Source organism: Plectropomus leopardus, chromosome 23 (genome assembly GCF_026936395.1).
Source record: "Plectropomus leopardus strain MGB_pleo_1.0 chromosome 23, ASM2693639v1, whole genome shotgun sequence".
Classification (NCBI taxonomy): Eukaryota; Metazoa; Chordata; class Actinopteri; order Perciformes; family Serranidae; genus Plectropomus; species Plectropomus leopardus.
In genome coordinates, this window is record NC_142198.1 from 23,428,053 (window position 1) to 23,568,599 (window position 140,547).

Here is a 140,547-nt window from a genome sequence, read left to right on the forward strand (position 1 = left end):
ACACAATACTGCTCTTTGAGCAGCTGTCCTTCATGTGTCCATCAGCCTCGGTGTCCCCTGGGAGACAGCTCCCCTCTGGGAGGACGGTTCCCCCCCGAGGATCAGATTCAATCAGGGTGACAGTAGGGCACCTGGCCGACCGCCACACACACACACACACACACACACACACACACACACACACACACACACAAAACACAAGGTTACATGAATGAAAATGTCCAACACAAGTTTTCTGGGGTCATAAAAAAGTGAATAAATCTTATGTTTCATTATTATCCATAACTGTTTATAAAATGTTGTGGTTAAACTGTCGCAGGTTCGATTCCCGCTGTATTCCCACTGAAGTGTCTCCGAGCAACAACAGAAGAAGAGAAGAAGAAAAACTGCTGTCGAGAAGAAACAAAGAGACAAAAACAATCTGAAGAAATGACGACGTAACAGTTTTTCTCCCCGGAGCAGAAACGACCTGAAAAGTTTCTCATATTGTCGATCTGAGGCGCACACACACACACACACACACACACACACACACACACACACAGAGTGAAGGTAGGGCTGTTGGACAGGCTGTGTGTCTGCTGGGAGCTGGTGGACCTCTTTCCTGTTTTGATGTCGTACTAATTAGAATATCAGACGATAACGCTCTGTTTGTGTGTGTGTGTGTGTGTCTGTGTGTGTGTGTGTGTGTGTGTGTGTGATCACCGCCGTTCGTTGACACACTTCCCAACCAGAACCTCTCAGAGGGGTCGTGTTTGAAACGCAGCAGCAATACCACCTCCTCGCTGTCCTGACTGTGTGTGTGTGTGTGTTACTGTGTGTGTGTGTGTGTGTGTTTTACTCTATGTGTGTGTGTGTGTGTGTGTGTGTGTGTTTTACTCTATGTGTGTGTGTGTGTGTTTTACTCTATGTGTGTGTGTGTGTGTGTGTGTCCTGGTCCTGTATTTGTGGCTCTCTAAACTCTCTGAACCAGATCACTCTGTTTGTTCGACACAAAAAAACACAGCGCAGCAGCAGGAGGAAACTCCCACACCTTCGACGCTCAGTGCTGAACATCATCGCTGCGGCCGCCGTCAGCGACCCGACTTTACCACGAGACGATCAGCATCAACATAACAACGTCAACAGCTACAATCAGGAAACATGAAAATCTGTGAATCTGTTGACTGAAAATTTGGAAATAAAGGTTACTGCAAAAACAACAACGCTGGATCCCTAAAAGCCAAAGGAAAAACACCAGCTGGTCAAAAGAAAAAACCCACATTTGAAATCTGGAAAACGGCTGGAAACACAGACAGGTCAATACAAAACACACACATTTAGTGCCTAAAATTCTCACTACAAAACACTTCTAACACTTACAAACCATCACTGCACAACCGCAATATCTGGAGCATAAAAAGCCGCTGGACTAACAGTGACAGGTCGCTACAAAACGCTCATGTTTTGAGCCTAAAAAAGCACTGGAAATACACTTGTTTGGAAGAAAACATCCAAGTTTGAAACCTAAAAAATGAATAGAAATACACTTACAGTTTGGAAACATTCTGACAGTTCCCTACAAAACATCCACATTTGGAACCTAAAAAACTGCTGGAAAAACACTGAAAAGTAGCTGCAAAACCACCACATTTGAAGCACACAAAGCCACTGGAAAAACAGAGACAGGCTACTACAAAACACCAACATTTGGTGGCCAAAAAATGTCTAAAAACACACTAAAAGTCCCCTGTAAGACACTTACATTTGGAGCCAAAAACTCGCTACAGACACACTAACAGGCTGCTACAAAACATGTCTGGATTTTTGACGAGTTGCTACGAAACACCGACGTCTGGTGCCTAATAAACCTCTGAAAAAAAAAATTACCATGTCGCCACAAAGCATCCACTTTTGTTTTCTAAAAACCGCTGTAAAAACGCTGACAGGTCACTACAAAACACCCAAGTTAGGCGACTAAAAGTCAGCTGAAAAAACTGCATCGATTTGCTCATTTGAAACATCATAGAAATTTGATATTTAAAGGTATAAAACATGAAAATGTAACACATTTGTGATTTGCAGAAAAATTCAGAGCTGACTTGTTTTGATTTTTTTAAAAACGAGCTGTGAGGTCGAGTTTTCCCTCTCTGTCACTTTTCTGTCATTTGTCGCCACAAATGTCGGCTTCAGGGGGTGAATTTTACATGACGCCGGCGTCTCTGTGTGTGTGAGCTGAATATTTAGTTTTTAACGGGACATTTAGTGTGTGTGTTTGTGTGTGTAATCACACACAGTTTGACTATCTAAGTGTGTGTGTGTGTGTGTGTGTGTGTGTGTGTGTGTGTCCTGGGTTTCTTCCCCCTCCCCCGCTCTCAGTCCCTTTTCCCTCCCCTCCGGCGCTCTGCGTGGGATCCCGCCTCCCGTTATATCTGTGTCATTACTCCAGCGTTGGGTTTTTTTGTTTTCTCTTTGTAGCGAGTCCAACTTGGCTCCGAAGCCGTCACTGCTGGGAAAAGTGTGTGTCTAAGTGTGTGTTTTAAATGTGTGTGTTGTCGCAGGTACAACTAGGACAGCAGGAGGGAGGAAAAGTTTCTCGAGTCAAAACGTCGGTGAATATTCATACGGGAGACGGAAAAAAACAGGACGCTGACAGCTTTAAATGAATTCTTTTTTTGTTTTCTTTGGATTTTTTATTTATTTTTTTAAATTCTTTTTCTAACGAACTTCGACTCGGAAAACAAGTTTTTCAAACGTCGTCGTCTGCGTCCGGCACGCTGACATTCAATGAAAGGACGCTCCTTTGAAAACGTTTAATCCTGTTATGATTTCAGGAGCGAGCCGAGGATTAAAGTCACTTCACGTTACAAAGTGTCGATGGCGTGTTCGGAGGGAGAACACGGGATTATCTGTCATGATTTTCTACTCGACCTCTGACACGTTAACCCTTTGAAAACAGAACAAACTTCATTTTATTTTATTCTGCCAAAAACCTGGGAGAAATGAGAAATGAAAGTTGGAATGATCCCAAAATTGGCAAGAAATTATTAAAATTACAAATTAGCTAAGAAAAAAGACAGAAAGAAAGTAAATAAAGTATATAAAAAGGGAAAAACCTGGAAAAGTGCCTAAAAATGATCAACATAGTTATAAATAAGTAATTGTGATAATTATAAATACATTTTCCCCTAGATGCTGTTCCTTTGACATTTTCTCTACCTTTAAATAAATAAATACATAGATAAAAGCAAAGTGTGTGTCTTGTTGTGAGGTTGTGTGTTGTTGTTGTGAGGTTGTGTGTAGTCGTGTTGTTGTGAGGTAGTGTGTAGTCGTGTCTTGTGAGGTTGTGTGCTGTCGTTGTGAGGTTGTGTGTTGTCATTGTGAGGTTGTGTGTAGTCGTGTTGTCGTTGTGAGGTTGTGTGTTGTTGTGAGATTGTGTGTTGTTGTGAGGTTGCTGTGTGTTGTTGTGAGGTTCTGTGTAGTCGTGTTGTTGTGAGGTTGTGTGTTGTTGTGAGGTTGCGTGTTGTGAGGTTGTGTGTTGTGAGGTTGTTGTGTGTTGTTGTGAGGTTGTGTGTAGTCGTTGTGAGGTTGTGTGTTGTCGTTGTGAGGTTGTGTGTTGTGAGGTTGTGTGTTGTTGTGAGGTTGTGTGTAGTCGTGAGGTTCTGTGTAGTTGTGTTGTCGTTGTGAGGTTGTGTTGTCGTTGTGAGGTTGTGTGTTGTGAGGTTGTTGTGAGGTTGTGTGTAGTCGTGTCTTGTTGTGAGGTTGTGTGTAGTCGTGTCTTGTTGTGAGGTTGTCGTGAGGTTGTTGTGTGTTGTTGTTGTGAGGTTGTGTGTAGTCGTTGTGTGTTGTTGTGAGGTTGTTGTGAGATTGTGTGTAGTCGTGTCTTGTTGTGAGGTTGTGTGTAGTCGTGTCTTGTTGTGAGGTTGTTGTGAGGTTGTTGTGAGGTTGTGTGTAGTCGTGTCTTGTTGTGAGGTTGTGTGTAGTCGTGAGGTTGTGTGTTGTGAGGTTGTTGTGAGGTTGTGTGTAGTCGTGTCTTGTTGTGAGGTTGTCGTGAGGTTGTTGTGTGTTGTTGTTGTGAGGTTGTGTGTAGTCGTTGTGTGTTGTTGTGAGATTGTGTGTAGTCGTGTCTTGTTGTGAGGTTGTGTGTAGTCGTGTCTTGTTGTGAGGTTGTTGTGAGGTTGTGTGTAGTCGTTGTGTCTTGTTGTGAGGTTGTTGTGAGGTTGTGTGTAGTCGTTGTGTCTTGTTGTGAGGTTGTGTGTTGTTGTGAGGTTGTGTGTAGTCGTGTCTTGTCGTGAGGTTGTTGTGAGGTTGTGTGTAGTCGTTGTGTCTTGTTGTGAGGTTGTGTGTTGTTGTGAGGTTGTGTGTAGTCGTGTCTTGTTGTGAGGTTGTTGTGAGGTTGTGTGTAGTCGTTGTGTCTTGTCGTGAGGTTGTTGTGAGGTTGTGTGTAGTCGTTGTGTCTTGTTGTGAGGTTGTTGTGAGGTTGTGTGTAGTCGTTGTGTCTTGTCGTGAGGTTGTTGTGAGGTTGTGTGTAGTCGTTGTGTCTTGTTGTGAGGTTGTTGTGAGGTTGTGTGTAGTCGTTGTGTCTTGTTGTGAGGTTGTTGTGAGGTTGTGTGTAGTCGTGTCTTGTTGTGAGGTTGTTGTGAGGTTGTGTGTAGTCGTTGTGTCTTGTCGTGAGGTTGTTGTGAGGTTGTGTGTAGTCGTTGTGTCTTGTCGTGAGGTTGTTGTGAGGTTGTGTGTAGTCGTTGTGCGTCGCTGTGCTGCTCCTCTTTGTTTTGGGATTAAGCGTTTCTTTAAACGTTTTATCCTCGTCACCGCTCTGCCTCAGATGTGTCACTTCCGAAGAGGAATTAAAGTTAATCTGTGGCGTGCAGCGGGACAGACTCTGACCGCGGCGTCCTGGACGTCTCCGGCTGAATGAACTCGTCACTTTTCTGTCTCCGCGTGTGAAAGTCCAGAGTCAGCCGGCCGTCTCCGATGCTAAGCTAAGCTAGCCGCTCCATAGAAAAGGAGACGGGCGCGTGGACGGCTGAAGAAAGAGCGCCTCTGTCCGCCAGTCACACTGTCACCGCGAAGCCGCAGAGAGGACGACGAGACGCTTTCTGTCCACGCAAACATTTTCTTTCACAGCGCCGAGCTCAAAGCCTCCGGACCGGAAAACAGGAAACCAGCTGCCGGTGGCACGGAGACAAATATCAGAGCGAGAGGAGCCAAACTCTGGAGACAAACGACAAACCCAAAAAAAGAGTCCAAACACAAAAACAAACCAAAACATTCAATTCAAAATTCAAATTTTTTTTAAAGAAATTGAGATAAAAAGATATTTTTAAAGAAAAACATGTTGGCATTTTTTTTTTTTTTTTTGCAATTTTGAAAGAAGAGATTTTGGCGAAGTTTTTGTTTTGTCTTTTAAGCTTTTTTAAAGGCATTTTTTTCTTGTAACTTTTTAAGAAAAAAATGGATAAAAAGGTGTTTTAAAGAAAAAATGTTGGCATTTTTTTCATTATTTATTTTCTATTTTTAGATATTTTGGCTTTTTTCTGCCTTTCAATTTTTTAGCAATTGTTGAAGGGAAAAAGGGTATTTTTCTTTCTTCTTTTTTTTTTTTGCATTTTTTTCCATTTTTTCTATTTTAGATTTAAACCACAAAGACAAACTTTATTTGGGGAAAAGTGATGTTTTTTTTTTTTTTTTATTTTGAGGAGTGAAAAAAAAAAATCTGCTTAAAACTGAAGTGAAGGAACGACAAACATCTCCAGAGGAAAGAAAAGGAAACCTGTTCAGCTGAATCAGCACAACTGTGTGTGTGTGTGTGTGTGTGTGTGGAGACGTCTTTTACAAAGGGACTTAATCTGCTGTCACACACTCACACACACACACGCACACACACACACACACACACACACACACACACACACACACACACACACACACACACTGAGCCGTAGGGTGTGGGAGCGTAAGGACTCTTTTTTTTTTCTCATTAGAAATCCACACTGACACACACGCTGCCTGAGGACTTCACACACACGCACACACGCACACACACACACACACACACTCTCAGAGTCGTGGTGCTGATGCAGCAGTTGTGAAATAAAATGTTTGTCGTGTTTTTTCTTTTTCTCGAAACTTTTCGACATTTACAGCCTTTTCCGCAGACGTGATTTCACTCGCTGTGTTTGATGTCAGAGTTCAGTTTTTTAGGATCGAAAACGACCTCAAAGCTGCAGCAGTTTAACCCTTTAACATCAACATCAGTTTTGTCGCGCTGCGTTCGGACACTTTTCAGCAGCATTTTCACCTCTGAACACAGAAAACTGTTGAGATTTCTTCTGAAAACATGAGAAAAAACAAAATGAGCAACTTGGCTTAAAACAAACAACAAACTCGGTCAAAGTTTGCGAGCACATTTATCGGCTGAGAATTATTTTTTATGATTTTCGTTGTTTTGCTCTTTAGTAAAAGTGTCGGTGTTGTTTTTGTTGACATATTTGTGTCTTCTGTTTGTTACGTTGATGTTTTTCGATGTGTTTGTAATGTTGCACATCTGCTGTGTTTTGTTTTAATGTTATAAATATAATTAAAAATAAACAAAAGAGCAGAAATATTTTACTGAGAGTAAAAACTCAAACAGTAACCAGCTGCTGCTCTGTCACACACACACGCACACCCACACACACACGCACACACACACGCGCACACACACACTTGTTGTGCGCGACCATCTGGTCTTCAGTTGTCACCAAACAGCTGTTAAATAATCACAAACCAAAATGTTTTCCGATTGTCTGGCCGACGTTTTCTGAACTTCACATCTTTCCAGGACTTTCCAGGACTGTGTGGACTGAGAGTTTTCAAGGACTCCTCAAAACTAAAAACACCCTCTGAAAAATGACTCACAGTCTGCAGAGTCATTTTGCAGGATGTGCCGTGTGTCTCCTCGCTGCTCGGCTTTTCTTCGGCTTCGTTTTGGTACTTTTAAAGGGTCTACAGAGCGCCGATGAGGGGCGGGGTCTGTCACAGAGGGGCGGGGTCTGTCACAGAAGGGGCGGGGCGTAAACCGGCTGATGGCTCCTTCAACAAATCAATAACAGGTTGCGTTATTTCCATGTTGCAGGTTTTTGGAAACTCAGCCATCTGAAACATAAACAAATTCGAATAATAATTATTTCAGCAGTTTTAATAAAGTTTATGTATTTTTATGATTCCTGCAATTTCTTACACACTAATAATTATTTTTGATTAATTAACTTCTTTTGCCCTTTTTTTCTGTTGTATTAAAATAAGATTTTTTCTTTATTTAAATAGGTAATATTTCAAAATGAAACATAAAATGAAATAAAGAGTTAAATTAAATTAAGAATAAAACAAATTAAAGGATAAAATTGATAAATAATAAAATTAAATCAGGAATAATATCAAGAATACAATCAATTCAATAAAAAAACAAAGTAAAGATTAAAATTAAATTAATAAGAAAACAAAATAAAGAATAAAACAAATAAAGAATAACATTAAAGAATAAAAGCACATCAAAATATAAAATACAGAAAAAAATCAGTTAATCAATCAACTGATAAAGTATAAATTGAAATAAAGATTAGAATTAAATAAAATGTAAAACAGAATAATGAATAAAATGAAATAAATGATGACACTGACTGACGGCTCCTTCGACAGATCGGAGGGGGAAACAGGATTTATTTTTTCCACGTCAGCAAACAGAAACTTTTCTGGAAATTCATCCACCTGAAACATAAACAAAGTTTAATAATCACTGCTTTCTTTTCTCACACAAAACTACATTATTACATAATTATTTGATAAAGTTAATGTTATTTTATGATTCTAGTACTTTTTCTGGTTGAACACATGAATTTTTTTTTAATAATAATTTTCTCTGCTGTATTTAAAAAAGGAAAAATGTTTTTTTTTTATTTAATTGTTATTCAAAAGGAGCGAGCGTCTCACGGGGACGAAGGCCTGGTTGTCACGGAGACAGGCGTCCTGCAGCTCGCAACGCAGTGCGGTCACATGACTGCGGTGGGCGGAGACTTCCTGCTCCAGCCAATCAATCCTCGAGCTGCAGGTGTGAAAGAGCGACGAGACGGACGACAGGAAACTCTGCCGACAAACGATAAAGTGTGAGGGAGGAAAAACAGCAAGATCTGCTCTGAAAAATACATAAAGAAGGAGAGAAAAATAAATAAAATGACAAGGAAAAACTAAAGAAAATTTAAAAAAAATAATAATGGAAAAATAAAAAGAAAGAAAATCAAGACAAATGGAAATAAAAAGAAAGAAAGGAAATAAATAACATAAAAAATAGAAAAGAAAATTGGAAAGATTTTTTTTTTTAAAAAGTGAAAAAATAAAAAATAATAAAATAAAGACAGTCTTCTTCTTCTTCTTCTGTTACCTGCCACGCTGCCACCTCAGGAGCTCCCATGATGCTCTCTGCTCCGCTCAGCTCCAGGTGTTCCCTGGGCAATGGCAGGGGGCGGGGCTGAGCTGACAACGAACAACGTGATTGGACGAGACTTTCTCTGACCTGAAGACCACAAAGCAGATGTGTCCGTGTGTGTGCTTTGTGTGTATTTATCAGTGTGTGTGTGTGTCAAGTCAAGTCAGTTTTATTTATATAGCCCATTATCACAAAACATGGTTTGCCTCAGAGGGCTTTACAGTGTACGACATCCCTCTGCCCTCAGACCCTCACATCACCCGAGGAAAAACTCCCCAAAAAGAACCCCTGTAACGGGGAAAAAAAAGAGGAATAAACCTCAGGAAGAGCAGCAGAGGATGATGAGGGATCCCTCTTCAGGACGGACAGACGAGCAATAGATGTCGTAAATAGCAAATGAAATACAATCATGACAAAAAAGGAAAGAGAAAGAGAGAGGGGGAGAGAGAGGAGGGGGAGAGGGGAGAGAGGCACAGCAATAATAGAAACAGATGCATGTCATATTACAATAATGGCAGGTGTGGAATTACTATTTGCTTTCTATGATGATGTTGAGAGAGATGATAACAGTCTCATGCATATGTGAAAGGGAGGTGTCCAAAGGCAAGATCACAGCATCGGCACAACCAGGACCAGTGTGTGTGTGTGTGTGTGTGTGTGTGTATTTATCGGTGTGTGTGTGTGTGTGTGTGTGTGTGTGTGTGTGTGTGTGTGTGTGTCTTCACCTCTTTGTAACTCGTCTCTGCAGCCTTCATGTTGTTCATCAGAAAATCCTTCAGTCTCTGAAATACAGAAAAGTGTTAAAACATAAACCAAAGACGAAATAAAGAATAAAACTAAATAATGAAAAAAAGAATAACACCATTCAAGAATAAATAAATAATATAATTAAATAAAGAACAAACAATATAATGAAGTAAATAATATAATCAAATAAAGAATAAATACTATAATTAAATAAAGAATAAATAATATAATCAAATAAAGAATAAATAATATAATTAAATAAAGAATAAATAATATAATCAAATAAAGAATAAATAATATAAATAAATAAAGAATAAATAATATAAATAAATAAAGAATAAATAATATAAATAAATAAAGAATAAATAATATAAATAAATAAAGAATAAATAATATAATTGGTTAAGGACTACATGACGCTGCAGGCGTGTGTGAGCTGTGAAAGGTGTGTGTCACCTGACGGCGTCCCCCCGCTCGTCCTCGGCTCGCCGCAGTCTCTCCTCCAGCTGCGTCCTCTCCCTCTGCACCGCCGACAGGTGCTTACCCACGATCCTCAGCGAGCGCTCCTTGCGGCTGACCTCCTGCCGAGCCTCCGACAGAGACTGCAGAGTCGCAGCAGGTTAAATTCGAGTCTCAGCGTTTGAACTTCAGATTAACCCTTTGTGAGCGTACCTGTGTGGTTTGGCTCAGAGTGCGTTGTGTGTCCGTCTGCTCGGAGGTGTGTGCGTCCACGCGGCGCTGCAGCGTCTGCAGCTGATCGGTCTGTTCTTGGACGAGCGTCTGAGCTTCCTGTTCCCTGCTCAGCGCCTGACGGAGCTCCGCACACACACTGTGGAAACGCTGCGCTGGGACCTGCACACACACACACGCACACACACACACACACACACACACACACACACACACACACACACACACACACACACACACACGCACACACACCCGCAGTGTCCACACACACACACACACACACACACACAGACACACACACCTGCAGCATCTACACACACACACACACACGCGCGCACACACATACATGCACGCACGCACATAGAGAAAGAATTATAGCTTTTTTTGTCGTTAATTTTTTTGGTACATTTTGGTGACTTTTAAGAAAGAAATTTTGTCAATTAAAAAAAAAATTTGTTTGGACCTTTTTCAAAATTTATGGAGATTTTTAAAGACAAAATCATATTTATTATTTTATTATTACTTTTAGTGATTTGTTTATTTCTCTTTTTGCGAAATTTAGGCTGTGTTTTATTTTATTTTATTTTTGTGTTCTTTTGCCTTTTTTTTCTTTTACATTTTTTAAGTGTGTGTGTGTGTCTGTGTGTGTGTGTGTGTGTGTGTGTGTGTGTGTGTGGAGCCTCACCGTCTCCTCTCTCTCCTGCCGCAGTCCTCTCTTCAGATTGGCGACCTCCAGCCTCAGGCTCCGCCTCTCCACCTCGGCCGAGTGCAGCCGTTGGCTGAAGAGCAGGAAGTGCTGCTGGAGCGTCGACACCAGGGCCTGATGGGAGGTCAGAGGTCAGCTGTGTGTGTGTGTGGTAATAAAGCGTGTGTGAGTGTGTGTGTGTGTGTGTGTGAGACCTTGTTGTCGGGCTGCAGAGGCGTCAGTCTGCTCAGTCCGACTCTCAGCCGTCCGCTCAGCGTGTCCTCGTCCACTCTGCAGGGGGACGCACCGGAGGCCGCGTCTGATTGGTCGAGCAGGTGATCCAGGAGGCGGGACAAAGCGGAGCGAGCCGCTGAAGTCACATCAGGAGGGGAGGAGCCTACAGAGTCAGGAGGACGAAAAAAAGAGGCAATTTTTAAAGAAAATATTTTGGTGATTTTCCTCTTTTAATTTTTCGCCAATATTTCAGTGAATTTTTGGGGAAAAAGTTCTTGCTTTTTTTTCCCCTTTAAAACATTTTAGGAACTTCTTCAATTTTGGGCAATTATTGAGGAAACATCTTGTGTCACTGTGGTGATTTTTTTGTTGTGACTTTTAAAGAATGCATTTTGGTGATTTTATTTTATTTTTGTGATATTGAAGAAAAGATTGTGGATTTTTTTGCTATTTTTTAAAGAAAACATTTTGGAAATTTTAATGATTACATAAATATATTCATATATTGTGATTTTTAAAGACAAAAAGGTTAATTTTTATTTTATTTCATTTCATTGTATTTTTTTATTTTACAGAATAAATATTTGCGTGGTTACCTGTGTGTGTAAGCGCCTCCTGCAGGTCGGCCACAGCGGACAGGATGATGGAGGAGAGACTTTTAGAGCGAAGCCAGCGAGCGCACACACCTTCACGACCTTCACGACCTTCACCACCTTCACGACCTTCATCACCTTCACGACCTTCACGACCTTCAGGACCTTCATCACCTTCACCTGAAACACAGAATCTTTTTGCTGATATTTTATATAAAAAATCAAACCGATATATAATCCTCATTCTGCTGACCACCTGCAGTACCTGTACTCGCTGCATTTTGACCCTTCCGTGCTGCCGTAGCCTCTCCACAGACACACACAGCTCCTCCTCCTCCTCCTCCTGCTCCTCCTCCTCCTCTCTCCAGACGGAGCATCACTGTCGTCCGTCTGCTGAGTGCACGCCACCTCCTCACCGCCAGCACCACACACACACTCCTCCTCCACCTCCTCACCGCCCTGCTCCTCCTCCTCTTCACCTCCTCCTCTTCATCGTCCTTGCCTCCCAGAGCCGCCGCCAGCCTCCTCACCTCCTCCTCCAGCACCTCCCTCTCTGCCAGACGTCTGCAGAGGAGCGTTTTCTGCGCGCAGAGCGTCTGCAGGCGGCGGTGTGTGTGTCTCAGCGTCCCGGCCAGCAGGACGCTCGCCGACAGGAAGCAGGACGACTCCCTGCGGCGGCGGGAGAGGAGGCCGCGGAGCCGGGAGAGGTCAGAGGTCAGAGAGGAGGCGCGGAGCTCCAGAGAGGAGGCGTGACCGCGGAGAGAGTCGAACTGAGAGCGACACAGCTGAAAAAAAAGAGAGAAAAAATCTTGAAAAATCAGCAGTAAAGTAAATAAAGGTTAAAGTGTAAAGTTATAAACTCAAAATCTGCAACATTTCTGCACCGCCCCCTCCCCCCTCACAAATAACATACAGTCCCTAAGATAGATTTAAATATTCAGGTCCATGATTTTACCATTAAATTATTATTCTTTAAACCCATATATTTAAAAAGCTGTAGTGAAGGAGGACCGAGGCTCATTTCAGACAAAGTTTGGTCTTTGTGAAGGAGCTGCAGGTAACACACACACACACACACACACACACACACACACACACACACACACACGTGTCTGCCCCCTCAGGTGTTTCTCTTCTTCGTGGATCTGAGCTGCGGTGGGTCGTGTTGGAGCTGAATCAGCAGTTTGATGTTTGTGAAGAAAAGAATAAAGTTTTCAGTCAAACTGTCGCTTCGGTCGACTTCACGTGAAGAGATGAGACACCGGTAAAACCGAAACACTGGCATCACCACGTCCAACTCCACCGTCCCCGAGAGGACACGTCCACTGCAGCGGAGCGAGGACACTTCACTGTACTTCAGCTAAAGTTTTGAAAACATGCCTTCGTAAACCAGGGACCTGCATTCTGTTGATCTTTTTAAATTAGTGTTATTTAATTTAGGCGATTTTGGAGAAAACCTTTTTTTTGTTTGAAAGAACCTTTTTGGCATTTTTCTAAATTTTTGTCAATTTTGTAAGTTTTTGAAGAAAACATTTTGGTGATTTTTTTTTTAGTGAATGCATGTTTTTAAAAAAAAAAAAATCAAAAAATCAAAAATCATTGTTTGATTTTTAAATTTCAGACGTCATTTCCTTTACTTTTATATTTAGTTTTCCAGAACTTTCAAAGTCTGGAAATTTGTTTTTACAGGGTGAGTGAGTGTGTGTGTGTGTGTGTGTGTGTGTTACCTGCAGCTCGTTCTGCTGCTGTGTCACAGTGTGTGTGTGTGTGTGTGTGTGTGTGTGTGTGTGTGTGTGTGTGTTACCTGCAGCTCGTTCTGCTGCTGTGTCACAGTGTGTGTGTGTGTGTGTGTGTGTGTGTGTGTGTGTGTGTGTGTGTGTGTGTTACCTGCAGCTCGTTCTGCAGCTGTGTCACGGTGTGTGTGTGTGTGTGTGTGTTACCTGCAGCTCGTTCTGCTGCTGTGTCACGGTGTGTGTGTGTGTGTGTGTGTGTGTTACCTGCAGCTCGTTCTGCTGCTTTGTCACGGTGTGTGTGTGTGTGTGTGTGTGTGTGTGTGTGTTACCTGCAGCTCGTTCTGCTGCTGTGTCACGGTGTGTGTGTGTGTGTGTGTGTGTGTGTGTGTGTGTTACCTGCAGCTCGTTCTGCTGCTGTGTCACGGTGTGTGTGTGTGTGTGTGTGTGTGTGTGTGTGTGTGTTACCTGCAGCTCGTTCTGCAGCTGTGTCACGGTGTGTGTGTGCTGGCTGCTCCACGCCTCCTCCCTCCTCCTCATGCTCTCCTCCAGACGAGACAACACACACTCCTGACTGCGCTGCAGCTGGCGCACACACACACTCTTCTTCTCACACACACTCTGCAGGTGGGCGATCTGCAGAGAGAGCGAGGACAGGTGAGACTCCTTCGTTTTCATTTTCATCACAGCTGTTGGCCAATCAGAGCTCTCTGTCACTCACCTTGTTGTTGGCCTCCCGGAGGTCAAAGGTCAGCCGGTCCACTTGCTCGTCGATGATGTCACACAGCTCCTTCCAGGTGAAATCTCCCAGGATGCTCTGGGGCTGATCGAGGAGGACGCAGCCGGCCAGCAGGCGCTGATAGAGACGGCACAGGAAGGACAGACGGACCTGAGACAGAGACAGAGACAGAGACAGAGACAGAGAGACACACACACACACACACACACACACACACACACACACACACACACACAGTGTGAGGTGGTTTTACAGGATTTTCTCGGCATCAAAAACAGTTTAATTAAATGTTCCAACATAACGAGGTTACAACACACAGAGAGGACGACTCGGGGGACAGAGAGACAGAGACAGAGAGACAGAGAGACAGAGACAAAGCAGACAGAGGAGAAAGAGAAGCCGTGAAGGAAAAAGAAAGAAAGACTGTCATAAAAGAGAAAGAAAATGAAAAGTGAAAAAGAAGAAAGAGATTTAAGAACGTGTGTTTATTCACCTTCGACTCTTTCTCATAGTGATCAGTTATCCTCCGAACCGCTGCCGTCTTCTCCTCCCTCTCTCTCTCACTCTCTCTCTCCCTCTCTCTCTCCCTCTCCTCCCTCTCTCTCTCCCTCTCTCTCTCCCTCTCCTCCCTCTCCTCCCTCTCTCTCTCCCTCTCCTCCCTCTCTCTCTCCCTCTCCTCCCTCTCTCTCTCCCTCTCCTCCCTCTCTCTCTCCCTCTCTCTCTCCCTCTCCTCCCTCTCTCTCTCCCTCTCCTCCCTCTCTCTCTCCCTCTCCTCTCTCTCCGTCTCCAGCTCGGCCTGCAAACTTCGGCTCTGCGTCGACCAATCAGAGCTTTCCTGGCGAAGGCGACTCACTTCCTCCTCCAGTCTGACGGACGCCTGCTGACAGGAAATATGAAATGTTCAAAACATGTGATGTCTCGGTGGTTCGGTGTGATTTCTCGGTTAGGTTCGGTGTGATTTCTCGGTGAGGTTCGGTGTGATTTCTCGGTGGTTCGGGGTGTTTTCTCGGATAGGTTCGGTGTGATTTCTTGGTTAGGTTTGGTGTGATTTCTCGGTGAGGTTCGGTGTGATTTCTCGGTGGTTCGGTGTGATTTCTCGGTTAGGTTTGGTGTGATTTCTCGGTTAGGTTCGGTGTGATTTCTCGGTGGTTCGGTGTGATTTCTCGGTGGTTCGGTGTGATTTCTCGGTTAGGTTTGGTGTGATTTCTCGGTTAGGTTCGGTGTGATTTCTCGGTGGTTCGGTGTGATTTCTCGGTGGTTCGGTGTGATTTCTCGGTTAGGTTCGGTGTGATTTCTCGGTGGTTCGGTGTGATTTCTCGGTTAGGTTTGGTGTGATTTCTCGGTGAGGTTTGGTGTGATTTCTCGGTGAGGTTCGGTGTGATTTCTTGGTTAGGTTTGGTGTGATTTCTCGGTGAGGTTCGGTGTGATTTCTCGGTGGTTCGGTGTGATTTCTCGGTGAGGTTCGGTGTGATTTCTTGGTTAGGTTCGGTGTGATTTCTTGGTTAGGTTTGGTGTGATTTCTCGGTGAGGTTCGGTGTGATCTCATGGTGCGGTGCGGTGTGTTTGGACGTTCACCTGCAGCTGTCGGCTCTGATCTGAGGTCAGCCGTCGGAGCGCCAGGTTCTCCTCCCGCAGACGCTCTGACGCAGACAGCAGATCCCGGATCTGCCCGTCCACTGTTTCCTGTCTGCGGTGAAATGAGCTGAGAGTCGTCTCCAGCAGCCACAGGAGCTCCGCTGAGGGACTCCGGTTCCCATCATCCTTTGCTGGAGGACAAGTGTCTGTGGTGGAGTGCTGTTGGAGTGTCTCTCTGATGTGTCTCATACTGTCCTCTGTGTCAGTCTGTCTCTGAGCTGCCTGAACACAGAACAAGACGTCAAAGGGTCACGTCACTCAAATTATAACGATATATTCCTCATGTTCCCACGGGTAATGGTGTGTGTGTGTGTGTGTGTGTGTGTGTGCGCGTGTGTGTTACCTGCTGCAGCAGTGTGTGTGTGTTGGCGTGCTGTCTCTTCTCGTCCTCCAGCCTCTCTGTGAGGTCAGAGGTCGCCGTCCTCTCCGTCTGCAAGGCAGCGCTCAGGTCAAACTTACACCGCTCGTACTCCTTCTGCAGCCTGCACACACACACACACACACACACACATATATTTTAAAATCAATATATTCATGCATAAACTTATCAACTATAAAAACACAATTAATCTGTAAATTTAACAAACAAATTTAATGAAATATATACGTATAAATTTTAAATAATTTTATTTAAAACACAGTCAGTATAACTTAAGTGTTGTAAAAGAATATGTTATGTATGACAAAGCTAAAAAACCTATAAATAAATAACTACATTTAAATAAATAAATAAAATTATAATATTAAATAACTAATATCAATTAAATTAATAGAAACTGGTCTAAAATATGAAACACTGTTTTTATATGACATTTTACTAAAGTTAAAAAACAGTAAGTTATATAGAAAATGTTGATATATGAAGTGACACATTATATTTCATTTCAAATTACCAAAACATATTAAACCTGTGTCTGCAGGGCTTATTTAATTTACGCAGATTAAAAAAAATGTAACACAAAATAAAGTAATGATCATTTATATGTCAGTCAGGGAGGGGACGTCACCTCTGCAGAGCGTGCTCAGTGTCGCTCCTCCTCTCTCTCTCCACGCCGTACGCTCGCTCCACCTCCCTGAACTGACTCCTCAGCAGCTCCAGGCCGCTCTGCGCCTCCTGCAGGCCGGACCGCTCCGCCGCCAGCGCCGCCTCCAGGTCCCGCACACGCAGCTGTCACGTGACCACAGAGAAAATCATTTCAGTCACACAGTTTGTGACTTTCCTGGATTTGTAATCACGTTTGTAGTTCGGTCTGTCTGTTTGTCTTCATTAATATGAAAACACAATTTTTTTCTTCTTAAATTTTTTAAACATTTTTTTGTATTTTTTAAAATGTATTAATTTATTTTTTATTTATTCAAAACTAACACATTTATCAATGTGTTAGTCATTACAAACTGCAGGAAAAATCGTATTTTTTTTGTTGTATTATTTGATTTATTTAGTTAGGTATGAATTTATTTTATTTCATTTTTTTATTCATTTTTCTTGTCATGGAATTGAATGTGTCTGTCTTCAGTGTGTCAGTCGTTAATGAAGCGTTTTTATTGGAGGTAAAAATCTCAGGTGTGTTTGTCACCTGGATGATCTCAGAGTTGAACTTGGACTCCAGGTGAGCCGCTCGCTCCGCCTCCACGCTCGACTCCAGAGACTTCACCCTCTGATCCGACACCTGCAGGGAAAACACGCTCAGAAAAACCGCTGATGTTTCTCCTCCTCCTCCTCCTGCTGCTCCTCCTCCTCCTCCTCACCTCCTTCTCTCTCCGGCTCCTCTCCTCTCTCTCCGACAGGTACTTCAGTTCGTCGGCTTGTCGTTTGTTCACCTGGGCCTCCTTCTCCAGCTCCTTCTGTACCTCTGTCATCCTCCTCTCCGACTCCTCCAGAGCCTCCTCCTGATCCTGGAGGGTTGGATTTCTGAGTCATATTTTTTTTTTATTGAAACTACAAACCTACTTTATATTTCGGACATAAACTTTCCTCTGTCATAAACTAGAATTTATTCATTTATTTATTTATTTATTTATTTTAAGGACAGAAAAGAATTCACAGTGAAGTCGACGTTCGACTTTTTAGATGTGAAATTTTAAAACTTCATAATTTTATTCCCTCAGACATTTGTGTGAAATTCTGTCATGTTCAGTCTATGAATTCACGGCCAAGAACATGCGGTCAGTGACCTTGACCTGATCAGTTTGTTTTTTTGAGTCTGAGTGGACGTTTGTGCCAAATTTGAGGCCGCTGCCTCCAGGTGACCATCAAAATCTAATCAGTTCATCGCTGAGTCCAAGTGGACGTTTGTGCCCAAGTTTGGAAAAATTCCCTCAAGAAGTTGTTGAGATATCGTGTTCACAAGAATGACACAGACCTTTAACCACCAACGTCTAATACTTTATCCGTGACTCCAAGTTTGTGCCAAATTTAAAGAAATTCTCTCATGAAATTCTTAAGATATCACTTTCACAAGAATGAGATGTATGCAAAGTCACAGCGACCATGACCTTTGACCACCATGATCTTATTAGTTCAGCTTAGTTTCCATGTGGATGTTTGTGCTAAATTTGACAATCATCCCCTGAGAAAACCTCGAGGTCATGTCACGTTGACAAAAATTTGACAGACACTGACCTTTGACCTTTGAAAACAAAAACTCTAATCAGTTCATTATTGAGTTTAAGAGGATGTTTGTGCCAAATTTGTAAAAGACTCTCTCAAGGTGTTCTTGAGATATTGCAGTCACGAGAATAACACAGATAAGGTTGTGGTGACCTTGACCTCTCACCTATGACCGCAAAAATGAAATCAGATCATCAGTGAGTTTAAGTGGATGTTTTTGCCAAATTTGATGAAACTCCCTCAAGGTGTTCTTGAGATACCATGTTTATGAGAATGTGTGTGTGTTGTGTGTGTGTGTGTGTATGTGTGTGTGTATGTATGTGTGTGTGTGTGTGTGTGTGTGTGTGTGTGTGTGTGACCTGTAGCAGTCGGTGCAGTCGCTGGTTTTCGGAGCTGAAGCTCTGAATAAATCTGTCTCGTTCCTCCACCTCCTGCTGCAAAGCATGCTGGTCCTCGTCCCGGGCCTGCCGGGTGATGTCCAGAGCTTTCTGCAGCTCCTGCACCGTCTGCTGGAGCTCCGCCGCTCGCTCTGACACACAACAAACACACAATGAAACACACAACATCAGCTGCTTCCTGTTCAAACGGCCTCAGGTCACAGAGGGTGTGTCTGATTTATGTACCTGTGAGCGTCTGTTTGTCTCTGCTCAGCTCGGAGACTCGATCGGCGTCTCTCTGGCTCACGGTCAGCTGATACTGAAGCTCCACCCGCTGAGCTTCACCTCGCTCCACCGAGGACCGCAGGCGCGTCAGCTCCGCCTGCAGGCGGCACAGCTGGGAACAGGAAACACACGATAAAAACAAAGTGATTCACACTGTGAATAGTTTTTGTCCTTTTAGTCTCCATAAGGTGTCAGAGACATAAAACAGCTTGTTGATCAAAAAAAGAGCCAGAGGAGGATTCCCCACACCCTCGACAGAGGACACAGCTGAGACACTGATGTCCTAAAATACTAGAAATGCCCTAAAATTATACAAATGTCCTAAAACCTTAGAAGTATCCTAAAACTCTTAGAAATGTCTTACATATGTCCAAAAGTCTGAGAAATTTCCTAAAATCCTAGAAATGTCAAAAAATCAGCAAAATGCCCTAAAATCCCAAAAATGTCCTAAACCTAAGAAATACCTTAAAATCTTAGAAACCTCCTAAAATCCAAGAAATGTCGTACAATCGAGAAAATGTCCTGAAATCCTAGGAATTTCCTAAAATCCTAGAAATGTCCAAAATCATAGAAACATCCAAAAACATAGAAGTGTCCTAAACTCGGAGAAATGTCCTAAAACCCAAGAAATGTCTGTCTAATGTCTACTACTATTGTCTCTACTATTCTAGAAATTACCTAAAATCCCAGGAATGTCCTAAACATCTGACACACACTAAAACCCAAGAAGTGTCCTAAAATCCTAAAAAAAAAAAAAAGTCTTAAAATCCTTGAAACTTGTTTGGGGCTGCTGTGACTGGCCCCTGGCCTCCTGTTACTTTGCTAAACTGTCCCCCAGGCAGAGCAGGTTCAGTGTCCCCGCTCTAAAGGACAAACTGTCCAGTTAATAATGTAAAGTTGTTTGTGTCCTCAAACCGATGGACCGCTTTGTCTCAGCTGTTTGTGTCTCACCTCCTGGTTGTGTCCGGACGTCAGCTCCAGTCTCTCCTTCTCCAGCTGATGGACTCTCCACCTCAGCCTCCCTGACTCCTCGCCTCCTTCACCTCCTTCTGACGCCGTCCTCCTGCTCCTCCTTCCTCCGTCCCCTCGGCTTCTGTCCCTCCCTCGTCTCTCGTCGTCCTCTCCTTCTTTCTCCGCTCTTTGTCCTCTCTCTCCTGCCTGCTTCTCCTTCTGCTGCATGGCGGCTATGACCTCCTTCAACCTGACAAATAAAATCTTAAGAATATTTTTCAAGGGCGAAGATTTCGTTTCAACATTTTTGGGGGACAGATGTTGAACCGAAAAATATTCCAGGACCTTGAGGCAAATTTTAAAGACCATACATTCTCTGAAACCACCGACACTCCTTATCGCTTCTGTTTTTATGACCATACAACAGCTTTTTAAAATGAATATCATGATAAAACATAATAAATTCAGAACAGAATTAAAACTGAATATAAAAAGAATATAAAAAAAACTTGTTAAAGATTTTTTTGACATTTGTTTGTGATTTAAATTTTTTTAATTTATTTTCTTAAAGATGTTTTGGCGATTTGTAAAGAAAAGATTTGGTTTGTTTTGTTGGCTTTAAAAAAGCATCTTGGTGATTTTATTCCTTTACAATTTTTTGGTGACTTTTAAAGAAAAACTTTTTTTTATTATAAGTAGTAATCTTGTATTTGTAAAGTGTACCTGGTTATCTCCTCCCCGGAGCTCCGCTGGCTCCCCCGCGGCTCTGCTCGGCTGTGCCCGCTCTCCCCGCGCCTTCTCCGGCCAGAATGTCTCCTCCGCTCCGCTGATTCTGTCTGCATGGCTCCGCTGCTAAGACGACTTTAATAACCCCTGAGGATGTATTTTTGATGTTCATTATTAGACACACCACATATTTTCTTGGCTAACTTCATGAGGCATTAAGTCCTGGTGCTGAGACCGTGGAGGGTGTGTCGGTTCCCGGGAGAGTCGGTCGGTTGCCTGGATGTTACCTTGCCAGCAGATGCACTCTGATGCGAGAGCGATCTCCATTCAAAAATCTATTGATTTAATGTTTACCATGAAAACACTCAAGTTTTAAAGCCTGTGCAACATAATTTAGGTTTTTCACATATAAGTGCGATCTCTTTTATAATTCGGCATCTCAAAAATCAACAAAGATGGATAATTTCTACATTATTTCAGTGAATAAAGTGTGGGGCTGCGGGCTGTGTTAAATAACTGTCATCAACTTACAGCTGAGATTTACACAGTATATGAGCGGCTTAGTGGATCTACTATGAGCCGAATTTACAACAAGACTATCAAAATACCTTTAACGTTTTAATTATTTGTACACAATATTTACATTTTAATCAGCCGACAATCAAATATAAAATTTCTAATTTCGTGAACGGAGTTCTGTTTTAGGACGATGCAAAACCCCAAACAAAGACCCATTTCGCGGTTAATATTCAACATTAACGTCTTCATGCGGTTCATGCCAGCTTTGACCAGAACCACGCGGTCTAAATCACATAAAAACATCGCAAAAACGATAAAAAAACAAGTTGGAAATGTCTTTTAAAGAACTTTTAGAAACACTCACAGCGATAATTACCCAGGAGCCGTTTGAATCTGACGCCATCTTTGGCGTCCGAACGTCATTTCCGCATCAACTCTGTCGACAGACGGGCGCTCACCATTGGCCGGCGATCCAGCCAATGGTGAGAGACCGTTTAGTGACGTCATTATTTACATATTATTTATTTATTTATTTATTATTTATGTTTTTGGACACAAAATAAATATAAATATTTTTAAAATACTTACAATAAAACTGGTCTAATGATAAGTTAATCATGTTTGTACACAAAATAAATAAATAAATAAAAATGTACAAACTCTTTATGTGTGACGATAATTTATGCCTTCGTTTGTACACAAAACCAATGAAATATTTAAAAAAAATAATAATAAAAAATGAAAATAATATCGTAAAATATTATTCAAAAAAAAAAATATCGTTATCGTTATATTAAAATGAAACAGTAATTACAGGTTGCTGTCCTGTGGAGGTCAGCAGGGGGCAGCGTGGTCTGTCCTCTCCGGTGTCGCCGCGTTTTATCACCGTAGAAGAAGAACGGAAGACAACAACATGGCAGCGTCCTCACAGCACGTTGAGACATCAGAGACAGAGACAGACCCGCCGGAGATGGACAAAATTGGACCACCAGAGACCACCACAGACCCGGACACCAGCAGAGACCCAGAGGCTAGCAGAGACTCGGACACCAACAGAGACCCGGAGGACTCGGAGCCGGCAGCGCAGGACCCGGACCCCGATGACTCGGACTCGGACAGCGACCCCCCTCCGGGTCCGAGGGTCCGGGACACCCCGCAGGACATCCGGCTGGAGGCGATCGCCAACACGGTGGCCCTCCACCCGAGCCGGGACATCCTGGTGTGCGGGGACGTGGACGGGGACGTGTACGCGTACTCGTACTCGTGCACGGAGGGCGAGACCCGCGAGCTGTGGTCCTCGGGACATCACCTGAAGTCCTGCCGCCAGGTGCGCTTCTCCGCGGACGGCCGGAAGCTGTTCAGCGTGTCGCGCGACAAGGCCGTGCACATGCTGGACGCGGAGCGCGGGCAGCTGGTCACCAGGATCCGGGGGGCCCATGGGGCCCCCATCAACTGTCTGCTGCTGGTGGACGAGAACATCCTGGCGACCGGAGACGACGGCGGCACCCTCAAGGTCCAGACACCAAGTACCGTCCTTAAGTCATGGAAAACCTGGAAAAGTCCTGGAATTTTGTGTTACCGATATGATAAGAAAAGATTGTTCCAGGACGGTCAGAAACCTGGAAATCCAAGGACACGTTCTGTTTTTGGAGTTTTGGGAATTTTGGGGGATTTTTAAAGAAAACGTGTCTTCAAAACCAAAAGACAAAACAAGAACAGAAAAGCGCCCGAAATTTTAAAAGAAAAAGAAAATCACAAAAATACACCAAATTATTTTCTTTAAAAGTCACCAAAATATTTAAAGATCAAATTTCTTTTAAAGTCATTAAACATTTCTAAAGAATTGTTTTTCCCTAAATCTTTTCTTTATAAATCACCAACATTTTTTAAAGGAAGAAAAATCACCAATTTTATTTTCGCTAAAAGTTTAAAGAAAAAAAGTCAGATTTTGTCCTTTAAAAGTCACCAAAAAAATTTAAAAGGAAAAAGACAAACAATTACTAAATCTTTTTTAGAAATTGACAAAAATTTGTCAATAGAAAAAAATCTGCATTTTTTCTTTAAAAATCACCAAAAATATTAAAGAAAAAAAAATATTTTTTTCTTAAAAATCCCAAAAAAACGTAAAAAAATCACCTTTTTTTTCTTTAAGTCACCATTTCAAAGAAAAAAAGAAAAACAGTTTAAAAATAAAATAAAAAAGGGCATTTTTTTTCTTTAAAGTCACTAAAAATTATGAAGAAAAAATTGCAAGACCAAAGGGTAAAAAAATAAAAAGAAGTAATGTTATTGATTTGTTTGTTTGTTTGTTTGCGTCTCTCTGCAGGTGTGGGACATGAGGAAGGGGACGGCCATCATGGATCTGAAACACCACGAGGACTACATCAGTGACATCACTGTGGACCAGGCCAAGAGGATCCTTCTCACCACCAGGTAGTGATGACATCATCGTCATGGTTGACCTTTTTCAAAAACTCGCCATCGGTTCTTTTCGTTCTGCAGAGTCGTTACAATGTTTACATTTATAGTCCATCCCCAAAAGATTTAAACTTTGACCTGCTCTATGACCTTATACAGCGGCGACGGCACCATGGGCGTCTTCAACATCAAGCGACGGCGCTTTGAGCTGCTGTCGGAGTACCAAAGCGGCGACCTGACCTCGGTGGCGCTGATGAAGCGTGGCAGGAAGGTGGTGTGCGGCTCCAGCGAGGGAACCATCTACATCTTCAACTGGAACGGCTTCGGAGCGACCAGCGACCGCTTCGCCCTCAAGGCCGAGTCAGTGGAGTGCATTGTCCCCGTGAGCGACAGCATCATGTGCACCGCCGCCATGGACGGCTACATCCGGTGAGTTGGATCGCCCGTCTCCATAATCACGACTAATTTTTAAAAAGAAAACATGCCTTTAAAACCCTTCGGACCGGTGAGTTTGGAACGCGTGTTCCTTTCAAGAAATAATCAAAACATTTTGAGAAAAAGTTGCCAAAATTTGCCAAAAAAGTAATGATAAAAAAACGGTAAGGAATATTGATGGTTGTCTCAGAGAATGTATGGTCCTTAAAATTTGCCTCAGAGTCCTGGAAAGGTCCTTGAAATGTCCTTGTAAAAGTGTGCATGAACCCTGTTAAAGAAACGTTGTGTCTGTCCTCCGTCAGAGCCGTCAACCTTCTCCCCAACCGGGTCATCGGCTGCATCGGGCAGCACATCGGCGAGCCCATCGAAGAGCTCGCCAAGTCCTGGGACTCCCGCCTCCTGGTCAGCACCGCCCACGACCAGCTCATCAAGTTCTGGGACATTTCCAGTTTACCCAACACCACCGTCAACGAGTACCGCAAGAGGAAGAAGAAGGACGGACGGATGAAGTCTCTCACCAAGAAAGCCCTCGGAGACAACGACTTCTTCTCCGGACTCGTGGAGGAAACGGAAAAGAAGGAAGACGAGGTCGAGGACGAAGATGAGGAAGAAGACAGTGACAGCGACAGCGACAGCGACTGAAAAACAGATTGGAATGTTTTGTTTCTGCGCGTTCGGACACTTCAGTCCAAAATAGAAAGGACAGACATGTCCGCTTTTGTTGGACGATACACAGTGCAACCTCCAGGGTTCATACGGTCATGAAAAACCTGGAGAAGTCATGGATTTTGCAAATGACAATTTCCAGGCATGGAAAAGTTTTGAAAATATACTCTGGAAGTTTTGGAAAAGTCATGGAATTTTGTTTCACAAACCTGAAAAATGACATGATGCCTCCAAGGACTGAAATGTGAAAATCCAGCGATATTTATATATATAAGATATACTTACAGTTTCCAGCTGTGACAAAAGGTGACATTTTCCATGAGCTTAAAGGAAAACATGTTTTCTTAAAAAAAAGAACAAAATCACCAATTTTCTTTTCTTTAAAAAATCACCCAACATTTTTAAAAAGAAAAATGTCTTTAAAATACATTAAAGACACCGAATCTCTGATCTCAGCAGCGCCTGTGCCTGATTTTAGGTTCAAGGAGACCTTGAAACAAACCGTAATAGATTATTATTATTATTATTATTACAAATGGAAACGTGAGGAGGAGTTTATGTCCTTGCAGAAACAAATATACAGTGAGATAAAAAGTGAATATCTGTAAGATTACACACTTTTACCTCAGAAATATTCATTCATACTCACTGAGGATGAACCAAATATAAAAACAAATAATCGGACACTAAAATAATGTAAAAGTAATAACAGTGGTAGAGCTCTGCCTTTATACTTTGTTGGAACAGACCAGATGTGTCCATTAGAGAGTACCAGCAACTGTCTGGTCAGACTGGAAATGTTATTCACATATTCTCTGATCAGAAATTTCCTGATTTAAATACGTAATAATTAAAAAAAAAATAATAAAATTGCAATTTAGGGCTATTTTATTTCAACACAGTTCTTGTACGACTGCTTGTGTTTACAAAATTTAACTTCTATTTTGGTTAATGTCAATTTTTATTTTCTTCTTTTTTTAAAGAACTTTTCAGATCGAGAGAAGTTTAGTATTGTTTTGGTATCTGTACCAAAAGACGTATTTTATTAAAATTTTTCAAACAACAACTAGTCTCTAATGATTTTGGTGTTATTTTAGTCTGTTGGGTAGATATGTGGAAAAATATTTGTTTGTATAACATAAAAGTTGTTTTTTTTCTCAATATTTACATTATGTTTGATTTTTCTTCAACATGTCATAGTTATTTAAATGTAAAAATGTGTGATGAATTGCAGGAGTTTGAAGAGCTTAATGCCTGTTTGTGCATATTTTAATTCACATTGGCCTCCTAAGGTACGGTAATATGTGCTAATGTATGGTAAGGTACGGTCAGGTATGGTAAGGTACGGTCAGGTAAGTTAAGGTATAGTAAGGTAAGGTAAGGCATGGTAAGGAACAGTAATGTACGGTAAGGTAAGGTATACCTTCTTGTCCCGAAAGGAAACCTTTTTTTAACGTTTAAACTGTTGTAATTGCAACTTCTGAGTTTAAGGACTCATTACTCATTACTTATTAATATTCTGTACTTACGGTCTGTTCTCCGTCCATCTCCAGCATGTGTCGAGTGAATATGAAGCAAATATCTTACAGCCAAACAATGCACCAAAAAAAAACGACGGTTTTAGATCGACGGTATTTTCGCGCTCCCCCCGCGGTGAGGTGGTACAGTCCGCTGTTTGGTACAGTCCAACCGCGGGCGGGAAAGCGCTAAACGTCACGTGACACGAGCTCACGGGCCAACATGGCGACGAGCTGAGGAGCGCAGCTTAGTAACGAGAAGCCTCCTGTTGCACCGAGGACACACCGGGACGTTTATTTTACGTTGTCAGGAGATCGGCGTCCGGTTTACGGTGAGTACGAGCGCCGGCGTCCTGGTAAATTTACGGTTTAACGTTAAAAAACATCAAAGCGAGCCGCAGATTTAGAGCCGCGGCTAGCCGAGGTTAGCTTCGGTGCTAACATGTAAACAATGAGTGAACACGCTGCTGGAAACGAAACTACTGACTATCTAACGCTGTTTTCACTTTAAATACACAGGCCACCGCTTAAAGGAGGGGTGAAAGGACAGAAACTGCAGTGAATCACCTGTTTTTAATTTTAATTTCGGTGCTTTAACGATAATAACGGACTGTGAGGTCACATGAGCACGAGGAGCAACAGCGACGGACGAAAACAAATTTCACATCAAAATGTTTTAATGCGGCTGTAATATTATTTAAACTTTAATGAGCGAAATACATTTCAACAATAATATAATTTTAATACATTTTTACAGCAGTCACAGAGCATGGGGTCAGTTTTTTCAGATACATTAACCCTTAAAACCTGATCAAAGCGGCTCAATTTCTGTCAAAACACGATAAAGGCAGTAAACAAGAAATAAAATAATCTCTAAATTTCTATAAGAAAATACCTAAATATAAAGCTAAAACGTTTTTGTCTTTAAATAAGGTAACATTTCTTCCAAACCTGTTTGTTTTCTTATAAAATGACCTCCCAAAATTTTCAAGAAATAAAAAGCTAGTTTTTGAATTTCAAAAATGTTTGAAGAAAAACTGGCAAAAATTAAAAACCCATCCTAACATAAAAGAAATCTGTCGATCAATTTCAAAAGAAAAAAGCATGTTTTCTTTTTAAAAAATGTAAAAAATCTATTTGACAAAAAATCGCCTGAATATTTTCCTCTCATAAACAACAGAGTCCCCAAATTACATTTAAATATTCAGTTCTAATCCTCTGTGAATTCACTGTTTATATGAAATAATGCTCATTTACAAAACTACTATATAGAAATAAAAAAGAACAGCTAAGGAGTTTGATGGTGCTTTCAGAGGATTCATGGTGTTTTAAAATTTGCCTCAAAGTCCTTGAAAAGTCAAAAAATTTGGGGTAAAAATGTTTTTGAACTCTAAATCTAACCGTGGTCTCTGTTCTCTGTCAGGTTTCTGTGTGGTCGAGCTCCGACTGAGCAGGATGCCGGGGAAAAACGGGGACCAGTTCAAACCAGGGGACCTGGTGTTCGCCAAGATGAAGGGCTTCCCGTACTGGCCTGGCAGGGTGAGCACAAACAAACAAACAAACAAACACACATAGTACAAACAACACAAACTGGACTGTTAAATGTGGTTTCTGTGTGTGTGTGTGTGTGTGTGTGTGTGTGTGTGTGTGTGTGTGTTCAGGTCTGTAAGTCGGAGAGCAGATGCAAGAAGCGAGTCCCGGTCTTCTTCTTCGGGACTCACAACATGTGCGTTCACGCTCAGCTGCCGATCTCTGTACATCACCATCGATTTTGCTGATTTAAATGTGATCGATGTTTTTCGCCATCCTTCCTCAGAGGCACCATCCCTCCGGAGAACATCGTTCCGTACGTCGGGAACAAGCTGAAGTACGGCACCGGCGTCCGCATCAAAGGCTTCACCGAGGGCATGTGGGAGATCCAGAACACGCCGGGAGTCGGGAGCAAACTCAAAGTCAGTGTCTCGAATGTTTCGTTTGTTGACGTCTTCTCTTCAGCCGCGCTGACACGAACACTGCGTTCACGCGCTCCTCGGATGTCTCGTTCAGTTCAGCGAGAGCTCGTATTGGACCTGAAGTCCGCCGGTGATTCGGTTATGTAAATTTGAGTGTCATCTGCGTAATTATGGCAACATATTACGGCAATTTTTATATTACTAATTCATACTGTGCAACTTCTGCAACTTCAAAAAAAACTTCCAAAAATTGCAACAAAGCAGTAAACTCGGAACGAGAAAATCTTAGAAAGGAGTGAACTAACAAAAAATAAAAATAGGGGAACATTTTATTTATAGTTATGTGACAAAAGAAAATGTATTTGTGCCTCCCCATCTGTAATGAACCTTTTCTGCTCTATCGTGTCCTCAGGTCCCACCCCTATTTGCACCTGCGAAATCTACACCTGCGAAATCTACACCTGCGAAATCTACACCTGCTAAACCATCAAATGCCACTAAATCCACTCCCAGTAAATCTGTCCCTGCAAAACCCGTCAGTAAAGCAGCTCCTGGCAGAGTTACTAAAACTCCCACCAGAGCTTCGTTAAGATCCGCTCCGGACTCCAAACAGACTCCTGAACAGACGTCAGCTTCAGATTCAGGTAAAAAGGAAACTTCTGCCGCTGTTGCCGTGGTGAAAACTCCGACCAGAGCTTCGTTAAGATCCGCTCCGGAGAAAACGACAGACTCGAGTCAGACTCCAGATGTTTCGGAGGCGCCTGTGACCACCAGAAGCAGGAGGTCGGCTGCAGGAGGAGAAACTACGACTTCAGCCGAGAACAAGAAGGAGGTGAGAGGGTGTTTGGATTCACACATTTAACCAGGTTTTTTTAAAGATGAACGTGGTAAAGATTTAAAACGACACATTATGTGTGTGCTTCGGTGTGGAGGACGGCAGGTTACAGAGTTCGATAAACATGTTCGGCTGACGGTCGGACCGAGGTCGGACCATCTAGTTGTAAGATGGAAAATTTTTTAAAGAAAAAGTAATATTTTAAGATTGGTCAGCTTTTTTAAAACCAAATCATTTATTACCCCCTTTTTAAAAAATTTGTTAAGAGTTTAATTTTATTCTCAAAATATTGACTTTTCTTGTAAATTTGCAATTTAACTCTCAAAATGTTTTTGTGTTTTTCTTTAAAAAATTACATTTTAATTCCCAAAAAATATCGCGTTTACTCTTAGAAACGAGACGAAATGTCATGAGTCATAACTAAAGTAAATAAAGGGATAAATGTGGTCTTATCGTACAGTACTATGATATAAAGTGCTATGATAGACAGTACTGACAGACAGTACTATGATACACTGTACTATGATAGACAGTACTATGATAGACAGTACTATGATACACTGTACTATGATATACAGTATTATGATGTACATTACTATGATAGACATTACTATGACAGACAGTACTATGATACACTGTACTATGATAGACAGTACTATGATACACTGTACTATGATAGACAGTACTATGATAGACAGTACTATGATACACTGTACTATGATGCTGTTTGGGGAAAAACTTCGACACACTGTACCATGTTGGGTGTCTTTGGTGAAATTTATCAATATACTATACTTTGACGTTTGTTGGTAAAAGTGTAGTATGATGTTTTTTGATGAATTTTTCGACATACTGTACGTGTATGTCGGGTTTTTTGTTAAAAAATGTTGTTGTTAAAGGTCTTAATATACAGTTAATGACTGATGGTTAATGCCAGTGTTTCCTGTTTTGTTTTGTTTTTTTCTCATCAGATCGAAGTGCAGAAGAAGACGACTCCTGCGGGTCCAGCTGTGAGCCCACCAGGTAACACACACACACACACACACACACACACACACACACAGAGTGCTTATTATCAGTTATTTCTCTACTCAGTTCTTGCTCTTTTATTTCAATAACTTAATAGTTTCTTCTTATTATGATGATGATGATGATGATGATGATGTCAGAGTCAGCAGAAATCCACATTCAGGTTTCGGGTCAGAACCGATAAAAAGTGGAACCGGTGTTTGTTTGTCTTTAGGATCATTTCCATAAAAGCATGCGTAAAACTGTTTTTTGTCTTTATCAGTCAGCAAGAAACTGAAGACGGCAGAAACGACGTCTCCAGCGAAAACGTCCAAAAACGAGAGAGGACAGAAAGATGAGGAGAAGTCATCAGAGAGCCGAGGAGTCAAGAGGAAGAGAGACGAGGAGGACGAGGAGAAAAAGACAAATCAAGACGGCAAAGATGGAAAGAAAGAAGTGATGAGGACTTCAGAGAGACGAGGAGAAAAAAGAAAGAAAGAGGAGGAGGAGAAAAAGAAGGAAGAAGAGAAAAGACAAGAGGAGAAGTCATCTGAGAGCCGAGTGATGAAGACGAGGAGGACAGAAAAAGACGACCAGAAGGAGGTGAAGAAAAAGGAAGATGACAGCAAAGGAAGGAAAGAGGAAAAGAAAACAAAGGAGGATGGAGGTGCAGAAGGAAAGAAAGAAGTGACGACAAAAGAGAAAACAGGAGAGAAGTCAGAAAGTCGAGGACTCAAGAGGACGAGAGACGAGAATGAAGACAAAGAGAAGACAAGGAGAGGCGAGAGAGACGGACACAAGGAGGACGAGAGGAAAAGAAGACAAGACAGCAAAGAGGAGAAGACGAGGAGAGAGACGAGGTCCGAGAGCGAGGGAAGAAAAGGAGAAAGAGAAAAGGAGGAGCAGGTGAGAAGGAAGAAGGATGTCAGAGAAGTGTCTGAGAAAAGAGAGGGGGGACGAGGGACGAGGAGGGAGGACAAGGAGGCGCAGAAAGGAGAGATGAAGAAGAAGAAGGAGGAGAAAAGCGAAGGGACGAGGAGAGCGGAGAAGGAGGAACTGAGGAGGAAAACAAGGGACGCCGGTGAGGACAAAAAGAGGGAGGGGAAACTAAAAGAGAAGAAGACGGAGGAGAAGGACGGCGGCTCTGGGGACGAGGAGGTGAAGCTGCTGTTTAGTTTAGATCAGAGACACTTGACCTGCTTTAATTGGGGGACACTTTTTCAAAAGGACAGGAGGACAGTCACAGCGGCCCCATACATTTTCAGGGTTTTAGAAAATTTCTTGAAATTTGGTAAATTTTTAGGATTTCAGGACATTGATAAGATTTTAGGACATTTCTAAGATTAAAGCACGCTTTTCGTTTTTTAGGACATTTCACATGTTTTAGGAGGCTTCTAGGATTTTAGGACTGTTCAAAGAATTTAGGACATTTCTCCCATCTTTTGACACTTTTCTTATTTTAGGCCGTTTCAGATATTTTAGGATGAATTTTTCCTGTCTCTAGAGATTTCATGTATTTAGGGTGCCTAGGATTTCTTAAGTAATGAGCATGTTTGTTGGATTTTGGGACATTTCTTTGATTTGGGACGTTTCATGCATTTTATGACATTTTACAACATTTTACAGGATTTTAGGACATCTGTAGGATTGTAGGATGTTTCTCGGATTATCGGACCAGTCTGGGTTTTCAGGATTTCTTGACCTATCTTTTGACATATTTCGTGTTTTAGGATTTTTGAAATTTGTGGGAATTTTAGGACATTTCTCAAAATTTAGGACATTTCTAGGATTAATGATGTCTCTTGGATTTGGGGACATGTCTAGGATTTCAGAACGTTTAAAGGATTTTAAAGATTTTTAAGGATTTGTGGATGTTTCAGGGATTTGTGGATGTTTCAGGGATTTGTGGATGTTTCAGGGATTTTATGACATTCAGAGTATTTTAGGATGTTTTGATGAGTTTGCCGGAGCAACATTGTTCTTCTTTCGTGTGCAGCGGCAGCGGCGTCTGGCCGACAAGAGGGAGAGTGTGCTGAAGTCTCTGAGAGGTCTGCTGACGGCCGGGAGAGGAGAGGACGGGACGGAGACGAGCAGGAGCTCCCAGTAAGAAACACAGACACATAATCCAGTAAATCAAAGTGTTAAAGGACGATTTAGCAGGATCAAGGACCAGTGAAAGACTCATAAATCTACCGTACCGTACCTCATTTACATGTTTTGTTTTTTGAACATTTATCAGGAAAACCAGAGATGGAACAAAGTCGAAGGTGGAGGTTAAAAACACGAGAAGTCAGAGGACATCTGAGAAAGACTCGACCGTCCACAAAGTGATTAGCGGGAAGATCGTCAGCAGGAGAGACGAGGAAGCAGGGGACAACAGACGGAAAGGAAGAGCTGAAAGAGACGAGGGGAGGACGTCCACCGAAAAGACAACAGCAGAGAAGAAGAGGGAGGCGAAGAAGGACGACCAGAGAACGGAGCAGGACAAGAGGCCAGACTCGAGTAAGACCGCAGACGACGCAAAGACGAAAGAAGACAAGAAAGAGGAAGAAAAGAAGGACGAGAGGAAGATCATCGGAAAGATCGTGAAAGCGACGCCAGGACAGGGAGCGAAGGTCCAGGTGAAGACGATGATGGGAGGAACGGCGGTGGCAACAGCGGAGGAGGAGAAGAGGAAGAAAGAAGAGAAGAAGAGTAAAGAAGAAAAGGTCGAGGACAAGAAAAAGAGCTCGGAGACGGTGAAGGAGAAGACAAAAACGGGAGGAACACCGGCGGTGGCGACGGAGGAGAGGAAGAAGAAAGAGGTGAAGACAGGTAAAGACGAAAAGTTAGAAGACAAGAAAAAGAGTTCGGAGACGGTGAAAGAGAAGACAAAAACGGGAGGAACAGAGGAGGAGAAGAAGAAAAAAGAGGAGAGGAGTTCAGAGAAGGTGAAGACGATAATCGGAGGAACAGCGGCGGAGGAGAGAAAGAAAGAGAAGACGGGTAAAGAAGAAAAGGTAGAAGACAAGAAAAAGAGCTCAGAGATGTTGAAGGAGAAGACAAAAACAGGAGGAACGGCAGAGGAGGAGAAGAAAAAGAAAGAGGAGAAGGCGAGTAAAGAAGAAAAAGAAGATAAGAAGGTGAAGGAGAGGACGGGGAGGTCTGAGGAGAGGAAATCTGAAGATAGAAAGACGGACAAAAGCGCCGAGGTGGAGAAGAGGTCTGAAAGAACTAGAGCGGACGACAAAAAAGACGTGACGGAGGTGGAGAAGGACAAAAAGGGAAAAACAGATCAAGAAATGACGAATAAGAACGATGCGGAGCAAAAAGCAACCACGAAACCGCAAGAGAGGAAAGGCGAGGCGGAAAAAAAGGAGGAACCCGAAAAAACGGACAGAAGATCACAGGAGGAGAAAGAAAGCGAGTTTGAAAAGCTGAAGACGAGCGAAGACAAAAACAGCGAGAAACCGGAGAGCGGATCACCAGAGAAGAAGAGCGACGGAGAGCAGACGAAGAAACCGGAGCGCTCCGAAGAGACCAAACCACAGAAGAAGAAAAGCGACAAAACAGAAGGAGCAGCGGAGGAAAAGTCGAAACCTGAAGAAGCCAAAGTGCAGAAGACGGGAGCAGAAGAAGAAGAGGGCGGGGTGACGAAGGTGGCGGCGAAGCAGCCGAAGAGTTTGATGATGACGCTGACGGACTCGACGCTGCACCGAATCCACGGAGACATCCGGATCTCTCTGAAGACCGACAACCCCGTAAGACACCGACGCTTTTTTATTCTCGCTTGTTTATTGAATCTTGTGTTTGAACCGAGTTTGTTTCGGATTTTAGGACATTTCTCGGATTGTAAGACGTTTCTAGGATTGTACGACATTTATTGGATTTAAAGATGTTTCTAGGATTTTAGGAATCTTCTCTCATTTCATGGCATTTCTAGGATTTTCAGGACGGTTCTGTGGTTTTAGGACATTTCAAAGATGTTTAGATGTTCCCAGGATCTTAAGACATTTTTAGGTTTTAAGGGCAGTTCTAGGATTTTCCGATGTTTTTAGGACATTTGAAGAATTTTAAGACATTTCTATGATATTTGGACATTTCAGGGATTTTAGGACGTTTGTAGGATTTTAAGTCGTATTAAGTTGGACATCTTTGGGATTTTGGGACAGCCAATCATCTGTGGTTTTGACGGACTCAGTTCTGCTTCACCCCAGACTTAAAATTATTTTTGTCTTTTAATCAGTAAAAGCTGAATCACAGCTGTTTAAGGTTTTTTAGGCATTTTCTTTTGTTTCCATCTTATCTTTTCTCTCGGGCCGACACAGCAGCGTTCCCGCTCAGAATAATCAGTTTGTGTTAAAAAAAATTTAACCCACATGAACACTTTTCTTTTTCTGTTGTTTGTTAGTTTGTAGTGAATGTCCTCCTGACCCTCATGTCTTTGTGTCTTTCAGGACATCAGTAAGTGTCTGCTGGCGTTGGATCAGCTCAGTATGGTTTATGTGACGTCTAAACACGTCCAGAGACACAGCGAGCTCATCGCCACTCTCAGGAAGGTACACAGGAGACACTGTGACATCACTGACGGTTTTGTGGACTGGAAAGAAAAAAATTAAAATCCAAGTTCACGCAGTGTTTTTGTCTGTTTAAGGAGTTATTATTGAAGACAAAAAGGAAAAATATCAATATAACAGCTGACTTAAGAAAGGTTATGAATCTTTTAAATCTGTACGGACTGATAAAACTTGTATATGAATGAATTATTTTATTTTCGTGTCATGCCACTCAGTGGCCCATCCCCCGCCGGATTATATGACACCTTAACAACAAAGACAACAATCGTCCTCGGTACATATTCCTTAACATGAAAACAGCCCCAGCTATCACCAGCCAAAAAATATAAATACAGCTGAACTAATTCAAAATTAAAGAATATAATAATAATTATAATAATAATGGTAATAAATAAGGATAATATGGAGAACTGAAACCGACAAAATCAAAAATAAATGAAACTGACAAAAATGGCAATATTTATTTATTGTCGCATTTCCCTATTTCTTTATTAATTTATTCATTTTTCATATTTATTTGCTTATTCATACACAAAGTGGAAATAATACTTTAATAAATAAGCAAATAAATATTCAAAAAGGAATAAATTGACAAATGAAATGGGAAAATGAATAAATTAATAAATAAAAAGGAAAATTTAGTTAATATTGTCATTTCATTTATTTGACACATTTATTTCTTTATTATTTTGTCAGTTTCAGTCCTCCATATAATAATAATAATAATAATAATGTGTGATCACTGAGGAAAGTCATAAAATCTGAAATGCCTGACCTTTAACGTGTTTTTGTGTTTAGATGCGTTATTACAGAGCGAACCAGGCCATCATGGACAAGGCGTCCATGCTGTACAACCGCTTCAAGAACGCCTTCCTGTTGGGGGAGGGGGAGGAGGTGGTGAGCGCCGCCTTCCTGCGCTCGCTGCTGGAGGAGAAGGAGAAGGAGGAGGCCGAGCGGGCGGAGCGCTCTGTGGAGAGGCTGAAGAGGGAGGAGGTGCTGCAGGAGGTGAAGAGACGCATGGAGCAGGTGAAGGAGAGGAGGAGCAGTGACAGAGGAGCAGAGGAGGAGGAGGACAAAACACAAAGTAAATAAATTATTACAGATATTACATTAATTAATTACCCTCTACCCCACAATAAATAAATAAATCTTTTTCATTGTTTCATAAAAATGTTATTTGATTTTTTATTATTTATGAGAAAATATATAAAAATATATTTTTTAATGAAACATTTTGGTATAATTAATTACAAAAAAAGTTTTGCATCAATTGTTAATTTTTTATGCTAAATGCTTTTTATCAATATGACTGTTGTTTATCTTTTAAACAGTGTTGATTATTTATTTAATGAATTCAGCAAAAAATGCTATATATGACTTTGCGTAAAGCGCTCTTGGGTATCTCGAAAGGCCCTTTATAAATCAAAGATATTATTGTTTTTATTATTTATTATTTTTTGAACTCTTTTAATTCTGTTTTTTTCTTTTGCGTCTTGATTTTATAACATAATTGACTTTTGCATTCATTATTTCTTGTTGCATTAGGTTTTTGGTGTTTCATCTATGGTAATGTAAATGAGCAGGTTTTTGTTGTTTGTTTGTTTGTTTGTTTATTGTTTGTGTTGTTTACCCCCCTGCAGCTGCAGTGGACTGTCCCTGACGGTTCAGTGCTCCTGAAGCAGCTCGGACTGAACCATCTCAAACCTGAGGGGGGTGTGGACCAAAAACAGCTTACTGAGAACTTCCACAACCACATTTACCTCATCTCACACACACACACACACACACACACACACCTGTGTATTACCTGTACATTACCTGTACAGCTCTTAATTATTTATTTCCTGTTGTTAATTAAAGGGTGTTGTCATTTTTGAATTAACACAGTTTGCATTACATTAACCCGAGCATTAAGTCCAACTTTTTTTTTAATCTTTAACTTGTCTTTTTAAGCTAATTTTAAATATTTTGACTTTTTTTTAATAATTTGGGCAAACTGTACCACGGTTACCTAAATCTACCTCCGTTGACTGTCATCTGTAATGAGGAGAGGGTGCATTGTCCTTCAGTTTTTTGCTTTTTAAAACGTTGGGGCAACAGTGTTTACGGGGACATTTGGACCTTGTAAACCTGTTAAAAATTTGGTGTAAACTTTAACTGTTGTCTCTAGTTTTTTTTAAGTGAAACATACCTTTATTCTGCCTCTGCTAACTGGTGTGTTGTGCAGAGAAGGTGTGTTGTCCCTCAGTTTGTGTTTCTGTTTTGTTTTTTTTAAGTTTGGGGAATAGTACTTACGGGGACATTTGGTCCTCGTAAAGCTGTGTAAAATCTGGTGTGAATTTCTCATTTTTATTATTAATCCTCTGTTTTATTTTAAAAGTTTTTTCATTGCTAAATACTCTGCAAATAAATGTAGAAAAAAAATAGTATAAAATAGTAAAAAATTCGGTCGCGTAGGGCTGTCAGTGTGACGGGGCTGATGGGAAATGTGGTTTTATTTTGAATGTTTTTTTAATTTTTAAGTTTATTTCAGATAAACAACATTCACAGCAGCCCGAAATTAAAGCATTAAACGTCCCTATTGACATTCACCAAAACCTGATTTTCTAACACTTTATACAACAAGATATTTTATTGTGTATTTTTATTGTGACGCAGTGAGATGTTTTAATTCTTTTTTTTATAAGTGTTTTTTTTATTTTTGTGCAGTTGTTACAGATGTTTTCTTGATGGCTGTTTCTCTGTGACATAAAAATATGATTTTTATTTTCTGAAATGTACAGTTTTTCAAAACTGATGTGGCGTCTGGAGTCGAATATTTTAAAATAGAAATTTGAACGAGCAGATGCAGATTGTGTCATTTTTTCAGTGAATATTTTTGTTTTCTTGCAGGTTTTAAAAATGCATCAGGTATGCAAATATCATCAGTCCTTTAATAGTCTCTCAATATTAAAGCAAAATTATGCTGCTTTTAGTTGATTTTTTTTAGTCACCACAAATTTGAAAGAAAAAACAAAGCCAAAATGTTAAATATCATAAAAAAAAGTTGTCAAAATTGTTTTAGAGAATGCAATTGCCCATAATAATGATAATAATAAGAAACAGATAAAAAGTTATATAAAAGTATAAATCATCTAAACAGACTAAAATAGAAGTATAAATATATCAGAAACATCTTTGTATACAGAGGGTGTGGATGTGGCGGGGATGATGGGAAATGTGTTTTTATTTGGAATGTGTTTTTTCTGTAATTTTTTAATTTATTTTTTGACAAACTAACAAAATTTCCAGCAGAAAAAAATGCAGTAAGACTTTACTTATTTATTTATTGACTATTTATTTATTATAAAAAGTCAATAAATAAAACAAATTAATTCACTATTTGTTTATTTATAATAAAAAATAAATAAATAGGTAAAGTTAAATGAAAAATTATAAAATTATTTGTGTGCTTTAATGTGAGATTTTGGATGCAGAGCGGTTACATAAGGCGCGAGGAAGTCATGGATCTGGAGGATGTAATCATGTTTTATATTTGTGTGTGTGTGTGTGTGTGCGTGTGTGCGTGTGTGTGTGTGTGTGTGTGTGTGTGCGCGCGCGCGTGTGTGTGGGCGGAGAACAGGAAGCACGGGAGGTGTGTTTTCAGTGTGTGTGAGTGAAACGTAAACGCTTTTTTGTTTTTTCTCCTCTTCACGGAAGGGAGCAGGAGGAGGATCGGTGTCCCAAAACCACCGACACACCGACAGAGCGGAGCACCGGAGAAACGGGTCCATCCCGGGTTATTACCGGGAGCAGAGCGCGGAGAGGACACCGGGGGGAGCGCGTCTGTCGCAGCGGCGGGAGGACAGAAATGGGACCGCGGTCGTCCTGATAGGAAGAGGAGAGCTGCGGACCTGAGGGAGGACAGTCACCGGGCACGCGGACATGGCCCACGTAGGCAACGGAGCGACCGCAGAGGAGGAGGTGAGAGTCACACCGACACACCGACACACCGACATCACATCCACACGGTTACCGACGAACACGCGTGACCTCCGGAGCTCAGCACAGACATTTCTCCTGTAATCTCCCACAGTGAGCTATAACGCAGTTTATTCTGTATGTCTGTTTTCTGTATGCTGCACATACACAACAACAACAACAACAACAACAACAATAATAAATACAATACTCTAAACAGGAGAGAAAAGGTGAACCAAAGGAAAACAGCTCAAACTATAAAGTGGATAAAAATGTTAAAATAAATCATCTAAAACACTCAAAATAAATGGTCAATAAATAAATATGTAAATTAATATTAATAAATAGATAAAAATGTTATAAATAAACGATAGACATGTTTGTATATGGAGGCCGTGGATGTGACTGGACTCGTGTTAAATGTGGGTTTTTTTTGTAATGTACATGTTTTCAGTTTTTATTTTATGTTAATAATAATGATAAACTTTATTTGTACAACCTTTTATTCAAGAAATGCAGCCCAACATGCTTTACAAGAAAAATTACATGCACCAAGTGTTTCACATCAAAAGACATAAAGGCACAAAAAAACCTGCAAGTAAAAATAAAATTAGATCAGAATAGAAAACAAAGAATGCATCCTCACACGGATAAAAAACACTTTATAATACCAGTAAAAGTGAGATAAAATAAGATTAGAATTGAATACACAGAATTCATAACACAAGATGGAAAATAAAATAAATAACTGAATCCCACTGACATTATTGATGAAAATGAGGCTGAAAATAGAGTGAATAAAATGCATAAAATTAAGGAAAATACAACATTTAAAGAGGTGCACGAGTGAGGCAAAACAGTATCTGGGAATATATTACACATTTAGATCATTTACTAAAGTAAAAGTACTAACATTGCAGTCTTAAATACTCCACTACAAGCTAAAAGTCAAAAAGTTAAGTAAAAGTACAGCAGTATTAACAGCTAAGATGTAGTTAAAGTATCAAAAGTAAAAGTACTCCTTATGCAGAATGGCTCCTTATTATTATGTTTTTTTGTACATTTGGTATATTTGTACTGCATTGTACCAAATGATAAATAAACAGCTAAATATAGTGCAGTAAAAAGTGTAATATTTACCACTGAGTTGTACTGATACTTGTAGGACTTTTGGACATTCCTCGGATTTATATGTAGATAGTTGTACATGTTAGTGTATATGTATATAGGTGTAGATGTACATGTTAGTGTATATGTATATAGGTGTAGATGTACATGTAGATGTGGATGTAGATGTAGATGTATATGCAGATATGTACAGAGCTGCAGGTGAACAGATGAGCTGTAATCAGCTGATCGTTGTGTTTATCTCTGCAGAGTGTAATCAGCTTAAAGTGAGGTGATACTATCGCTGTTGTGCGTGTGTGTGTGTGTGCGTGCGTGTGTGTATGCGTGCATGCGTGTGTGTGCGTGTGTGTGTGTGTGCGTGTGTGTGTGTGTGTGCGTGCGTGTGTGTGTGTGTGCGTGTGTGTGTGTGTGCGTGTGGCGTGCGTGCGTGTGCGTGCGTGTGTGTGTGTGTGTGTGCGTGTGTGTGTGTGTGTGTGTGTGTGTGTGGGCTTATGTAAATGGCGGGTCTGATTTCAGCCACAGGCGCCCTCTGCTCAGCAAACACAGGAAGTTGGAGGAGAATATTGACGATTGCTTTTCTTAATTTCATTTTTTCGATGACACCACTAACGTTTAAATGATGGACGTGTCCACAGCGCTCGGTGGACGTGTCCACAGCGCTCGGTGGCGTGTTATTATGATGCACAGTGAGGTTATTTTTTAACCTGAATGTTTCCAGAAAAGCTTGAAGCTCCACCCTGCTTCATGTTGCTCACACTGGGAGCGGCCCAGTAAAACCAGTAACTGCAGGACACCCAGTGTCCACAGGACGCCCATGTCCTCTCCATGTCCTCATGATGAGAGACTTTAAGTGCTTCAGGAGGTCTGTGCAGAAACCAGGGGTCATACTGTCATGGTAAACCTGGAAAAAGTCACGCCATTTGAAAAAAGGATTTTCCAGGCATGGAGAAGTTTTGGAAAGTCATGGAAGTTTGTTTCACAAACCTGTATAATAACAAGGACTGTTTTTACAGTTTCTGGTGTGATAAATGGCGTCCTGGTCCCGCGGACTGGGGACATGTTTTCGATAAAATCACCAAATCTTTTTTAAAACAAAAAAAATAAAATAAAATAAAATAAGAAATTCACAAAACATGTTTTTTTAATTGCCAAACAATAAAAACATATTTGTTTAAAAATTTAAATTTAAAATTTGCCCTAAAAATTTAAAGTGAAAAAAAGCCAAAACCTTTTCTTTAAAACTCACCACAAATTGTGAAAAAAATATCACAAAATCACGAAAAAATTTGCATTTTAGCAAATGTTTTTTTGTTAAATCACCAAAAAAATTCTTTCTTTCTTTCTTTCTTCAAAATTCACAAAAACATTTTTAGAGGGGAAATAATCGCCAAAAGGTTTGTTTCAAAAATCACCAGAAAACTTAAAATAAAAAGAAAAATGACCCTTTTTTTTCGCGGGCTCACATCTTCTGCGGAGGTTTCGGTCTCCACAGAAAAAAGTAGAACTTTTTTTTGGGGGTATTTTGTCTGTTCAGACTCTGAGGGCAGATCGAGGGACTTGTGGTGCTGATGTGGTCCGGGTGTTGTGGTCCGGGCGTCGAGGTCGTCCCTCGGCCGTTTGTCTCCTCACAGCTCGTCCTGTCAGCCTCCAATTTAACTCATCACATTACGGAGGAATTCAGCTGACGGGGACGAGAGAGGAATGTGGGCCGAGTTTATAAAAGACTTAAACACAGAGGACGGTTATCGTCCGTCTGCTGCCCGGCAACGCAACAATAAACACACACACACACACACACACACACACACACACAATTTAAACGGCGGCTGCTCAGCTGATCACGCTGACAGGCTTCATTTTACCAATAACTTTCCAGGACTTTTCCAGACAACTTTAAAACGTTCTCTCAAACACTCATCAATACGCTTCACCGGCTCTTTTTCATCATTATGTGGCAGCTTTTTTAAATAAATATTATTTAAAATTGATTATTTCAATATTATTTCGATTTTTTTAAAATTAATTTGATTTTTTGGGCAATTTTTGAGGAAATTTTTTAGGTTTTTTTAGTCTCTTTTTTTAGTCTCAAAAATGACCCAACCTTTGAGGAGAATATTTGGCTTTTTTATTGTCCTTTAAAAAAAGGTGTTTTTTTTTTTTAAAGAAAACTTTTGATGTTTTTTTAAAAAATTATTTAATTTTATAGCAATTTGTGAGAAAAATATTTTGGCATTTTTTAAGTCTTTGAAACACACCAAGGCATGTTTTCTTCATCACCAAAAATGACCCAAAAGAAGAAGATGGCTTGTTTTTTTCTTTAATTTTTTGGTTGATTTTTAAAGGAAACATTTTGGCATTTTGGTGAATTTTGCAGAAACGATGACTGGACACATTTTTAGAAACGATTCAGCAGTTAAATGTTTTAAAAGCGTCGGTCGGGGAGCTTTTTAATCCTCACAGTTCAGACGGAGAAATATTAGTTCCCGGGGTTTTATTTGCATTCCAGTCATACCTGAAGGCTTCAACACGAAGTCACCAAACCGCCTCAGCGCCTTCACGCACACAAAAAAGAGCAAACGAACTCGACCGCTGCAGGCTCGTAAGGTCATGAAAAACCTGGAAAAGTCATGGAATTTGCAAATGGCAGTCTCCAGGCCTAACAAGGACCGTTACGTTTCCATCATTTCTCCGGCTGTGAGACTTTTATTCATTTTTCTGATTCTGGAAATCACGACTTCTTTTTTGCCTTGAAAAAAAGTTTTTAAAAAAATGTTTAAAGGAAAAACAAAACGGCCAAAATGTTTAACAGAAAACATGTTTTCAAAACCCTGCCGGGGTTTGGAAGACGTATCAGAGGTTCTTCAAGGATACCTGGAAGTTTAATGGATTTTCAAGGAGTCTTTGAATGTGACTTTGAAGTTTTGCACCTGGTTCTGATGGGTCCAGATAATAATAATATGACTTTTTCCAGGTCATTCCCTTGTTTTTATTTTATTTTATTTACACATTTTTCAGGTAATTTCTTATACTTGACTTTTTTCATTTCTTCATAATTTTGGGGTCATGTTTTTATTTCGTGGCTTTTATTTTATTTTAATTGATTTACTGATTTTCAGGTAATTTCTTCTACTTTACCTTTGACTTATTTCCTCATAATTTTTGGTTCATTTCTTTTCCTTCGTTGCTCATTTCCTTTATTTAATTTAATTTATTTTTATTTTATTCACTATTTTTTAATAGTAAATAAGTATTTTAAGTATTTTTCTTTTATTTTTTGCTCATTTCTTCATGAATTTGGGGTATTTTTCTTGTGTTGCACATTGCCTTTATTTGATCTCATTTTATTTTATTGTATCTTATTTTTTATTTTTACTTTTTGTTTTGTTTCATTATTCCTGAAGTCGTTGAAAGAGCACCAGATGTCCTTGAATTAAAGGATTCAAGGCGTCCTTGAGCGTGCTGAGGTGTTTGGGGTGCTGCAGGCGGTCCGTACATTTTGGGGGGTCGGTTCAGGAGGTCCCGGCGGTCTCGCGCTGCCTCCTCAGGGGGTTTCTTGTGGTTGTCGTCGTGCTGGAGGCGTTTTTTCTCGAACAGCGAGGTCTCTCTCCTGCGGGGAGTTTCCAGCCTCCCTGAGAGCTGCAGCTCGCTGAGCGTCAGTTTGTGGCTCCTGACTAATTGATTAGAGCTGCGGTCACGAGAGACGCGTCTCCGGCTTTGACCTCCACTTGTGTAACATCAGACAGAGCGGCGGCTTTTTCCACAGCAGCTTTTCAGCCCGAAGGACACGAAAAACCCAAAACCTCAAACTTTATCAGGTCACCACAACAAACAACGTTTAACCCTTCGAAACCAGAGCAAACTGGCCTTATGTTTGTTTTTTCTTCTCTTTCACAACCATGGGAAGAAGATAACAAGCAACAAAAGAAGACATTACCTTAAAATTATTTTTTTAAAAGAGAAAAGAGTTACGTGAAAATTACCTGAAAATAAAAACATGAATACATACAAAAATGAATATAAAAAATAAGTAAATACATATATAAATGAATACAAAAAAACTAAATACATATATAAATAAACAAAAAATAAATAACTAAACACATACATGAATGAATACAAATAAATGTGTAAATACATATATAAATAAATCAAAAATAAATAACTAAATACATGCATAAATGAATACAGATAAATAACTAAATACATACGTAAATGAATACAGATAAATAACTAAATACATACGTAAATGAATACAAATAAATAAATACATAAGAGAATAATAGATAAATAAATGACATGTTTTAAAAAAGGAAATTATCTTGAAATAGTGATGAAAAAAATCATGTTTACATAATTAGAATTAAATGATTGTAACGTAATTTCAACAAACTAACCCATCATTACAACAAGTCGAAAAAAAATCGAAACTGGAAAGAAAAAAATGTGTAATAAAAAAGGACGGAGTGGGCGTGAGGAGGTAAAGATGGCGGGCGTTTGCTGTCGTGTAAAAAAAACAAAAGCGTGTGTGTGAATGGAAGCAGACGCTCGCCGCTCTCACACTCGTCCTCTTTCACACTTTCGTCGCTCTCTCTCTATGAACAGCTGCTCTCTCTGACATCGCCTCACGCCATCAGGACGCAACTTTCACAGCCTCCCACACCAACGCCAAAACTCCCGCTCTGTGTGTGTGTGTGTGTGTGTGTGTGTGTGTGTGTGTGTGTGTGTGTGTGTGTGTGTGTGTCATTATCCATGAATGCCGTCTAACCCGTCGCTCCAGCACATTATTCATTCACAGCACAACGGCTCCCGAAATGTGACGTTAGCAGGTGAAGTTTTTCAGCCTGAAGTCTCACCACGTTTTTAATAACGAGATTATAATCGATAAAAAGCCTAATTTAAGGCTGCAGCCGGAACGTTTTACCGAAGTCAAAGCCAAATTTATTCATGTTTGATCAGTTCATCTCATTTTTGTGAATGCAGCATCTGAGGCAGGTTTCATGGGAGTTTCTTCAGATTTGGCACAAACATCCTCTTTGACTTTAGGATGAAGTGATTTTATTTTGGTGGTCGGGCCGAATGGAAACACGTCAGTTTTGAAAAAACGTCCAATTATCACAAAAAAACAACAAACGTCCTCTGGCACGAGGAGGTATTTCAGGTGATTGTAAAAACACTTTTTAGTCTTTTCTTGGTCACCTGATGTTGTGAGGTCACGTGATGCTGTGAGGTCACGTGATGCTGTGAGGTCACGTGATGCTGTGAGGTCACGACGCTGTGAGGTCACGTGATGCTGTGAGGTCACGTGATGCTGTGAAATTACAGGTTTGTAATGACGGTGCTGTAAGAGTCGATTCTAACTTTGCTCATAATTTTAATGTATGATCTTTGTTGTTTTTTCTTACTATTGCAACATTATTCCGGAAGTTTTGAACCCACGATTCCTCTGTGAAATCGTGGACTACATCTCCCAGAAATCCCTCATACGTGTCCGCTCCCACGTATAAGGGGCTCGCCTTTCCATCACGGCTACATAACACGCCTACGTGGCCTCAGACTGAAATAATGGCGGCTGGTTTGGTGGCTGCAATAGAAATAAAGCTGCTAATGTTTTGAACATTGGTCACCATGGTTACTGGGATGTTATCACCAGAGGAGAAGCTGCAGATCATCACTCAGTGGAAACACAGTCAGCTCCACGTTGAGTTTTATCGACATTTAAAAAAATAATTGATGAAGTTTTGTGGAAATCGGTAATGGAAACACACCTACAGATGGCGTTTTTTTGGCCGTAACTCAGGAATTAATCAGCTAATTATGAGAAAACTAAACACAAATGTCAAATAGGACAAAATGAACTGACGACATCGTCTTTGGTCCATTACTCAGCATCATGCCTCAGGATCTACTGTCCGTGTTTTAGGAAATTTGCTTCTTTGCAGCAACGTTTGAAGCATCGTCTAAATATCAGTCTGGACAGACGTGAATGTCGAGTGTCTGCTGAGACATACGAGCACGAGGCTGTGCTTCTGCTTTTATTTCCGTACAGTTTTTGGAGGGCACTGAGAGACAATGTGGCCCCGCGGACCGGAGCGCCACACAGGAAATAGCCTCTGTGCGTTGTTGTGGCGGGCAGCGACATATTTAGTCTGTGGTGTTTTTTTAGGAGCCTCTGCGCTCAGAAAAACCCAAAACTGAACCTTTATGATGTGCTGCACGTTCATACGAAACATTTCATTAATAAACAGTTTGACGTGTGTGTGTGTGTGTGTGTGTGTGTGTGTGTGTGTGTGTGTGTGTGTGTGTGTAGCGAGCAGATTGGCTGTTCGGGGGTGAAGTGGGTCACAGTGCTGCAGGCTGGATGTGGCGGCGGGTCGATGGCTGCAGCCTGCAGGCTCAGAGTCTGAGAGAGACTGCAGCTGCACGCCGTTACGTAACGAGCCACCGGGCTGCTATTATTAGCTGCTACTGAGGCTCCAGAGACTCTGTGTGTGTGTGTGTGTGTGTGTGTGTGTGTGTGTGTGTGTGTGTGTGTGTGTGTGTGAGAAATCAATGCGCTTTACTTTCAAGTTCACATGCTGCAAAAATAGAAAATGCATTGGACTGTAGCTGCCTCTGTATGGAGGACCAAAAGTGCCACGGAAATAGTAACAATGCACTTAAATCAATTCATAAATAATCGTACAATTAAAATCAACGTTAATAAATTATTATAATAAATAACGGCAAATAAGATAAAGAGGGAGGAAATGGAAATACAAAAGTAAATTAATATTCTAGTCTTTAATATTCCCAGAAAGTCTTTAATAATCTTCAATAGTCTTAAATAATTTGGAAAAGTCTTTAATCTTACCAAAATGTCTATAATATTCCTGGAAAGTCTTAATAATTCAGGGATTTTAAAAAACTTTTTAAAATTGTTTAAGACTGAAATTTTCAAGACTTTCAAAGATTATTAAAGACTTTCTGGAAATATTAAAGACTTTTCAGAAAAAGTTAAGACTTTTTCAAAAGCAGCCAATCAGCTGCAGAGAAATGTCCCCGGTTGACCCGAACAGACTGTGTTTCTGTGTTTTTTTTAGGACTGCTTTGAGGATGCATACGACCGAATACCTGCGTGAGTACACACACACACACACACACACACACACACACACACACTCACTGGTGTGTCTGGTTTTGTAGAAACAAAGTCGTTTCCTGTCGGCTTCCTGTGTAACTTTTTTTCACTTCCTCTGTCTGTGTGTGTGTGTGTGTGTGTGTGTGTGTGTGTGTGTGTGCAGGGCGTGTCAGATGGACCTGCAGACGGCCATCCAGGAGACTCAGTGTGCTCTCAACCTGGTCCTCAACAACAAGTTCTCTGAAGCCCTGGACCTCCTTAAACCATGGTAACCACGGCAACAAGTCTGTGCGTGTGTGTGTGTGTGTGTGTGTGTGTGTGTGTGTGTGTGTGTGTGTGTCTGGATCTGTATGACAAACTGAAACTAAAACAAAAAGGTGAGAAATATTGTGGTAAACTGATACTTAATAAAAGCAGATAGATAGTTAACGTGTTTAACGTGTTCGGATTTTCTCCTAACCTGCAAGTTTGGAGGGCCCAAAAAAATCAGCAAAAAATTTTAGAAGAGAAAAAAAAGTGTTTGCATTTTCCTTATTTACATTTTTTTCTGTACAAAGAATAACTTTTTTATAAGGATGCCAAAAAATTTCAAATGAAACAAAAGTTTTTTTTAATTCACCAAAACGTAAAAAAAATCGCTAAAAAATGTTTCAAGAAAAAAAAAATCACGAAATTTATTTCTTTGAAAGTAACCAAAATTTGTTTACAAAAAACAAGTGCCAGCCGTTTTAAAGAAAAACATTGCCTTTATTTTTCCTGTGAAAATCACCAAAAGTTGTTAAAAAAAAAAAAAAGTTTTGTTACAAAAAAATACCAAAATGAAAAAAAAGAAAGAAAGAGAAATTATTTTCTTTGACAAATCTCAATGATTTTGGTGCTAATAGGCGATGTGTGCACGGCTGAATGACCTTTACTGTAACTGGTACTGATGTCACCACTGATACCAAACTACGACTAAAACTGCTGCTGTTGTACTACAGGTGTAGTTTAAATATCATAAACAATAGTGTGTGTGCGTGTGTGTGTGTGTGTGTGTGTGTGTGTGTGTGTGTGTGTGTGCAGGTGGAGGGACAGCATGTACCATGCGTTGGGTTACAGCAGCATCCTGGTGATGCAGGCGACCATGACCTTCGAACACAGGGACATCCAGGCTGCCATGACGACCATCAAGGAGGCGTTACAAACCTGTCAGAGGTGAGACGGAGACGACGTTCGTGTCGTCCTCACAGGACGGCGTTTAATGACTTTGGTGCAATGATTCGTCCAGATACCTGCAGAACCGAAGACCATCAGCCTCCATAAAGACGCTGAACGTAATAATTAGATGAGATTAATTTAGATAAACATTAACGTCGGCGTGAGCCGTCACGGTGAGCCTGCTGACGTTTGCAGCGCCGAGCCTCACTCAGCTGACGGCTGCAGACTTATTTCGCTGAGACAGGCAACTTTTTTCAGGATTTCCTGCTGCTGTAAATATGAATAAATGTACTGTTCGTTATCTTGAGACGCTGCAAACCCAAAAATGTGCAGTCTTCCTCAGTTACTGAGGTCACTTTTTATCAGGTAATTAAGGTTCAGTTTGCATCATCAGCGACACAAATACAGAAGCCCGTTTGATAAAAATATATAAAAACATAAAATATTATTTGACATGCCTCCCCTGTCTGCACCGCCCCCTCTCCTCTCATAAATAACAAACAGTCCCTAAATGATGTTTGAATATTCTAATCCTGTTCTGAATTTGTTTTTTAAATAATATAGATTTAAAAAAGCTGTTCTATCGTTCTGAAAAGGATCAGATAATGGGGATCGGTGGTGATTTTAGAGAGTGTATGATCTTTAACATTTGCCTCAAAGTCCTGGAAAAGTCCTGGAAATGAATTAATAAAAATGTGTGTGAACCCCGATGACCACGAAACAGGAGCGTGCGTCTTTAAACAAAGTTTTCGGTTTCTGCAGGTTCAGGAAGAAGAACTCTGTGGTCGGCTCTCTGTCGAGTCTGATCAGCAAACAGTCCAACCTGCAGGAAGGTAAACAGACACAAGTCCCGCCCACTCGCAGTTTGATCGACAGCTGCAGGAAGTGCCGCTCAAAAATCCCAGAATAAACCGTGTGTGTGTGTGTGTGTGTGTGTGTGTGTGTGTGTGTGTGTGTGTGTGTGTGTGTGTGTGTTTGTGTTTGCAGTGGAGATGCACGCAGAGATCTGCTACGCCGAGTGTCTGCTGCAGAAAGCCACGCTGACGTTTGTGCAGGTCAGACCTGTCTCCGTTCACATGTTTACATGTTTACATGTTTACATGTTCACATGTTTACATGTTTACATGTTCACATGTTTACATGTTCACATGTTTACATGTTTACATGTTCACATGTTTACATGTTTACATGTTCACATGTCTGTCAGGTTAAATATCACAATATCTCCTCTGGAAGTAAACATTATTGTCCCGTATTCATCATACTTTAAGATTAAAAGCAATATAATGGTCAGAGTCTGTGCAGCACCTCTCTAGTTATTTGCATTTAGTTACTTTTCTTTATCATTATTATTATTATTATTATTGTTGTTGTTGTTGTTGTTATTGTTATTGTTGTTGTTGTTGTTGTTGTTGTTGTTATTGTTATTGTTATTGTTATTGTTATTGTTATTATATTCACTCAAACCAATGAAAGAAGAAATGACACAATGGCAATAAATTAATACAAACACAAGAAAATCACTTGAAACACACAAGCAGACAAAAAAATATTATTTTTTCTCTATTTTTTTACATAAATAAATCAGATCAAATTAAAACATGAAGAGAAATAAAATAAAAAGTATTTTAATTTGCTGTTTTTGCTGTTTCTCTTTCAGGATGAAAACATGATCAGTTTTATCAAAGGAGGCATCAAGATTCGAACAAGCTACCAAATCTACAAGTGAGCGACCGTTTTAAAACGTCCGTCGCTCATGTGATTACTGTGGAAATGGAGCTTTTGTCTGGGTGGAAAAATTCGCCGTTTTGGTGAAAATAAGATCACGCGTCTTTGCTGATAGTTCGTCTCTTGTTGTCCAACAGGGACTGTCAGAATGTGCTGAACGTCACTCAGGACCTGGCCGGCCAGTCGGACGCGTTCAGACAGTTTGAGGGTGGAGTCAAACTGGGAATCGGGTCCTTTAACCTGGTGGGTTTTCAGGTTTTCACTTTTTCACGGGTTTGTTTTATTCCAGCTGGACGCCGGCCGGAGATCACCGACTGCACTGACTTCCACGTCTTTTTCAGCTTTCTGTTAAAAAAGTCCTCATTCTCCAAAACTGTCTTCATCTTTCTGAAATGTCTTAATTTTCCACAGATGTCTTAATTTTACTTACGTGTCCATGTCCTCATTCTACAACTTTTTACTTTCCAGACCTTTACAGAAGGAATGACAACTCTATTTACAAAGATGTATACCATTTCCAAAACTGACATCTTTTAAAAATGTCTTATGTATTTATGTCCTCACTTTTCAAATCTTTTCAAATTTATACTTTCCAAAAATTTCCAAAACTGTCCTCATTCTCCAAAACTCATTTTTTTTCCCAAAAAATGCCCCAGTTTTTCAGAAACTGACTTCATCTCCCAGAAATGTTTTCAGTTATTATAGATGTCTTCATTTTTTAGAGGTTTTTAGCTATGTGTTTGTCTTTTTCAAACATTTTACATTTTTTTTTTATTTTCCATAAATTTTTCCAAAAACTGTGGTAATTAAAAAAAGAAAAACAGATTTCAAAGATATGACTGTTCTCACACATTTTCCCAGTTTAGATTTCAGTTTGCCAAAAATGTCATTCAAAACTGTCTTCATTTTTCAAAAATGTCTTCATTTTTCACTTTTGGGTTTATGTCCTCACTTTTTACAAATTGCTGCTCTCCAAAAAAATTCAAAAATGTCCCCTTTCTCCAGATCTGTCAGCTCTTTTCAAAATGTTTTCACCACATTACTAAAGGTCCTCATTGTGCAAAAAATGTTTTAAAACATTGTTCAAAAGTGTCTTAATGTTCTAAAAAAATGTCAATAATTTCCTCACTTTCCAAAATTTCAAAATCAAATACATATATTTGGTTCTATAGAATTCTGTAGAAATCGTATTTATTGTCTCAGGTTTAGAAATGACGCATCATTGATTTAGTTAGTGAGGATATCGTCACATAAATGCTCCTTTTTTACATTTTTTCTGCTGTGAAAAGGCGAATGTCATCAGCATATCGGCGAATCAGAGATATAAACAGACTGACAGACAGCGTGTAAAGTACAAGTATTTTGTGGGTTAAACTGTCATGATTTAATAGAAAGTTTTCTCATGATTTAGTAGTATTTTCTGACTCTGTCTTTCAGATGTTGTCTCTTCTCCCTCAGAGGATTTTGAGGTTGCTGGAGTTCATCGGATTCTCAGGAAACAGGGTCAGTACAACCTCTTCAAACTGACGGCGAAACCTGCTGAGAATAAAAAACTCTGACGATCTAAAAGGCACCTTCAAAAATACAAAACTGTTTGTAACAGTTAACCATTAAAAACCTTTGCAAACTGTTTCAATTTGTTTCAAAAACATGGGGAGGAGGCAACGAACAATTTAACAAGACGTGGCCCAAAAATTAGCAAAAAATAGTAAGAGACAAAACAAACACTAAAATGTTATATATTATTTTTTACTATATACTTATTAATTATAAGTTTTTTGTCTTTTTTTCCTGTAACATGATTTTAAACATTTTTTTCAATTTGCTGGACATTTCTTGCCAACCTGGTCATTGCCTATGTTTTCAGCATGTTTTTGAAAGACATGAAACCGGTTTTCAAAGGGTTAATAATAGGCCGTCTCCGTGTGCAGGGCTTCGGCTTGTCTCAGCTGAGAGAGGGAGCCTCCACTCACAGTTTGCGGTCGATCCTCTGCGCTCTGACGCTGCTCTTCTACAACACTTATGTGTCACTGATACTCGGTAGGAAAACAGAAACATAACTTTGCCGTTTTTCAGAGATAAAACGCATTTTAACTGTGTGTGGGAATAACTTAATGGCTTTTGATAACAACGCTGATGCTGCGTTTGATCAGGAACTGGGGAGGGAAACCTGGTGGAGGCCGAAGCTCTGCTGGAGCCGTACCAGCAGAAATACCCCAAAGTAAGTCAACCACACGAAACTGCACGGAAAGTGTCAATCTGCAGAAAATATGAGCCATTCGACCTTTTCATGACGTTTAAACTCTGAAGAAAACCTTATTTTTTTGTTTTTAATTTCAGCCTTAAAAAAAAAACAAGAAAATCGGGAATAAAAAGTTCTCAGTCGATGAGTTGATGATGTGTGTTCAAATGCAAATAAACTGTAAACTACTTTTTGTGTTTTTCAGGGCTCCATCATTCTCTTCTACTCTGCTCGGATCTCCACGCTGCGAGGAAACTTTGAGAAGGTGTGAAATCAAACATACTTTAACTTTCATCTTCAGCATGATGTGTTGTCTAACCTCAGCCTGATTCAACGAAACCCTCAAACACAAGTCAGAGCCTTGTGTTGAGAAATTTCCCCCCAAATTACTTGTTTTGTTTTTAAAAGATCCCAATTTTCCAGATATAGCCCAATTTTCCTAAAACTATCTTCATATTCCATCTTCATTATATTAGAACGTTAATTCCTTTTTTAATTTTTGAAAAATTAAATGTCTGAATTTTCCAAAGATCTCTTGTTTTTCAGAGAATTTTTTCACTGAAAAATGTCTTCACTTTTAAACATTTTTCAAATGTATGCTCTCTAAAATTTCTCAAAAATGTCCCCATTCTCCTTACTCTTAATCTCTTTTTTTCCCAAAAAATATTTTCTAAAAATATCCTAAAAGAAAAGTAACAGATGAAACACAAATACAGTATGAAGAAGTGAAATTGTTCTTCTTTTCATTCCTCCCGTCACTTTTCCTCTTTTATTTGTCGTCTCCCCACAAAGACGAGCAGCTCGGTGTTGATTTATGAAACATCTTTTGTGTTTCAGGCGCGAGCGAAGTACGAGGAGTGCATCAGCAGCCAGCAGGAGTGGAAGCAGATCCACCACCTGTGTTACTGGGAGCTGATGTGGACTCACTCGTACCAGCAGGAGTGGCAGCAGGCGTACCACTACGCTGACCTGCTGTGCAAGGAGAGCCGCTGGTCCAAGGTACGAGCACGAGCTAAACCTTAACGTAAAAGAAAACGTCCGATTCAGAAAGTGTGTCCGAAAAAGTGTTTTTATGTGTTCATTTTACCTCTTTACATGAATGTTAAATTATTATTATTATTATTAATTGTATTATTATTATTATTATTAATTGTATTATTATTATTATTATTATTATTATTATTATTATTATCATTATTGTTATTATTTTTATTTTTATTTTTATTTTATTATTATTTATTTTATTATTATTATCATTATATCATCATTATTATTATCATTATTATTATTCATTTTTTTATTATTATTATTATCTTTGGTGGAGAGTGGGCGGTTGTATGGTGAATTGTCATCTGTCTTAATTGTGACTTTTTTGGAGTTTTTCTTTCTTTTTTGGGGGGATAACATTTTCTGGGAAGTTTTATTGTAGACAAACGCCTCTTTGAGCGAGTCACACATCATTATAAAAATGATTGCATAATATGTTTTGATCTTTAAGAAATGATCCTTAAATGGTGAAATCCTGTGACTGTGATTTCTCTCAGAATGACCTGAAGTGAAGATGCTAATTAAAAGCCATTTTTGCTTTTTCTGGGAAGTTTGTCTTTGCCACTCTTATACAACAGAGAAAATTAATAAGTGCTCGCTCCAGAAGGGAATTCTTTTAAATATTTGGGTTTGTGTAATTAAAAGAGCATGTCTTGAGATAACTCTTGGTATGATTTTGGACTGTAAAAATGTATTAATTTGACTTTTTAATTCCTCTCCAGGCTATCTATGTTTACCAGAAGGCGGCCATCCTCAGCATGATGTCAGAGGAGGAGGCGAAGAAGACGGGGGAGGACATCACGGAGCTCTTCAGGTCCGTCTGCCGCATCACAACAGTTATGCTACAATTATTTCTATTGTATAAAATTAGTAAAAATGTTAACACAGTATTTTTACATTTCTGAGGGAATTGGACTTTGGAATATTTGTAAGGAAATACACATTGAAATGTACGAAGAGTGTTTGGAAATCCAAACCACCGCTTTATGGTTGAGAATCGGTTTTAAGACTCGAGTTAGATTTACGTTTAGTTCGAGGCAGAGATTTTGGGGCCACTTTTTCAAAATGACAGGAGGCCAGGGGCCCCTCACCGCGGCCTTATACATGTTTCTGGGATTTATGGAAATTTCTAGGATTTCAGGATTCCTCGATGATTTTGGGACATTATGCAGATTTTAGTACGTTTCTTGGATTTTAGGACATTTCTAGGATTTTAGGACATTTTTCAGATTTTAGGATGTTTTGCAGATTTTAGGAGGCTTCCAGGATTTCAGGACATTTCTGGGATTTTATTTATTTACTTATTTTTTTCACATTTATTCTTTTTTTTCATTCATTTCATGGATTTTAGGAGGCTTCTAGAATTTTAGCACATTTCTAGGATTTTAGGACATTAGGAGCATAATACAAAGTATTTTTATGTGTGTATTTGTGCATACAGGCAGGTGGAGGGGCTGAAACAGCGCCTGGCGGGGAAGTCGATCCCGACAGAGAAATTTGCAGTGAGGAAGTCCAGACGCTACAAAGCTGCTAACCCCATCCCCCTGCTCATCCCCGCACTGGTATACTCACGTACATTTCAGTGACATTTATTCAGAATATTCGGTGCTAGGATGATGAAAGGTTCATTTTAAACGATGAGCTAAATCTATTAGAAAGCTTTGATTTGCAGTTGTTCAAATTCATAATTTAAATAATGTTTGGCGACGTTTTCACTCTGTAGGAGATGATGTACGTTTGGAACGGTTTCACCATCGTTGGGAAGAGAGCCGACAGTACCGAGGCCCTACTGGTTACCATAGAGACGGCTGAAGAGCAGCTTCGCAACGACCCAAGTGAGTTTAAAATTACACAGCTGCCACTGACACTAATGCCAAAACTTTTAACACCTAATGCTGTTCTTAGAGAGTGAAAGGGGAATCCCACAAGGCTCCGTCCTGGGCCCACTTCTTTTCAGTTTGTAATGTATATAAACAACCAGCTTTGGATCCGAGCAGGGTTGTTTTTTTGTATGTATGCAGACGATGCTGATCTCTATGTATACATTAGAGCTAATTATGAATTGATGATTGAATAATTATGAATATAGTTCTCTGGACATTTAAATCAGTTTTTTGATAAGATCGAATAATCTCCTCAGTGAATTTTTAAGTCAATTTCTTGTCAATGTTCTCAACTTCTTTTTTTTTTCCCGTTTGCTGGACATTTCTGGCCAAGTTGCTCATTGCCTTTTTTTTTGATTTCAAAAGAAATCAAACCAATGTTCTCAGTTTCCAGAGGTTTAAGTGCTTGTAAACAATATGTCAAAAACTGGTATCAGGGTGAGGTGTAACCCAGCCTTTGTATCTCGCACAGACCCGTCAGAGTTTCACCCAGACGACAGCTGCCTGGTCCAGATGTTGAAGGGACTCTGTCTCAAACACCTGGGCAGGTTACTGCAGGCTGAGCTCTGCTTCACGCAGGTCCTGTCCAGGTAACACACATGTGGACAGACGGGTTCATGCACTTTGTATTGCTATCTGCTGAAAGTGCGATAGAGATAAGACAAATTGTGCTATCTGTGTTGGTGTGTGTACTTGCAGTGAGAACCGAATCAGATACGATCACTACCTGATCCCCTTCACGCTCTACGAGTTGGGTCTGCTGTATAAACAACAGGGAGACTTCACCAAGGCCACCACCTACATCGAAAATGCTAAGTAAGTTAACTTTTATACATGTAAATCTTACCTTGAAATATACCTCATATACCTTTAAATGATTACATATACATACCGGTTTACACAAGTTTACACATCTCAAAATACCTGTGTGTGCTGTAGGTCTACATACGGCTGTACACCTCTTCAACAAAGTCTGATACCTGTCCCACCTGTGGGTGTTTCTGTGGTGAAATTCGATATCTTTGGTGTTTTGGCCAAAAGGAGAATTCCGATCATAACTCAGCCTCGGGCTTCTCTGAGGCCCACAGCGACACGCAAACAGGGACCGCTCTCTTTAAAGAGCTTCTTAAACCTGCCGCACTGACACTCAACTTACAACCCGCAGGCCAAATCTGGCCCCCGACAGGGCCCCAGGTGGCCCCGCCAGACATTTTATTATTCACAATAAAAATACAATGATTGACACTGGGAATTGTTTTTGTCCTTTTAGTAAAGAAAAGGTTCCAGAGTGCATAAAATATCATTAAAATAGAGCTCGTTGATCAAAAAAAGTGCCAATGGAGCATCCCCTACACCCCCGACAGAGGGCCTAGATAAGACCCTAATGACCTAAAATCATAGAAATGTCCTAAAATCCAGGAAATGCCTTAAATTCCTAGCAATCTACTAAGGTCCTAAAAATGTTCTAACTTCTTAAAAATGTCCTAAAGTCCCAGAAACATCCAAAATCTTAGAATTGTCCTAGAATCATACAAATGTGCATATAATGCTAGAAACAACATTAAATCCTAAAATAAAAAAAAAAAGCCAAAAATGCTAGAAATGCCCTAAAGTTCTTGCAATTTTGCAAAAATCCTAGAAATGTTCTAAAATCCTAGAGATGTGCTGAAATCCTAAAAACATCCTAAATCCTAGAATCTGAGAAATGTCCTAAAATCTGAGGACTTTCCCAAAATCCTAGACATGTCTTAAAATCCTAGAAACATGTATGGCTTCCTGTAATTTTCAAAAGTGTCCCGAAGCAAAGCAGGTTGAGAATCTCTGTTATGGAAGTTTCTGGAGGATTTATCGTTGTTTTTGTCACCAGGACCAACTACAAGGAGTACTCCATGGAGTCCAGACTGCACTTCAGGATCCACGCGGCCCTCAGCAGCCTCAAAGGGTCACCTGTCGGCACCCCATAATACTCCGAAACGACTCTGGAAACAACAGAAACACAAATCCAGGAACGCGATGAAGCGCGCCGAAATGAAGGAGCTCAAGCGTGTCGGGGGTTTGATGTCCGACTCTTCTTCTTCTTCTCCATTGCTAGCAGCCTTATATAATATTTAACGGTTCCTTATTTATTTTTCAGCGTGTTGACAGATTATTTAAGCGCCTCTTCTCAAACAGGCCCGTGCTTCCCGTCAGCGTCTGCTGAGGTTTATTGGTGGACGCAGCGCCGCGGTTCAATGCCAAATGTCAGTTTAACCAACAGACGAAGAGGTGACGACCTTTACACGGCTCGTTCACTCAGACACGACCTTTACTGAACGCAGCCGCACTCTTTGATAGAAAAAGCACAAACTTTAGAAAAGACGATCAGCTGTCAAACCAAGACGGGAAACCCGTGAGTGCGCCCGACAAATGTTATGATTGATCTCTTTTCACTCTGTCTGAACGAGCCCGAAAATCAAATCTTTACTACTCCAAAAACCAACACGTTCTCATCCCAACTCGTCAAATATTGCCGCTTGGTCGCTGGACTTTAATGTCTGCATATTACACACACGGCACCAGCACCAACATAACCTAACCATGACCCAAATGTAATTTCAAATCTACCCTCTACCTTCTTATACATATATATATATATATATATATATATATATATATATATATATATATATATATATATATATATATATATATATATATATATACATACACACATGTGTAATTAGAATTTTTAATATAATTTTAAAAGACAAGAAATCCTGAAAAAGATTTAAATAAAAGCTAAAATTTACCCAAATATTTGAAAGAAAAAATATTGTCAATTTTTATGCTTTTTCTTAAATTACCAAAAAAAAAAAAAAAATCACCCAAAATGTTTAAAGAAAAGAAAATTTACCAAATAAAAGAAAAAACCAAAAACATTCACATGGGAAGCAAACAGTGGGCTCCCGGGTGAAATTCTGGGGTTTGTTGGACCAACCCAGCTCCTTATTGTTAACAGCAAACTGATGCCTTCTGGCAGCGTATCATCCCAGTACGAAATGTGCCGTTTTGTGTCGTGTTTGATGCCGAAAGTACTGACCAAACAGCGTTTTTTGAGGAGTTGGGAACGAGAACGTGCTGTTTAAACTGACATCTGTAACTACCAAACAAATCATGGCCTTAGTCTGCTTCTAATTTTGTATTTGCTCACAGATCGTGTATATTTTTTGGGATAGAATCATTAATACTGACAGATTTCAGATGTTTAAAACTGATGAGTGTGAACAGCAGGGGGCGGTGTGTGTGTGGGAACACACAGTTTATAGGCTTTATACTTTCTTTACTTTGCCTTTTTAATGATTTAACAATAATAATAATGATAATAGTAATACATTACGCCACGTGCACACAAACGTGCACATGAAATCACAGCCTTCTCACCAACCGTGGCTTATACACACACACACACACACACACACACACACACACCATAATACACTCATTCCAAGCTTGCACATCCTCTGCAATACGCACACTAAAAGAAACACAGACAGACGACTGTAAACGCACTTTTAACAGCAATACAAAAGAAATTTGTGCTGTTAGTCAACATCCTGTCAGTCGGTGTGTGTCCACGTTTGAACTGCAGTTTCAGCTGTTTTATTTCTTTTTAGAGAGCGAAGAGACATGAGAAATGTTTGCACGACTAAAACTACACTCGTTTTTTTCAACCTCTTGTCGAGAAACTGAAGGCTTTAGATTCATTTCAACCGTCAAGCTGCTAATGTCCAGAGTGTTGTAGACGTATGGCTTTAGGGAGATGGACTGTTATTACTTTTATTATAATAAGTTATACTCTAGAGTATACCGTAAAAATCTGTAGATCAACAGCATGCATTAAGAGCAGTAAGTTTAGTGTTTATTTAAGGACTTTTACATTTTTCAAAAAGCACAATCTGTAGTCCCCACATTCTGCAAAAAAGTGCAAGAAAATCACCTGAAATTAGTTCAAAGATTTTTTTTTTTTTAATTAAAACCAAAAAGAATACAAAACAAAGACAATGAACTGGGAAAAGTGCATACAAATCTTAATAACTCTGTAACTTAATTTTACATCGGTAATTCCAATCATTTTCGTTTTTTGTTTTTTCCTCCCCCGTTTTCTTTTTTCCCTATAAATATTAAATATATAATATAAAATAATTTTCTAAATCTGCTAGTTTCTTGCAATCTGTAGGACATTTTTCACCATGTTGCTCATTCTCTTGTCCCCAGTGTTTCTGAAAAAAAAGGTTGCACCATTTTTTTCTGCCTTCAGATGAAATTCACAGATTATTTAACCCTTTGGGAGCTGAGCGAGATGGTTTGATTTCTTTCAAAACCAGCAGGAAAAGACCAACTTCATTAAACTTAATAAAAGGTGACAAGAAAATGCCCTGAAATTTTGAAGGGAATTTTCTTTTTACTAAATTCTCGCTAATTTTTGGGCCACGTTACTCACACACGTAACTCGATGCTTTCGCTCCATGTTATTGAAAGCAGTTTTCAATTTGCTCGTCATCAGATAAAACAGTGAAATTGGTTTGAGGAGTTTTGTCACTCAAACAGCCGCAGAGTTTCCTTAATTTCATCTTTTCTTCCATTTCAAACGTCGGGGCGAAGGACGCTCTTTTCCCCTGAAACCTGGAGTCGTGTCGAAAACGAATAAATAATTTGAACAGTTCGCCTCCTCCCTATAACGAATGTATCAACCTGAAGACCAAATTATACGTGTGTCTGGCCGTCTTTCGTCTTGTCGTGTGTATTTCGTGCCTAGTTGTGTGTGATCTTAGTGTGTTTGTTTGATCAAAATCTTCCGAATCTCAGTAAACATTCAGGAGCATTTTTGGACGGTGAAACACGAGAGTCGTCCGTCTAAAACTGCTGCGGTAATAAACACAGTAAAGTCCCGTAGTGCCCCGAACGGCAGGACGAAGATCGATCAACTGCTAATGCTAGAAAACTGCCAGCGGCTGAAAGTGAAACAAGGTTTTGAAAAAATTTGAACTCAGTGGATAATTTAGAAAATGCACCGGTCGTTCATGTTATCGGTTTGTGATTTTGCACCCTTAGCTTTGCTACATTAGCATGTTGCCTGCTGTCCTAATATGCTAATATGTTATGCCTATTCACATATAATAATCTAAAATGTTATCTCTCCACAAAGTGTATGCTCATGTGTTACCGGAGCCAACCGTCTGTTTTTCTGTAGGTCAAATCTCTGCTCATCTTTCTGTCACTAAAACTATTTTAAAACCCTCAAAGAAAATTTAAAAAAGATTCTGCTCACTGCACACAATATAAAAATAATGTACCTGTTTCCTTAAACAAATGACAACAGCTGGAAGTTCTTGATCATTTTTTACACCATAATTAATGATAAAGCTCGTTATTAAAGACGAAAATGAGAAATAAGAACCCAGTCGCCAAAATACATGTTGGCATTGTACATTTCTGCAAACCAGGGATGCATTTCATGTAACAGATATGTTGAAACTTTACGTTTCTGTTTGCTTCGTCAGTTGTGTGGTTCACACGTGTTTAGGAGAAAAACACTTTGTAATTGTTAAAAGCTCTTGTTTTAGCTTAAATGCCCTGTTTTTGGTCACACAATCATGGCCGGAAAGGTGGAAAAACAGCTGTTTTTCGTGGCACTATCCCAACTCGAAATGCAGGGATTCTCTGTTTCGAAAGAAAAACGCCTTCTTTAGTGGCAAAATTCAGCAAGAAAAACAGCAGTTTTTTAGTTAAAAGCAGAGCTAGAAATTCAGTGTTATGTTGAGAAGTAAAATCTGTCCTGACAGGAAATGCAGTAATGTCTTGGCATGGCACGTCACCGTTAGTAGAAAACAACACATTTTTGAGGAAGTATACTGGCTGGAAATGCAGGGATGTTTTGGTAAAAAACAAACCAGTGACGGGTGGCTACAAAAAGACGTAGTTGAGGGCTGAAATGCGTCTGAAAATGCTGAAATGACTCGCTAAAAAACAGATTTGGATTTTGTTGATTGTTTGTCTTGAGCAAAGACAAACTCTGCTCATTTACTCCGTCATCGAAGAATCGATCGTGCGAATCGCAACGAGTCCGTAGTTTGCAGAAACTTACAAACATTTTCCTCCCCGTAAAGATGAACTGTTCAGGTTTGAGTTGAGTGAATTTGAGACGATAACTTTAGGTAATTTTCTCGACATTTTTAAGTTACACTTTATTTTTCTAGTGTTCTGGCGACTCAGCTGGAAATACATTAATGTAAACGTGCGCTGATAATATGGCTTTTACATTTTTTATTCACAGCATAAAGATCAGGTATTTCTGGCTGATGTTTTTGTTTGGATTAAGATGATTTCAGAGTTACATTTATTTTCTTATTATTGTGCAGTGATTGGATTTTTCTTTGATGATAGAAAATGATAGAAAGTTAGTAAGTGTTGTTAAAATGACGGTCTGGTTTTTGTCTTTCAGTCACACGAGACCAGTCCACAATCAAATTTTATCAGTGTCACATTAAAAGAATTAAAGCTCTGGACGTTTTTGGTGTCTTTAGATCATTTTTGTCACGATCTTTCTCTGTAAAAACTTCGGTTCATTAGTTCATGTCAGTGCCTCTGTGCGTCTCTGTTCAGCTGGATTAACAGCATTTTCTATAGGATTTGCATGTAATTCTTTATTATGTTTAATCTTAATTTTCTAATATAAAACGTTACTGTATGTGCTTTACGGCAGGAAGCGATATGACCCAATATGACAGGCGTCACAGATCCACGTGGTGCAATAAAATGAAAACAGAAGAATTGTTCATTTTTGATGGTGTGGTCTTTTTTTCTTTTTATCACCGCTGTTTCTGTGTTTCTGCACCTCTTTGTGTGTCGTCTTTATTTCTTCAGTCTACAGCCTTTTTTTATATTATAATGAGCTCAAATCAAGTATCTCTTGTGTTTCTTGTCCTTCATTGAGTCCATTTTACACGTCTTGAAGACAGTGATTTGGTGTTTGCAGTCATCTCTTCGTCACGTCATGATGAATCCCAGCAAAGTCATCATCATTAGAGGAGGGTTTTTCTGAAGCAGTTTCCTTTCTAAACAAGAAAATAACTTTTCTTTAGGTTTTATTTTTGTCTGTTTTTGCATTTACAAATAGCAAAGACAATTCTAGAAAATGCAGTCATAGTTGATACGGCGTGATATTTAAACAACAACCACAAATAAATGATGAAATGCCGTGATATCGATCAGCTAAAAAAAGGAGCGATGTCTCGGGGAGAAACAACCTGTTTTTGTGACGCTATCCATCCTAAAAAACAGATTCTCACGGCAGTATGCTCGCTGGAAACACGAGGACAGGTCGGCTGAAAACACGCAGGGAATGCAGTGACGTCTTGGTAAAAAGAAAACAGGAAAAGCGACAATATTTCCATTAAAAACACGTGTTATTTTGCAGCACCATCGCAGCAGGAAGCACAGTCACGTGTCTGTGAAAAACAACTGCTTCCTGTAGTTTCCTGCCTGCTGGAAACAGTCGCGGTGAGAAGAAAACAACCGATTTTTGGAGAACTGTGTCGGCAGCAGATGAAGCAAAGTTTCGGGGGGAGACACTTTTCCATGTCTTGTGGACACGAAGCATCAGGTCACAAATGTTGATGTTGGTGGCTGAAGAGCTGCTGAAAACGTAGCAGTGATCGTTGGAAATAAGTTCATGTGTGAAATGTGTGAAATACCTTTTTAAAAGCCTTTTTTTGCCACTTTTTACACTAATCGATAAAACAGCTCCATTAAAAGTCCTAAATCTCCGTCTGAAGCTTTTCGCTCATAATTCAGGGATTCACGCACACGTCTCATTCAGCCTCAGACTTTACGGTCTGATTGTTCGGGAACTCTGTTGTTGGTCAACAGTTTGATTAAATGTCTAAATTTTGTGTTTTTCCAGAAATGCTGTAACAGCAAACCAAAAAGTCAAAAGTGAATGTTGACCAGACAAGCTAATGATTGATTTGTGACATCGTCAGTGATTGTACGAGACTCGCGTCATCAGTCTGTCCGTCAAATCCGTCCTTTATGAGCAGTAAAGCTGTCCGTAGCTTCAGAACGAAGGCTGTTTTCAGGAGAATCAGAGTTTGTTCATTTTTTATTTAAACCTGAACTCGGGAGGGAAGCGTGTGTTTGTTGGATTTGCCAGAATGACGTCGGTCAGAGTTTCTCCTGTCCTGCTGTGTCTTCTCGTCTCTTACTCCGCCATGGTGAGTTAACTCTATTCAACTGTTTTTTGGGGACTATTTTGTTTTTGGTTTTTTTTGTTTTAATCACTGTTTTTGTCCAAGATGAATGCAAGTAAAGCCGGCTGAACATTACATATGGTGACTTTGAAAAGCATTCGACTGAACATTTAAATCCATTTTTATTTTTGTTGTATAAGTTAAGCTCAAAGTCTATTGGAGTCAGGATTGTAGCTCTCTTACGTGCAAATGTATAATATTTTTTGTCTGTTATTGAAATTCTCCTTTTTTCAACCACTCTGTTGCAGCTCTCAACACAAAGCACCCCCCCGAAGACAGACGACTTTCTGGGACCGATCCAGTGTCTCGAAAAGAAGTCCGTGCTGTGTTTTTGTTTTTGTTTTTTTTACATTTTTATTTATTATTATTATTTTATAATGTATTTATGGGATACAATATTTAATCTGTCTCTTTCTTTGTTTGCTAGCTTGACCCGTGAATCATGTGGCCTGGTGTTTTGTCCCCCGTGGCAGTACTGTGTAAACGGAGAGTGCTCGTGTAAACCACCTTACCTGTGTCCCACAGAAGGTTTATCCCCCGTCTGTTCCCATGACAACAAGCAGCTCCGCTCCTACTGCCAGGTCAGTACATCTGTCATAAACCTGACAGATATAAAATATCATCGTCTGCGTATTGGTGAATGCACTGAAATTAAAACGTGAGTAACAGCTGTTGAGTTTCAATTAAAATTCCTGTAAAAATGGATAACGTGCATGGATAATTGTCACACTGGAGCAATGTGCACCAAGTATTTGACAAAATCGTACTGATTTGTGTTTCTATCTCTTTTGGTAACTGTGGCAATATTTGATGATATTTTGTATTTTATGCTTCGTAACAAAAGAAAAGATCTTGAAGTATCTTTACACGGACATGGATTTTAATGGTTAGACTTTTATTCGAGACAAAATTTGGGAAGAAAAGTAATCAAGTATGGTTTTGTGTAAATATCTTGCTTGTAAATGTGGATTTTTTGTGCGAGATGAAAGCTATGTCAAAACAAAATATGAGAAAATACAGAAAAACATCTATGAATGTTTGTGAGCCTAAATACGTAAAAATTAAGTCTGAGCTTTAAAAACAAACACGTTCTCAGATTAGAGATTATTTATTTTCCAGGCGATGGCTGTTTCCTGTCGGACCCAGAAGCCGTTCATGTCTCATTTTGGGGGAACCTGCACAGGTTTGTTTTCAAATATTCACATTTCAGCGTCCTCATGGTGCCTCAGAAGACCTTCATATCACTTCTTAAAATTTTTTTTTAACTTCATCTTTCTCTGATTTCAGCTGATCAACCAAAGTTCAGAGGTTCAGTAGAGGACGGCACCGGAGTGATCAGGCTCTTTGTTCCCAGCACCGGAGGAGGTGGCGAGGAGGTTCTGGTCTGTCAGGAGCTGTGGGACACGGCTGCCGCTAACGTGGCCTGCAAGGCCGGCGGAAACCCACTGTGAGATAGATTTCACATTTTATAATGCACATAACGCAGTTTAGTGCTCTGTTAACTTAAATGGGGATGAAATGCTTCAGTTGTGAGTTCAGCATCTTTTTGTTGCTTTTTGATGTAGGCGTAGATGTGTTTTGATGTAGCTCACTAAGCTCTGATTGGTTGGCAGTTTCAAACCTGAATTTAACCTCGAGCGTGTGTTTACAGCGGTGCCGCGTCTGCCGGTACCGTGTCGTATATTTCTCTGAAGAGCTACCATGACGACCAGCAGTTGCCCGAAAAATGTGTGAGTGTCCGTTGCCAAGGGTACGAGAGCTCCCTGGCGGAGTGCGTGCTCTACGACAAGACCGCCATCGACAAGCAGGAGATCGCCACTGCGACCTGCGTACAGCCATCAGGTGAGTAACTGCACATTCTTCTCTGCTCTCTGCAGTTTGACTGGACGCCGTTAAAAGTGGTGATGTTCGTGTTCGTGTTTCAGAAGAGGAGTGTGAGTTCAGGTGTGTGAACGGGAAGTGTGTTTCCCTCAGTCAGACGTGTGATGGAGTCGACGACTGTGGCGACCGCAGTGACGAAATGTGCTGCAAGAGTAAGACACAAATACACGATACACAAACACGCGCAGATGTAGCAAACACTGATGTAGTCTGTTAAAACGTGACTGTAATCATATTTTGGGACATGAATCGGCGTGTTAGTGGTGACCAAACTGTTTTTTTCAACAAGAGTTTGGGACATGTCCAGCCGTAATTGGAGCAATTAGAAGCAAAAAAGGAACATTCAAATAATATAATTAAAATAAAGTACATGAACAAGTAATTTAAGAGTGAAACATATGAAAAAAAAAGATAAATACAAAAAATCTAAAATGTTTAATAATTAAATCTAAAACTGACAGATATAAAATGTCATCGTCTGCGTATTAGGGAATACACTGAACTAAAAACACAAAAACAAAAAGCTGTTGGGGTTAAATCAAAATGGTTATTATTTTTACAAGGGTATGTGTATTTGTTCATATTTGTTGCACTTAACTAGTATTTTTAACAAGACTTTGGGACAGTCTTGTTTGTAGCGACCACACCAGGTATTTTTGAACAACAGTTCGAGGCTGTTCAGACATTTCTGCACATGTAACAACCGCTGATGTACTCCATCTCTTCTGTCTTTTATATTTATGGACTACCATGTTTGTCTTATCTTCAGAGTGCAGGAACGAAGCTTTCCGCTGCAGCACAGGTGTGTGTTTGCCTAAAGAGGCGGTCGGCGACGGACAGATCGACTGTCTGGACGGCGAAGATGAATCAAAGAAACACACAAGTACTGATCCCACATACGCACACAGTTATTTTAAATTCTGTTTAACCTTTAACATCTCACTTTCATTCACAAGAAAATGTTGGTATTTTACATCTGCAAACCACAGAAAGGTTACATTTATACACTTCGTATGTTTCATATCATCGTCTCTAAAGTGACTTTTTCTTTTATTCTAGTCATTTTCAGTGGGGATTGTGCCACCAAAACCGGATATTGTAGGCCTGAACCTGACCACGTGTTAACCACAGCATTGTCTAAATGCAAAGTTTCAGCACGTCCGCCACACTTTTATATACAAATGTAACTTATTTTAGCAGAAACGTACAAAGCCAACATTGTACTGAGTCTATTCATTTTTTAAAATCACAGACTTGAACAGAGCAGAACTTTGTCCTGGAAACTTCTCTTTAAACGGCGTCAGGTCTTTTCTCATAAATATATTTTTCTATCTCGCACAGATCTGCAGGCTTCACTCCCTCTTCCCTCAAACACAGGTAACTGTCACTAAATCTGCGACTGAGGCGTTGGAAATGTTTTAATGACAATTAGGATGATGATACATGTTTTCTGTTGTTGTTTTTTTTTCCAGAGTACATCTCTCCTCGAAATGGTTTGTATTTTAAATAATCTCTTTTGCTATTGTCATTATGTCAGTAGAAGCAGAACCAAACACTCTACTTAATGCCCCCAAATTTAGCATTTACAATCCGTCTATAAACAGTAGTAAAAGGTGAATTTAGGGCAATTAATAGTTTTGTGATAACAAAACTATACGGTACAATTTTTTTTCTTTTAATCAAATAAAATAAGTTGCATTACTTTCAGGAAATAATTAAAATAGTTATATGAGCTATTGCATTTCTTTCAGGGTAACTAGTCATCTGTAACCAAGATATTTCATATTTTAATCATTTTTGAGCACTGGTCACAGACTATAATGTAGTTAAGTGGAAAACCAGCAGGAAACTGTGATTTGGTCAAAGTGAATAGTAGTTTTATAACATTAGTGATTACAGGCTATTTTTTGTAGTAATTGAACGTAAACTTGCTTCAGCCTCTGCTGCATTTTTCACACACACTATTATAACTAGTCTGCAGTACCAAAAAAAAAAACGGTGAATCGTGACATTATTCTTATTTTTTATGTGAAATTGTCAGAAGCAGTTGTTTAAATCGTATTTTTGTGTAGAAACGAAGGTCAGCAGAATTCACATGGAGTCCAGGTTGAGCTGCGGGATTCCCAAAACAAGCAGCGTCGATGTCGAGGATGAAGAGCGGGGAGGAGGACTAGTACGAGTTAAGAGAGTGTTGGGAGGACAGATAGCACAACGGGTCAGTTAAACACGAACCTCCCTGTCTAATCTGAATTTATTCTTTTTATTGCCCCATAAAGCACTCGCTAATGACCGAGGCAGCAGTTATCTACCGATCAATACGTGTGTCTGCAGTAAATCTGGTGTGTGTGTGCAGACTCAGATCCAGTGGCAGGTCGCTATCGAGCTGGACAGAAGGCATCACTGTGGAGGAGCTTATATCGGAGGCTGCTGGGTAATCACTGCTGCTCACTGCATCGGGTAGGACGCAAGAAGTACGACAAGACAACGCTCTGTAATGAAGTACAAAACAGGAGAAACGTTGTAGTCATATTGTCCGACGTTTTAGAGACGAGCAGAGGTTCAAACAACTAATTATGAATTTGGGAACTTTATTGTCAGAATTGCCACTACACTGCCGTCAAAGGCTGAGTACCGTTTTGGTCAAAAAGAGTTATGACTAAGGCTGTCAATTGATTAAATATTCAATTAATCGCATGATTGTCCATAGTTAAGCTGCAATTAACCGCATATTAATCACACATTTTTTACTTGTTCTATATGCACTTTGAAGGGATATTTTTCTTTATATTTTCAGTTTTTATTATTCTTATCCACATGGGACAAATGGACAAATATGCCTGCTTTAAAACAAACTTCAGACAGCCTTTTTAGGGCAGGGCACATACGGAGAGATATCTACCTTATTTATTTTGTAATTTTCTTTTTATTGGCATTTGGCAATTAACATTCAAGATATGTAGTTTAATTACACAAAAACAATATAACTTTTAATAGAGCAAATAAACTGTCATTATTTAAAATAAGCCCATCACCTTTCTCTTTCTGACAGGCAAAACCCGTCTCTCTCCATCCCCAAAGACGCCGTTTCTGGTCAAGACAGCAGCACCAACCGAAGGTAATTTATCAATTATCTGTCAGGTTTTCTGTGCAGTGAACTCGGACGTTCAGCGTTATCTTGAGACTGATTGTGATTTTAGCACATTTCTCTCCCGCAGGCCAAACCTCGCTACAATGATTGTGAAGTTTTCTCTGTGGAAGAGGACCAGAGCTGAGCTCTCGACAGATCTCGTTCCTGTTAAGGACGTCCACGTCCACTCGCTGTATGTTATTCATTTATTATATCAGTTTAACATAATTCAACCTAAAAGGCACATCGTGGTTTACTCGATATATGATAAAGCTTGGAGTTTAAATTATTAGTTGGAGAAAGATTAATTAGGGCCTGAGCACGAACCGTGCTGATTTTTGTGCTGATTTTTGGTGATTTCAGTCCTAGTACTTTTGCGAACTTGTCCTACAGGATTGATCTGATCAGCTTTGAATTGGGTGTGTCCAATCCTAACCCCTTCATGATTCAAAGTTATCAAAGGACTGCACAAAACTTTTACGGTTTTCCCGTGGCACGGCACAACTTTTTGATGTGTCACCATAAAACAATACATTGTTGTAACTTTGGTGTAAATTGTCCGATCTGCCTGAAACCTCATAAGTTTGATAAGAGAATACTGTCAATAATTTTCTCTCGTGGTAAAAGCACCACCTACGAGCAAAGGGCAAGTAAGCCTCGAGGGACAATTATTATTGGATTAACATGATATTTACATGGTGTAAATAAAAGTAATAGAATACAAGTACTGCAGGGGAGATAGGAAGCATTACAAACGGTTTCTGCAGTTTTTAAAACATAATTTAATGTTGGGTTATGCAGTAGAAAGAGAGATGATCTGATCTAAATTCAACGATAAAAACTGTGTCTTGGATCGAAAGTTATTGTGAGCGGATGAGGTTTATCTCTTCTAAAGCTTTAAAGTAGGAAGACAGATTTCTGCCTGTAAGTATAAATAACAAAATTGACAAACTTGAAATATTTCAAGATACATCAGATCAAGTAAAGTACAATATCGTCAGCATACAGACGAATCTGAGGCAGTGTTCCTTTTGAATTGATGGGAAAATATTCAAAAACTAAGACGAAAAGGGATGCCCGTCTCCAGTTCTGTCAGGTGTTACAGAACAAAATGTTGTAATTTTCATCACAACAGATGTTTTTTTGCTACATTATCAAAACATATTTGGCAAAGCATTGCTTCAGATACAAATAAGAGGATTTATGTGTAAAAATGTAAACAGCCTGATCACACTGGATCTTTTTATGATGTCGTAATCAACCGCTGACTCAAATAAAGGTACAACCCCAACACCCGTGAGAACGACATCGCCCTCGTGCAGCTCCAGAAACTTCCTTTCAGTGACAAATGTTTGGAGGACAACCCTGCAGTCAGTCCCGTCTGCGTCCCCTGGACCACCAGGCTCTTCCATCCCAACCACACCTGCACCATCTCTGGATGGGGCCAAGATGGAGGTAGTACCCTGCTGTCAGCATTTCAGCTGCTTCTGATGTATTTCTAAACTTATTATTTCAGTTTTTAGTTCATGGTCACCACAGAGTTAAAAAAAAGTGACAGTGTCAATGATGTTGACTATGACACCAGAAGGAAAAATCACAGAATGAAATGTCCTAAAATCCAAGAAACATCCAAAAAATGTCATTAAATTTGAAAAATGTCCTGCTAGAAACATGCAAATAATCCTAAAAATGTCCTAAAAAACCTTCCTAAAATCCTTGACATAACCTAAAGTCCTCAACATATCCCGAAATCTTTCCAAAAACCCTAGAAATGTCCTGAAGTTCTTGAAATGTCCTAGAAATGTCCTGAAATCCTTGCAGTGTAGTCCTAGTAATGTCCCAAAGCCCAGATATGTCCTGAAACATGGAAATCATCCTAGAAATGTCCGAACTTTTGAAAGAAGCCCTCAAATCCTAGAAATTTCTTAAAATTACATAACATAGAGAAATCCTATAAATGTCCTAAAATACATCTTAACATTTGTCTTGTTGACCTCTCTGCAGCTGGACGACTGTCTCTGTACCTGCAGTTTGCCAGCGTGTCCCTCATTGACGACTGTCAGAGATTTTACAACGACAGCTTCAAACCCGGCATGATCTGCGCAGGTACGTGTGCGCGTAGCTCCCCGTTTTTACTGCATTTATTCATTAAAGAGGCCACGTGAGCTCGGTTTGTGTGTGTGCAGGGGATCTGGACGGCAGTGTGGACGCCTGTGAGGGGGACGATGGAGGTCCTCTGGTGTGTGAGGACGAACTGGGTGTTTCTTACCTGTGGGGCGTGGTCAGCTGGGGGAGGGGCTGTGGCCGGCAAAACTCTCCAGGAGTTTATACACAGGTAAAAAAATCTTTACTGTATATTTACCATCTAAAAAAACCTCCGTCTGATCATCCGAAATTTTATGAGTAGATTACGATGACATTTACTGAGTACGTCTCAAAGACATTTCTTGGAGACATTAAGAAAGATTAAGACTTTAGATCAGAGATCATTTCTGGACCTTTATGACGGATTTTAGGACGTTTCTAGAGCTTTATGACGTTAAGGTCTTATCGGGGACCGCCGTCGGGGTGTGACACTTTTTTATCAACAAGCTCTGTGTTAACGCTGTTTTATGCGCTCTGACACCTGATGGAGGCTAAAAGGACAGTTAAACTCTTGTTCTGTACAGCTGATATATGAATATTAATAATAATACTGTTGATGTGTTTTCTTTCAGGTGGCTCATTACTTTGAGTGGATCAGATCTCGTACAGGGTGGCCTGTTGTGACAAAGTTTAACTCCCAATAACACTCACATAAACACAAACGTCACATAAGGATTACATTTTTATATTTCACATTGACTACAACTGTGTACGACGGGAAATTCTACATTTTATTTTTTGTACGATTTGTACATTGTTACTGTAGAACAAGGGTTTTCGATATTTTAAACAAATATACTGATTTACCTATCCTAATTATATGAACGTGCATTTTCAGACTTATTACAAATAAGATTTCTGTGGATCTCCTCGGAGTCGTGGACTCCTAACAAGCCAGTCAGAAAAGGCAGAAAAAATAAAAAAGTAAAAGTATAATAAAAAGTCATCAACTCTGTTGTGTGTATCTTTATTGAGTTTTAGTTTAATAAAATATTTTGTAATTAATACTTTTTAACCTTTCAGAATTTGTTGGATCTTTTAAAAACATGGAAAGCCATCAAACAGCAACTTAACAAGAAATGACCTCAAAAAATACAAAATAAATAATAAAATAACTGAAAAAAAAGAAAAAGAAGAGATCAAAAACAGGGAATATCTGAAAGAAAGGTCAAATTAAATAAAAATAAGAATAATAGATAATAATATGGAAACAGTATATACATATACATATATATATATATATGACTTTGACTTTTCTAATTTTGCCTTTTTTCTCTCTCTCTTTTTTTTTTGCAATTTCTGAGACATTTCATACCAAGTTGCTGATTATTTACTCATTATTTAAATGCTTGTGAAAGGCGTCTGAATGCAGCACTGATGTCTATCAGCTTCAAAAGGTTAAGAAAAAAAAGAATTTAAAAAATATAATAATAACCAAATGTAGTTTCGTTTGTGCACTCTGGTCATGTAAACAGCACTTTGAGATGTGCATCTCAATCAGGGTTTTTACTGCTAAAGTAAAAAGTCCATGTTATCACCAGTCTGTTACTGTCTTGTCTTGAAGTTTGGATGCACAGACACACTCACGCAGTCTGATCCTCTGATTGATTCATTTTATTGATCGTGTGTGTGTGTGTGTGTGTGTGTGTGTGTGTGTGTGCACATGCAGGAAAGCCCAGCAGCCTCACAGATAAAGCAAACAGCGATTTTGAAACACTTTTTTTATTGATACACTGTTGAACATTAACTTATTTGTACTTCCATCCTGTTCAGGGTCGTCTGTCCCAGCATGCATCATTTCCCAGCAGATGATGATACCTGCACAGGTGTTATGAATAACATTAGTGATGGTTCCACGTTATTAAATGTCCATTAAACCACGATCATGTGAACAGCAGAACCCTGAACTAAGTCAAACTAAACTCAAACTAAAACTGTGAAATTTCTGCTTTGATTGAGTTCATTTGTTTAACCAACATCAGTCCTAATCAGAAATATGAAATATACATTCATTTTCAGAATTTTAACCCTGAAGATGCCAGGTTTTTGTCATGATGCCACTATGGAAAAAAAAAAAAAAAACTTTTTTTTTTTTTTTTTTTTTAACTTTTCCCTTGTTTTAAAAAAAAATCTATTTGGGTTAACACAAATATGCAAATCTGAGCGTCGAATTGACCTGATCGGCACTTTTCTTTCCTATAGAGGAAAACAAAAGCAGCCACTTTTGGCTCAGACTGTGCCGCCCAAATATTTGGCTTTCTGCGGTTACTGGAATATGGGTTTTCCCCTCCCCCGACTCTGTACGAGGCAGTACAGTACAAGAGTTAACTAAATCAATTTGTGTTCACATGTTTGTGTGTTTTGTGTCCACATTGATCGAGACGAGCTAATGATTGATCGGTGACATCATCAGTGGACAGAGGACATATCAGTCACGTCGCTCCCTGACAGATAATAACTGTCTTTCTGTCTGAATCTGCTGCCATTTATTCCCTCTCAAATATTTGTTATTATTTTTGTAAGACGCTGAATTGTGGAGGAACCCAGAAAGTTTGAGTTTTTTAGGATGAAGTCAGCCGGAGTTTCTCTGTTTTTGTTTTTTCTTGTTGTCATTCACGTTGAAACGGTAAGTTAACTCACGCTGTCTTTTACTCTTGTTTTTTTTAAGATGTTCAAAAGTCTTCTTATATATTTGTACTTTTATGTGTTTTTATCACTTGTATTAAGTTGAATTTCCAACCATGTGTTGATGTTCCTGAACCCTTTGATACCTGAGCAAATTGGCTTGATTTGGCGACAAGCAATTTAACAAGAAATGGACCAAAACAGCAAGAAATGGAGCGGTGTTTAGCTCACCCGCTGAGGCCTTCGCAGCGGCCGGGGTTCGATTCCAGCCTGTGGCCGTTTGCTGTGTAACCATCCTGTGTCACAAAACTATAGTTATTATTTTTTATTTAAAACTATGTTACAGGAAAAAAATACAAAAAGCTTCACAATTTTTCTTGTTTGTTTTTGTTTTGCTTTTCTTTTTCTTTTTTAAAATTTTTTTTCATTCTTTTTTTATTGCTTATTGTCTGGGAATCTTCTAATATCTTAATTATATTCTCAATACATTTTACCAATAAATAAACTAATAATCTTCCAAGTGTTTGTTTCATTTCTTAAGTTATTCATTGTTTTCCTCTCTTGTTTTTGAAAGCATTCAAGCTTGTTCGCTCAGGTTTCAAAGGGTTAACAAGCAACAAGTACTTTCAGAGATAAAAACTTGTGTATCGTCTGCGTAAAAGTTTATCTGGGCAAAGCCAGAGCCAAAGATGAAGCTCGTAATCATATTCTGCTCCTTTGAGTCTGTTGTATTTTTTCAGCTCTTGCAGCATTCAGGTCATTGGCATCAACCACCGATAGAGCAGACGCCGCAGTTCCCAGAGATCCACCCGCTCCCACCGAACCACGAAACCCCATCTCTCTCAAAGATCCCAAAAACCACACCGATCCCAAAAACCACACCGATCCCAAAAATCACACCGATCTCAACAATCCCAACAATCACAGATATCCTACAATTACCTTCCCCAACCCCTCTGATTTCCAACCCCGCCCTGACAACGCCAGAGTCACCTGAGAGAGACGAGTTTTTGGGATCACCTGAGTGTCTGGAAAAGAAGTAAGTGTGTTTTATTTGTCTTTGCCTTTTTACATTCTTAAATTCATCTTGATTGAGTCGGAAGTCTTTACTGCGCTAATTTATAACCGGTTTAAGCTGCAGTGCACAAAGACTATAGGCTGGTCATTCACTCTCAAATTACACAAATTAAAATACGCCTAATGGAACATCAATTAAAAAAAACCCAGAACTCTCATTTACGCCAACAAAAAAAAAAAGTTTTTATGCTTGAAGTGGTATTTTCAGGCAATATTTGCCATATTTTTTTGCTTTGATAGCTCATATGATGCTAAGGCTATGCGCTTGTTTGCAGTCTTGTTCTCGTGCAACTTATTTGCAAATTATTTTCTAAATCAACTAATTTCTTGCAATTTGTCTGACATTTCTGGCCAGGTTGCTCACTGTCTTTTCTCCAGTGTTTTTTTTTTTCCAAAAATCAAACCATTTTTTTCAGGGTTTAAATGGTTAAAGTTGTTTTTTTCAACAATGGTCTGGTCAGTTCCTCATAAGTTGCTCATTGCTTTCTTCCAATGTTTTTAAAAGAAATAAAGCCTGTTTGTTCAAGTTTCAGAGGGTTAAGTCTTACTGCCACTTGAGTTCGATCAATTTTTGTAGCTCATTGTAATAATCTGTGTATCTACCGTTGAACATTTATCAGGTACACTCGTGAGTCATGTGACCTGGTGTTTTGTCTTCCGTGGGAGCGTTGCATCAGCGGACAATGCTCCTGTAAAGTCCCCTACATGTGTCCCGCCGAGAACGCGGCCGCCGTCTGTGGGCGGGACAGTCGAAGGTACCGCTCCTTCTGCCAGGTAGGTCATGTAAACAAACAAACAAAAAAAACACAAGTATGTTGAGTGTCCTCCTCCTTAGTGTGTTAGTGCAGCTGCTGACAGTCTGGGATATGTCAGTGTGTGAGTGTAGCTGCTGACAGTCTGGGATATGTCAGTGTGTGAGTGTAGCTGCTGACAGTCTGGGATATGTCAGTGTGTGAGTGTAGCTGCTGACAGTCTGGGATATGTCAGTGTGTGAGTGTAGCTGCTGACAGTCTGGGATATGTCAGTGTGTGAGTGTAGCTGCTGACAGTCTGGGATATGTCAGTGATCAGCAGCTACATTGACTGTGACAGGTCACCTAGTGGAAATAGCATGTATTTCCTCCATATGCCAAATATGGTCAAAATGACCTCATCAGGTGGAAAATAGTCAAAATGACAAATTCAGAGTCCAAAGCCCAGAATGACACCCAGAAATAATACAAGTCCTGTTTTTCTGCTCTGATGGCTGTGGGATCAAAAATGTCAGTTTGAATGGGTTTCAATGGAGCATTTTTGGACCTGAACAGTCTGAATGTAACTATTTAGTTTCCACAGTGTATTTTAGACTTATTGTAGGAGCTGAGCTGCAAATTCACTGATTACACTCAAATACACAATCTGGACTACATTTAGGACACATGCATCAACACACACACAGTTATCACAACAGGAAGAAGAAAAGAGACTAAAATAAACTGAACAGCTGCTGATTCCAAAAGTGCAACACTTGTCACTCATCAACAAAGTGATTTATTTTTGGGAATGAAAATGTGTTTTTATGAAAAAAAAAGGCAAAATTTTTCATTTATTTGACACAATATTAATCTGTTTTTTAGGTGATGGCCGTCTCGTGTCGGACCAAGAGACCCGTCATGTCCCACTTCGGGGAACTTTGTGACGGTTCGCTCTCACGGACACATTCAGTTTCTTATAATATTTTAAGTATCACTGTTACACCTCGAGTTCACGTCACGTTAATTTCTGTCTCTCCACAGCGAGTTACCCAAAGTTCAGCAGTTCCATCGACCCAGAGACCAGAGTTATCCGAGTCTTCGTTCCTGACGGGAGCTCCGACGAAGGCGAGGAGCTGCTGGTGTGTAAGAAGATGTGGAACATGGCGGCGGCTAACGTGGCATGCAAGGAGCACGGGAGTCCACTGTGAGAGGAGACCTCTTTTTACTTTAATGCAGAGATACTCAGCTTTGTTTGGGGGCCACTTTTACAAAATGACAGGAGGCCAGGGGCCACTCAAAGGATTTATAACGATCTGAGGATTTTAGGACATTTTAGATATCTAGGGTATTTTAGATTTCTGGGATTTATTGGATGTTATTAGGATTTTAGGTAATTACTTGGATTGGAGGACATCTCTTGAATTTTAGGACGTTTCTGGGACTTAAGGATGTTTCTAGGATTTTAGGACTTTTCTGGGAGGTTTCTGGGATTTGGGAATATTTTCCGGATGATTTTAAGTCATTACTAGAATTTTGGGATGTTTATGGGATTTGGGGAAATTTTTCAGATTTTAGGACATTTCTTTCTAGGACTTCACAATTTTTTGGGATTTTTGGAGAGGACACTAAGGTCTTAGCAAGGACCTCTGTCGGGGTCGTCTATAGGGGACTTTTTTATGAACCAGTATGAATCACTTTACATGGTTACATGTATACAGCTTTAACTCGTGTTTGTATTTTGCATACTTTAATCATGAATAAGAACAGTCTGAAACGTTGACCGTAAGTTTATTATTCCTGCGAAGCGACATCAGTAAAACAAGCACCGACAGTTTGACTCGTGTTTGGCCTCCAGCGGAGCGGCGACGGCTGGCCTTGTGCCGTATTATTCCCTGCCGACCGGCTACGGCGAAAAGCGGCTGCCGAGAAGCTGTGTGAGCGTCCGCTGTCAGGGTTACGAAACTTCTCTGGCTGAGTGTGAAATCTACGTGAAGCACAGGATCGGCCGCAGGATGGTCGCTACGGCAACCTGTTACGAGGCTTCGCGAGCACCAAAAGGTTAGTACGTACCGATTCTGCGTCAGTTTAAAATCCTACAATAATTTCTGTTTTTACAGTTTTTTGGCTTTAAAAAATGGTGCATTTTGGGCAACTTTTATTTTATTTTGGCAGGCCTGCAGGTTTGGAGGCAGGTTTTCTTTTTAAAAAAACATCAAAATAGAGCTTTTTGATCCAGAATGAGGTCTAAAATGAGTCCTCAAATCCTGGAAACGCCTCTTTGTGTCAACATCCTGCTCTCTAACTAAATCTTTTTTTTTTAGTAAATCTTTTTTTACTTCACCTGCTTTTTTCTCGTCTTTGTGTTTCAGAGGAAGAGTGCGGCTTCACCTGTGCAAACACAAAGTGTGTGTTTCTAAACCAGACCTGCGACGGAGTCGACGACTGTGGCGACCGCAGTGACGAGATGTGCTGCGAAAGTACACAAAACACACACACACACACACACACACACACACACACACACACACACACACGTGAGTTTAACGAATTTGACATCTGAATTGTCTTTCACATCGAAACATTGTGTTTTATAGGCTGCAGGGGCAGCGCTTTCCGCTGTAAGACAGGTGTGTGTGTCCACCAGGAGGCGCTCGGGGACGGACAGATCGACTGTCTGGATGGCGAGGACGAAGCCTTCAAACCTCGGACAAACAACAGTTAGACACACACACACACACACACACACACACACACACACACACACATTAAAATCAGATCAAAAGATCACATTTTGGGAAAACAGCGCATCAGCAGCTGTTAGCTGTGTCTCTGTAACCGAGATTACAACCACTTTTCTCAGCTTTAACCCTTTGAAACCTGATTTTTTTTCAGCACTTTTGTTGTTTTGCACGGTTGTTGTTGTTGTTTTTTTTTTCCTTTTGTTGTTTTTTTAATTTTCTTGCATCTTTTCATTAATGTACTTTTTATTGTTTTTTAAATTCGCAGACAAGCAGACGCATCAAAGACTATGAGTATAAAATGATTTAATAACTATAAAAACTTCTAATTAACCCTTTGAAACCTGGGCCAATTGGTCGTCGTTCTTTTACAAATATGGGAGAGGACTAAAATTAACAAAAGAGGAAATGACCCCAAAATGATCAAGAAATGAGTGAAAAGTATTACAGTGATTATTTAAAATTTAGTAATAAATAAATAAATACTTAAAAAATAAGTTTAAAAAAACCAACAGCAACGAGGAAATAACCTGTTAAAACGCTCCGTCGGTTGCTGTGTGTTTCTGGTTTGTTATCATCGGACTTTGAAGTGGGAAGCTGCTGGTGGATTCAGACAGTTTCCCAGCATCTGTGTGACTTTCTGGGTGTTTGTAGTAATTTGAACATATTTCTGCTCTCCGCAGAGCCAGAGGCGTCGCGGCAACTCCACGAAAACTCAGGTGAACTGAAGCCGAAACAGCAGCTGGCTCAGCCTTTCACTGTGGTGACGATAATAATGTTTTTTTCTTCTTTATTTCAGTGTACAGCTCTCCAAAACAAGGTATGTGGCCGGGATGGTGACACTTACAGAATATCAGTAATAGTGGTGCACTTAATGGCCAAAAGTATGTGGACATGTGCTACCAACATTTGGATTTCCTGAAACTAGAAAAACTGCAAAAGGAGCAAATTAATGAAAAGGGTTTGGGAATTACAGCCATCGCCCACGGCTGTCCAGTTACTTGATTTAAGTTATGGTCTGGATTTAAGGACAGTTCCTGGATTTTTGGACATTTGCAGGATTTTGGACATTTCTTGGATACTATGACCTTTTTAGGATTTAAGATGTTTAAAGGATTTTAGGATGTTTTTAAGTGTATTTCCAGGATTTTCAGACATTTCTTGGGTACCTGGATGTTTTATGGATTTTAAGATATTTGAATGGTGTTTCTAGGATTAAAGGACATTTCCCAGATTTTAGGACATTTCCAGGATTTTAGGACATTTCTTGGATTCTAGGATGCTTTTTTATGTATTTTAAGATGTTAGACATTCCCAGGATTTCAGAACATTTCTAAGATTTTATGGCATTTCTAGGATCTGAGGACATTTTTAGGATTCAAGGAAGTTTTTTGGATGAATCCCAGGATTTTAAGACATTTCCAGGACTCAAACATCTGTGTGCATGTGTGTGCAGAAATGGACAAGGACAGAGAGTATCTGGAGTCCAAGCTGTACTGCGGGATTCCCAACGCCACCACAGTGGACGACGTGGAGGAGGACAAGCGGAAACAGGGCAAGAGGTTCAAGAGAGTGGTGGGAGGAGTCCCGGCGAACCCGGTCAGTCACGAACACGCCGGTCTGACTGTTTTCCAAATTCTCCAGTTCATCTGTGTGAGCCTCTGTCGTCGGTACGCTGCCGCTGCGACGCAGAGCAGCTCAGCACGGCGACGACGGCTGTTTTCACTCATGATTTATCTTAAAGTGCAGAAAAAACATCATGTGGACGTGTTCATGAAAAATAACATTTTTACTAGTCTTAAAATGCATTTATTTATTGCTATTTATTCATATCCGGGAGATGCTGTGCTCTTAGTTTGTTGATTTTTGACTTTTCTTGTTGTTAAAAATGATTTCTTCGTCCTCTGCAGACTCAGATCCAGTGGCAGATCGCTCTGGAGGAGCGCAGAAAGATCGACTGTGGAGGCGCTTATATCGGAGGATGCTGGGTAATCACTGCTGCTCACTGCGTCAGGTGGGATGCTGCGTCTCTTCCTCAACGTCTGTTTGACTAATTTTAGCCTCCATTTCAAAGTAAAACATGGGAGATTAACCCCTTAGTGCCGCTTTGATATCACTCGCTCACTGTGTGCACAAAACGCACTTTTCAAAATCTTTTCAAAACAAGCTTTAAAAAATATTTTACAGAAATGTGATTTTCTACTTTCATTGAGTTTATTTTTAGCCAACATCAGTTCTAATCATAAATAACAAAAACTCATTCATTTTCAGAAATTTAACCCTTTAAATGCCAGGTTTCTGTCATGATGTCAAAACCTAAAAATGTCCCAGAATCCCAGAAACATGCACGTCTGTGGCTGCTGCGTTTGGCCCCAGTCAGAGAAAGCTGAGATTCCCTGCAGTAGATACAAATACAATATAGTGGTTGTTGTTAATATAGTAATTTGTTTTTTAAATTCAGCAATTGTTTAAAAATGATTTGTTATGTGTTTATTTTTTTTATATTATTATTATTATTATTATTATTATTATTATTATTATTATTATTATTATTATTATTATTTCCAACAGTATATAAAGTAGTTAAAATGAGGATTTGAATTATTTTTTTATTTTCATATTTATTAGTGGTCGTGCCATCCTGCTTTGAATTTAAGACATTTTAACGTCATTAACAATCGTAGTACTAAAAGTTTTGGCCGTTGTATTGTCTTGACTCTGTGTGTGTGTGTGTGTGTGTGTGTGTGTGTGTGTGTGTTCACCAGGCCGAACCCGTCTGCGTTCAGGGTCAAGTTTTCTCTCTGGAGGAAGACTCGCGCTCAGAACACGACGGACATCATTCCTGTTCATGAGATCCACATCCACCCAAAGTACTCGTCTCTGTGAACTTTGACCCTAAAACACGCAAACGTGAGCTAAAAGGTTTCAGAAAATCACGTGTTTTTGTCGAACATCCTTCAGGTACAACGCCCACACCTACGAGAACGACATCGCTCTGGTGGAGCTGAAGAAGCTCCCGTTTGAGGAGAAGTGTATGGAGGAGAACCCGGCCGTCAGCGCCGTCTGCGTCCCCTGGTCCACCCACCTCTTCCAGCCCAACCACACCTGCAGCATCTCGGGGTGGGGCCGCACCAAAGGTACGAGCCTCGCCAACCGGCGCTTTAGTGACGCCAGTGATTTTTATTTTTAGGTTTTTTAAGCTTGTTTTTTTTTTGTTTTTAAATCTGCTTGTTGTTTGTTTTCAACCTGTTTTATTTTCTTTCTTACTGTGTTTTTTCATAAATTTTTGTCCAATATTTTTATTTAATTTATTTTATTTTTTTAATTAACTGTTGATTTTGTTTTTCTTTTCAGATTTTTTCCTTTTTACTTTAAAACTTTTTGGCAATTGTATCATTGTCGTTTATGAAGTTTTTGTGATTTATTTTTTGTTTTGTTCATTCAAGATTAATTTATTGATTTATTTTTAATTTGTCAACTTTCTTTTCTATTAAATATTTTGTTGAATTTTTTGTGTGTTTTTTTTAATTTTTTTTTTCTCTAAAACTTTTTTAGCTTTTTGTTTTTCTTTTAAATGGTGAATAAAAACATGGCGATTTCTTGTGGATTTTTTTTTCTTTTTAAATTCTTGGGGATTTTTTAAAATTTTCTTTTTTAATGTTATCGATCTTTTGGGTGATTTTTAAAAGCAAAAGACATTCCAAACCCAAGAGCCTGCCAAAATAAATGAATAAAAGAATAATTACGTCAGTGACGTCACTGTGTGTTGACAGAGGGCAGGTCGGCTCAGGTGCTGCTGTGGGCCAACGTTTCCCTCATCGCCGACTGTCAGAGATTCTACAAAGATCGCTTCAAACCGGGCATGATGTGTGCAGGTGGGCGTGTTCATGACACACACACACACACACACACACACACACACACACACGCTGCTTTATAGACGTGCAGGTGGTAATGTGTGTGTGTGCAGGTGATCTGGACGGCAGTGTGGACTCCTGTCAGGGGGACAGCGGGGGTCCGCTGGTCTGTGAGGATGAACTGGGTGTTTCATACCTGTGGGGCATCGTCAGCTGGGGAGAGAGGTGCGGGGCGCCAGGATTCCCCGGAGTTTATACACAGGTAACACACACACACACACACACACACACACACACACACACACACACACACACACACACACACACACACGTATATACGCCCAGGCCCAAATAAAGGCCTGTCTCAATTGGAGGTTGATCTGGTTACCATGCAGTTCATAATTATCATAAATATATATTCAGAATTATTAAAAATTAATATTTAATAATTTTATTTTTTAAAAAATATTATTATTAATTTTATTATTTTTTCTCATTTTTTCTTTCTATTTTTGTCCTGTACTTGGGTCATTTTTCTTTTGTTGCTCATTACCTTCTTTTCATGTTTTTTTTTTAAAAGGTCAACTTGCTTCTTGTTTTTGTAAAATAAAAGCATCTCCCACATAGATGCCTGTCAATGAGTTCAGTAAATAATATAATATAATATAATATAATATAATATAATATAATATAATATAATATAATATAATATAATATAATATAATATAATACATAAAAAAATACACATACTTAGGTACATAGGGGAAAGTACTTAAAATACATATTTATGTCGGTAAAAATATTCACAAAATATATATAAAACATGTATACTAATAATAATAAAAAGAATATACTAATATCTATAGGTAGAAATGTATATACTATAAAAACAGGAAGGTATATCCTCTGCATATGAGCAAAGATAAAATATGTATTTTCAGAAGTAAAGAAATCATACAGTACATAGAAAACACATATTTAAAGTCAGCTGACCACCATGTTTTAAAGGGTTTTATTATTAAAATGATTTTTGACTCTCTGACAGGTCGCTCACTACTTTGAGTGGATCAGAACTCACACAGGTTGGCCTGCCGTCACCAAATTCAACTCCTGATCTCTCACACACACACACACACACACACACACCTTGTTAAGAGGCAAGCTATTTTCATGTTTTAAAAATCAAATACTTTAAATTTGTTCACTGATTTTATTAAAATGTCATTCTGTGTCCAATGAAATCTATTTTCCTGTTTCTGGAAAATAAAATACTAACGTGTTTATAGCTAATCTGTTTCCACAACTGTCAATAAATAAAATGTTTTTTTATAAATGAATTAAAAAAATTTCTAAATGAATTAAAACATGTTTTTGCAGTTTTGTTCACTAAGAAAATACTAATTTGCACATTTTCCTACTTTGTACTTTAATACTGCAACTGCATAAAACATTTTCCCTCAGAATTATTAAAGTTTAATCTCATATCTTGAAACGTAATATTTCTGGTGTAATATATATATTCAAAAATAAAACATAAACATGTTCTTAGGTGTAGAATGTGTCAACAAAAATATCTAAACTTAAACTTGAAAACCAGAACTGACCCTTTGAATGCTGAACAAACAGGTTTAATTATCTTCAGAAACATGGAAGAAAGATGGCAATTAACAAATTTCAAAAAAAAAAAAAAAATGTTAAAAAGGCGACAAAATTTAATTCATTTTAAAAATAGTAGAGAAAGAGAGAGGATAGAATATTAAAAAATATTTAAAATCCATGCTTTTGGAAGAAATTGAGCTGATTGTTCAGGTTTTAAAGTGTTAATATACTTTTAAAAAATAATTTTTGTACATGACAAATACCAAGAGATGCTGCAGAGACGCAGGATAAGAACTTAGAAAATGTAGTTGATATTTTACTGTCTTTCATTGAGACAACTGACAGAAGCATGGATAAAAAAAACATATTTAGAAACAATACGTGCAAAAATGTGCAAACAAGACATTTAATGTCACAACAACAGAACAAAGTCAAATTTCAGGTGTCTCTCTGAGGCTGATCCACCTGCCGAATCACACCCCTCAGACTCCTCAGATCACTCTCCACCTGAAAAATAAAAACACAATTTATGATTAATGAGTTTGATTTAATTAATTAAAAATGATAAAATATTAAATAGATGAAAAATACAATTGGTTTGATTTATTCTGAAAATAATGCAGTGAGCATTTGGCTAGAAATGTCCAGCAAATTGCAAAAAAAACATTTTTATTTTTTTTTAAATGTAAAAGTAAAAGACAAGAAAATGATCTGAAAACTAAGTTTAAGTTTTTAAACACCTCTTGTTAAAATGCCCTCATAAAAAATGTATCCAGTTTGCCTAAGTTTCAAAGGGTTAAGGTTGAGCTAAGGGACTTTGTAATGCATCATGCTGACAAGGGTCCTCACAAAGATAGAAGTACATGAATATGTGTGTTCATCACCTTGGCCAGCTCGTCTTTGAGCTCGTTGTATTTTTGAACGTCGAATTTCTGTCCATATGCTCTCTGGTGGAAGAAGTGAAGGAACTGACGATCTCTTGCCTTCGTATAGATGAAATCCTGCACAAACGTGCACACACACACACACACACACACACACACGGTTACTACACACTCCCTGAGCTGAGAGCAGATTCTTACAGAGGGCTCTTACCTGTCTGGTGAGGATGTAGTAGGCGAAGAAGATCATGCTGGTGGTGCAGGAGATGAAGTAGGTGACTGGTTCCATGACGTCCCACGCAAACACATACCTGACCACACACACGTAAAAATAAAAAATTAAAAAACATGAATACGGGACACCTGAGTGTGTGTGTGTGTGTGTGTGTGTGCAAACCGACCAGTCCCCAGAAGGAAATGTTGGCTTATGTTTTCATATGAATCATATCCACAAAATGATGTAGAGAATGTGCAAAAAACAGGTTTTGTAAGCCAAATCATGATTTGGCTTGATCACGTTTCCTAACGGTAATCAAGTCATTTTTGTGCCTTAACTTACTGACACATTGACCAAAGCAAAAAAAAAAAAACGTAAAAAAAATAAAAAATGTAAAAATGTACTTTATCCATGGCTTGTAGAAATGTTCAGGCATGTTTTGAAAGGTGCCTACAAATAAAATTTATTATCATTATTTATTTAGTTTGTTATTTTTATTCTGTTTATTAATTTTGAATATTTATTATTTTGTTATTTATTCTTATTATTTATCAGTTTATTAGGTTGGCTCATTACCAGGTGAGGTAACCCAGGAATCCTCCCTGCAGGGACAGGTAGGCAAGCCCCGCCCACCCCAGTATGGACGCTCGTTTGTCCGCCGCCTGCGCTATCTTCACTTTTGCCTGTACACACACACACACACACACACACACACACACACACACAAAGCACGTAGCTGTATTGAGCACAAGAGGAATTTAGCTCCTTAACACTTACAACATTTATTTATTAAAATTTCTTTCAAATAAAGTGGAAAAACGTGTTGCCCAGTTTGAATTTTACTAATAATCAACGTAAAACACAAGTTTTAAGTGCTGGCAGTACTTGTAGTCTGGTGTTTGTGGTATTTGTACCTGCTGGAGCGGCTGCAGCTGCTCTCTCAGCTGCTCCTGTCTGATCAGCAGCTGGTTGTGTTTGAGGAGCTGCTGCTGAGGAAGACTCAGAGCCGAGTGCAGAAGGCGGACCACGTACTTCATATCGTCCACGCCCAGCACGTGCTCGTGAGACGACTCTGAAGGACACGCGTTTGGACGAATAGCATTAAAAGACGCTTTAATTGTCCCTCCTGTCTGGTTTTCATCAGAAACATCAGCTGTTCTTCCTGAAGATCGCTGTCTTCACACTCAGTTCGACCTCGCTGTCTCAAAATCTTCTTAACTGACTCGAACTTATAACAGAAAACATTTGACCACCTACGATTTTTTTAAAAGTTATACATATATTTTTAAAAAAACAGATATTAATATATATTTATTTTACACCAAATTAGCTCTGAAAACTAAAGCTAGCTTTATCTAACTAACGAATGACTTTTTCTGTGGTTGTACCTTGTCCAAGCGAGGAAACGCTGTGTGTGACGTCGTTGATGACCAGCTGAAAATCTTTATTTAAAACCGTTTCCATGAAAGTGGCTGAAGAGATTCTCTGCCCATCTAAAGGAAAAAAAGGCTTCATGGATTCGTTCCTGTTGCTATCGTTAAATACACGCACAGATGGCAATGAGCAACTTAAGAAGTAATGAACAAATTTCATGTGTGAGTGTTACCTCCGTTTAGCAGCGTGGCGAAGTGCACCCCGGGGTCCTTCGCCTTGATGTCTCGCAGCAGGTCGCCGACTGTGGTCAACATGGGCGTCAGAGTGAAACGACACTGCCGACCCGTGGGGAGACGCAGAGAGAGGACCGGCCGACCGAGGCTGTAACGGACAAATACATCTGACAGAGAGACAGAGACAGAGACAGAGAGACAGAGACAAAGACAGAGACAGAGAGACAGAGACAGAGACAAAGACAGAGACAGAGAGACAGAGACAGAGACAAAGACAGAGACAGAGAGACAGAGACAGAGACAGAGACAGAGACAAAGACAGAGACAAAGACAGAGAGACAGAGACAGAGAGACAGAGACAGAGACAGAGAGACAGAGAGACAGAGACAGAGACAAAGACAGAGACAGAGACAGAGACAAAGACAGAGAGACAGAGACAGAGAGACAGAGACAAAGACAGAGACAAAGACAGAGACAGAGACAAAGACAGAGAGACAGAGACAAAGACAGAGAGACAGAGACAAAGACAGAGAGACAAAGACAGAGAGACAGAGACAGAGACAAAGACAGAGACAAAGACAGAGACAGAGAGACAGAGACAGAGACAAAGACAGAGAGACAGAGACAAAGAGAGAGAGACAGAGACAAAGACAGAGAGACAGAGAGACAGAGAGACAGAGACAAAGACAGAGAGACAGAGACAAAGACAGAGAGACAGAGACAAAGACAGAGAGACAGAGACAGAGAGACAGAGACAGAAGGTTTAATAACGACACGTAAGAAATCGACGCACAAATAATTAATATCCAGCATTTTCTATTCTTTGTCTAGTTTTGCATTTATTTGTCAAAATAATGTTCGGTTGGTCGATGAAGACTTTATTTTGATACTAACAATCAAATCTCAGTGTTTCATCGGCGCTCTATCGTTTTCTACGGTTAGAAAACAGTTAATACTTAGTTTTATATCCTGTATGCAGACGATACAGTGGCGTACCCCTGTGCTCCCACCTGCTCAGCTGGAACATAACGTTCCGATAACAGAACGTTTCCTGGAAGTTTCTGGAATGTTACAGGAGAAATGTTTTGACTGTAACGTTCACAGAGCATCCCGAGGATTATTATCCATTTAAAGAACGTTTATGCAACGTTTTATTTAATTTATTTAATAATAATAATTAATAATTTAATTTAACAAACATTCTCTGCAACATTACGGGAATGTTTGACATAAGTCTCTGTAACGCTGAACTTTCTGAATGCAACGTACTGAGAGTGTTGTACAAGCGTTGTCTCGTGCGCAGGTTACAGAATACAGATGTAGCTGTGGTGAGTTTATGGTTCACCTTTGGATGGAGGTCGACTGCTGAAACTGGAGACGACACACGAGGACCAGACCGGACTGGCCTGAGAGGGAAAACAAGTTTTTATATTTGCATATTTTTTCTACAAACCATAAACCTTTCAGTCATAAAAAGACGACACACCCCTCTGTTTTTATTCATGTGAGACACACAGTCAAGTTTTTTTAAACCTCACCAAACCTTAAAACGCTCATTTTGATCATTTTCCAGATAAAAAAAGGTGTGGCCGCAGAAACAATGCAGCTGAGAAAGAGAGAAAAGCTGAGAGACGCAGACAGAGAGCTGGAGGACAGAGACAGACATGAGACAGGTATGTGGTGTACAGCTGCATGTCACAACAGAGTACTTCTGTCTCACACTGTAAAGAAATACTACTGACAAAAGATTTTTAAAATCAGCAAGCAAAAATTTAAGGAGAAAAAAACTCCTGACATTTTTTAAAGAAAATGTGCGTTTCAAACCCACAGGCCTGTATATTTGGAAGGCATGTTTTGTTTAAAAAACAAAAAATTAGGGTTAAACGCTGACCCAAAAATTTTGAAAGAGTAAAACTCATCAAAAAAATCAAAGGAGAGAACAATTACCAAAAATATTTTTTTTTTTTACAGAAAACATAAGTTTTCTTATAAAAAAAAAAACAATCAGCTAAAATAAATATAAAAAAAGCAAAAAACATTTAGAGAATAAAAATCACCAAATGCTTTTAAAAATCACCAAACATTTTGTAGATTTTTTGTTCCCCTAAAATTTCAAACCTGTGGCCCAGTTTTTCTTTAAAAATCAGCTTTAAAATAAATACAAAATACAGCCATTTAAAGTTGTATTCCCATTTAACATTTAAAAAAATCCGTCCCCAGCGTTTCAAGAATACTTGACTAAATTTTGTTAAAATGATCTAAAACCCTAGAAACACCCCTGATTGTTGCAGTACTAGAGGTACTACTAGAGTAAGATGCAAAATATAGTGTTAGTAGTAACAGTACACGCTCAGCAGATTTTTGACTCATTTGCAGAAATGTTAGAGGCTGATTTAGTTAAACTGTAGATGTGTGAACAAACATAAAGATTTTCAGACCGTTAGTTGTGAGGAAAATGATCATTTCTGCAGCAGATATCGAAGTTAAGAATCTTTATGAACTTTCAGTCTCTCCGTGTTAAAATGAGTCGCAGATGTCTGGAAACTTGAACTCACCGTGAAGACTTTTTGGGGCCGAGAGCAGCAGAGTCCAAACCTGCGGAGAGATCTGGACACAGACATGGTGAGCTGCTGAGCCCAAAGACTGCAGATGTGAAGCTTTTGCTTTGAGGCAGAAATGTTCCTGCGAGTACAAACAGGTTTGATGGCAGGCTGAACGTGGAGGTTAACCCTTTCCTGACTCACTCAGAGCTCACTGAAAAACTGTTTGTTCTTTGGCAGGAAGTGGTTCTCCACACAGGAAGTGACCAAATCAAACCAACAAGTCGTAAAGTGTCTCCCAACAGGAAACTAAAGGACAAAAAAACTAAAAACAAAAATGCTTCCCACTTCATTCACAAATGATAAATGAAACATCTATTTATGCTGAACACTTGACTTTAAAAAGCACTAAATCATTTTACTTCCTCTGCTCATTTCCCCCGGTGACATCCGTGTGTTTTTCACTCAAAACTCTGAAATAAATTGTTTCGCCCATGGATGTATAAAGAGAACTGGACGCAGAAATTAGATTTCTACACTCAAATCTGTTATTGTGATTTAGAGAGAGTCATTAACACTGATTGATTTTGCTTGGAATTAAAAGTTGGATTAAAAATAATGTAACAACTTAAGCAAATATTATTTAAAATAAAGCAGAAATATTTAAAAAATGCGTTTGATAAATAAGTGGCACAGCATAATATTAATTAATTTAAATGATTTATTTTAAATCCCCCCAAAAACACAAAAAAAAAGCTTTTTGTTGTTGTATTTTTTATCTTGGGTATGTTTTCTTTAAAAAAAACTGTGATTATTTTGTTTCATACAGAGGTCTGGGCTATGCCGCAAATATCTTCAAATGCTCGAAACAATCCCCTGATTTTAACTAACTTCAAATTATTCTTGAAATATGCTTTACTTCATTGCATGTTAAGCTTTATTTGTCAAATCAAATTTTCGAGTTTTACATTTTGTTCCAAAAGTAAGAAAAACCTTAAAAATTCCTTTAACCTTTCTAACAGCCCTAATAACGAAAGAAACTGATTTTTATTCTCAAGAAAATGTCATGTGAGTCACTTCACATGTTTAGGTCATCATAAAAAAAACAACAAAAAAACCCAATAATTTCCTATTAGCCCGCAGACCTTTGCAGAGCAGTCAAAGATTTATCTTAAGAGGTGCTCACAAAATAATTAACTTAAAATGTTTTGAAAAATGGAAGCCTAATTTAAGCAGTGAATAAATAGTTCATGTATTTTTTACATGAATATGTCAAATAAACCGATAAAATACCATATTTATTTAAATAAATTGTCAATGAAAGACATTAAATACGTCTCAAAGTTTTGTTGAAACAAATTCATATACATCTTCAAAAGATGTGTCTGGGTTTTATTGTGAGATTTTTCTTTTATGAATAAAATATATACGGATAATAATAAAGGACAAAATAATAGGACAAACAGAAAAGTGCAGTAACAGTGCATATAGATCTAGAATAAAACCATAGAATAATCATAACATGATGTATTTTCATTAAGATGTTTTCACTATCAATTTTACTGTATTTGTTAAAATGACAAAAACAGAATTGCCTAAATACTTAAACATGACAAGAAAAGTCACAAAAGTTTACCACATCTACAATCACAGTATATATTCTATAATTTATTGCACTTCAGTTTAGTGTTGAAGAGTTCAAAGGTAAAAGGTGCTTGGAGCAATGCTGCGATTCTTTATGAGCCCTCTGGATTTTCGACTTCTTTGCTTTCCATAGAACTATTGATGGGATGTTCTTCCTTTTCAGTCAACGTTTCCGGAAACTGAAACAAAAAAAGAGATGCTCAGATGTCATAAAAATTTCTATTTAAATGTGTTTTAGAAAAAAAACCATCCCTTTCTTGCTTTGGTTGATGAAAACATAAGTTCAGTTTTTGCCACGGACCCACAGAGCTACGCTGTGCACTATGACTTCAACAACACATTTTTTTTTAGATTGTATTTATTTAAAATTTTGCAAATTGGCTGCATTAAAACTTTGCTATAATAGCAAAAAGCCATTCCTGTTTGAAGCGGACTAATGGAAATTTCTTTAGTTTTGGGACATTTTTTTTTTTATTTTAGCACGTTTTTGGCCATATCTAAAATTTTAGAACATTTCTAGAATTTTACGACATTTCTTAGATTTCGGGAAATATTAAGGATTTCTGACATTTCCCAAATTTTAGGACATTTTGAGAATTTTAGAACATTTTTAGGATTTTAAAACATTTCTAGGATTTTAGGATGTTTCTCAGATTTTAGGACATTTCCAGGATTTTAGGATATTTCTTGGACTTAATCACCTTTCAAGGATTTTCTGACATTTTCAGGATTTCACAACATTTCTAGGATTTTTACAACATTTTTAGGATTTTAAGACATAACTGGGAATTGTAGCAAATTTTTAAGATTTTGGGTCGTTTCTTGAATTTTATAACATTTCACAAAATTTTTTTGAACGTTTCTAAGAATGAATGCTCTAAGAATGAATTTCTCAGATTTTTCATAGTGAAGAAAGCTTAAAACAAGCTGATTCTCATGCAAGTTCTAGAAGTCAAATTACCTGTTTTCTGTGATTTCTGAGCATATTAATGGACAAAAATTTGTTAATCTAAAAATATGTCTCTCTCTATATGTCTCAGACAAGGAGAAATACTCACCTTTCAAAACTTTCAGCTGCATTCAATGTTCACGTCAACCTTTAGGGAAGAAGAACAAAGTCAATACAAACACATAATCACAGGCTTCTCTGTGTGATTGGCTCAGTGGCCCACCTGTGGCTCGATTAAATAATAGTTTCAGCATCACCCTAGTACAAGTTCAGCCACACAGGCGCATGGAAGGGCAGAGAGGTTTGCTCTCACTGCCTCAGGCCTTCCATGTAGGCACAAGGAAGGGCAGAGAGGTGCTTTCTCACCTTTGAGGCTTTACACATAAACACATGGAAGGGCAGAGATGTGCTCTTGTATTTCCATATAGGCACAAGGAAGAGCAGAGTGTACCCAGAACAGAGTCATACTTCCGAATATCACATTGAAAATTGAAACAAAGTTTTCTTTGACTCAAACAGTCCTGTGCAAACTATATTTTTCTCTATATGCATGTTGACTGACCTCAGAGTCTCCAATCTCCATTGTTGACTTTGTTGTCCAGCAGACAGCAGCCTCACTCCGGACTCCTGCAGCCTGTTATCAGTCAGGTCCAGCTCTCTCAGATGGGATGGGTTGGACTTCAGAGCCGAGGCCAAGAAACTGCAACTGAAGTCTGACAAGCTGCAGAAACTCAGTCTGAACAAAAAACAAAACATGTAGTTAAAGGCAACAGTCTTACAAAATATTTTCAACATTTTGAAGAACAGAATAGAATACGTCTTACCTTAGAGTCTCCAGTCTACAGCTTGGACTCTCTAGTCCAGCACACAGAAACTCCACTCCAGAGTCCTTTATCCCGTTATAACTCAGGTCCAGCACTTTCAGATGGGAAGTGTTGGACTTTAAAACTGAGGCCAGAGAAGCACAACTGATCTCTGACAACCTGCAATACCTCAAACTAATTAAAGAAAAAAAAAAAGCAAAAACAACACATTTTAATACAGAATGTTTTTGTGTTTTGCTAATTTTATCACAAACTACACAATTGTTAAAATGTAGAAATTGTAAACATCTGTTTATTTGTATTTTAGCTATTGATGCACCTTTGCAACTTTAAGCATTTACAATTACATAAAAAGCACATTTTGAGTTTTTTTGGCCTTAGTGAAGTTATAAGCTGACTAATTAAAGCTTGTAAACAAACACTAATTAGGAAGTGTAGTTTCCTTTGCTGCAGAATACAAAGTAAAAGAGCAGCTCCTGTTTGGTTTATAAAATTAAGTGTGTAACAGTGCAATAAGCTTGATTTTTGTTTACAGTTTTCTAAAATATTAATTTCAGGACAGAACTGAACACTGACTGACCTCAGAGTCTCCAGTCTACAATGTGGACTCTCCAGTCCAGCATACAGCAGCTTTGCTCCTGAATCGTATAATTTGTTGTTACTCAGGTCCAGATCTCTCAGCCGGGAGGCTTTCGATTTCAGGACCGAGGCCAGAGAAGCACAGCTGATCTCTGACAGCCAGCAGCCACTTAATCTGAATGAAAACCAAAGAGTAAAGTGTGAAGCCAACGAGACTGGAAAAGCCAAACAGACACGACACAAAACAAAATTTTTCTTAAAAAATCTTTTTTTTTGGATAAAATACAATAATATCCTCAAAAAAAAAAAAACGCTGGAAAAGCCGAGCTCAGCCACGTAGAGAGGTATGTCCTCAGTCTTGAACATTATCAAGACATAGGGAAAAATGTGCAGGTTGTTGGGTGATGAACTCTTTTCAAAGAAAAAAAGAAAGTTTAAAAAAATAACGTCAAAAACCTTCAAAGAAAAAAGACAAAACAATCTAAATGAAAAACAAATTCCTAAACATTTAACATCATCATCAAATATTAACGTCAACCCAAAAAATCCAAAGAATAGAAAAATACAAAAAGTATGTCTTGAAATGTCTTCTGCTGATTCAGCACCTCTTGCTACAATATACCGTGACGCAGATGACTAAGAAGCTTCACATTTGTATTCAAACATAACTCTGAATAGACACATATAATGTCTGACCTGAGCGTCTCCAGTCTGCAGTTATGACTCCTGAGTCCACCTGAAAGCAGCTCGACTCCTGAATCCTGCAGTTTGCTGTCGCTCAGGTCCAGATCTCTCAGATTGGACGGGTTGGACTTCAGCGCCGAGGCCAAGACTTCACAGTGCCTCTCAAAAAGTTGATAACAGGAAATTCTGCAGATTTGAAGGAGAATGAGTGATTATTAAACCAAAGCTGAGAGTCCGAGTGCACCAGTTTTTATCAGTATGTGGGACTAATAACATTGTTATAATTTGTAAAGCAGCAGTTTTTAAAACCATCCTGGTGGTTTTGAGTCCTTATTCAGGACGACTGAGACCTAGAAAATCAGACAATCTATGAAAGAAATATTTTTTCAAAGGAAAATAAAGAATTCCCCAATTTTATTTCATTTTTATTTCATTTATTTTCATTTGCAAGTAAACATGCTTTTCAAACCTCAGACCTCAGTTGGGGGTTCGGAAGACACCCCCATCTGAGGTCTGCACTGAGTCCCCAATGCCGTCAAATCCTAGACGGTCCTTCCTGGACTTACCGAGCCATCCTGCAGTTCCTGACAGCTGGGATCAGTCGATGTCGCCCCTCCTCTGACGTCCTAAACGTCCTCATGTCCAGCTCCTCCAGGACGTCCTCTGATGTCTTCAGCATGAAGGCCAAAGCTGAGCAGTGGATCTCAGACAGTTTCTTCTCCGATCTGTCCTCAGACTTCAGGTACTTTTGGATCTCCTGATGCACCGAGCGGTCGTTTAGCTCCCACAGACAGTGGAAGATGTTCATGCTTCTGTCGGGCGACGTGTCGAAGGTGCTGATCTCCTTCAGGTTGTGGATCACTTTCTGGATGCTTTCGGCGCTGCTCTTCGTCTGACCCAAAACTCCTCGTAAGAGTCTCTGGTTGGACTCGAGCGAAAGGCCGTGCAGGAAGCGGACAAACAGATCCAGGTGGCCATTTTGGCTTTTCAGGGATTTATCCATGGCTTTGCTCAGGAAGACGTCCAAAGATGGGTCACAGCTGCGATATCGACCCCACTCTTTCCCCAAAAACGCCTCCAGAGTCTCGCTGTCTCCGTTTGTGTGACAATGAAAAATATAAACGGCGGCCAGAAACTCCTGAACACTCAGATGGACGAAGCAGAACACTGATCTCTGGAAGATCACGCTCTCTCTCCGAAAAATCTCCGTGCAGACTCCCGAATACACCGACGCCTCCGTGATGTCGAGCCCGCATCGCTCCAGGTCTTCTCTGTAGAACATGATGTTTCCGTTCTGCAGATGTTCAAACGCCAGCCTCCCCAGCTTCAGAAAAACCTCCTTATCGGCCTCCGTCAGCTCCTGCGGACTCGCCTCTGAGTACTTCTGCTTCTTCCTCTTCATCTGAACATACAGGAAGTGGGCGTACAGGTCGGTCAGGGTCTTGGGCAGCTCTCCTCTCTGCTCTGTGGTCAACATGTGGTCCAGAACTGTAGCCGTGATCCAGCAGAAGACTGGGATCAGACACATGATGTGGAGGCTCCTGGATGTCTTGATGTGTGAGATGATTCTGCTGGACAGCTCTTCATCGCCGACTCTCCTCCTGAAGTACTCCTCCTTCTGGGCGTCGGTGAAGCCTCGTACTTCTGTTACCCTGTCAACACGTGCAGGAGGGATCTGATCGGCTGCCGCGGGTCGGGAAGTGATCCAGACCAGAGCCGAGGGCAGCAGATTCCCCTCGATGAGGTTTGTCAGCAGCAGGTTGACTGATGACGTCTGTGTGACATCAGATACGACCTCACTGTTGTTGAAATCCAGAGAAAGTCTGCTTTCGTCCAGGCCGTCAAAGATGAACAAAACGTTACAGACGGCGAGCTCCTCTGCTGTGACCTTCTGTAATGTTGGATGGAAAACATGGAGCAGCGAGAGGAGACTGAACCGCTCATTTCTGATCAAGTTCAGCTCCCTGAACGAAAGCAGAACCACCAGACTGACATCCTGGTTCTCCAAACCCTCGGCCCAGTCCAGAGTGAACTTCTGCACCGTGAAGGTTTTTCCGATGCCAGCGACGCCGTTCGTCAGAACGACTCTGATGCGTTTCTGTTGGTCAGGTAAGGCTTTAAAGACGTCGTGGCACTTGATCGGAGTTACATGGAGGGTCTTCTTGGACGCCATCTCAAGCTGTCTCACCTCATGTTGGGTATTAACGTCTTCGCTCTGTCCCTCTGTGATGTAGAGCTCAGTGTAGATCCTGTTCAGGAGGGTTTCACTTCCTCTTTCACTCGTTCCTTCAGTCACACGTTCACATCTGCTCCTCAGGTCGATCTTATGTTCGTCTAAAACCTCCTGCAGACCTTCAATCCACAAGGAAGAAACACAATTATTTTTAAGGCTTCATAAATAAACTTTTGTTCAGTATCAGAAAAATTACCTCACCCATGAATTTTTTTTTTCTCATAACATTACGAGTTTCTTCTCAAAGTCTCAAAAAAATATATTTTTCCTTAATGTGCCTGAAAACTTCGTCGTAACCCACAAAATGATCATTTGTTTATCGATTACTTTCCTGTCTAAATGTGACGAATCAGTAAAACGAGATTCTTGCTTTAGGCAAAGCACATTTATGACTTTTTAAAACTTTCTTAAGGTTAAAAAAAGTCAGAATTTCATTGCAATTTCATTAGATTTTTTCCAGATCATTTCCTTCTTATTAACTTTTGATAACTGTGTTTTACCTCCTGCAGAGCCGGTCGGACTGGGCGTCTGGGGTCCAGATGTTCCTCCTGGTGAACCAGACTGGTCCCAGTTCGAGGTGAACCAGTCTGTACAGTCCCGTCTCTGCAGCTCCTCCTCAGCATTACAGCACTGATTCCTCCTCCTGCAGAAACATGAACGCAAACGTGAAGGTGAGAAAAATACAATAAAACACAGAAACATGTTTCTGCGTCGACTCGAACAGGAAATTACAAAACAGAAAAAAGGTATCGGACCATTTCCTTTAAACTGGAATCCAGTTTCTTTGTAACTGTTGATCATTTTTCCTGCTCTTGTTCCTGATGTGAAACCAGTTTTTATTGTTTTCAGAGTTTCTTCCAGTAAAACCAGTAAATCAAACAGTGTGAGACACTTCTGGCTGTGATAAATGGTGTAATTCTCATAATTTTTATTTTGGTGAGTCTGCAGGTTAGGAGGACATACCTTCTTTAAAAATTTCACAAAAAAAAAAAAAAAAAAATGAGAAAAAAAGTAAATTTCTTTAAAGGCCCCAAAAACAGACATAAAAGTAATAGAGAACAGGTTTTAAGGGGAAAAAAGTAAACATTTGAAAAAGAAAAGAAAATCTAAAAATTTCCTTACAGAAAAAAATAATCCCAAAACTTTTAAAACCTAAAAATCATATATATATATATATATATATATATATATATATATATATATATATATATATATATATATATATATATATATATATATATATAAAAAAACAAAAAAAAAATCAACAAGAATTGTAAAAAAAAAAAAAATCAAAACATGCCCTCCAAACCTGTGGACCCGTGGGTTTGGAAGGTATTATTTATTTCTGAAAATTAGTATAAAATAAAAATAAATCCTAGAAATGCTCTGCAGTGTCTTACTCTGTACATGAGGGCTGTGGTTCATCGCTGAAGTCTGGAGGGAAATCACTGCAGCTCGACACAGACTGACTCCTCGACTCCTCCGACTCTCCGTAGAAACATCTGAGAAAAAAATGTGTTTGAAAATTTTAAAATGATGTTTTAATGAATGAATGAATTTATTGTTGTGAGAACTGTCCTCTTACTGTGTGTGTGCAGGTTTATTTCCGAACAACATCGGGTGTCCCATGGACTGATCGCTCTTCAGAGACAGACAGCTGAATCCTGGAGACTCTGTGTCCTCGTCCTCCTCCACACACACACTCATCTTCAGGGCTTCTGAGACACACACACACACACACACACACACACACACACACACACACACACACACACACACACACACACTCCTGTTATGTTTCGAGGGCTGTGACCTACATTTTTAATCGTCCAAAAGTATCAGAAACCAAAAATCCTGCTTGTTATTTGTGAGAGGAGGCAGGGGGTGAAATTCTTTTTATTTTCAAGATTTTGTTTTTCTCTCTAAATATGTTTGGCAATTTTTGAAGAAAAATGGGGTTTCGGGTGATTTTTAATGAAAACATGCCTAAGATAATTGCATTTTTTTTCTCTAAAAAAAAGCGGCACTTTTTAAGGCCCGTGGGTTTGGAAGGCATGTTTCGTTTTTAAAAAACCACCAAAAATGACCCCATTCATCACAGCCGGGAACTGTAAAATTATAGTTGGTTTTTGAAATTTCCAACGGTCCTTGAACACTTCATGTGCTGTTGTACAGGCTTGTGAAACAATATTTCAAAAGTTTTCCAAAACTTTTAGCATACATTCAATTTTCATAACCGTACGAGCCCCACAAAGCAATATTTCACAATAAAGTCAGTGCTGTGATCGTCTGAGGGCTCAGTGGAGGCACAGCGGGTCGTTGAGCAGCTCGGACAAACATCTGTATTGAACAAAACTCTGAGACATCATTGTTTCTGAATAAATCAGCAGCGATCACACGGGACTTTCCTCCACTGGTGACTAAACCAGTGATCAGATCAGCTGTTGTGACTCATCAGACGTTCAGTTTCTGAGTCTGCAGCTCAAACACGACATCATGATGCCCGAAACTAAACTGTCCTCATCAGGCCCAGCTTTAAATCAATTCATTGAGTTTATTGGCAAAAGAAATTGTTCTGCATCTATTTTAACGATCGATTGATCAGCTCCGGCTCTGATCAGCAGTGATGGAAACATGTCACCCTTTCCAGCCAGATGCAACAACCACAAATCCCATCCGTCTCCATCCATCACTGGACGGTGTCGTTATTCCCAAAAACACCATGACAACAGTTTTAACCCTTTGAAACCTGAGCAAGTCAGCTCGGTTTCTTTAAAAAAAAAAAAAAAATTGACCTGTTGAAAGAAAGAAATGAGCAATCCAGTAAGAAATTAGGAGAAAAACATTCCCTGAAATCCGTGGAAAAAAAGTTAAAATAAAAACAAAAAACACGGGAAATGAACTCTTTAGTCTGCAGCTTTCTGAATATAAACTGAGGTCGTTCACTGCAACCTTCAACCTGCAAGCAAGAGTAGAGTTTCAAAACCACGAGCTCTACTTTCTCAGCTCGTCTTTATTTCACACAGGAGAAAAACCCCGAAACGTTTGTGGTTTCCATTTTAAAGCAGCAGCGACCCGTTTAGTTGAACTGAACCACAGTGGAAGTTTCAGACAGATGCCACTGCAGCTTCTGGTATTTGAGAAATCTCCTCAGAAAGACTGCAGGTGGTTTCAGGAAGAAACATCACTTTGTTTTACTCACAGACGGATGATAAAGATGGACAACGTGACCACGCCCCCAAAGCGTGGCTTTTTAATCTGGATGCTTATGACCTTTTAAACCGGTAAAAACCTCGAATAAAACAGTTTCATCTAAATAAATTCATGTTTTTCCAACATTCTCGTCTTGGAGGAGCAACCAGCTTTCTCATCAGAGTCGTCACATGTTGCCACTTTGCAGTGGACTTCCCCGTCTATATGTTACGCTCTAATTATCCTTCTGCGTCTACATATTATTTAAATATTAAACTGCAAGAAATCTGTCAAAGGCGTCGAAAACAATGACCTGAAAATTAACTGAAAATTAGTCTTAAAAAAGACAATTATTACAAATTATCAAATAACTATGGAAAAATGTCCAGAAATAATTTTTAATCACAATTATTATATGTTTAAAACTATGTTAAAGAAAAAAATTATATATATATATATATATATATATATATATATATGTATAAATATATATATAATTTAATTTTTAGGGGGTTATTTTCTCTTTCTTTTTTCTTATTTTTAATTTTTGCTAAACCCTTAAATAGTTAATAAGCAGTGTGTAAAATAAATACATACAGACAGACCAGATGTTTGTTACACTTTGTTTTTACTGTTTGTAAACCGTCTGTAAACATAAAAGCTGTTATCAAGTAAAAAGTGACGATTATAATAACTTCTTAATAAACATATTTATAGAAGCACTACACAACAGTCAGGCTTTTAATCTGTACACCAGCTGTTTTAAACATAAACTGTTAGACGCTTATTAGTGTTTGTTCTTTGTGAATCTGCTCAGTTTAAAGATATTTTCAGAATAAAATCGACATACAGACTTTAAGGTCGGAGGAACACGTACTCACCGTCTTCATATGGTTTCCTGTAAACGGCGGAGTTTCCGAGAAGGTCCGCCTGCAGCCCTGAGACAAACCACGCCCCATATAAACCACGCCCCTACAAACACGCCCACATGACGCTACGGTGGCTGTGGAGGTCCACAGCATGTCGACAGTAAACAGAAGGGAAACAAAGCAATAATGCAATAACGGGAGCAATTTTAACAACTTTAACGGTTGATTCACAAAATTAAATGCCTCCCAATGCAAACAATGCGCTTGAAACAATAAATTGATTTTAAAAAAAAAACAAACAAAAAAAAAAAACGGAAAGTAATGTAATTAAATAGGACTGCAAATGAAAATTAGCTTTCTGCTAAATCTGGTGCATGCATCTTTTCTTTTTTCTTTTTTTTACTAATGTACACAAATTAATATTTACAATAATAATAATAATTAGTAGCAGTTATTTCAATTAAAACAGGTTGTTTACGCCGCCGTTTTTCACAGTGTCGCAGCTTGGCCTACTACATCACCTGCCATAAATAACACTCAAAGGTGATGATTTCTTCTGGGTTAACAGAAAAGATCGCTGGCCCTTTGACACAAATAAAATGTATTTAGTTAGAAGTAAGTAGGCTACAATATTTTTGAATTAAGTATATAATTCACAAGACTAGTAAAATAAATGACCATACACAAATCTTTAAAATATGTACCTTAAAACGCAAAAGTTTAAAAGTTTTATTTTAGAAAAAAATCAGACAAATGAAACAGCCAGCAACAGCTTTTATTGTTTTATTGCCAATAAAGTACCACACAGGGTTACACAAGTGCATTTAATGTCCGGCCAGCTACAGCCGCTTCAAAATGACGAGAAGCAGCCAATCAGAGGCAGAGGAGGGCGGGCCTTATAAATATATCCGTGGGAGGGGTACTTCCTTCTTTCAGTACTGAGCAGAGTATAAATACCGACTTCCTTATGAATACGAGGAGCTGATATATTTTAGATGATGTTGCGAGGGAGACTCACGCCTTTAATTTCTCTCCAATAGATGGCGCTAAATGTCCTCTCAGCACATGGATTCAATCACTGCACTTTAGTAGCTTTTTTGTTTGTTTGTTTATTTGTTTGTCACCGAGAAGTAGGTTGTAAAAAGTAAAAAAGTAAAAATGTAAAGTTAGACCCTTTGTTACTTTATTTTATTTTATTTTATTTTATTTATTGTTTGTTTGTTTGATTGTTTTGTTTTTGTTGTGCAAAGTGGGAATATTTAAGCTTAACCCTTTGAAACCATGGGAAGAAGGCAGTGAGCAGAGCTCAAAGACAAATATATATATATTATTATTATATTATAATATTATAAAATCCTTTTTTCCTCCCTCAATTATGATACTTTTCTTGTACTTTCTTGCCTTTTTTTGGGCGATGTGTTGTGAAGTGGCTCCTTTTCTTCTCATATTTTTGAAAGAAATCAAACGGATTTGCTTATTTTCAAGATCAGATCTTAACGACATTTTTAATAATTTAACTACATTTTACTGACTATACTTTCACGCCTTTACTAAAGAAACCTTTTCAGTGCAGTACTTTTACTGTAACAGAGTACTTTTACAGTGTAGCGGTAATAATATACAGACTTTAGTACTTATTCTACCGCTGTTAAAATAAAGAAGTCACTAACAAAACTACACACAATCCCAGCATGCCTTTCACTTTTTCCATCGTCTTGCAGTTCAGCATTTGACCACAGAGGGGCGCTGCTGTCCCGTCAGTCCACCTGGATCCACCTGAGCGCACGAGAAGGAAAAAATAAAACACTAGAGTCAAAAGTCTAGAAATTTAGTCCAGACAGATTTTGGGAAATATCTAACAGAATTGTTTTTTTTTTTGTTACATGAAAAACTTTTATCAAGAATCAAAGTCAGCATATTAAAAAAAAACCCAAAAAACATGGGAAAACATTTTCTGTATATATGTTTTATTTATATGTTATAATCTCAAATTTAATAATGATAATAATGATGATAGTAATTATTTTTAGTCATTTTTATTATTAAACTTGTGTCTTTTTCATTTGTGTTGTGTCTCTTTATATGTGTAATGTGTCTCTTGGAGCTAATTTTTATGTTTTTTTAGTCTTTTTGTGTCTCTTCGTAGTTCCTTCCCATCTCTCTGTGGTCTTTTTTGTGTCTCTTTGAGATACTTCTGTGTCTTTCATGGTTGTTTTGTGTCTTTTTTTCCATTTTTGTGATTGTTTGATGTTTTAATGGGAGATTTGTGTCTGTTTTTGTCAGGTGTCTCTCTGTAGTTGTTTTGTGTCTTTTTGTGGTTCCTTTCCATCTCTTTGTTGGCTTTTTATGTCTCTTTGTTGGCTTTTTTATGTCTCTTTGTGGTCTTTTTATGTCTCTTTGTGGTCTTTTTATGTCTCTTTGTGGTCTTTTTATGTCTCTTTGTGGTCTTTTTGTGTCCGTTTGTGGTCTTCCTGTGTCTCTGTGGCCTTTTTTGTGTCTCTGTGGTTTTTTGTGTTTTGTTGTAGTCGTTTTGTCCATTACTGGAATTGTTTTGTGTCTCTCTGCAGTACTTTTGCTACTCTTTGTGGTCTTTTTGTGTCTCTTTGGGGTTGTTTTGCCCATTTTTGTAGTTTTTTTATGTCTCTTTTTAGTTCTTTTGCAACTCTTTGTAGTTTTTCGTGTCTCTTTTAGTGAACTGTGTGTCTTTCATAGATCTTTTGTGTCTCTTTGCAGTTGTTTTGCATCTCTTTGTGGTGATTTTGTGTCTCTTTGAGATTTTTTTGTATCGGCTCCAGCTGAAAATACTGAAAAAAAGGACAGACTCACTTTTCAGTCAAACATTTTCAGCAGTTTTGAGCATTTCTTTTGTTTCCGTGAGCTCAGAGAACACGTCCACCACATTTCCCATTTCATTTGCTGTTTATGTTTGTGCACCGAGGTGCTCGATAGAAACTCAACCTCAGATTCAATCACCACCACACACACACACACACACACACACACACACACACACACACACACACACACACACTCACACACACTCACACACTCAGAGGTCTCTGTGTGCATTATCATGTCAGTGTGATGAATGAAACAGATGAAACAGCCAGCAGCCTCGATACTGCACTCAATAAAACCCTCATCCTGTGTGTCTGTGTGTGTGTGTGTGTCTGTGTGTGTGTGTGTGTGTGTGTGTGTGTGTGTGTGTGTGTGTGTGTGTTGTATCAGAGTAATTTTCCTCTCAGACAGAAAAAATGTTTTATCGTTGTAAAATCAGACAGTGTACAAATACTCTGTTTAAAGTAAAAGCATTCAAACTCGAAGTATCAGCATCAAAAAGTACTTCAGTACCTAAATGTAAAAGTACTCATGAGGCCTAATAATCTACATAATATTTTTGATGCATTAATGTGTTGATCAGTTTAATGCTGCAGCTGGTAAAGGTGGAGCTCATTTAAATCACTTTATAAACTGCTGGGTGCTTTAACCTTCAATAATTTATCATCATTTATCAGTGTTGATGTTTGGTATCAATAATCCAAATCTATAAAGTAATTAAATAAATGTGGTGCAGTAAAAAGTACAATATGTACCTCTCAGATGTAGCAGAATAAAAATAAAAATCAGTATGACGTTAAAATACTCAAGTAAAGTACAGGTGCATCCACACATAATAATAATAATAAAATAATAATAATAATAATAATAATAATAATAATAATAATAATGAAAATAACAATATATTTTTTGAAGATAAATAAATAAAAATGGTGTACATTAATGAATATAGAATTAAATAATTACATAAATTCATGAATACATAATTAAATAAATAAATACATTATTAATAAATGGATATATAAATGCATTTATATGTATATAAAAAGGTTTTAAGAAGTGACTTGAAGACAGAAGAGAGATCAGGTCATCTGTAAAAATGTGTTTTTTCTTAGAAGAGGATAAAAAGCTTGAGTGCAGATCTTAAGTAAAAGTACTTAGTTACTTTCCCCATGGTTAATGTATTACTATTACTATTAATTTATTACTTATTTTACATGTAGGCAGCATTGTAATGTTACAGAAGAATATTTAGCAGTGTATTTATTTATTTATTATTATTATTAATAAATTAATAAAATAAAATAAATTATTATTATTGTTGTTGTTGTTGTTGTTGTTGTTGTTGTCATCATTGTTATTTTTTTAAATTTATTTTGTATTTATGTATTTTTATTTATTTCTTCATTGTCCCTTCTTGGCATTTTTTTGATTTCCTGTCTGTCTTTATGTTTTTGCTGTATAAAGTTGTCAGGTACACGATGTTCTGTGTATTTGTGTTGCCTTGGCAGTGTTGAAGTACACAGAGTGAGTATTTGGTTTCTCCTCATATAAACTGATATCACACAGCTGCAGGTGAAGAAAGCACTGAAGGAAATTGGTGTTTGAGAGACGTGAATATGATACTGATGACATCACACCGCGCTGTGTGTGTGTGTGTGTGTGTGTGTGTGTGTGTGTGTGTGTGTGTGCGTGTGTGTGTGTGTGTGCGTGTATGTGTGTGTTCATTGATGATTGCAGGTCTGATTTTATCGACACAGTAAAAAAACAAAAAAACCCTGCAGGCATCGTGGTTTCTTCATGTGTAAAGGTCAAATGTTATCGACTGAAAGGTCGTCAGTTTTCTGATCATCGCGATAGTAAAAATACTGTGTGTGTGTGTGTGTGTGTGTGTGTGTGTGTGTGTGTGTGTGTGTGTGCATTTATTGTTTAAACAGGAAGTGTGTGATTTTCTTCTGATGTTACAGGAAAACTCCAAACAAAAACACTGTGGGTTGCCTTTCTGGTGGCACGATTATTCAAATACTGTACTCAAGAGGAATTTTGAGGTATTTGTACATCAGTATTTCCACTTTTCTGGTCCTTTCTGGTGTGTCCAGCACAAAAGTGATTACAGGAAGGGTTAACATTTTTTCTCTTTAATTTATTATTTTTTTTCACTTTACTTTTACTCCCTATAAATTTTTTGATGATTTTCAAATTTTGATGTTCAGATTAAAAAAAAAAAAAAAACAAAAACTTTCTTGGTAAAAAAAATAAAAAAATTTGGTGATTATTTTCTGTAAAGATATTTGTTGTGTTTGTTGTTTGATGTCACTTTCTTTTTTAAAATGTATTTTATTGTATTGTATTCTATTTTATTTTATTTTTCGTGATTCTTAAATAAAAGATGCCTTACAAACCCGTCGGTCCACCGAAATTAATATCACCAAAATTACACCACTTATCACAGCCAGAAACTGTCAAACCAGAAATCATCATCTCAATTTTAAATTCTGACGCACATTGAACACATCATATGAGACAAACACTTCATGTCTGTTCACAGTGTCACTCAGGGACTCTCCAAGAACAACATAGTATTAAAGAGACCAGCCATTGTCTTCCTCTGATAAATAAAGAACGGTCCCTTAGGCCTATTCTTTAAAAACATAACATTTGGGGCTGAAGCCTTGAAAACTGTGGGAAAATGTCAAGGGAATTAAGGACAAAAAAAGAGTAAGGGAGAAATGAAAAATCTGATCATCATAATTACATAATTAAATGTATGTTACAAAATCATTATAATTTTTAATCACTATATATATATATATATATATATATATATATATATATATATATATATATATTTAAAGTTTGTGTTTATTTTTATTGTATTTTATCTCATTTTATTTCATTTCTACCTTTTTGAAAATAAAATTTCAGGCATGTTTTTGTTTTTATGTTTTGGGTCAGTTTCTCGTTAGTGTCTCTACCTTTTCTCATGTTTTTGAAAGAAATCAACAAATTTGCTCAGGTTTTAAACAGTTAACTATGGATTTTATTTTACATTGATTTCCTTGTTTTTATGCTTTTTTATGTTGTATCATTTCTTTCTTGCAAAGCTCTCTGTGCTGCATTTTATGCATGAAAGCGCATGAAATAAAGTTTATTCTGAAAGGGTGCCCTCACTTCCTGAATGTGATGCACTTCCTGTTGCAGCAGGTTTTAAAATTGAAGCAGCCAATGGGAGACTGGTCAAAATGTTTGTCATGATCCCATTGGCTGCAGGTTTTAACCCCGTCCACCTGTGCAGATTTAACCAATGCAGTTTGCAGGATGGAGCTTTTTTTTCAGTGCAGGAAGTTTGAATCCCTGATGTCAAACATGTGAGAGAAGAGTTCAGAGAGTCTCTGACAGTCTGAGTGATGTTTGTGAGCAGCTCCTCTCTGCTCTGACAGTCAAAGAGAGTCAAAGAGAGTCAGAGTTTAGTTAATGAGGAGCCTCACACACCTGCAGCTGCTGCACACACACACACACACACACACACACACACACACACACACACACACACACAGAGGCTGCTGCGAGGCTCCAGCCAGCAGCACAAACTCAACTTTAAAGCTGATAAAATGCTCAGTTTGAGGCGACGGCGGCGTCTGAAGATGGAAGAGTGTCTCAGACGACTGGATGAAGGTCAGTTCGTGGTCAGGTTTGAGCTCTGAGCAGCGGTCAGTGTGTGCGCTTTGTTTGTTTTAATGTTGTGACGTCTTAAACTGTGTGTGCCTTCAGCTTTACTGAGAGCATGAAAGAGGCTTTATTTCATGTATTTATTGTTAAAATGCGTTTTATTTGGTTTTATTATTTGTGTGTGCGTGTCTTCACGCGCTGAGGCCTTCACAGCTGCGGCCTGAGGGTTAATCAGAGGCCCTCTGTCCGCTCCCTCCACTTCACTGATGAGTCTGGAGGCAGTTTCAGAGTCACTGCAGTCAATGCTTTTTTTTATTTCCAATTTCAGTGAGTATTTTCCTTTCATGCTGCTTTTTACTTCCGCTCCACCACATTTCAGAGGGAAATACTGAACTTCTGAGGTCACTGCATTTATCTGACAGCTTTAGTCACTTTCCAAATCAGGATTTCTGCATAAAGAGTTTTTAATTATGCTGCTTTGTTTGGCATTAAACTGACAAACTGTAGCTGCAGTGCTGAGTGAGTCCAGCCGTCACCTCACACATCAAGTGCCAACTTTTTCTGAGAAACATTTAAGTCTTTTTCTGTTTCTTTGAATGGTTTAAAGTTTTTAGAACATGTATTAAACTGTGTGTGTGTGTGTCTGTGTATCTGCAATACTATACTACTATACTATATTATAGTACACTACACAATACTACAGTACTGCACTACTGTAGTATAGTACAACACTAAACTATATATAGTATAGTATAATGTAGAGTACTATATGCATGTGTGTCTGTGTGTATTTATCTACATTACACTACTATACTACAACACTACACTACTTTACAATACTACATTACTACACTACTGTATTATACTACACTACAGTAGTATACTACAATACTACACTACTATAATATACTACAACACTATATTATAGTCTAATGCTACACTACACTACAGCAGCAGCAGTAGTAGTAGTAGTAGTAGTACTATACTATACTATACTATATTAAATTATAGTACTACACTATACTGTAGTACAATACAACACAACAGTGTAGTACAATACTCTACTACACTCTCTCTCTCTCTCTCTCTCTCTCTCTCTCTATATATATATATATATATATATATATATATATATCTGCTTTATATTGTGACTCCATATCAAAGACTGTATATAAAGATGGACGACATGTCTCCCCCACAGTAACTTTACTGCTTTAATCTGTGACTGACTGCAGGACAGGTCATAAGTCCCGCCCCTCCATCTTTGTGTCTGGACCACACTAAAACGTTTATTTGTCATCATGATTGACAGCTGTGTCAATCAGGCCGCGCGCTCACATTAACGTGGGCTAACGCTCGGGTGTAACGTGGACATGTCTCTGCTGTCTCCGTCGTCTCAGAGCGTCGGCTGTTTCCCTTAGCGTTAGCTGTTAGCTCGCCCTGCTATGCTAATGTTATATTACCTGAGCTAGCTAACGGTAAACATTTACTGCTTTTAAAAGGTGATTTATGATTTATTACAGCTGCTAAACAGACACTGACACAGCAAACATGTTAAATGAGTAGATATTAATTCTAGCTCCATGTAAAGTTAAAACACATAATGATTTCACAGCTAATGCTCTACTCATCTGCCGAAATGACATTTTTCCCGCCTTTGAGCTATTAAATCTGAGTTTAACTGAGTGAAACACAGTGTTAAACTCAGCAGCAGACTTCAGTGATACCAGTAATATAAAACAGTGAAATAAATAAGTTTATAAGTAGCAGGGAATGTATGAAGACAGGAAAAGACAAAGATACTATATCATTTTTTTAATTTAAAGCTCATAGAGACAGACAGCGATATGCTAACTTGTGGTGACAGACCCGTAACTCTGAGGGTCATTCTCTTCCATAATTTCATTCAACACTTCTCCACTCTCGAAACTTGAATCTTATTATTTCTTTTTTTATTTAAAGTATGTGAAAATGGAGAGTATGCATTATCAGGGGAGGATAATGTGGTTTGGGGGGGCTGGTGGCCCAACCCAACTGCCAGACTTGTTTTCTTTTTTTTTTAAATGGTAGGTCTACAAAGTCTCAGTTGAATTTTAATGACAATTTTATTTCTTTTACAGTGAGTCTGTGACTTGAAGCTACCTCCGTCTGGCTCCTGCACAGAGTCCCTGCAGACTAGTATGTAGCTGTTTGTTGTTTTGTTTATTGTGTTTTTTTAAGGTAGATCTACAAAGAGTAACTTTAGTTTCAATGACTCTTGTTTTTACAGTGAGTCTCCTGGACATGAAGCCTCCACCCTCTGGTCTCCAGAGTCCCTGCAGACGGAGCAACGGCTGCCTCAGCTACATCTACAAAGAGTAAGTGTCATTTTTTTTTTTTTTTTTTTTTTCCTTGTGCACACCTGTGTGCATATTTACACAGCCACGTGTGTGTGTGTGTGTGTGTGTGTGTGTGTATATATATGTGTGTGTATGTGTATTTATATATCGGTGTATATGTACGTGTGTATATAAAAAGTGTCATTTATATTTTCTTAAAAATAAACGTCTGGAATGTCATGTTTTCATTTAGTTTTATGTTTTTCAAGTAGAACTACAAAGAGTAAGTTTAATATTAATGAAACTTTTATTTCTTTCACAGTGAGTCTTTTGGACTTGAACTCACCATCGTCCAGCAAGATCTACTAAAGATAAGAGTCGTTTTTGTTCTCTAAAAGTGGCCGCCGTGCCTTCATATGTGTTTGATGGCTGCCATGCCATGACTATCTCTCTCTCTCTCTCTCTCTCTCCCCCTCACGCCCTCTCTCTTTCTCCCTCTCTCTCTCTATCTCTCCCTCCCTCCATCTCTCATCTTTCTGTCTCTAATCTCACTCTGTCCATATCTTTCTATCTCTGGTGATAGCTAAGTGTCTGTTTTGTTTCTTGAGGTCTGTGTTGTGTATTTGGTTGGCCGCCGTGCTGACCTTTCTGTCATGGCTGCCGTGATGCTCTGTTTTTGCGTTCCCGAGTAAAGTATTTGGGATCCGCTACATCCCGACATTCCACACCCGTAACGTGATCGGTTCTGAACTTGTGGAATTTGATTAACGGCGCCCGTTTCGCGTGACAACTTCTTGAGGACTGAGCAACCACCATCGCCAGGTCAATTTACAAAAAGTAAGTGTCATTTGTATTAAAGACTGTGTTGTGGTTTTGGTTGGCCGCCGTGCCTACCTGTTTCTCTATCTTAATCTTTATTTCTATTTTCTTCCTTCCCCCTCCTCCTCATATGTCTCTTATAAGAGATAGATGAGCCATTTTCATGGTCTTAATGTCTGTTGTGTTTTGGTTGGCTGCTGTGCCATCACTCTTAGTATCAGTGTGATAAGTGTTATTTTTAGTATGGACTGCGCCATGTATTAATATCAAGTGTCCTAAATTTTTATCTTATTAACTTTATGCAATAGGAAGATTTTGTTCAATCTGTAATCTAATTTGAAAAGACAAGTTATTAGGATGTTTTTTTTTCCTGTGACAAGTCCCCTGGACTTGAATCCGCCACCCTCGAGTTCGCTCGTTGTCCCTGCAGACTGAGCGGCCACCGCACCCCAGCTACATCAACAAAGAGTAAGTGCCTTTATTTCTCTATTCCTGCATCTCCATCTGCCCTTAATTACTCTTTGTCTTTCTTCCTATCCCTCATCTATCTCTAGATCTAGTCTTAGATATACATTTTGTGGTTTTGGTTGGCCACCGTGCCTACGTATTATGATGATCGATCACGGCCGCCATGACATGGTGATCTGTCCCGTACCTTCTCGGGTTTGATTAGCTCAGATGAGTGTTAGTGTAATATATATTTTCACTTCATTAGTTACTCATTTGGGAAGTTAAGTCTGAAATACACACAAGCACAAACCTATAGACATAGACTTTTTCATACATTTATTTTCAAATACAGATTAACTAACACAAATGCTAATGCTTCATTTTGGAGTTTAGGCCGAGGGTTTAAAGAAAACCAGCCGCCACACCGGGCTTTAATCTCGCTGCTCGTCGATGCGAACTTACAGTCGAAAAAATCAATTATCCGTCATTGTCTTTTATTGTGTTCTCGAATAATGTAATCTGGTACATCACGGAAGTCGATGCGCAGTAACGTGGTTCGTGCTAAACATCTGGAATTTTATTGCCATCCTGGATTTTCCACATCAACTTCCTGCAGACAGAGTGACCATCCCCCAGCAACATCTACAAATGAGTAAGTGTCATTTTTTATCTAAGTCTGTGCTGTGGTTTTGTTTGGCCGCCGTGCCATGATGGGTTTGGCCGCCGAGCCATGATGAGTTTGGCCGCCGTGCCATGAGGGTTTGGCCGCTGTGCCATGAAGGATTTAGGTCTATTTATATATTGACTGGGTTTTTCAATGGAGGGAAGTGACAAAAATTACAACTGTGAACTATAGGTTAGGAGCTATAGGTTGCAGGGTTTTTAAAAAAAAAATGCATCCACCACACCAGGCTTTCAAAATTATTTTTATTAATAATAACTTCATATAAAACCTTTCAAAACAGTTAGCAAAGCAAAAGCAGAAATGGGACACTCAAAAGGCAACAAAACAGGAAGCGAATCGTACAAAAACTGAGCGAGACAAAACTTAGGGTCGAGTTGAGATAAAATTAAAGAGGACAAAAAATGCAAAATTGCAGGCCATAAAATATCAACAAAAATTAACCATATTAAAAAACAAAAACAACCAAAATAGAAAAGCATTAAAACCACGGTAGGAAAGGCAATAAAATTAATAATACAAAATGAACTCCCTACTGCTGCACATGACGCCCCCTCCCCCTCGATACGTACTTGCACTAAAATTTACGTACTTTTTGTGTTGTAATTGTTTTGCGCTCCTGAGTAACATATTTGTTCAGTACATCCCGCCCATCCGTACATCAACATAGTCCGTGTGTAAGTTCATTTAATTTATTTTGATCCTGCATTTCATTTCCATCCGGCATTTCATTTCCATCTGGCATTTCATTTCCATCCGGCATTTCATTTCCATCCGGCATTTCATTTCCATCTGGCATTTCATTTCCATCCGGCATTTCATTTCCATCCGGCATTTCATTTTGATCCTGTATTCCACACGTCGACTTCCTGCAGACTGAGCAACTGCTGCCCAGCTAGACCTCCAGAGAGTAAGTACCGTAAGTGCCATTTTTATTTAAGTCAGATTTTTTTGGTCGGCCTTTGAGCCATGAATGTAAGTGTGTGTTTTTGTTTTTTCCCTGACCATGTAATCATGGCGATATAACAACTGTAAGACTATGAATTTTGAACTAATATTCATCATTATATGATGTTATAAATTTTGATTTGAGCTTCTGACTACTTGGAGCCAAAATTCAATGTTCATCTTCACTATGTTGATGACAAGTGAGAACTGTTGATATTATGGCTGGTCCATCTCCAGTGGCCTACTGCTAAGTTCTAAGCAAAAATACAGGCATAATGGGGCAAGAACTGGTTGAAAAATCAAGTTTTCAGTTAGTGTTTTAAATATAAGATGGGTTAGGATACAGCCATAAGTTTAGGAGTTACCTCTGTAGTTGGAGGATAGATTCAGAAAATTCTCCCTTAGGACAGGACAGGCAGGATGTTTTTTTGCAGTGAGTCTTCGGGATTTGACGTCGCCACCCACTGGTCCCTAAACCGAGTCTCTGCAGACGGAGTGGCCGCCGCCCAGCTACATCTACAGAGAGTGAGTGTCATTTTTTATTGTCTTTGAGTCTGTGTCTTTGGTTAGCTGCTGTCTGGACTGTCTGTCATTTTACAGCTTTCTGTCTATTCACCTTCTTTCACTGTTGGTGCAACAATTTGTTTTTGCATGATTGATCACTTTTTGGGGAAATTAAATTGTCATGTTGACGTTATTTACAAACAGACTGGCTCAATATACACACGGTCTCTGCGGCTAGTAAGATTGCAGATTTTCACTTGACAGTTATGGTAACCAGAAGACTAAAACAAATTTTATTGTAAAAATTTATGGAGTATCTAAAATTAAAAATTAGGCAATCAATCAAGTTCATGTTAATTTTTGATTATTGCACATTTGGTTTTTGTTTTATGTCTTCAGCAAAGTTGTTGCAGTCAAATCACAAATGTTGGAGAGTTGAGAGCATGTTGGTAATCATAGGCCAAAATGTTTAAAAGCATCCACAAAGAACACAGTGAAACAGTAACCAGATGGACTGATAAACACTCTGCAATGTGGAATCGCATACAAGTGTTAATTTCCTAAGGAGATGTATGTGTATTGTGGGAGTGTGAATAGTGTCAATTGTGTGAGAGTTGGCCCTGTTAATTGGCCGATAGGCTGCAGATTATTTGAGTTTATGTACTTATTATAGGGAATACAGTATATGGCTCCTTGTGAATGACATACAGTACATACATTTTCCCCTTAGTGCCTCAAGGCATTAGAACAAATAGTCTGGTATGTTGTGTCTTTTTCTTTTCTGTTTTTATTAAGATAAATTTATAAAGAGATTAAAATTTTGTATCACTTATCTCTTGTACAGTGTGTTTCCTCGAGTCTAAGCCACCTCCGTCTGGTTTGCCGCTGCACAGCTACATCTACAAAAAGTAAGTGGAATTTTTTATTTTCTTTCTGTCTTTGTTGGGTCTTCGGTTGGCCACTGTCTGGGCTCTCTGTCATCTGTGACTGCCTGTCGAATTAACTTCTTTAAATATTGGTGCAACAGTTTGTTTCGACACTATCAAGCACTTTTGGAGCAACTGTAATTGTCATATTGACATGAGATACAATCACACTGGCTCAAATGCACACATGCTCTCTGGGGCTAATACGATGACAAATTTTCACTTTACAATTGTTGTGACCAAAAAATTTTGTGAAAACAATTTCATTGTAAAATTTATTGAGAATCTAAAAAATCAAAAATTAAGTGATCAATCAAGTTCATGTTCATTTTTGACTACTGCTCATTTGGTATTTGTGGCAAATTTGTTGCAGTCTAATACAAGTGTAGCAAGGTTGAGAGTGCATCGGTAACAGTCTGCCTAAATGTACAAAAGCATCCACAAAGAGTACAGTGAAACAGCAACCAGATAAACAGATAAACAATCTGCAACGTGGAAATGCATACATTTCTGTTAATTTGATAAGACATTGTATTGTGGAATTGTGAATAGTGTCAATTGCGTGAGAGTTGGTCCTATTAATTGTCTTATGGACTAGTGATTATTTTGACTCCGTATACTTATTATCGGGAATATATGTCTCCCAATGGATGACATACAGCTCCTACATGTTTCCTGTAATGCTCAAGGCATTAAAAAAAGTCTATGTCATGTTTGGGTTATTTTGCTGTTTTTTAGGTAGATCAATAAAGAGTGCCTCAGTTTTGTGACTGCTTTTTTCTTTTACAGCGCGTCCTGTGACTTGAAGCCACCTCCGTCTGGCTCCCGAAGAGAGTCCCTGCAGGCTAGTATGTAGCTGTTTTTTTGTGTTTTTTTTTTTTTTTTTTTTTTAAAGGTAGATCTACAAGGAGTAACTTTCACTTTAATGACTCCTATTTCTTTTACAGTGAGTCTTCTGGACATGAAGCAGCCACCTTCTGGTCCCCAGAGTCCCTGCAGACGGAGCAACGGCTTCCCCCAGCTACATCTGCAAAGAGTAAGTGTCATTTTTATTTTCTTAAAACAAAAACAGAAACATCTGATATGTTGTGTTTTTATTTAGTTTTTAGTTTTTCAAGTAGAACTACAAAGAATAAGTTTAATTTTAATGAAAGCTTTATTTCTTTCACAGTGAGTCTTTTGAACTTGAACTCACCACCATCCAGCAAGATCTACTAAAGATAAGTCGGTTTTATTCTCTGAAAATGGCCCCCATACCTGCCTATGTGTTTGATGGCTGCCATGCCATGACTATCTCCCTCTCTCTCTCTCTCTCTCTCTCTCTCTCTCTCTCTCTCTCTCCCTCTCTCTCTCTCTCTCTCTCCCTCCATCTCTCATCTTTCTGTCTCTAATGTCACTCTGTCCATATCTTTCTATCTCTGGTGATAGCTAAGCGTCTGTTTTGTTTCTTGAGGTCTGTGTTGTGTATTTGGTTGGCCGCCGTGCTGACCTTTCTGTCATGGCTGCCGTGATAGTCTGTTTTTGCGTTCCCGAGTAAAGTATTTGGGATCCGCTACATCCCGACATTCCACACCCGTAACGTGATCGGTTCTGAACTTGTGGAATTTGATTAAGGGCGTCCGTTTCGCGTGACAACTTCTTGCAGACTCAGCGACCACCGCCAAGGTCAATCTACAAACAGTAAGTGTTATTTTTGAGTCTGTGCTGTGGTTTTGGTTTGGCCGCCGTGCCTACCTATTTCTTTGGCCGCCGTGCCATGACTATCCTTTTGTTCCTAATCTCTCTAGCTTCATCTTCATTTCCATTTCCTTCTCTCTCTTCCTCCTCATCTGTCTCCTCTGAGAAATGGATGAGTCATTTTCACAGTCTTTAAGTCTGTGTTGTGTTTTGGTTGGCCACGGTGCCATGACTCTTAGTATCCAGAGATAAGTGTCTTTTTTTAGTTTGGACTGGACCACTCATAAAAATCAACTGCCTTAATTTCTAATTTCTGTATTTTATGTCCTTAATTTTGATAAAAGCCACCAACTTCTCAAGGCTAAAATCAAATTTACATCTTTCTTTATCCATGATCAGGAGCTATTCAATGACAAGTGAGAGTCGTTGATGTTATGGCTGGTCTGTCTCCAGTAGCCTTCTGGTATAAATTCAGGCATGACAGGATGAGAGCTGTTCACTTAGAGTTAGTATTTAAATTAACCTCTGCAAAGGGAATATTTTTCTAATGTGTAATCTTACTTGATAAGACAAGCAATTGAGCTGTTTTTTTTGTGATGAGTCCTCTGGACTTGAAGCCTCCACCCGCTAGTTCGCTCATTTTCTCCCTGCAGACTGAGCGACCACCGCACCCCAGCGACATCAACAAAGAGTAAGTGTCATTTTTATTCTCTATAAGTCTGTTGTTGTTTTGTTTGGCTGTGGAACCATGGCTATCTCTTTATTTCTGTCTCTGCATCTCTATCAGTCCTTGATTTCTCTTTCTGTCTTTCATTTTTCATCCTATCACTCATCGATCACTAGATCTAGTCTTAGATCTAGATATTGTGGTTTTGATTGGCCGACATGCTTACATATTCTGATTATCGATCACGGCTGCCATGACATGGTGATCTGTTTCGTGCCTTCGCGGGTTTGATTAGCTCAGATGAGTGTTAGTGTAACAATATATATTTTCAATTCATTAGTTACTTGTTGGGGCAGTTAAGTCTTTACACACTATTATTAATGACTCAAAAGCACATAATCCTGAAATACACACAAGCACAAACCTATAGACAGATTTTTTCATACTTTTATTTTTAAAAACAGATTAATTAACACAAATGTTAATGCTAATGCTTCATTTTGGAGTGTAGGTCGAGGGTTAAAGAAAACCAGCCTCTACACCGGGCTTTAGTCTCGCTGCTCATCGATGTGAACTTACAGTAGAAAAAATCAATTATCCGTCATTGTCTTTTATTGTGTTCTCGAATAATTTAATCTGGTACATCACGGAAGTCGATGCGCCGTAACGCGGTTTGATTATTTCAGCACATCCCGCCCATCCGTACATCGCAACATAGTCCGTGCGTAATTTCATTTAATTAATTTTGATCTGGTATTTCATTTCCATCCGGCATTTCATTTTGATCCTGTATTTCACACGTCAACTTCCTGCAGACTGAGCAACTGCTACCCAGCTAGACTTCCAGAGAGTAAGTACAGTAAGTGCCATTTTTATTTAAGTCAAGATTTTTTTGCTTGGCCTTTGAGCCATGAATGTAAGTGTAATATTTGTTTTTTTGTTTTTTTACCCTGACCATGTAATCATGGCAATATAACAACTGTACGATTATGAATTTTGAACTAAAATTCATTCTTATGTGATATGAATTTTGATTTGAGCTTCCGACTACTTTTTTTAAACCGTTGATATTATGGCTGGTCCATCTCCAGTAGCCTACTGCTGAGTTCTAAGCAAAAATGCAGGCATAACAGGGCAAGAACTGATTGAAAAATCAAATTTTCAGTCAGTGATTTTAAAGATAAATGGTTTAGGATACGGCCATGAGTTTAGGAGTTACTTCTGTAGTTGGAGGATAGATTCAGAAAATGCTCCTTTAGGACAGGACAGGCAGGATGTTTTTTTGCAGTGAGTCCGGGTTTTGACGTCGCCACCCACTAGTCCCCAAACTGAGTCCCTGCAGACGGAGTGGCTGCCGCCCAGCTACAGCTACAGAGAGTGAGTGTCATTTTTTATTGTCTTTGAGTCTGTGTTTGAGTCTTTGGTTAGCTGCTGTCTGGACTGTCTGTCATCTACAACTTTGTCTATTCACCTTTCACTGTTTGTGCAAAAATTTGTTTTTGCATGATTGATCACTTTTTGGGGAAATTGTCATGTTGATGTTATTTACATACACACTGGCTCTACATACACACATGGTCTGCGGCTAGTATGATCGCAGATTTTCACTTCAGTTATGGTAACCAAAAGACTTCACTAAAACAATTTTATTCTAAAACTTATAGAGTATCTGAAAAATTAAAAATTAGGCAATCAATCAAGTTCCTTTTTGATTATTGGACATTTGTTTTTTTGACTTTTGTCCTCTGCAAATTTGTTGTATTCAGAACACAAATGTTGGAAGCTTGAGAGCATGTCGGCAACCATAGGCCAAAATGTTTAAAAGCATCCACAAAGAACACAGTGAAACAGTAACCAGATGGACTGATAAACACTCTGCAATGTGGAATCACATACACGTGTGTTAATTTCCTAAGGAGATGTATGTATATTGTGGGAGTGTGAATAGTGTCAATTGTGTGAGAGTTGGCCCTGTTAATTGGCCGATAGGCTGCAGATTATTTTGAGTTTATGTACTTATTATAGGGAATACAGTATATGGCTCCTTGTGAATGACATACAGTACATACATTTTCCCCTTAGTGCCTCAAGGCATTAGAACAAATAGTCCAGTATGTCATGTTTTTTTTTTCTTTTCTGTTTTTATTAAGATAAATTTATAAAGAGGTTAAAATTTTGTATCACTTATCTCTTGTACAGTGTGTTTCCTCGAGTCTAAGCCACCTCCGTCTGGTTTGCCGCTGCACAGCTACATCTACAAAAAGTAAGTGGAATTTTTTATTTTCTTTCTGTCTTTGTTGGGTCTTCGGTTGGCCACTGTCTGGGCTCTCTGTCATCTGTGACTGCCTGTCGAATTAACTTCTTTAAATATTGGTGCAACAGTTTGTTTCGACACTATCAAGCACTTTTGGAGCAACTGTAATTGTCACATTGACATGAGATACAATCACACTGGCTCAAAATGCACACATGCTCTCTGGGGCTAATACGATGACAAATTTTCACTTTACAATTGTTGTGACCAAAAAATTTTGTGAAAACAATTTCATTGTAAAATTTATTGAGAATCTAAAAATTAAAAAATTAAGTGATCAATCAAGTTCATGTTCATTTTTGACTACTGCTCATTTGGTATTTGTGGCAAATTTGTTGCAGTCTAATACAAGTGTAGCAAGGTTGAGAGTGCATCGGTAACAGTCTGCCTAAATGTACAAAAGCATCCACAAAGAGTACAGTGAAACAGCAACCAGATAAACAGATAAACAATCTGCAACGTGGAAATGCATACATTTCTGTTAATTTGATAAGACATTGTATTGTGGAATTGTGAATAGTGTCAATTGCGTGAGAGTTGGTCCTATTAATTGTCTTGTGGACTGCTGATTATTTTGACTCTGTATACTTATTATCGGGAATATATGTCTCCTAATGGATGACATACAGCTCCTACATGTTTCCTGTAATGCTCAAGGCATTAAAAAAAGTCTATGTCATGTTTGGGTTATTTTGCTGTTTTTTAGGTAGATCAATAAAGAGTGCCTCAGTTTTGTGACTGCTTTTTTCTTTTACAGCGCGTCCTGTGACTTGAAGCCACCTCCGTCTGGCTCCCGAACAGAGTCCCTGCAGGCTAGTATGTAGCTGTTTTTTTGTGGGGGTTTTTTTGTTTGTTTTTTTTTAAAGGTAGATCTGCAAGGAGTAACTTTCACTTTAATGAGTCCTATTTCTTTTACAGTGAGTCTTCTGGACATGAAGCAGCCACCTTCTGGTCCCCAGAGTCCCTGCAGACGGAGCAACGGCTTCCCCCAGCTACATCTGCAAAGAGTAAGTGTCATTTTTATTTTCTTAAAACAAAAACAGAAACATCTGATATGTTGTGTTTTTATTTAGTTTTTAGTTTTTCAAGTAGAATTACAAAGAATAAGTTTAATTTTAATGAAAGCTTTATTTCTTTCACAGTGAGTCTTTTGAACTTGAACTCACCACCATCCAGCAAGATCTACTAAAGATAAGTCGGTTTTATTCTCTGAAAATGGCCCCCATACCTGCCTATGTGTTTGATGGCTGCCATGCCATGACTATCTCCCTCTCTCTCTCTCTCTCTCTCTCTCTCTCTCTCCCTCCATCTCTAATCTCACTCTGTCCATATCTTTCTATCTCTGGTGATAGCTAAGCGTCTGTTTTGTTTCTTGAGGTCTGTGTTGTGTATTTGGTTGGCCGCCGTGCTGACCTTTCTGTCATGGCTGCCGTGATGCTCTGTTTTTGCGTTCCCGAGTAAAGTATTTGGGATCCGCTACATCCCGACATTCCACACCCGTAACGTGATCGGTTCTGAACTTGTGGAATTTGATTAACGGCGCCCGTTTCGCGTGACAACTTCTTGAGGACTGAGCAACCACCATCGCCAGGTCAATTTACAAAAAGTAAGTGTCATTTGTATTAAAGACTGTGTTGTGGTTTTGGTTGGCCGCCGTGCCTACCTGTTTCTCTATCTTAATCTTTATTTCTATTTTCTTCCTTCCCCCTCCTCCTCATATGTCTCTTATAAGAGATAGATGAGCCATTTTCATGGTCTTAATGTCTGTTGTGTTTTGGTTGGCTGCTGTGCCATCACTCTTAGTATCAGTGTGATAAGTGTTATTTTTAGTATGGACTGCACCATGTATTAATATCAAGTGTCCTAAATTTTTATCTTATTAACTTTATGCAATAGGAAGATTTTGTTCAATCTGTAATCTAATTTGAAAAGACAAGTTATTAGGATGTTTTTTTTTCTGTGACAAGTCCCCTGGACTTGAATCCGCCACCCTCGAGTTCGCTCGTTGTCCCTGCAGACTGAGCGGCCACCGCACCCCAGCTACATCAACAAAGAGTAAGTGCCTTTATTTCTCTATTCCTGCATCTCCATCTGCCCTTAATTACTCTTTGTCTTTCTTCCTATCCCTCATCTATCTCTAGATCTAGTCTTAGATATACATTTTGTGGTTTTGGTTGGCCACCGTGCCTACGTATTATGATGATCGATCACGGCCGCCATGACATGGTGATCTGTCCCGTACCTTCTCGGGTTTGATTAGCTCAGATGAGTGTTAGTGTAATATATATTTTCACTTCATTAGTTACTCATTTGGGAAGTTAAGTCTGAAATACACACAAGCACAAACCTATAGACATAGACTTTTTCATACATTTATTTTCAAATACAGATTAACTAACACAAATGCTAATGCTTCATTTTGGAGTTTAGGCCGAGGGTTTAAAGAAAACCAGCCGCCACACCGGGTTTTAATCTCGCTGCTCGTCGATGCGAACTTACAGTCGAAAAAATCAATTATCCGTCATTGTCTTTTATTGTGTTCTCGAATAATGTAATCTGGTACATCACGGAAGTTGATGCGCAGTAACGTGGTTCGTGCTAAACATCTGGAATTTTATTGCCATCCTGGATTTTCCACATCAACTTCCTGCAGACAGAGTGACCATCCCCCAGCAACATCTACAAATGAGTAAGTGTCATTTTTTATCTAAGTCTGTGCTGTGGTTTTGTTTGGCCGCCGTGCCATGATGGGTTTGGCCGCCGAGCCATGATGAGTTTGGCCGCCGTGCCATGAGGGTTTGGCCGCTGTGCCATGAAGGATTTAGGTCTATTTATATATTGACTGGGTTTTTCAATGGAGGGAAGTGACAAAAATTACAACTGTGAACTATAGGTTAGGAGCTATAGGTTGCAGGGTTTTTTAAAAAAAAATGCATCCACCACACCAGGCTTTCAAAATTATTTTTATTAATAATAACTTCATATAAAACCTTTCAAAACAGTTAGCAAAGCAAAAGCAGAAATGGGACACTCAAAAGGCAACAAAACAGGAAGCGAATCGTACAAAAACTGAGCGAGACAAAACTTAGGGTCGAGTTGAGATAAAATTAAAGAGGACAAAAAATGCAAAATTGCAGGCCATAAAATATCAACAAAAATTAACCATATTAAAAAACAAAAACAACCAAAATAGAAAAGCATTAAAACCACGGTAGGAAAGGCAATAAAATTAATAATACAAAATGAACTCCCTACTGCTGCACATGACGCCCCCTCCCCCTCGATACATACTTGCACTAAAATGTACATACTTTTTTATTGTAATTGTTCTGCGCTCCTGAGTAACATATTTGTTCAGTACATCCCGCCCATCCGTACATCGCAACATAGTCCGTGCGTAATTTCATTTAATTTATTTTGATCCTGCATTTCATTTTGATCCTGCATTTCATTTTGATCCTGCATTTCATTTCCATCCGGCATTTCATTTCCATCTGGCATTTCATTTCCATCCGGCATTTCATTTTGATCCTGTATTTCACACGCCGACTTCCTGCAGACTGAGCAACTGCTGTCCAGCTAGACCTCCAGAGAGTAAGTACCGTAAGTGCCATTTTTATTTGTCAGATTTTTTTGCTTGGCCTTTGAGCCATGAATGTAAGTGTAATATTTGTTTTGTTTTTTTACCCTGACCATGTAATCATGGCAATATAACAACTGTAAGATTATGAATTTTGAACTAAAATTCATTCTTATGTGATATGAATTTTGAATTGAGCTTCCGACTACTTGGAGCCGAAATTGAAAGGTTATCTTAACTATGTTGATGAAAAGTGACAACCGTTGATATTATGGCTGGTCCATCTCCAGTAGCCTACAGCTGAGTTCTAAGCAAAAATGCAGGCATAACAGGGCAAGAACTGATTGAAAAATCTAATTTTCAGTCAGTGATTTTAAAGACAAGATGGGTTAGGATACGGCCATGTGTTTAGGAGTTACTTCTGTAGTTGGAGGATAGATTCAGAAAATGCTCCTTTAGGACAGGACAGGCAGGATGTTTTTTGCAGTGAGTCCGAGTTTTGACGTCACCACCCACTAGTCCCCAAACTGAGTCCCTGCAGACGGAGTGGCTGCCGCCCAGCTACAGCTACAGAGAGTGAGTGTCATTTTTTATTGTCTTTGAGTCTGTGTTTGAGTCTTTGGTTAGCTGCTGTCTGGACTGTCTGTCATCTACAACTTTGTCTATTCACCTTTCACTGTTTGTGCAACAATTTGTTTTTGCATGATTGATCACTTTTTGGGGAAATTGTCATGTTGATGTTATTTATATACACACTGGCTCTACATACACACATGGTCTGCGGCTAGTATGATCGCAGATTTTCACTTCAGTTATGGTAACCAAAAGACTTCACTAAAACAATTTTATTCTAAAACTTAGAGTATCTAAAAAATTAAAAATTAGGCAATCAATCAAGTTCCTTTTTGATTATTGGACATTTGTTTTTTGACTTTTGTCCTCTGCAAATTTGTTGTATTCAGAACACAAATGTTGGAAGCTTGAGAGCATGTCGGCAATCATAGGCCAAAATGTTTAAAAGCATCCACAAAGAACACAGTGAAACAGTAACCAGATGGACTGATAAACACTCTGCAATGTGGAATCGCATACACGTGTTAATTTCCTAAGGAGATGTATGTATATTGTGGGAGTGTGAATAGTGTCAATTGTGTGAGAGTTGGCCCTGTTAATTGGCCGATAGGCTGCAGATTATTTTGAGTTTATGTACTTATTATAGGGAATACAGTATATGGCTCCTTGTGAATGACATACAGTACATACATTTTCCCCTTAGTGCCTCAAGGCATTAGAACAAATAGTCCAGTATGTCATGTTTTTTTTTTCTTTTCTGTTTTTATTAAGGTAAATTTATTCGAGAGATTAAAATTTTGTATCACTTATCTCTTGTACAGTGTGTTTCCTCGAGTCTAAGCCACCTCCGTCTGGTTTGCCGCTGCACAGCTACATCTACAAAAAGTAAGTGGAATTTTTTATTTTCTTTCTGTCTTTGTTGGGTCTTCGGTTGGCCACTGTCTGGGCTCTCTGTCATCTGTGACTGCCTGTCGAATTAACTTCTTTAAATATTGGTGCAACAGTTTGTTTCGACACTATCAAGCACTTTTGGAGCAACTGTAATTGTCATATTGACATGAGATACAATCACACTGGCTCAAAATGCACACATGCTCTCTGGGGCTAATACGATGACAAATTTTCACTTTACAATTGTTGTGACCAAAAAATTTTGTGAAAACAATTTCATTGTAAAATTTATCGAGAATCTAAAAAATCAAAAATTAAGTGATCAATCAAGTTCATGTTCATTTTTGACTACTGCTCATTTGGTATTTGTGGCAAATTTGTTGCAGTCTAATACAAGTGTAGCAAGGTTGAGAGTGCATCGGTAACAGTCTGCCTAAATGTACAAAAGCATCCACAAAGAGTACAATGAAACAGCAACCAGATAAACAGATAAACAATCTGCAACATGGAAATGCATACATTTCTGTTAATTTGATAAGACATTGTATTGTGGAATTGTGAATAGTGTCAATTGCGTGAGAGTTGGTCCTATTAATTGTCTTATGGACTAGTGATTATTTTGACTCTGTATACTTATTATCGGGAATATATGTCTCCTAATGGATGACATACAGCTCCTACATGTTTCCTGTAATACTCAAGGCATTAAAAAAAGTCTATGTCATGTTTGGGGTTTTTTTTGCTGTTTTTTAGGTAGATCAATAAAGAGTGCCTCAGTTTTGTGACTGCTTTTTTCTTTTACAGCGCGTCCTGTGACTTGAAGCCACCTCCGTCTGGCTCCCGAAGAGAGTCCCTGCAGGCTAGTATGTAGCTGTTTTTTGTGTTTTTTTTTTTTTTTTTTAAAGGTAGATCTACAAGGAGTAACTTTCACTTTAATGAGTCCTATTTCTTTTACAGTGAGTCTTCTGGACATGAAGCAGCCACCTTCTGGTCCCCAGAGTCCCTGCAGACGGAGCAACGGCTTCCCCCAGCTACATCTGCAAAGAGTAAGTGTCATTTTTATTTTCTTAAAACAAAAACAGAAACATCTGATATGTTGTGTTTTTATTTAGTTTTTAGTTTTTCAAGTAGAATTACAAAGAATAAGTTTAATTTTAATGAAAGCTTTATTTCTTTCACAGTGAGTCTTTTGAACTTGAACTCACCACCATCCAGCAAGATCTACTAAAGATAAGTCGGTTTTATTCTCTGAAAATGGCCCCCATACCTGCCTATGTGTTTGATGGCTGCCATGCCATGACTATCTCCCTCTTGCTCTCTCTCTCTCTCTCTCTCTCTCTCTCTCTCTCTCTCCCTCCATCTCTCATCTTTCTGTCTCTAATGTCACTCTGTCCATACCTTTCTATCTCTGGTGATAGCTAAGCGTCTGTTTTGTTTCTTGAGGTCTGTGTTGTGTATTTGGTTGGCCGCCGTGCTGACCTTTCTGTCATGGCTGCCGTGATAGTCTGTTTTTGCGTTCCCGAGTAAAGTATTTGGGATCCGCTACATCCCGACATTCCACACCCGTAACGTGATCGGTTCTGAACTTGTGGAATTTGATTAAGGGCGTCCGTTTCGCGTGACAACTTCTTGCAGACTCAGCGACCACCGCCAAGGTCAATCTACAAACAGTAAGTGTTATTTTTGAGTCTGTGCTGTGGTTTTGGTTTGGCCGCCGTGCCTACCTATTTCTTTGGCCGCCGTGCCATGACTATCCTTTTGTTCCTAATCTCTCTAGCTTCATCTTCATTTCCATTTCCTTCTCTGTTCCTCCTCATCTGTCTCCTCTGAGAAATGGATGAGTCATTTTCACAGTCTTTAAGTCTGTGTTGTGTTTTGGTTGGCCACGGTGCCATGACTCTTAGTATCCAGAGATAAGTGTCTTTTTTTAGTTTGGACTGGACCACTCATAAAAATCAACTGCCTTAATTTCTAATTTCTGTATTTTATGTCCTTAATTTTGATAAAAGCCACCAACTTCTCAAGGCTAAAATCAAATTTACATCTTTCTTTATCCATGATCAGGAGCTATTCAATGACAAGTGAGAGTCGATGTTATGGCTGGTCTGTCTCCAGTAGCCTTCTGGTATAAATTCAGGCATGACAGGATGAGAGCTGTTCACTTAGAGTTAGTATTTAAATTAACCTCTGCAAAGGAAAGATTTTTCTAATGTGTAATCTTACTTGATAAGACAAGCAATTGAGCTGTTTTTTTCTGTGATGAGTCCTCTGGACTTGAAGCCTCCATCCGCTAGTTCGCTCATTTTCTCCCTGCAGACTGAGCGACCACCGCACCCCAGCGACATCAACAAAGAGTAAGTGTCATTTTTATTGTCTATAAGTCTGTTGTTGTTTTGTTTGGCTGTGGAACCATGGCTATCTCTTTATTTCTGTCTCTGCATCTCTATCAGTCCTTGATTTCTCTTTCTGTCTTTCATTTTTCATCCTATCACTCATCTGTCACTAGATCTAGTCTTAGATCTAGATATTGTGGTTTTGATCGGCCGAAATACTTATGTATTCTGATTATCGATCACGGCTGCCATGACATGGTGATCTGTTTTGTGTCTTCACGGGTTTGATTAGCTCAGATAAGTGTGAGTGTAATAATATGTTTTCATTTCATTACTCATTGGGGAAGTTAAGTCTTTACACCCTTATGACTCAAAAACACATAATCCTGAAATACACGCACAGACCTATAGACATAGATTCTTTCATACATTTATTTTCAATTACAGATTAATTAACACAATTGCTAATGTTAATGCTAATGCTTCATTTTGGAGTGTAGGTCGAGGCTTTAAAGAAAACCAGCCGCCACACCGGTCTTTAACTCGCTGCTCGTGGATGTGAACTTTCAGTAGAAAAAATGTATTACCCGTAATTTTATTTGGGGTACTCAAACAATGTAATCCGGTACATCACGAACGTTGGCGCACCGTAGCGTGGTCAGTGCTGAACTTCTGGAGTTGAATTGGCCTCTTGCATTTCCCACGTCAACCTTCTGCAGACTGAGGGACCATCGCCCAGCAACATCTACAATGAGTAAGTGTCATTTTTTTATCTAAGTCTGTGCTGTGGTTTTGTTTGGCCGCCGTGCCATGATGGGTTTGGCCGCCATGCCATGATGGGTTTGGCTGCCGTGCCATGAAGGATTTAGGTCTATTTATATATTGACTGGCTATAGGTTGCAGAGGTTTAAAAAATGCATCTACCACACCTGGCTTTCAAAATAATATTAATAATAATAACTTTATTCAAACATCTTTCAAAACAGTTGGCAAAGCAAAAGCAGAAATAGGACACTCACAAGCTAATAAAACAGGAAGCCAAACAATCGTACAAAAACTGAGCAAGACAAAACTAGGGTCAAGTTAAAATAAAATTACATAGGGGACCACAAATGCTAAACTGCGGGCTGCAAATTATCAAATTAAATAAAAATTAATCAAAACCAAAAACAACCAAAACAAAAAAAGTATTAAAACCATGTTAGGAAAGGCAATAAAATTAACGTTAAAAAATGAACTCCCTTCTGCCACACATGACCCCCTACCCTCCTTGATACATTCTTGCGTGTTTTTACGTTGTAATTTTTTTGCGTTTCCAAGTAACATATTTGCTCAGTACATCCTGACAGTCCGTACATTACATCGTCCGTAATAAATTTCTGGAATTTCATTTTATTTCGATCCTGCATTCAATTTCGATCCTGCATTTCATTTCAATCCTGCATTTCATCTCGATCCTGCATTTCATTTTGAACCCTGCATTCTGCACATCGACCTCCTGCAGACTGAGTGACCACCACTCCATCTACATCTACAGACAGTTAGTACTGTAAGTAACATTTTTATTTTTTGGTTGGCCACTGTGCCCTGTAGTTTTTATTCATTGTATTTTTCGTAAGTGTAGTTTTTATTTATTTTTACCTGACCATTTAATAATTGGTAACGACTGTAAGAATGTAAATTGTGAAGTCAGGTTATTTTTCTGTAGTTCTTTTACTTCTTTTACAGTGAGTCTCCATGACGCCACCCTCTGGTCCCCAAATGGAGTGCCTGTAGATGGTGCAACCCAGCTAAGTGTCATTTTTTTTTTATTCATTTCAATCTGTGGTGGGTCTTTGGTTGGCCCGTGTGCCTTAACCATCCTTCATCTATAACTTTGTCTCATCACTTTAAAAAAAAAAAAAAAAAAAAAGTAGGTGCAGTAATGTTTTCCACTATTGCTCACTTTTGGGTGAAATTTTATTTTCATGTTGACCTAAATTACACACACAGGTGCTAAAAAATGCACACATACACAGTGTTGTTTATGTGATCGCAGATTATCACTTCACAATTATTTTTGACCAAAATAAAGATTTTTTTGCAAAATTTAAAGAGAATATACAGAGAATATAAAAAACAAAAATTGGGCAATAAGTCACTTTCATGTTGAACTTAAATTTTTGCACATTTGGTCTTGATTGTATGAATTCTTGTTATTATGTTAGTCATTTCTTTAATGACCACAAAAAATTGCTGTATGTATGCATGAATGTCAAATCTATTATGTACACAGAGATTTGATGATTAGATGCATTTCACGCGCAGAACATTTTAATGGATAAACATGAGATATGTATGTATGTATGTTTGTATGTATGTATGCATGCATGTATGTATGTATGTATGTATGTATGTATGTCCTGCCTAATAGATACATTTTGTTTACTGGTTTTATTACTATTTCTTTGTTTACCTACAATAACCTACATTTTACTTTTTGACTAATGTTATTAATGTGATCTGCTAATTTTTATTTACTTTATTTTAATCGTACTTTTGCAATGCATGTAAAATGTCAATAAAGCCTGTTGAATTGAGTTGAGTAGGTCACACACAGACACTTTACTCTTAATAGATACTGAATGTAAACTAAATGAACTGATACACAGTCCACAAGGGTGCACTTTGAACTTGAACCCGTCACCAAACCAGATCAATGCAGGCCAGTGAGATTAACAAAGTGTCATTATTTTTCTTAAACTGTTTTTGGTTGGCTGTCTCTCTATCATATCTATGATGTCCGTTGTGCCATAACCATCTGTCATCTGCTTTTCTGTTTTATTTGTTGTGATCAAAATTGGTGAACGTTTATCTGTAAACACTTTCCTTAAGCAATTATTGATCAAATTAACGATCGATTAATCAATTAATTATTTTAAAACCTTTGCTTAATTTAAACAATACCAAAGGTTATTCATCAGTCAACGCTCACAGCAACATATTGCATAATACTTTGCCAGCATATCCTAGTCTGTTGTCTAATCAAATTAATTTAACATGTACAATTAAATTAACGATATATTAATCGATGGTTAATTTTTTTTATCATTCTAATATACTGTGTGTATGTAATGCCAATATGTGTATATACTGTGTGTATGTAATGCCAATATGTGTATATACTGTGTGTATGTAATGCCAATGTGTATGTACTGTGTGTATATATGTGTATGTATGTGTGTGTATATGCTGTGTATGTGTGTGTATATGCTGTGTATGTGTGTGTATATGCTGTGTATGTGTGTGTGTGTATATATGCTGTATATGTGCTGTGTGTATGTGTGTATATATGCTAGGTGTATGTGTATATATGCTGTGTATATGTGTATGTATGTGTATATATGCTGTGATGATGAATTTTTAGGTCCATTGCTGGATATCAAGAAGGTGCTGTTCACAGGTAAGGCCAGGTAAAGCCCCCCTGAAAAAAAACAGGTGAGTAATGCTTCAACCTGTGTGTCTACTGTGTGTATATATATACTGTGTGTATGTAATGCCAATATGTCTATAAACTGTGCGTATGTAATGCCAATATGTCTATATACTGTGTATATGTGTATGTATGTGTGTATATATGTATGTATGCGTGTGTGTGTGTGTGTGTGTGTGTGTGTGTGTATGCTGTGTATGTGTGTGTGTGTTTATGTGTATATATGCTGTGTATATGTGTATGTATGTGTGTATGTGTGTGTGTGTATATGCTGTGTGTGTGTGTGTGTGTATATATATATGCTGTTTGTGTGTGTTTATGTGTATATATACTGTGTATATGTGTATGTATGTGTGTATATATGTATGTATGCGTGTGTGTGTGTGTGTGTGTGTGTGTGTATGCTGTGTATGTGTGTGTGTGTTTATGTGTATATATGCTGTGTATATGTGTACGTATGTGTATATATGCTGTGATGATGAATTTTTCGGTCCTTTGCTGGATATCAAGAAGGTGCTGTTCACAGGTAAAGCCCCCCCCCCCCAAAAAAAAAAAACAGGTGAGTAATGCTTCAACCTGTAGGACACCAACACCACCTGGAACATATTGTTTGCATGAGCAGCATGAGCCATCTTAGAACCGGTTTGTTTCTGTTTTTTTTCAGCACTTATGTTAACATGTTAAAGCAGCAACACTTCCTTTTGAGCAGTGCTGCTCAGGCACGACTCAGCTGCTTCTCAGCTGCAGTACATGCTCATCGATATTATTATTATTTTTGGGGGTGATGCACAGTTGTCAGCAAAAACTCATTTAACAAGGTGTTGTGATAGTTATATTGATTGACTCCATACCACCTTGTACTACTGCTTCAATGACTTTTTAGTTTTCCACAGACGTGAAATACAAATATCTTTTTTCCTTGGAAAATATCTTTTAAAATGGAAAAGTTTTTTTTCCGTTTCTGTGTCAAAATAAATGTCCTCTGACAACTTGTCTGTGATCAGAATCCCCTTAGTTGTTAACACTAGGCATTTTATTGTGAAATATTTGCATTTGTTCAGTAAGGTTGCCGTCATAAACTGCTCATGCATGCTGTGTGTTCTAGCTGTTATGTGTTCACTGTCAAATAAACCAATTGAAAGAGTGAGAGCCATTATCAGGTGAATGGAGAGGGCGGGGGTACATCTCCGCTGAGACTAATTTAAAAACCTTTTTTTTTTTTGAAATTCAGAAAAAAAAGTTTGAAAAAGTTAAGTTACTTTGAATTAGTTTAATTAAAATGATATTTTATGTGTGAGACAATGTACATTCAAGACAAATATTTTAAACATAGGCTTCATGTGTGCATCCTGGAGACTGCTTTCATTCCCTTTAAACATAAACCTCAGGGATAATTTGACCTGTTGCCTTGTTCTCTATCTTTAAAGTAAAATTCGTTTGATTGTTGTGTTAAAAAAATAACAAGTGTAGCGGTGTATAAAACTTCGCCCATTAATTACTTGGTATTGATCCAAAAATTGGCAATTATACTATAATGATCATATGACAATTCGTAAAGCAAAACTGAGTCCTGTTTCTGAGCTCAACACCAGGGACATTTCTAGGATTTAACGACAGTTGGGGCTTTTTCCGGACTTGGGTTGGGAGTCTGAGTGGATCCTCGATCTGGAATTTTTATTTAAAATCACATATTTATATCAATAAATTTGTTGGTGGTACAAATTAAGTTATTTAGTGCCCCATGTTATGTTGTGCCCCCAAAAACAAGACAAATGATGAAACAGAATCCTACAATGAAATGAAAGTCATATGCTGCCCCCTATTGTTTGTCGCAAGATATTGTAAGGGCATTTTCTTGCATATAATTATCAACATGACTTGAATAATATAATAAATGGGAAATAAATACATTAACATAAATAATTTAAATGTTTATATTGCTCCACACCTTCTGGCAAAATAGAAATTGCTCCTGACATTTCCAGACGAGAGATATCTCAAAACTCAACCTTCCCAAAGTGCTTTTAACTCAGTTTCTCTCGACATCAAAATCTCCCTTTGTAATGAGTAAACAGGCGTGATGTATAGCATGTATGTTGGTGGCATGTATGTGGAGGTGAAAGAAGTATTTAGATCATTTACTTAAGTAAAAGTGCTAATACCACCCTGTGAAAATATTGTTAAAAGTGAAAGTCCTGCATTGAAATTGGGTACACTAATTCCTGCAGATGTACTTCTGGAAGCATTTAATTTATAAAACATCATTTTATAAACTTTTCCCTCTGAAATGTAGTGGAGTAAAGGTATGAAAAGAAAATACTCAAGTAATGTACAAGTACCTCAGAATCATACTATCTTTATATATATATTCACATTGTGAAAAAATTTCCCAAATTTTATATACGAATCCCCTCTATGGACAACTATCCTAGTTGTATAAACAACCTAATGTAGCTATCCCAGTTATATATAAAATCCAATACAATATAAACCGCTATCCATTTTTGTATGTACAAGCAAATACAATATAAGCATCTTTCCTACTTTTGTGTACGACCTATTACAATATAAACTAAGTTTTTGTTTTTAACTTGTCTGGACAAAGGTTTGGGGAAATCCTGTCTCAAACCCACTTGGTGCCAGCATGCTCCATTTCATCGTTATTTCCAGTCTTTTTATCAGTATACAGGATTTTTTAGATACTTGTTCCTTGACTATATTGTTCTCCGGGGACAATCCTAGCTTCCTGTGCCCTCCCTGCTTGCTGAGGTTCCTCCCCAGCACCTTGTCTTCTGGCCCATCTTTTGGTCATGGAAGAACTGGCCTCTAAAACTTCTTGCCATCTGACAGTCATCATACTTTATTTTTGCACACCTTTGTGCAAACCCTTTGGTGTGACTTGTTCTGTCTCTATCAGCTTGAATGGTAACGTGAGTTGCCAGTGGACTTGTCTGGTAGAATTGTGCGTGTTTACAATTAAGGCTCCTGCAGACTTTTTGCAATCATAACTTTGTTGCAGCTATATTCTGGGAAATGGATCTTAATACAGCTGGGTAAGACATTAAGTTTGATGTATGCTGATTGTACAATAACATCACCTACTGAATTGCAGGTTATGACAAAGGCCCATCGACATCAGCACGCAAGAATTAAAAGTCCTGAGCGTGCATCATTCATCTATGCTGCTGTATTGGTAAGAGAAAAATGTGAAGAAAAAAAAATCAAGCCAACTTGGCACACCAGTTGTACAACAAGAGCTCAGAGTAAGTATCAGCATCTATTAGCATTTTGCTATGTGGTGCTGATTAGGGTGTCATTTCTTGCTGTGTTTCTATAGATTGGTTAGTAGACGCAGATCATCACAGCAGTCACACAGTGAGATGCTCATCTCAATCTCACTGTTTTACAGTCACGACCAAAGATAACGCTGGGTTTCTTTAGTGATGGTCTTCTTTAGTTGGAAAGTTTGTGTTGTTTTGTGGGTGATATGTCCTGCAATGACACACCCCTGAACGCAGCTGAAACAGCAAGTTTTCTAACTCAGCATTCTCATTATGGTGTATTTTTTACAGGTACCCAAACTTGAAGATGTAATCATGATACTCTGCTGCTGTCCGCCCAGATTTATTCAAGGTGTAAGTTGTCACTGTAGTCGACACAGATGAGCTCCAAAGGGGAGCTGGAGGTCAGTAAAACGGTTCTCTAGCCAGGTGGAGCGCTCGCTCAGTGCTTCATCTTATCCTAAAGTATTTCAGTTCCACGGGTTTGTATTTCACAGGATCGACACGCTGCTGTGTCTCATTTGTCCGCCTACACACTAGCCCATTTTCCAGGTCCAGTTTGCTGCACTCATAATGGTAAGGTGCATTGAGTGCCCCATGAAAGCTCAGAGTATATCACGTCAGCGTGCACGTAGGCTTTTTCTCCACAGCAGATCACTGAACATCAGTGCTTCTTTGCTGCAGGTGTAGTCATTGATCGCTCCTCGTGTTCATACTCATTTTTATATTGCATCTTCGTTCTTTCCTCACAGGTGCTGAAACTGAATCAGGAGAGTATTCTCTCTGGTTTCATCTTTGCAATCATCCTTGTTCTTCCCTTTTGGGTACTCTGACTGTCGGCCCATAAAGCAGGCTGAAAGAGGTTACTTATTTATCTCACGCAGGTGCTAAGCTATCGAAAAACTAAAAAGGTAACGTATGCATGCTTCCGCCATGCCACAAGAGTTTGAGGACTAGTTTCTTTCCTGACTGGATCTTAGTCAGGTCAAATGTTGACCCTTCATCCCGCCCATATGGAAGCCCATTTTCCAGGTCCAGTTTGCTGCTCTCAGAAAAGCATCTGAGTGAGTTTGTCACTTTCTCATAGTGTTTCATTAGTAAGAAAAGCACTTCGCTCCTAAAGCTTCCCAACCTCTGCAATGGTACGGCCTTCTCACTTTAGTCTAACACACATTGTGACTTGTTGTTGGTAAGTTGTGTTTGTGTCAAGAGGTATGTAGAGCTGCAATCCAGGCCCGTCTTTGTACAAGTACCTCAGATTCATACTACGTTTTTATATCCATTCACATTGTGCATAAATGATTTCCCAAATTTTATATACAACCCACTCTATGGACAACTATCCTAGTTTTATAAACAACCTAATGTAGCTATCCCAGTTATATATAAAATCCAATACAATATAAACCGCTATCCATTTTTGTATGTACAAGCAAATACAATATAAGCATCTTTCCTACTTTTGTGTACGACCTATTACAATATAAACTAAGTTTTTGTTTTTAACTTGTCTGGACAAAGGTTTGGGAAAATCCTGTCTCAAACCCACTTGGTGCCAGCATGCTCCATTTCATCGTGAAAATATTTCAATTTCACAGGAAGGAAAAGCTTGTCCATTTTCAAGTTATTTCCAGTCTTTTTATCAGTATACAGGATTTTTTAGATACTTGTTCCTTGACTATATTGTTCTCCGGGGACAATCCTAGCTTCCTGTGCCCTCCCTGCTTGCTGAGGTTCCTCCCCAGCACCTTGTCTTCTGGCCCATCTTTTGGTCATGGAAGAACTGGCCTCTAAAACTTCTTGCCATCTGACAGTCATCATACTTTATTTTTGCACACCTTTGTGCAAACCCTTTGGTGTGACTTGTTCTGTCTCTATCAGCTTGAATGGTAACGTGAGTTGCCAGTGGACTTGTCTGGTAGAATTGTGCGTGTTTACAATTAAGGCTCCTGCAGACTTTTTGCAATCATAACTTTGTTGCAGCTATATTCTGGGAAATGGATCTTAATAAAGCTGGGTAAGACATTAAGTTTGATGTATGCTGATTGTACAATAACATCACCTACTGAATTGCAGGTTATGACAAAGGCCCATCGACATCAGCACGCAAGAATTAAAAGTCCTGAGCGTGCATCATTCATCTATGCTGCTGTATTGGTAAGAGAAAAATGTGAAGAAAAAAAAATCAAGCCAACTTGGCACACCAGTTGTACAACAAGAGCTCAGAGTAAGTATCGGCATCTATTAGCATTTTGCTATGTGGTGCTGATTAGGGTGTCATTTCTTGCTGTGTTTCTATAGATTGGTTAGTAGACGCAGATCATCACAGCAGTCACACAGTGAGATGCTCATCTCAATCTCACTGTTTTACAGTCACGACCAAAGATAACGCTGGGTTTCTTTAGTGATGGTCTTCTTTAGTTGGAAAGTTTGTGTTGTTTTGTGGGTGATATGTCCTGCAATGACACACCCCTGAACGCAGCTGAAACAGCAAGTTTTCTAACTCAGCATTCTCATTATGGTGTATTTTTTACAGGTACCCAAACTTGAAGATGTAATCATGATACTCTGCTGCTGTCCGCCCAGATTTATTCAAGGTGTAAGTTGTCACTGTAGTCGACACAGATGAGCTCCAAAGGGGAGCTGGAGGTCAGTAAAACGGTTCTCTAGCCAGGTGGAGCGCTCGCTCAGTGCTTCATCTTATCCTAAAATATTTCAATTCCACGGGTTTGTATTTCACAGGATCGACACGCTGCTGTGTCTCATTTGTCCGCCTACACACTAGCCCATTTTCCAGGTCCAGTTTGCTGCACTCATAATGGTAAGGTGCATTGAGTGCCCCATGAAAGCTCAGAGTATATCACGTCAGCGTGCACGTAGGCTTTTTCTCCACAGCAGATCACTGAACATCAGTGCTTCTTTGCTGCAGGTGTAGTCATTGATCGCTCCTCGTGTTCATACTCATTTTTATATTGCATCTTTGTTCTTTCCTCACAGGTGCTGAAACTGAATCAGGAGAGTATTCTCTCTGGTTTCATCTTTGCGATCATCCTTGTTCTTCCCTTTTGGGTACTCTGACTGTCGGCCCATAAAGCAGGCTGAAAGAGGTTACTTATTTATCTCACGCAGGTGCTAAGCTATCGAAAAACTAAAAAGGTAACGTATGCATGCTTCCGCCATGCCACAAGAGTTTGAGGACTAGTTTCTTTCCTGACTGGATCTTAGTCAGGTCAAATGTTGACCCTTCATCCCGCCCATATGGAAGCCCATTTTCCAGGTCCAGTTTGCTGCTCTCAGAAAAGCATCTGAGTGAGTTTGTCACTTTCTCAGTGTTTCATTAGTAAGAAAAGCAATTCTCTCCTAAAGCTTCCCAACCTCTGCAATGGTACGGCCTTCTCACTTTAGTCTAACACACATTGCGACTTATTGATGGTAAGTTGTGTCAAGAGGTATTTAGAGCTGTAATCCAGGCCCGTCTTTCATCTGAGCATTTTTGCTCCCTCCATAATGATATATCTCCTCTTTGCAGGCTGTCAGGTATCTGTCAATACTCTGCAAGTAGAGGACTATCGTCTCAAATTTGTGTTAATTAGTAGAAACAAAATTCAAGTTGTAGCAAGGTAATGACATTGGGTGATAATTTAACTTATCTCCACCTTCACTTCAGGATTTTAGTTCCCCTCCTCTTAAAACTTAACATGTCTGGACAAATTCAAACCATTAAGACTGTTAGGGAGCTGCAGGCCAACTTCCTACTTTCTTACTTAAAAACATGTTTTGCTATCACTTATTGAGTAGTTGCTACTTAAAAATGTCTTTGACTTTGAAGAGAAGCTAATTTCTCCAACTCAATGAAGTATGCTAGCTGCATGTGATTTCATTAGAAGTTGTCATAACTAAAAAAAAATTAATGCAAACCATTTTTGTTCTGTTTTTTCTTTTTGAGCCAAATCAGTTTTGAGTGAACTGTACTTCATGTTGGAAAAGTTCACATTTCTCTGGTCTTAGTTTCACTCCAATCACACTTGCGGACACCAACAACATGCTTCTCTTAAAAATAACTATTTCAATAAAGCTCAAATCTTTTCAAGTTTATTTAGCATTAAAAGTTTATTTGTTTTAAGTCATTACAAAATTACCTCAACTAGTCTTCACAAATTCAGTCAAATCAAATTTTAAAGTAGCCTGAATATTAATGTTTATAAGTTGCAACAGTTTTATTGTTCAGTGTTTAACTGTTCATTTTGGTGTCATGACTCACAGAAACGCTCTTTCCACCAACATGTCTAACTTTAAGTCTGTAGCTGAGCTCAGCTCTGTGGAGGAAGAATCCACCAATCATGACACAGTACGGAGAAAATAAAAGAGGAAGAAGTTAGCTGGAGGTAAACTGGTAAACTGATCTGTGAATGCACTGATTGTCTGCAGTGTGTTCTTCTAACACTATAAACACAAAGGAAATACAGCTGTCATAGGAAGAGGTGGAATGACACAAAATACTCTTGAGTATTTCTTTTTGATGATACTTTATACTCCACTACATCAAAAAGAGAAATGTTGTACTTTTTACTGCATTGCTTATTTCACATTTTACAAATTTTGAGACCACAAAAAATTGAAAGTTGCATATTAAAGATTAAATTGCATAAAGTTAGTTGAATAGCTGTTTCCTGACCAACAACAGTAAAATGCTTTCTTGTGCTGTAAATGTGCCTGTAAGATTAATCCTTTATTAAACAATTCCATGCTTTTAAATTTGAGACTTTCAGGAAATTTTATTGCAAATATTTCTGTACGTTAATTTCTATTTAACACTTGGAAAAAACAACTTAAAAAAAAAAACTTTAAAAAATTGGATATAGATAAAATAAGCAACAAAAAAAGTACTGTAAAAATAAATATTTTTTAAAGTCTGGATATTTTGTCCCTTTTTTGGATAATTCTCTTGACATCTTCGACTCTTTTTAAAAATATATATATTTTTTGTATGTAAATTTTGTAACTTTTTTCTAATTTCTTGCAATTTTTGTGATTACATTTTGTCCAAATTGGTCATTTCCTTTTCAAAGGTTTTAGGTAAAGATCTCAATACTTCTTCCACGGTTGATCATAATATTACATCCCAGCTACGTTATTTCAGGTAAAATATTTTTATGCCCAAAACCTTAAACAACTCATCTCTCAGGCTTCATCCATATTTTAAATGCTTCTCATAGTGAACAAATTCGGTTATTTGTACATCCGCGGTGTAAAAAAATATATCTTTCTTGTGCTGTATCAAATGAAGCCCAGCAGGTTTCCATTAAAATGAATTTAAAATAATCTGTTGTTTTATCTTGTTTTATGGGATTTAGTATTTCAAACACTGTCGTTGCGCGGCAGGCTTCAGATAGGAGACGTTAAATCACAGCTGATATCCTCCGCTCCCTGTCTGTCTGTATCGATGGCTGCAGGTGAGGGGGCGCGCGGGTATCGATGCGTGCGCGGGAGGGGCGGAGGGCGCGTGGCCGGGGCGGAGGGCGGGACGGGTGCGCGCGTGGGAGTGAAGGCAGCCTATAAATTGACTTTAAGTCCGAGTGCATCTCACCTGTCTTAACTCCGGCAGTCAGATAGACATTCTCTGCTCACCTGAGAGGCGAATTTATTTATTTTTTAATTTTACCGAAATTTTGGTAACGAGAATAAATCGAACAGGAACTGGGACTTTTACAAAACAGCAGCATCAAACCGGGATCATTTGTGACCGTTTGGCTTCAAAAATCGTAATTCTGCGAGCAAGAGGTAAGATGCAGGCTATCATTATGTTATGTTACAGCCCCGTAAAATCGCAAGACAAGCTTTAATAATACTGGTTGAACTTTCCTATAGAACCTTCTCTGATGATTAAAATTATTCAAATTTCATTTTAAATTCGGCTCCAGTGAAATAATGCACACATTTAAACTCCGTAGTCTTGAGGTTTATTGTGTTTGGATATTTCTACTGTAAACTAAAATAATACTTTTCGCTGAGATTCTGAGGGAATTTTTGGTTGTTTTTTTTTGTTTGTTTTGTTTTGTTTTTTTACTAAATGTTAGAAAAGTAGTCTAAATTTAGCAATGGCTCAACAGGGAAAAATGTTTGCACGTGCAGTTGTATTTATTTGTTTGTGTGTTCAGTGGCAGCCGCAGTGACGATGGACCGGGAGTTGGTGCTGATGGTGTGTCTCGCGCTCGTGCTGGTGGCGTGTTCCCGCGGCGGAGAGGCGCGCGTCAGACTGAACTCCATCCGAACGGTGATCCTGCGGGAGGGGCACGTGCTGCCGGTGAACAGAAGCGCGTGGGAGCCGAGCCTGGACCTGACGGTGAGTGTGTGATGCAGCGCTCAAAACTTAATCTTATTAAATACAAGGTGCAAGGTAGGTTTATTTCCCTTTTTCCAAACGTAGTTTAATAAATAAATAAATAAATTGCGAATTGTACAGGCAAAATATGTTGACAGAGTTTTTGTATGGAAAAGACAATCTGCCGGTGGGAAAAAAGGTAAATCACAATGTTATTGCAAAACATTGTAACACTTTTTTAGAATGACCTAAATATCATAAAAAATTGTATCGTGGTTATTTCCATCCCTAATGTGTCACGCATCATTTATTTGAGTATGCAGATTTTAATGAGATCATTTGTGGATATCTAATGATGTGTGTGTGTTTTTTGTGTGTGTATGTAGCTCTACCAGTGCATGAGCGACCTGGAGTGCAGCGAGGGAAGTTATTGCCACGCCCCCAGCAAAGGCCCCGCCCACTCCCGCTGTCAGACCTGCCGCAGGAGGAAGCGGCGTTGCCATAGGGATGGCATGTGCTGCCCCGGTAACCGCTGTAGCAACAGTAAGTTTTTGCCATCGTTAATGTGTACATAAATAGGACGTTTGTCATTTTGTTATGTCAAAAATCAAGTGAGGATTATTATGCGCTGTAAAAACTGTTACTGATAGTCACTGACATTAAAAATATATATATTTAGAACTGATTATACACAATGAAAAGAAAATAGTCATGCAAGTCAAAAACAAAAGATAATAAGATTTTAACTCTTAGAGACCTGGATCAACATGACCTTTCACGTGAAACATTCAGACACCGTTCAAGAGTATTTAAACCTGTAAAGATTGGGGGAAAAAAAGGCAGTGAGAAACTTGCCAAGAAATATCCCACAAATTAAAGGAAAAAAGTCAGTTTAAAAAAGCATCTTTTACAAAAACTGGGAAAAATGTCCAGGATACTACACTAATACTACACTAACTACACTCGAATTATCAGGTAATTTTCCTCTCTTATAATGTCTGTGTAATTTCTTTTTAAGTTACCCATTGTCTTCATTCAATGTTTCAATGAAAGAAAGCAAGGCAATTGAAAAATGTACAACATTGTAAGAGTTTTATGTCAAAGTTCCAGCTTTCTTGTAAAAATGATGACTTTGTATCTCTTAAAGTTGAAACTACTTCAAAACTTTTAAATCATCTTGAGATTTAAACGGAAAAACAAAACAAAGCATTTGACTTCCTGTATCTTCTGATTGTATCTAAAACGATCTCCTTATTTTGATTTAGTAACTCAGGATTTGGAAATTTTGATTTTAAAAGCATAAATTCTAGTTTATTTCTAATAACGAATTGTGTGACCATTAAACCGAGACTCAAAGGTATCCTATTCTTCTCTTTGTATGTTTTTAAAGCAAATGTGCTTTTAGTTTTCTATTTTTTATAATATTTTTGTCGTTTTTATTCTCTGTAGGCTACCCCCGTCTGAATTATAGTTTTTGATGCTGCAATTATTTTGTTGATGAATCTATGCTACTTGGCGAACTCTGATACTTTCAGTCACTGTTTGTTGTCCCTGCTGAGTAAACAAATACATAAAATAATCTTGGTAATTTCCATTTTCACACACTCGTTCTTTCCTGTCTCTCCCTCAGACATCTGTGTTCCTGATGAGGACAGTTTTGTGTCTCAAAGGATCCCGGACTCCGATGGAGGGATGTCGAAAAAAAAAGGATGGAGGAAGAGAGAAAAGATGGATGTGAAAGGGTTCTCTGGCAAAGGTATGGTCATAAGTTATAACTTTTAATTCATGTCATTTTTATTGTTTTGTTTGTTTCCCTGTACATCTTAGAGTATTATAATATAATAATATTTATGTAGCACTTTTCAAGCTTAAGCACCAACTGCTTCCCAAATAAAAAGATTGACAGAATCAAATAAAGATATCAGAAACCTCTGTAGCCCCTCCTCTAACCAAAATTTAGAACATTAGGAACATTAAAACAAAAATAACAATGTGCAGAAAGACATATGAGGGTGCAAGTTGAAAAATACAGTTTCATAAATAAGTAAATAAAATGTGGAAAAGAGAATTAACCTCATTAAAGATGATGAAAATTAAGACTGAAAAATAAATCACATGTATAAGCAGAACAGATGCTAACAAAAGAAATTAAGTCGTATAAAACAGGATGAATGAAAAAACAAACTCTTGAATTTAAATTTGGCGAAAGTGAAAGTATGTGGCATGCATAAAATACAACTGCATTCCAAAACTAAAACAGGACCACTGTAAAGTGCAAAGATAATAATCAATTTAAAATGTAACACTATAGGGAATTGTTGTCAACCATGTAAATTTATTGTTGAAGTCAAAAACAAGGTTTGTTAAAGTCACAGAAGTTTTTATCAAAATGTTGACTTATATTTTATTTCTATAAGGAAAAAAAACACTATCTCAAACTGACAAAGGTGCGCTCTGGTTTCTGATTGGCTCAAAAGTGGATTATGTCACCAGTGGGGGACATTTTGGCTGCTGCTCTTCCTTTATGTATAGCTGTCGTCTTATGACCAGTTTTTGTATTCCAGGTCAGGTCGGGGATCCCTGTCTTCGCTCCTCCGACTGCTCAGACGCTCTGTGCTGTGCCCGTCACTTCTGGACTCGCATCTGCAAGCCAGTGTTGCGGGAGGGACAAGTGTGCACACGACACCGCCGTAAAGGGAACCAAGGCCTGGAGCTGTTCCAGCGCTGCCCCTGCGGCGATGGACTCAGCTGCCGAGCACTGCGAGAGCCCGGCGCCCAGTCTTCATCACCGCCGTCATCTTCTCTGCTGGCGGCGGCGGCTAAATCCAAGTTCGCAGCGTCCTCGTCTCGCCACTCTTCGCCGCAGACATCCCTGTTGTCTTCATCAACAAAGTCGTCTTCTTCGCCAGGGGTGGCAAAGACGCGACTTCATGTGTGCCAGAAAAACTGACAAAGACGCAGAGACAGACAGAAAGAGGGGAAAAGTGAAAGAGAAAAGGGGAAAAAAATCTTTCCTCAATGACAAACTCCAGAAGGGACGAGAGGCAGAGACTGAAAAAGAGAAGAGACAAACGGAGGTAGCGGTGAATAAGCATACCTGTTTACACCTGTGAAAAGGCCCCATCCCCTCCTCCTCCAAACTATCTCAATGCTAATCAGCTTCCTGTCGGGCTGCATTCACACACACACACACACACACACACAGTCAGTGGGATGTGAAACTCTTTGTGGTTCAGATCTGGTTTCCTCCTGGCTGTCTAGACGAGCAGAAACCGCTTTGAAATCCGGTTTGACCCTGTTTACACCAACAGGAAGAACGTTAATATTTAAAACCTGATAC

General features: G+C 38.9%; 9 protein-coding genes and 2 long non-coding RNA genes across 21 annotated transcripts in view; 8 read left to right on the forward strand and 3 right to left on the reverse strand.

Annotated features, from left to right (window-relative positions):
• Nucleotides 1-6,370: 6,370 nt before the first annotated feature.
• ccdc171 (coiled-coil domain containing 171) lies at nt 6,371-26,111 on the reverse strand. 8 transcript variants are annotated; one of them, XM_088073392.1, is made up of 25 exons: nt 21,330-21,406; nt 20,444-20,593; nt 19,721-19,970; nt 18,731-18,881; nt 18,467-18,636; nt 17,246-17,392; nt 17,074-17,166; nt 16,504-16,664; nt 15,840-15,978; nt 15,437-15,718; nt 14,355-14,741; nt 13,844-14,011; nt 13,591-13,758; nt 11,658-12,177; nt 11,531-11,572; nt 11,396-11,494; nt 10,781-10,962; nt 10,566-10,700; nt 9,863-10,042; nt 9,647-9,792; nt 9,169-9,223; nt 8,399-8,530; nt 7,951-8,103; nt 7,642-7,728; nt 6,371-7,116 (listed from the first exon to the last, which is right to left on the reverse strand). In XM_088073392.1, the coding sequence occupies exons 2-25, from the start codon at nt 20,560-20,562 to the stop codon at nt 6,997-6,999; spliced, it is 4,086 nt and encodes a 1,361-aa protein (XP_087929518.1). In that variant the 5' UTR covers nt 20,563-20,593; nt 21,330-21,406; the 3' UTR covers nt 6,371-6,996. The 8 variants fall into 8 exon arrangements, 7 of the variants coding, with proteins under 7 accessions (XP_087929518.1, XP_087929516.1, XP_087929517.1 ...); XM_088073390.1 differs by lacking the exon at nt 21,330-21,406 and adding an exon at nt 26,014-26,111 and having other exon boundaries at nt 11,396-11,572; XM_088073391.1 differs by having other exon boundaries at nt 11,396-11,572; nt 14,355-14,738.
• Nucleotides 21,835-25,550, forward strand: wdr55 (WD repeat domain 55). Its single transcript, XM_042515951.2, has 4 exons — nt 21,835-22,478; nt 23,292-23,398; nt 23,543-23,812; nt 24,121-25,550. The coding sequence occupies exons 1-4, from the start codon at nt 21,879-21,881 to the stop codon at nt 24,458-24,460; spliced, it is 1,317 nt and encodes a 438-aa protein (XP_042371885.2). The 5' UTR covers nt 21,835-21,878; the 3' UTR covers nt 24,461-25,550.
• Nucleotides 26,112-26,194: 83 nt separating the features above from the next.
• psip1b (PC4 and SFRS1 interacting protein 1b) lies at nt 26,195-37,194 on the forward strand. Its single transcript, XM_088073397.1, has 12 exons — nt 26,195-26,333; nt 27,425-27,540; nt 27,663-27,727; nt 27,818-27,953; nt 28,366-28,785; nt 29,760-29,811; nt 30,080-30,954; nt 31,793-31,899; nt 32,036-33,536; nt 34,233-34,334; nt 35,151-35,436; nt 35,993-37,194. The coding sequence occupies exons 2-12, from the start codon at nt 27,457-27,459 to the stop codon at nt 36,010-36,012; spliced, it is 3,648 nt and encodes a 1,215-aa protein (XP_087929523.1). The 5' UTR covers nt 26,195-26,333; nt 27,425-27,456; the 3' UTR covers nt 36,013-37,194.
• A 732-nt stretch (nt 37,195-37,926) lies between these two features.
• ttc39b (tetratricopeptide repeat domain 39B) lies at nt 37,927-61,469 on the forward strand. Its single transcript, XM_088073427.1, has 19 exons — nt 37,927-38,315; nt 46,520-46,554; nt 46,721-46,825; nt 47,620-47,751; nt 48,517-48,587; nt 48,742-48,809; nt 49,415-49,479; nt 49,620-49,725; nt 50,920-50,985; nt 51,414-51,522; nt 51,636-51,703; nt 51,930-51,989; nt 52,562-52,723; nt 53,494-53,585; nt 54,213-54,333; nt 54,495-54,606; nt 55,127-55,244; nt 55,354-55,470; nt 56,522-61,469. The coding sequence occupies exons 1-19, from the start codon at nt 38,277-38,279 to the stop codon at nt 56,616-56,618; spliced, it is 1,743 nt and encodes a 580-aa protein (XP_087929553.1). The 5' UTR covers nt 37,927-38,276; the 3' UTR covers nt 56,619-61,469.
• Nucleotides 61,470-62,718: 1,249 nt separating this feature from the next.
• Nucleotides 62,719-71,050, forward strand: LOC121962091 (complement factor I-like). Its single transcript, XM_042512286.2, has 18 exons — nt 62,719-62,906; nt 63,191-63,258; nt 63,370-63,523; nt 64,062-64,125; nt 64,230-64,389; nt 64,594-64,784; nt 64,868-64,975; nt 65,593-65,706; nt 66,165-66,200; nt 66,296-66,316; nt 66,896-67,038; nt 67,177-67,280; nt 67,873-67,938; nt 68,039-68,143; nt 69,230-69,405; nt 69,955-70,056; nt 70,137-70,285; nt 70,668-71,050. The coding sequence occupies exons 1-18, from the start codon at nt 62,847-62,849 to the stop codon at nt 70,737-70,739; spliced, it is 1,893 nt and encodes a 630-aa protein (XP_042368220.2). The 5' UTR covers nt 62,719-62,846; the 3' UTR covers nt 70,740-71,050.
• A 1,491-nt stretch (nt 71,051-72,541) lies between these two features.
• Nucleotides 72,542-82,489, forward strand: LOC121962086 (complement factor I-like). Its single transcript, XM_042512280.2, has 17 exons — nt 72,542-72,721; nt 73,461-73,759; nt 74,418-74,571; nt 75,413-75,476; nt 75,572-75,734; nt 76,386-76,588; nt 76,900-77,007; nt 77,125-77,247; nt 77,952-77,987; nt 78,068-78,088; nt 78,725-78,867; nt 79,179-79,282; nt 80,034-80,138; nt 80,230-80,405; nt 81,042-81,143; nt 81,239-81,387; nt 82,171-82,489. The coding sequence occupies exons 1-17, from the start codon at nt 72,662-72,664 to the stop codon at nt 82,237-82,239; spliced, it is 2,079 nt and encodes a 692-aa protein (XP_042368214.2). The 5' UTR covers nt 72,542-72,661; the 3' UTR covers nt 82,240-82,489.
• LOC121962503 (calcium uniporter protein, mitochondrial-like) lies at nt 81,591-88,205 on the reverse strand. Its single transcript, XM_088073501.1, has 9 exons — nt 87,985-88,205; nt 86,775-86,835; nt 85,429-85,596; nt 85,211-85,315; nt 84,737-84,894; nt 84,399-84,505; nt 83,820-83,916; nt 83,609-83,725; nt 81,591-83,231 (listed from the first exon to the last, which is right to left on the reverse strand). Exons 1-9 carry the CDS (start codon nt 88,048-88,050, stop codon nt 83,163-83,165), a joined length of 948 nt encoding a protein of 315 aa, XP_087929627.1. The 5' UTR covers nt 88,051-88,205; the 3' UTR covers nt 81,591-83,162.
• LOC148185800 (uncharacterized) lies at nt 86,842-98,796 on the forward strand. 2 transcript variants are annotated; one of them, XR_015775689.1, is made up of 4 exons: nt 86,842-87,102; nt 87,937-88,051; nt 95,392-95,553; nt 96,481-98,796. It is a non-coding gene; the product is annotated as an uncharacterized LOC148185800 (long non-coding RNA). The 2 variants fall into 2 exon arrangements; XR_015775688.1 differs by lacking the exon at nt 87,937-88,051.
• Nucleotides 89,341-99,042, reverse strand: LOC121962504 (NLR family CARD domain-containing protein 3-like). Of its 2 annotated transcripts, XM_088073399.1 has the most exons (11): nt 98,956-99,039; nt 96,468-96,600; nt 96,283-96,384; nt 95,383-95,525; nt 93,216-95,001; nt 92,662-92,835; nt 91,967-92,140; nt 91,387-91,560; nt 91,125-91,298; nt 90,672-90,710; nt 89,341-89,792 (listed from the first exon to the last, which is right to left on the reverse strand). In XM_088073399.1, the coding sequence occupies exons 2-10, from the start codon at nt 96,587-96,589 to the stop codon at nt 90,701-90,703; spliced, it is 2,859 nt and encodes a 952-aa protein (XP_087929525.1). In that variant the 5' UTR covers nt 96,590-96,600; nt 98,956-99,039; the 3' UTR covers nt 89,341-89,792; nt 90,672-90,700. The 2 variants fall into 2 exon arrangements, with proteins under 2 accessions (XP_087929525.1, XP_087929526.1); XM_088073400.1 differs by lacking the exons at nt 89,341-89,792; nt 90,672-90,710; nt 91,125-91,298; ... (1 more) ...; nt 91,967-92,140; nt 92,662-92,835 and having other exon boundaries at nt 93,212-95,001; nt 98,956-99,042.
• A 31,257-nt stretch (nt 99,043-130,299) lies between these two features.
• LOC148185801 (uncharacterized) lies at nt 130,300-134,248 on the forward strand. Of its 2 annotated transcripts, XR_015775693.1 has the most exons (4): nt 130,300-130,867; nt 131,177-131,796; nt 132,962-133,112; nt 133,422-134,248. It is a non-coding gene; the product is annotated as an uncharacterized LOC148185801 (long non-coding RNA). The 2 variants fall into 2 exon arrangements; XR_015775692.1 differs by having other exon boundaries at nt 132,962-134,248.
• Nucleotides 134,249-135,957: 1,709 nt separating this feature from the next.
• The window catches only part of LOC121962117 (dickkopf-related protein 2-like), a 6,717-nt gene continuing 2,127 nt past the window's right edge, over nt 135,958-140,547 (forward strand). Inside the window, exons 1-4 of the mRNA XM_042512314.2 lie at nt 135,958-137,228; nt 137,594-137,750; nt 138,838-138,963; nt 139,772-140,547. The exon at nt 139,772-140,547 is cut by the window's right edge and continues 2,127 nt beyond it. Of these exons, the coding sequence (XP_042368248.2) occupies nt 137,061-137,228; nt 137,594-137,750; nt 138,838-138,963; nt 139,772-140,157 (837 nt within the window). The 5' untranslated portion in view covers nt 135,958-137,060 and the 3' untranslated portion in view covers nt 140,158-140,547. The remainder of the gene's footprint in view (nt 137,229-137,593; nt 137,751-138,837; nt 138,964-139,771) is intronic.

Excerpts from the sequence above, each read along its gene's own strand:
- ccdc171 (XM_088073390.1), bottom strand. The coding sequence starts at position 20,562 with ATGCAGACAGAATCAGCGGAGCGGAGGAGACATTCTGGCCGGAGAAGG. Across the intron at positions 15,979-16,503 it reads ACTGAGCACGCTCTGCAGAG|GCTGCAGAAGGAGTACGAGC; the intron begins GTGACGTCCCCT and ends GTGTGTGTGCAG. Across the intron at positions 7,117-7,641 it reads ATCTGTCGAAGGAGCCGTCA|ATGGCTGAGTTTCCAAAAAC; the intron begins GTCAGTGTCATC and ends TTTATGTTTCAG.
- wdr55 (XM_042515951.2), top strand. The coding sequence starts at position 21,879 with ATGGCAGCGTCCTCACAGCACGTTGAGACATCAGAGACAGAGACAGAC. Across the intron at positions 23,399-23,542 it reads AGGATCCTTCTCACCACCAG|CGGCGACGGCACCATGGGCG; the intron begins GTAGTGATGACA and ends GACCTTATACAG. Across the intron at positions 23,813-24,120 it reads GCCATGGACGGCTACATCCG|AGCCGTCAACCTTCTCCCCA; the intron begins GTGAGTTGGATC and ends GTCCTCCGTCAG.
- psip1b (XM_088073397.1), top strand. The coding sequence starts at position 27,457 with ATGCCGGGGAAAAACGGGGACCAGTTCAAACCAGGGGACCTGGTGTTC. Across the intron at positions 27,541-27,662 it reads TCCCGTACTGGCCTGGCAGG|GTCTGTAAGTCGGAGAGCAG; the intron begins GTGAGCACAAAC and ends GTGTGTGTTCAG. Across the intron at positions 33,537-34,232 it reads CTCTGAAGACCGACAACCCC|GACATCAGTAAGTGTCTGCT; the intron begins GTAAGACACCGA and ends TGTGTCTTTCAG.
- ttc39b (XM_088073427.1), top strand. The coding sequence starts at position 38,277 with ATGGCCCACGTAGGCAACGGAGCGACCGCAGAGGAGGAG. Across the intron at positions 46,555-46,720 it reads GCATACGACCGAATACCTGC|GGCGTGTCAGATGGACCTGC; the intron begins GTGAGTACACAC and ends GTGTGTGTGCAG. Across the intron at positions 48,588-48,741 it reads ACAGTCCAACCTGCAGGAAG|TGGAGATGCACGCAGAGATC; the intron begins GTAAACAGACAC and ends TTGTGTTTGCAG.
- LOC121962091 (XM_042512286.2), top strand. The coding sequence starts at position 62,847 with ATGACGTCGGTCAGAGTTTCTCCTGTCCTGCTGTGTCTTCTCGTCTCT. Across the intron at positions 62,907-63,190 it reads TCGTCTCTTACTCCGCCATG|CTCTCAACACAAAGCACCCC; the intron begins GTGAGTTAACTC and ends ACTCTGTTGCAG. Across the intron at positions 63,259-63,369 it reads ATCCAGTGTCTCGAAAAGAA|CTTGACCCGTGAATCATGTG; the intron begins GTCCGTGCTGTG and ends TTTGTTTGCTAG.
- LOC121962086 (XM_042512280.2), top strand. The coding sequence starts at position 72,662 with ATGAAGTCAGCCGGAGTTTCTCTGTTTTTGTTTTTTCTTGTTGTCATT. Across the intron at positions 77,988-78,067 it reads GCAACTCCACGAAAACTCAG|TGTACAGCTCTCCAAAACAA; the intron begins GTGAACTGAAGC and ends TCTTTATTTCAG. Across the intron at positions 80,406-81,041 it reads GGGGTGGGGCCGCACCAAAG|AGGGCAGGTCGGCTCAGGTG; the intron begins GTACGAGCCTCG and ends GTGTGTTGACAG.
- LOC121962503 (XM_088073501.1), bottom strand. The coding sequence starts at position 88,050 with ATGTCTGTGTCCAGATCTCTCCGCAGGTTTGGACTCTGCTGCTCTCGG. Across the intron at positions 83,726-83,819 it reads ACTACATCCTCACCAGACAG|GATTTCATCTATACGAAGGC; the intron begins GTAAGAGCCCTC and ends ACGTTTGTGCAG. Across the intron at positions 83,232-83,608 it reads TCAAAGACGAGCTGGCCAAG|GTGGAGAGTGATCTGAGGAG; the intron begins GTGATGAACACA and ends TTTATTTTTCAG.
- LOC121962504 (XM_088073399.1), bottom strand. The coding sequence starts at position 96,589 with ATGAGTGTGTGTGTGGAGGAGGACGAGGACACAGAGTCTCCAGGATTC. Across the intron at positions 95,002-95,382 it reads TCCGACCGGCTCTGCAGGAG|GTCTGCAGGAGGTTTTAGAC; the intron begins GTAAAACACAGT and ends TGTGGATTGAAG. Across the intron at positions 91,561-91,966 it reads TGTAGACTGGAGACTCTGAG|TTTGAGGTATTGCAGGTTGT; the intron begins GTCAGTCAGTGT and ends TTCTTTAATTAG.